General features: G+C 35.5%; 24 protein-coding genes, 1 long non-coding RNA gene and 2 pseudogenes across 28 annotated transcripts; 18 read left to right on the top strand and 9 right to left on the bottom strand.

Moving 5' to 3' along the window:
• Window positions 1–6,182: 6,182 nt before the first annotated feature.
• Window positions 6,183–8,582, bottom strand: LOC148586672 (G-type lectin S-receptor-like serine/threonine-protein kinase B120; annotated as a pseudogene).
• Window positions 8,583–9,952: 1,370 nt separating this feature from the next.
• Window positions 9,953–11,676, bottom strand: LOC148586671 (sodium/hydrogen exchanger 4-like; annotated as a pseudogene). Its single transcript, XR_015911654.1, has 5 exons — window positions 11,591–11,676; window positions 10,812–10,956; window positions 10,655–10,717; window positions 10,447–10,529; window positions 9,953–10,294 (listed from the first exon to the last, which is right to left on the bottom strand). The product of XR_015911654.1 is annotated as a sodium/hydrogen exchanger 4-like (transcript).
• Window positions 11,677–11,792: 116 nt separating this feature from the next.
• LOC148586670 (uncharacterized) lies at window positions 11,793–12,500 on the bottom strand. The gene is made up of 3 exons (XR_015911672.1): window positions 12,438–12,500; window positions 12,222–12,288; window positions 11,793–11,884 (listed from the first exon to the last, which is right to left on the bottom strand). It is a non-coding gene; the product is annotated as an uncharacterized LOC148586670 (long non-coding RNA).
• A 2,055-nt stretch (window positions 12,501–14,555) lies between these two features.
• Window positions 14,556–15,475, bottom strand: LOC148586669 (G-type lectin S-receptor-like serine/threonine-protein kinase At4g03230). Its single transcript, XM_088514159.1, has 3 exons — window positions 15,372–15,475; window positions 15,108–15,255; window positions 14,556–14,864 (listed from the first exon to the last, which is right to left on the bottom strand). The coding sequence occupies exons 1-3, from the start codon at window positions 15,458–15,460 to the stop codon at window positions 14,556–14,558; spliced, it is 546 nt and encodes a 181-aa protein (XP_088370285.1). The 5' UTR covers window positions 15,461–15,475.
• Window positions 15,476–15,497: 22 nt separating this feature from the next.
• LOC148586668 (G-type lectin S-receptor-like serine/threonine-protein kinase At1g11300) lies at window positions 15,498–18,746 on the bottom strand. The gene is made up of 5 exons (XM_088514116.1): window positions 17,528–18,746; window positions 17,199–17,306; window positions 16,939–17,120; window positions 15,741–15,951; window positions 15,498–15,613 (listed from the first exon to the last, which is right to left on the bottom strand). Exons 1-5 carry the CDS (start codon window positions 18,744–18,746, stop codon window positions 15,498–15,500), a joined length of 1,836 nt encoding a protein of 611 aa, XP_088370242.1.
• A 3,609-nt stretch (window positions 18,747–22,355) lies between these two features.
• On the bottom strand, window positions 22,356–27,605 carry NHX3 (Na+/H+ (sodium hydrogen) exchanger 3). Its single transcript, XM_088514160.1, has 14 exons — window positions 27,413–27,605; window positions 27,092–27,210; window positions 26,903–27,000; window positions 26,731–26,790; window positions 26,559–26,605; window positions 26,274–26,468; window positions 25,165–25,211; window positions 24,949–25,015; window positions 24,446–24,546; window positions 24,252–24,353; window positions 23,441–23,585; window positions 23,284–23,346; window positions 23,075–23,158; window positions 22,356–22,933 (listed from the first exon to the last, which is right to left on the bottom strand). The coding sequence occupies exons 1-14, from the start codon at window positions 27,566–27,568 to the stop codon at window positions 22,652–22,654; spliced, it is 1,566 nt and encodes a 521-aa protein (XP_088370286.1). The 5' UTR covers window positions 27,569–27,605; the 3' UTR covers window positions 22,356–22,651.
• An 8,494-nt stretch (window positions 27,606–36,099) lies between these two features.
• On the top strand, window positions 36,100–42,993 carry LOC132173375 (glycerophosphodiester phosphodiesterase GDPDL3). The gene is made up of 9 exons (XM_059584860.2): window positions 36,100–36,357; window positions 37,196–37,489; window positions 37,838–37,953; window positions 38,088–38,589; window positions 39,371–39,409; window positions 39,557–39,841; window positions 40,641–40,783; window positions 41,593–42,076; window positions 42,382–42,993. The coding sequence occupies exons 1-9, from the start codon at window positions 36,219–36,221 to the stop codon at window positions 42,684–42,686; spliced, it is 2,307 nt and encodes a 768-aa protein (XP_059440843.1). The 5' UTR covers window positions 36,100–36,218; the 3' UTR covers window positions 42,687–42,993.
• A 2,145-nt stretch (window positions 42,994–45,138) lies between these two features.
• Window positions 45,139–47,640, top strand: LOC132174588 (exopolygalacturonase-like). Its single transcript, XM_059586223.2, has 4 exons — window positions 45,139–45,279; window positions 45,459–45,773; window positions 46,527–47,039; window positions 47,413–47,640. The coding sequence occupies exons 1-4, from the start codon at window positions 45,139–45,141 to the stop codon at window positions 47,638–47,640; spliced, it is 1,197 nt and encodes a 398-aa protein (XP_059442206.2).
• Window positions 47,641–50,482: 2,842 nt separating this feature from the next.
• LOC132173376 (RmlC-like cupins superfamily protein) lies at window positions 50,483–53,394 on the top strand. The gene is made up of 6 exons (XM_059584861.2): window positions 50,483–50,755; window positions 50,841–50,890; window positions 51,015–51,053; window positions 51,172–51,200; window positions 51,909–52,075; window positions 52,833–53,394. Exons 1-6 carry the CDS (start codon window positions 50,637–50,639, stop codon window positions 53,335–53,337), a joined length of 909 nt encoding a protein of 302 aa, XP_059440844.1. The 5' UTR covers window positions 50,483–50,636; the 3' UTR covers window positions 53,338–53,394.
• Window positions 53,395–53,925: 531 nt separating this feature from the next.
• On the top strand, window positions 53,926–60,125 carry XYLT (beta-1,2-xylosyltransferase). Of its 2 annotated transcripts, none has more exons than XM_059586518.2 (3): window positions 53,926–54,677; window positions 57,506–57,655; window positions 58,936–60,125. In XM_059586518.2, exons 1-3 carry the CDS (start codon window positions 54,042–54,044, stop codon window positions 59,656–59,658), a joined length of 1,509 nt encoding a protein of 502 aa, XP_059442501.2. In that variant the 5' UTR covers window positions 53,926–54,041; the 3' UTR covers window positions 59,659–60,125. The 2 variants fall into 2 exon arrangements, with proteins under 2 accessions (XP_059442501.2, XP_059442502.2); XM_059586519.2 differs by lacking the exon at window positions 53,926–54,677 and adding an exon at window positions 55,495–56,804.
• Window positions 60,126–61,036: 911 nt separating this feature from the next.
• Window positions 61,037–62,335, top strand: LOC132174589 (putative F-box protein At1g44080). Its single transcript, XM_059586224.2, has one exon. The coding sequence runs from the start codon at window positions 61,125–61,127 to the stop codon at window positions 62,226–62,228; it is 1,104 nt and encodes a 367-aa protein (XP_059442207.2). The 5' UTR covers window positions 61,037–61,124; the 3' UTR covers window positions 62,229–62,335.
• A 2,086-nt stretch (window positions 62,336–64,421) lies between these two features.
• On the top strand, window positions 64,422–65,222 carry LOC132174590 (uncharacterized). Its single transcript, XM_059586225.2, has one exon. It carries the CDS (start codon window positions 64,422–64,424, stop codon window positions 65,220–65,222), a length of 801 nt encoding a protein of 266 aa, XP_059442208.2.
• Window positions 65,223–68,634: 3,412 nt separating this feature from the next.
• Window positions 68,635–69,741, top strand: LOC132174591 (putative F-box protein At1g44080). Its single transcript, XM_059586226.1, has one exon. It carries the CDS (start codon window positions 68,635–68,637, stop codon window positions 69,739–69,741), a length of 1,107 nt encoding a protein of 368 aa, XP_059442209.1.
• Window positions 69,742–72,148: 2,407 nt separating this feature from the next.
• Window positions 72,149–73,470, top strand: LOC132174592 (putative F-box protein At1g44080). Its single transcript, XM_059586227.2, has one exon. It carries the CDS (start codon window positions 72,260–72,262, stop codon window positions 73,361–73,363), a length of 1,104 nt encoding a protein of 367 aa, XP_059442210.2. The 5' UTR covers window positions 72,149–72,259; the 3' UTR covers window positions 73,364–73,470.
• A 1,836-nt stretch (window positions 73,471–75,306) lies between these two features.
• Window positions 75,307–76,419, top strand: LOC132174593 (putative F-box protein At3g25750). The gene has a single exon (XM_059586228.1). The coding sequence runs from the start codon at window positions 75,307–75,309 to the stop codon at window positions 76,417–76,419; it is 1,113 nt and encodes a 370-aa protein (XP_059442211.1).
• Window positions 76,420–78,128: 1,709 nt separating this feature from the next.
• On the top strand, window positions 78,129–79,226 carry LOC132174594 (putative F-box protein At2g16290). Its single transcript, XM_059586229.2, has one exon. It carries the CDS (start codon window positions 78,129–78,131, stop codon window positions 79,224–79,226), a length of 1,098 nt encoding a protein of 365 aa, XP_059442212.2.
• A 2,954-nt stretch (window positions 79,227–82,180) lies between these two features.
• Window positions 82,181–83,405, top strand: LOC132174596 (F-box protein At4g35733-like). The gene has a single exon (XM_059586230.2). The coding sequence runs from the start codon at window positions 82,219–82,221 to the stop codon at window positions 83,323–83,325; it is 1,107 nt and encodes a 368-aa protein (XP_059442213.2). The 5' UTR covers window positions 82,181–82,218; the 3' UTR covers window positions 83,326–83,405.
• Window positions 83,406–85,886: 2,481 nt separating this feature from the next.
• LOC132174597 (putative F-box protein At5g55150) lies at window positions 85,887–88,167 on the top strand. The gene has a single exon (XM_088514886.1). The coding sequence runs from the start codon at window positions 86,026–86,028 to the stop codon at window positions 87,085–87,087; it is 1,062 nt and encodes a 353-aa protein (XP_088371012.1). The 5' UTR covers window positions 85,887–86,025; the 3' UTR covers window positions 87,088–88,167.
• A 3,466-nt stretch (window positions 88,168–91,633) lies between these two features.
• LOC132174598 (putative F-box protein At5g55150) lies at window positions 91,634–92,695 on the top strand. Its single transcript, XM_059586232.2, has one exon. It carries the CDS (start codon window positions 91,634–91,636, stop codon window positions 92,693–92,695), a length of 1,062 nt encoding a protein of 353 aa, XP_059442215.2.
• A 745-nt stretch (window positions 92,696–93,440) lies between these two features.
• LOC132175008 (F-box protein At2g26160-like) lies at window positions 93,441–94,165 on the top strand. The gene is made up of 2 exons (XM_059586799.2): window positions 93,441–93,929; window positions 94,160–94,165. The coding sequence occupies exons 1-2, from the start codon at window positions 93,441–93,443 to the stop codon at window positions 94,163–94,165; spliced, it is 495 nt and encodes a 164-aa protein (XP_059442782.2).
• A 1,549-nt stretch (window positions 94,166–95,714) lies between these two features.
• Window positions 95,715–97,198, top strand: LOC132174599 (putative F-box protein At1g65770). The gene has a single exon (XM_059586234.2). The coding sequence runs from the start codon at window positions 95,972–95,974 to the stop codon at window positions 97,043–97,045; it is 1,074 nt and encodes a 357-aa protein (XP_059442217.2). The 5' UTR covers window positions 95,715–95,971; the 3' UTR covers window positions 97,046–97,198.
• A 4,227-nt stretch (window positions 97,199–101,425) lies between these two features.
• Window positions 101,426–102,555, top strand: LOC148586667 (F-box/kelch-repeat protein At1g57790-like). The gene has a single exon (XM_088514178.1). It carries the CDS (start codon window positions 101,482–101,484, stop codon window positions 102,553–102,555), a length of 1,074 nt encoding a protein of 357 aa, XP_088370304.1. The 5' UTR covers window positions 101,426–101,481.
• Window positions 102,556–104,444: 1,889 nt separating this feature from the next.
• Window positions 104,445–108,984, top strand: LOC132175010 (putative F-box protein At5g55150). Of its 2 annotated transcripts, none has more exons than XM_088514179.1 (2): window positions 104,445–105,657; window positions 108,647–108,984. In XM_088514179.1, exon 1 carries the CDS (start codon window positions 104,590–104,592, stop codon window positions 105,655–105,657), a length of 1,068 nt encoding a protein of 355 aa, XP_088370305.1. In that variant the 5' UTR covers window positions 104,445–104,589; the 3' UTR covers window positions 108,647–108,984. The 2 variants fall into 2 exon arrangements, with proteins under 2 accessions (XP_088370305.1, XP_088370306.1); XM_088514180.1 differs by having other exon boundaries at window positions 108,644–108,984.
• Window positions 108,985–110,291: 1,307 nt separating this feature from the next.
• Window positions 110,292–113,294, bottom strand: LOC132175009 (small ribosomal subunit protein eS8). Its single transcript, XM_059586800.2, has 5 exons — window positions 113,189–113,294; window positions 113,016–113,088; window positions 111,972–112,305; window positions 110,938–111,113; window positions 110,292–110,541 (listed from the first exon to the last, which is right to left on the bottom strand). Exons 1-5 carry the CDS (start codon window positions 113,190–113,192, stop codon window positions 110,466–110,468), a joined length of 663 nt encoding a protein of 220 aa, XP_059442783.1. The 5' UTR covers window positions 113,193–113,294; the 3' UTR covers window positions 110,292–110,465.
• A 1,411-nt stretch (window positions 113,295–114,705) lies between these two features.
• On the top strand, window positions 114,706–117,543 carry LOC132175393 (Putative lysine decarboxylase family protein). Its single transcript, XM_059587335.2, has 4 exons — window positions 114,706–115,152; window positions 116,306–116,434; window positions 116,647–116,831; window positions 117,053–117,543. Exons 1-4 carry the CDS (start codon window positions 114,949–114,951, stop codon window positions 117,447–117,449), a joined length of 915 nt encoding a protein of 304 aa, XP_059443318.2. The 5' UTR covers window positions 114,706–114,948; the 3' UTR covers window positions 117,450–117,543.
• A 3,258-nt stretch (window positions 117,544–120,801) lies between these two features.
• On the bottom strand, window positions 120,802–123,262 carry LOC132175159 (chloroplastic import inner membrane translocase subunit TIM22-2). Its single transcript, XM_059587005.2, has 5 exons — window positions 123,021–123,262; window positions 122,198–122,262; window positions 121,995–122,067; window positions 121,867–121,920; window positions 120,802–121,262 (listed from the first exon to the last, which is right to left on the bottom strand). Exons 1-5 carry the CDS (start codon window positions 123,196–123,198, stop codon window positions 121,003–121,005), a joined length of 630 nt encoding a protein of 209 aa, XP_059442988.1. The 5' UTR covers window positions 123,199–123,262; the 3' UTR covers window positions 120,802–121,002.
• Window positions 123,263–123,892: 630 nt separating this feature from the next.
• LOC132176341 (kinesin-like protein KIN-12F) lies at window positions 123,893–130,222 on the bottom strand. The gene is made up of 17 exons (XM_059588520.2): window positions 129,813–130,222; window positions 129,661–129,723; window positions 129,423–129,548; window positions 129,030–129,113; window positions 128,792–128,917; window positions 128,640–128,699; window positions 128,499–128,552; window positions 128,323–128,415; window positions 128,095–128,190; window positions 127,691–127,839; window positions 127,238–127,387; window positions 126,882–127,011; window positions 125,818–126,780; window positions 125,635–125,730; window positions 125,468–125,551; window positions 124,602–125,378; window positions 123,893–124,415 (listed from the first exon to the last, which is right to left on the bottom strand). The coding sequence occupies exons 1-17, from the start codon at window positions 130,101–130,103 to the stop codon at window positions 124,164–124,166; spliced, it is 3,594 nt and encodes a 1,197-aa protein (XP_059444503.2). The 5' UTR covers window positions 130,104–130,222; the 3' UTR covers window positions 123,893–124,163.
• Window positions 130,223–138,143: the final 7,921 nt, after the last annotated feature.

Genomic DNA, 138,143 nt, shown 5'->3' with positions numbered 1-138,143 from the left:
TGCCTGTCAATAAAATTTAAAATGGAATCGCCTGTTTTGTCTCTGTTTTTTTTTTTTTTAACATATATTATCCCCTGTTGCTAAACAATTAACCCCTCTCATTTTGCACTCTATTTCTCACTTTCATCCTAAGAAAAAATGGATAATTACTGGCTTTGCTTAGGTCCCGTAAGAGTACCAAAAACAAGTTGGAAGAATTTCAACTTAGAAAATAAGTCTAAGTTGAAACCTTAAATATTATATTTGTTTACTTTAATTAAATATTATATTTTATTAATCAATGAAACCAACTTTTGGCCATTTGCATTAAAAATCTACTTTAATTATAAAAAAAATAAAAAAAAAATAAAAAAAAATAAAAACTAGTATGAAAGAGGGAGAATATTTAAAAATAAATAATTTTCACTTTCGAACCGTTTATATTTAGAGGGCAATATTATCAACTAGAGTTAAATTTGTTAAATGACATTTTTTTTATGAATTTTTTAAATTTGAAGAATGATCTAAAAGTAGCTTGAATTAATTAAGTGCTTGGCACAATCCAAGTAGAAGTGGGATTGTACTGGCCGACCCAACTCTCTCCTTGTTGAACTGCAAAGCAAGGCAGAATAAAAGCCAAAGGGAAGCAATAATGAGGCAGCACAATCCAAGTATATATATGTGGTGTTCTTGGATCCTGTTTCGGGTTTAGAGTTCGACCTGGCTGCAATTTCTCATGAGCTTTCTTATGAAAAATGTGGAGATTTGTAGTCTTTAATTTCTACTTTCTGGTTACATTTTCCACACGACTGAAACCGTGTTGTTTCGACTGATCTCCAGTCAAGCTAGCTGTCGTGCGGTGCCTTGTATTTCAACAACTAAAGCGGTGCCCCAAATTATAGGGCAAAGTCCATTTGTTGAGCCAAATTATAAATTCTATAAAGAAATTATAGAATTTATTTATAGAAACAGAAACTCGAAATTGTTCTTAAAATGTGTTGCAATGTCACTTTTCTTAAGAAATTCTTTACTCCCATCAGAAATGATATGCAACTGAATTGGGTAACAACAAGTATTTATCCAAAATACAATCAGGGGCGGAACAACCCTTTGGTTTGGGGGCGAGCCAACCTCCCAAGCCATAAGATGGTCGAAAAAAAAAAAAATTAAAATTAACTTTTGCCCCCAAAGAATTTTTTATTTTTTTATTTTGCCCCCAAAACTAAATGTTCTAATTCTGCCCATGGATATAATGAAGCTCAAGAAACTTATGTAGTTTAGTTGCGTTTTGCGCAACCGAAACTAAACCCAAATACCTTCAAATTTTACATTCTACCAAGAGACAGAATCCGATAATTGTTTAAGTAGGGAAAAAAAATCTTAATAGAATAGAAGAGAAAATTATTTGTGTTTTTCAAGAAATTAAATTGCAGATATATTTTTGAAATTAAACTGTTATTTAGTAATAATTGTTAGATGTTAATTATTTAATCACAATCATTAGATCAAAGTTAATTTGATCTTATAATTAATTTCAATTACAGTCCAGTAAATCCAACCACTGGATCTACCTAAAAAATATCATACAATTTAAGTCATACCACTATATTGAATGATCCTAACCGTTCAAAAATAAACGGTCAATATCATATGGCTTTGAGCTCCAATGCTTCGTATCAAGTGCGCCACTAGCGCCCGACAACTCACGCTACCTGTGCAAGTGTCCAATGCTTTAGCACCGTACTAGAGTATGCATACAAGCATTTCTACATACTTAAAGTGGGTTGAGCCTTACAAATAACAACTACACTTTCTCTAAACTAAGATCCTCTCCATTTCAAATATTCTATCTATTCTTATTCCTCTGCTACAAAATAAATACTATATATATATATATATATATATATATATATATATATATATCTTTTGAGTGCACTTTCTCATGAAATTTCCTCCTAGCCTTTCTACTTTCACGTTAGACTATATATATATATATCTTTTGAGTGCACTTTCTCATGAAATTTCCTCCTAAATATGTGGACTGTATTGTAGCCTTTCTACTTTCACGTTAGATTTTCCACAATCTTAAAACAGCGTTGTCACTGTCTCGACTCTCCACTCAAGTCAAGTCAAGCGTAACTATCTGCTTGCCTCCAAGCGCGATTAGCGGGGTAGTCACCTCAGCCGCTGTCCAAGCAATGTGACTACCCGCTTTTACACGCCACGCCTTACTTGTCCTCCTTGCATTTGGTGACCTCAAAACACCACCAAAAAGCCGCGATAAGCATTTAGAACTCTTTTGTGTTCATCGACTTATCGTTCATGTTCTAGTCTTTTTTGATATCTTTGGCTGTTAACAACTCTTAATATATAGATATTTGCTTATCACGTATTTCCTTAAAATATGATTAATTACAATATAATCAGGGCGGACTCACCTTGTATGTTAGGGGGTCCAATGACAACTCCAAAGATTTGAAAATCCTTACAAAAATATTCATTTTTTATTTTATAGCCCCCGGCAAATGGCAATGATGTGAACTTTTCTTTTCAGTCTAACAGCTGGACCTACTAAGAGCATGTTTCTACTTTCATCAAAACTTACACACATAAGTCTATCAGCTAATTTTCCAGGAGGCGTAGAAAACAAACAAATTCCTTCAATGTATCATTAAAACAAACAAAAATTCCTGACAGTCAAAAAGATCTGCCCTTCCAGCCTTGCTTCCAACGAACAGAGCCTGCTTTCGAGAACTTGAAACAGTGTTTTTTAGTGTTGTAGACCACATCAGCTGTTAAAGCTTTCCTACAAGTTTTGTGATTTCTTACATTAATAAACTGTGAAGGACTCCCACGTTAAACATCAAATTAGCCAATATAACATTTCTCTTATGAATAATCAATAATAATTTTGGATATGAAGTGTCTACTGCATCCTTGATCATGACACTTTTTTCTGCAAAATAAGTCTTCTTCACTGCATTTTCTTGAATATCATTGCAAATTGTTAGTCTTAAAGCAAAATTGACCAGTCACGTTTACAAACAAGTCTTTCAATTTGTTCATCAGTGTTGTAACAAGGACCAACGTGTGTTCTGTTGCAACTACTGAAATGTTGCAGAAATAATTGAAATGTTACGTGAATACGTAACGGGGATAGATTATAGGTTCTGAGGGAACCTAGGCCTTAGATTCAAAGGGAACCTAGACCTTTTAGATTTTGAGGAAACCTAAAAAACCCTTTTCAAACTCAAGGTTTGAAATTAATTTTCTGATCCTCTCATTAATGAGCTTGATGTTTTTATATAGACAATTACAATGCATAATAAAATAAAAGACTAATTAAAATAAACTACGGATAATATTTATCCCTAATATTTAAATTATATTAACTACTCTAATGATAATACTTATCTATAATATTTAAATATGAATCTCTAATCTAATGTTATCTATAAAGATAACATATTATCCTAAGGTATTTTAATCATAAAATACCTCTATTATTAATTAAACTCTTAACATTCCATTCCCCTTAAGGAGACCTTGTCCTCAAGGTCTAGAAATTCTTTTCTTCCTTCGTTACTCGTTTCAAGCGTTCCCTTGGTGGCCGTTCAATTGGTGGGATCAATTCTTTATCATAAAGCGTCCAAATTTGCACAAGCCCACTCACTTGCCGTTGCACAAGCCCACTCACTTGCTGCTGCCAATGAACATTGGACTGCCTGTTGTTCTGTGATACAGGATGGCAACGAGGAGCTTGCAATGGAGCACGGGGTGGACATGGTTGCCTTGTTTTGGCTATGTACAATGATGAACATTCCTTCATTTCATCCTGTTTTACAATTGACCGTGCAATGTAATGACATTGCGATGGGTCTTGCGATTTGACAACGTTGTGGATGGTTTTTGTTGGTTGGGCCTGTATAGGTACGACATCACAAGGTGGAGAGACTTCAACGGGGTGAAATGGATCTTGTGGATTGAAAAGGTTGTTGACGTCTTCGGGCACCATTTGTGACTGTTCTGAAAAATGGAACTCATCATTGTTATGAGCAGAACAATTGTCGTATTTGGCGGTCAATGCATACAATTTGGCATTATTTGCTTTCATCATCTCAATATTTTCTTCCATCTTCTTCATCCAGCCTTCACACATAGTTACCAAGTTATCAAGCTGCTGCTCAAGCCGGTCCAAGCTTGGATTTGCCATTGAGCAAGATCGCGGCTCTGATACCAAATGTTACGTGAATACGTAACGGAGATAGATTATAGGTTCTGAGGGAACCTAGACCTTAGATTCAAAGGGAACCTAGACCTATTAGATTTTGAGGAAACCTAAAAAACCCTTTTCAAACTCAAGGTTTGGGATTAATTTTCTCATTCTCAATGTTAGGAGTTTAATAATAGAGGTATTTTATGATTAAAATACCTTAGGATAATATGTTATCTTTATAGATAACATTAGATTAGAGATTCACATTTAAATATTATAGATAAGTATTATCATTAGAGTAGTTAGTATAATTTAAATATTAGGGATAAATATTATCCGTTGTTTATTTTAATTACTCTTTTATTTTATTATGCATTGTAATTGTCTATATAAAGACATCAAGCTCATTAATGAAAGAATGAGAAAATTAATCCCAAACCTTGAGTTTGAAAAGGGTTTTTTAGGTTTCCTCAAAATCTAAAAGGTCTAGGTTCCCTTTGAATCTAAAGTCTAGGTTCCCTCAGAACCTATAATCTATCTCCGTTACGTATTCACGTAACATTTGGTATCAGAGACGCGATCTTGCTCAATGGCAAATCCAAGCTTGGACCGGCTTGAGCAGCTGCTTGATAACTTGGTAACTATGTGTGAAGGCTGGATGAAGAAGATGGAAGAAAATATTGAGACGATGAAAGCAAATAATGCCAAATTGTATGCATTGACTGCCAAATGCGACAATTGTTCTGCTAATAACAATGATGAGTTCCATTTTTTAGAACAATCACAAATGGTGCCCGAAGACGTCAACAACCTTTTCAATCCGCAAGATCCATTTCACCCCGCTGAAGTCTCTCCACCTTGTGATGTCGTACCTATACAGGCCCAACCAACAAAAACCATCCACAACGTTGTCAAATCGCAAGACTCATCGCAATGTCATTACATTGCACGGTCAATTGTAAAACAGGATGAAATGAAGGAATGTTCATCATTGTACGTAGCCAAAACAAGGCAACCATGTCCACCCCATGCTCCATTGCAAGTGCCTCGTCGCTATCCTGTATCACAGAACAACAGGCAGTCCAATGTTCATTGGCAGCGGCAAGTGAGTGGGCTTGTGCAAATTTGGACGCTTTATGATAAAGAATTGATCCCACCTCTTGAACGGCCACCAAGGGAACGCCTGAAACGAGTAACGAAGGAAGAAAAGAATTTCTAGACCTTGAGGACAATGTCTCCTTAAGGGGAATGGAATGTTAGGAGTTTAATAATATAGGTATTTTATGATTAAAATACCTTAGGATAATATGTTATCTTTATAGATAACATTAGATTAGAGATTCGCATTTAAATATTATAGATAATTAGTATTATCATTAGAGTAGTTAGTATAATTTAAATATTAGGGATAAATATTATCCGTAGTTTATTTTAATTAGTCTTTTATTTTATTATGCATTGTAATTGTCTATATAAAGACATCAAGCTCATTAATGAAAGAATGAGAAAATTAATCCCAAACTTTGAGTTTGAAAAGGGTTTTTTAGGTTTCCTCAAAATCTAAAAGGTCTAGGTTCCCTTTGAATCTAAGGTCTAGGTTCCCTCAGAACCTATAATCTATCTCCGTTACGTATTCACGTAACAGGTTCCTATATATATATTAGTTTTAATTACAACTTTCAAGTGATATAATATAAACACTTCTAATTTCATTACAGAGACGAAAACTAATATCTACGGACTATTTAATAAGATTAACTACAAATGCATGCATTCTTCTTTGAATGCCAATTGCGAGTAGATCTTTTCATGATACATATCAGAACCCAACTACCACATTATGTGGCTAAAGACCCAAAATAAACAATTCCCAGCTGGCTCTGTTAAGTGGGTTTTGAGATAAAATAGGAAGAAAAAAAATGTAAGAATAATGTTTTTTTGATGGTTTACTAGGATAGTACGATGCTTATGGCCGGATTTTCAAATGTTATTGGCCTTCCATAATTGAAACAGTTGCACCATTAAGAGAACATATTTGTGACCTACTATTAACTTAGTTCGTCATCGTCATACCACTCACATTCAAGAAAGCAGATTCCTTGGGATAAGGTAGAACTGTAGTTTCATTGCTAAGCATTGTGACAACATCAGACATAATAGGTCTATCCGCTGCACTTGCTTGAAGCAAAGCAGAGCTATGTTAACATATCTCAATACCATTTGCAAAGAGGATATATCATTAAGTAGTGGATCCACCAAGTCTAATCCCCTATCATTTGTCCATAATTCCCATGTCTTCAAATCCAAGGAAAAAGGAAAATTAGAGGATGTTAGAATGCTGGTTAATGATTAAATACATAATTTTTTATTAGCTTAAGCTTTTGAGACTAGTAGCACCTTCTATACTCTACTTAGCGCTCTAAAATTTCAATAAAAGATGACTAATTTTGCTTTAATAATTAATGATGAATGCACATTTGTTCAATAACTCCCCATTGTGAATCAAAGTAAGTAAGTGTTTTAAATTTCTACAACAAACACATGCAAATAAGATACTCACATATCCAATAAGATGGAGATAGTCACTTTGATAAAAACCAGTATTCTTCTTGCCACTCACAATCTCTAACAATATGACGTCAAAACTAAAGACATCAGATTTGATTAAAAATAGGCCTTTCAAAGCATATTCAGGAGACATAGAACCAATGTACACCATCATCAAGTTAAATATATTAGTAATTGCATGTTTTATGTGTATGTCTACACATGTATACTATTATGTTGATTTTTATAATTCCAAAGTTTCCTTTATATTACTTACTAAGTGCCAACAATCCTATTTGTATTTGCTTGTGACTCATTTCCTCCAAATATTCTTGCCATTCTGAAATCTGATGTTTTGGGATTCATATCAATGTCCAACAAAATATTGCTAGGCTTTAAGTCCCTGTGAATAATCCTTAACCTGGAATACTGATGAAGATAAAAAAGTCCTTGAGCAATTCCATCAATGACTCCAACACGAGTCCTCCAATCTAATATCCTGCGCTTCTTTTCATCTGCTTTACGTATATGAGTAAATTAACAATTAGTGAGCCACATGCAAATGACCATAAAAATCAAATAAAAATATATATATCAAAATGGAAGATATTAGAAACCAAAGAGAAAGAAATCCAAGCTTTTATTGGGCATATACTCATAAACTAATATATTTTCATCTCGTTCAATGCAACAACCCAAAAGTCTAACAAGATTCTTGTGTTGAAGCTTGGCTATGAACATTGCTTCATTTTTAAGCTCCTCCCAACCTTGTCTAGATCTTTTTGAAAGTCTTTTTACAGCTACCTCGTCACCTTTTAGTAATATTCCCTGCAATTATTTTTTGTTGTGAAAGATACTAAAAATAATAGAAAATAGTAAGCTACATTCATAAGAAATCCATTACCAATGATAAAGACTAAAACCTTTTTAACTCTAAAACAAACAACCGATTTTGAGCAACAAGAATAGGATGCAAAACATTTTGTTGTAGTGGAATCTCCGGTCCTTGAGCCAAGACTAGAGATCGACATTCTCATTTGGGCCTAGAAAAGTCGATGCATTGACACCTCTAGAGTCTTTGAGCAAGACTATAATATAGCATATTGGGACAACACTCAACTCAAAAGCTTAAGCCTATGAATTTAAGCACAACTATATATACTATACAAACCACTTAACTTGTTATATCTCACATGTGTATACTCAATATCAACTATTAAATGATTGACAAACATATACTATCTAATTACATATAAGACTAGCACACGCCAAGCAAAATTTTATCTTCCAATGGCTTACACAATAAAAGTTTATTTGAATTGGTATTCTGAGTGGCTTCACAGTATACACAACAACAAAAGTGACATGTGCCTGTTTGTGCTTGTTAACATGGAAAGGTTTACCTGGCAAAGTGTCAACCTTTTACATACATTCCATATCCAAAGCATTGTGTTTAGGTACATTGAAGCATACCTTGTAAACAGATCAAAAACCACCTTCTCCGAGCTTATTTGTAGCTGAGAAATTATCAGTTGCAGCACAAACACTTCCAAAACTGAATAATGGCATTTGAACTTCTCTTTTCCTACTATCCCCATCCTCTGAATTATTTGCCTTTGGGTCATGCCCAAATCTAAAAGTAACAAATCCTCCCCTGCATTTTAAAACAACACAAGTTTAAGGATATATATATATATATATATATATATATATATATATATATATATATATATATATATGTAGATTGCTAAAACAACGTTGTGAACCATTCTTTACTCACCCTTAGCTTCCTTCTAAGCTTTTTTCTCATCAGATAATAAACGAAAAGGCCCAATGTAACAACCACTACGAATAATGAAGAATATTATTCGTGTAGAATATAACCACGCAATGGTTGGTCGAGTTTTCTGTAGAAAAGAAACCAAGTCGGAACGTTCCATTGGCAGATTGAATGTACTCCGAGGTGTTTAGTGATTGGCCTGCTCGGTGAGTATCAGTGGTGGTAGCATTGTTGAAATGAAAAGCAAGGCAGAATAAAAGCAGCAGGGAAGCAATAAGAGGGGAAATTCTACGGCTCATGTTTGTATCAGGCAGCACGTACAGTACTGCTCTTTCTCATGATCTTTCCTATGAAAAATGTTTTGAACTTTCTCGTTAGATTTTCCACGCGTCAAAGGTCGAAATTATTGTTTCAACTCTCCCAACTGATACATTGGCATCTCCATATGGTTTTCTGCTGAGGTTCACTCTTTTTCCAACTACTCTACTCCCACAAATTACTAATTGTTACAATGCTCAGTAAATTTTCTGTGCACAATAACTTAACAATTGATAAAATTAACTAATAAAAAAAATAAAATTCAGAATCTAAATACCGTGTCGTTTGGACTCTCCATTCCAAATAATTTTTCATGAGTCCAAAAATGATCATGCCAATAATCTTTCATGAGTACCTTTAATCCTTTTCAAGCCACCTAAATCCTCTCGCCTTGCCTCACCACTAAGAGTCGAAGATATCTGCCTTTCCCACTAAGCGTATATCTGCACGTCAAACATGCCAGAGAGAATTTAGGTTTTTTTTTTGGGGGGGGGGGGGGGGGTCAATTTTGGTGGATTGAAGAAGTTATAGTTGCATTTGCCCAAGTATTTCTTTCCATTATCCGCTGAAGCTTTTGATCTTTGATGTGAATTTTACTGCCTGTCAAGAAAATTTGAAATGGAATCGCCTAAGGGTCTGTTTGGTCTCTGTTTTTTTTTAAGCTATATTATCCCCTGTTGCTAAACAATTAACCCCTCATTTTGCACTCCATTTCTCACTTGCATCCTAAGAAAAAATGGATTACTGGCTTTGCATAGGTCACGTTAGAGTACCAAAAACAAGTGGGAAGAAAAAACTTGACAAGCTTACAACTTGGAAAAAGTTACTAGTTTCATCAAAAAGGTTACAACTTGGATAAAATAAATTCTAGTTTCATCAAAACTTACACACATAAGTCTATCAGCAAATTTTCCAGGAGGTGTAGAATCTTTAGTCTATTAACAAATATTGAGTAGTCATGAAGAAGGTTAAACCTTACTCATCTAATTGATTATGAGTCTATTAACAAAACTTCTGCGTATTTTACATAGTTTGATGAAAAGCAGACCTATCTTCACCTTGTGCATGTCCTGTACATTAAATGCACATCAAATAATCTGCCTATTCCCGATTTACCGTTAGGCTATCCCGGTTCCTCGCTGCCGTCTAGTAGACTTGCTGTCATTTGTTTAACAGTCCATCGGAGTGCTAACGGGGGGCCCTCCAAATATGGGTCTCATGTAGGCATCATCATACTTCCTCCAGTAGAAATGTATAGTGAATACAGGCCTTTCTATCAGCCGGGACAAACTATCCTTTGCACGGCTCATGTTGGTTCCCACAGATTCTTCAACAGAGAGCAAAGGAACATCCAAGTCCTCTTTTGGAGGAACTGATTCTGGATGACTGATTTTGATAGTTTCTTGGTGGGGAAGCAGATAGCTTATTAGCGGCTTTGTTAGAAAACCAAACACCTGCAAGTATATATAAAACATACCATGAAATCTTTGCAGGTAAAAAAATTCCTGCAATGTATCACTAACAATTGCATGACATATAATGGTTGTAATGAGACTTGTGTCTTCATTGTAAAAGGAAACCCACTTGAAGACAGAGACCAACATACCAGTGTACTGAAGAGAACTACGATAATGGTGTCCGTAATCATTGTAGCATTGATTGGTCCGATGTAACGCCAGAATACGTGAACTTCACAAACCAAGAGAGATTAATTCATGCAGAATTTCTACCAAATTGGAAAATTATCTATACAATATGTTGGATTATCATCTCTAACAAACTGATTTGAATTATGATGAACAGAAAATGCATACCTGTTTAAAAGCCAATGCAATAGAGACTGCCCCTCTCATAAGCCCGGCCCACCAAATGATTAGCTACATAAATAGAAATTTTAATATACATACGCCATGAAAGTGTGTAACTACCTTCCCTCGCAGTATGCATAGAAGTTATCATGGCAATACTAACCTGGTGTTTAAATGTGATCACTGGTGCTCTCTCGGCTTTTCCATTCATGTAATTGGAAAGAGTAGAGTGTGGGAATACAAATGCAGCACGTCCAAGCAAGATTAGTAAGATTAAGGTACTATAGATGCCCATTGAAGTTCCAAAGCTGCAATGAACAAAAATCTGTAAGAGAATGCATAATTTAGATATGTTATGTCAGAGACTCAAACTCATACTCCTAAGCGTTATATATAAATTTAAACCATATTCATGCCAAAGGTCACATTATACTTCATACTTGACTAATATTTTTGAGATCCCTAAAAACAAAGCGCAAAGTGAGCCAAATTTTCTTAAAACAAAAGTTGAAGATTCATTTTGAATGTGTGAGAGAGAGAAAGAGAGAACATTCTATCATGCCATGATAAGAATTTGCAAGTAACAGCCAGAAGATATGAGCCTCAGACTGGCAATTCCTTACCATTTCTAATACCACTAAAAGTCTCTATCTGTCATATGATCACAAAAAAAGCATTTGTCTGACTTAAATGCCGTGAAAAATGTCTCAAGAAGGTACAATTTTCCCAACTGCATTCTATTGACTCAAAAGGTATAGGACTTTTTCTGAAGCACATATGGTGTACATGAAGGTAGACCATACAAACAGCAGTTTAACATACAAGGTACCATTACATCCATCTCAATATACGGCAACTTAAACTAAATTGGATGATCTGAACTTTTATCAATAACTCACTGAAATATGACTGAGTTGGACTGTAGTAGGAGAAAAATAGCACCTTAATTTGGTCATTCTCCACATTTCAATGTCAAGAGCATCCATTCCCACATAGAGAAATATGAATGTTTCAGAAATAAATGACATTGTCGCAAACACATGCCTGCAGAGAGGAGGCAATAAACCAAGTAGAGGGCATAATTAGTTATGACTTTTTAATGTCCTAAAATCCAAAACAACTCCTTCACGCATACCTGGTCGTGATTCTTGAACTCTCACTAACATTATGCCACGCATAGTGTGACATCAGAATCCCACAAAAGAAAACAGTAAGAATTCCACTGAGTTGTAGCAACTGCACAAACAAATGATAGTATACACATTATTGTTTCACAATATGAAGATGTGAAAATTGTAGTTAAACAAGTTAGTTGTACATATTAAAAGAAGTTCAAGATCATCACTTGCATGATGCGGATTTTGGTTTCCTTTTTCTCACATCTTTTTCTCTCTGTCTCTCAGTCAGATAAAAAGCCCCATCACAGCAGTTGTTTCGTGCTTAATAACTCAACTTTCTATGTAGATGTTCCTTGAAAAAATTACGGTGATATGGTCCAAATATATATTTAGCTCCCTATCTGAAATTATAACACCATACAAAGTGAATGGACCTCTCAAGTACATGTCATTACCTCTGCCAACATGTAGGAGAAATACGCCATTAAAACCATCAGAGCAATTTCTCGAACGCTTGAATGTCTGTAAGCAGATAAAAAGGCAGATTTGCAAAGGTGGCACCCCAAACTCCACTTTTCTCACCTCCAGATATAAAGAAGTAATGAACTCTGACATTCACATTACCACCACTACAGAAAGTACTTGAGATCTTTAATGAAATGAGTACTTACCTTCCAAAGTATAAGGTTTTAAGAACATATGCTGTCACAAGTCCAGCCTGCAATGAAGTTTTAAGACATGATTTTCTCACAAAAATAGACATAATTAGTTATTGGCATTCATTAGCGCGAAGATATAAGGAAGAATATTATGCATAAACTAATAGGCATTTCAGAAGTTTAACATACGGTAATTTCCAGATGGCCTGTTTTGGACGTTGGATATGCAAGATATACTCTGGGGAGGAATTATTAAGAGGTGTAAAAAGCAGGAAGAATGAGCTGGAAGAGACACAGAAAGAACTGATGTCTAGATGCTGCCTTCAGGGTCCCTGTCCAGTCTGACAGCTTAAGTTAAGGCCACCATCTCTTTATTGTTAAATTGAAATGTTCTTTCAATTTGGCTTAAGTTTGGCTTATAATGTCACCTTCACTTAAAAACATATTATTATTTCTTTTCTTTAACCATTATTCTTAACTATAGGAACTAACCACATCAAGGAGGCCTTATTTAACAGTTCACTGAAATGTTCTATTGACTTTGTGCAGAAAGCACAATTTATTTTCAGCTCAAGTCAAGATGGCCATACTTGCTGCTCCAAGTACCTCAATCCTGGAAGAGGTAATCAATGATCAAAAGACATCCTGAGCAGTTCTCAAAAATGAAACTTAAATAGCCACAGCTCAATGAACAATTAACCTTATTATCGAAGAATTGAATTAAAATCAAATATAAGATAAATGAGATAAGCGGAAACAGAGAAAGAAAGAAGGATTTTACAATAAAATATAAGATAGAATTTCATTCATTTACAATCTCATTCGTTCAATACACCATTGAAATCAATACAGTAACCAGTAAAAATAAAAACTGTTACCAGTGGTATATTCAGCTTTTTATCAAACATATTCTCTGCATCACAATAAGGCCTCTCACTATCATAGCGTGACATCAGAATCCCCCAAAAGAAAACAGTAGGAATTCCACCAAGAGTTAGCAACTGCGCAAGCAAATGGTAGTATACACATAATTGCTTCACAATATGATGATGTCAAAATTATTGTTCATAATGTTAGACAGAGACATCAACTTAGTGATACGGTCAAAATAAATATTTAATTAGCTCCCTATTCAAAATGGATTTGAGAATCAACAATCTATTCATTGGACCTCTTCTAAATTAATAGGTTCGTTATTCCCATTATGGGAGTTTATAGAATTGATTGAGGGAATTATGGTTAATTCAACCCATTAAAAATCAAAATTCTCACACCTTTTCATTCACATTATTACCCCCCCTCTCTTTAACCCTTTCTTCATTTGATCAGGAAAAAAAAAATCTATATTATTACCAGAATATATAATAAGAAATATAAAGAATTTATATATTGATTAATACGAAAATGCAGCAACACTCCTACGTACGCATGTTCAGATACTTAAGAGGAAATAACCCAACTGGGTTAGAGCTCTCCTACAAGTTTTGTGATATCCTACAATAAATTGTGAAGGAGTTGTGTGACTGATCGAGCATAACTTCCACATTGAACACCTCCATTAGTAAACATAAAACCTAATAATATTTGTATCCACCGAGTCTCAAAGAAGGTGGGTATATATTAGGTCAAATTGCATTGTTTAAGTAATTACCAGAGCCTCAATTATGAATAATCATTTTGGATATGAAGTGGCTAATGCATCCTTGATCTGCAAAGTCTTATTCACTGCATTTTCTTGAATATCATTGCAAATGTCGCAGAAATAATTGAATTTCATTCACTGCATTTTCTTGAATTTCATTACAGGCACGCTAACTTGGCTCCTGTGCAGAGAAGAAAACTCATATCTAACTACTATATATATATATAATAACATCAACCACAAAATGCATCCATTTGTTGGTTAATGGATCTTCTTTGAATGCCAATTGCGAGTGGATCATTTCATGATACATATCAGAACCGTACTACCAGATTATGTGGCTAAAGACCTAAAAGATACAATATATACCCAGATGACTCTGTTAAGTGGGTTTTCAGATAAAACAGGAAAAAAAAAATGTATGAATAATGTTTTTTGATGGTTTACTAGGATAGTACGATGCTTATGGCCGGACTTTCAAGTGTACGTTATCGGCCTTCCATAATTGAAATAGTTGCACCATTTAGAGAACATATTTGTGGCATATTGTTTACTGGGTTTCCCATCGCCATGCCACTCACATTCAAGAAAGCAGGTTCCTTGGGATAAGGAAGAACTGCAGTTTCATTGCTAAGCATTGCAACAACATCAGACATAGTAGGTCTATCGGCTGCACTTGCTTGAAGACAAAGCAGAGCTATGTTAACATATCTCAATACTATCTGCATCGAGGATATATCATTTAGTAGTGGATCCACAAAGTCCGATCCCCTATCATTTGTCCATAATTCCCATGCCTTCAAATCCAAAGGAAAAAAGAAAATTAGAGAATGTTAGAATGATGGTTAATGATTAAATACATAATTTTCTATTAGCTTAAGCTTTTGAGACTAGTTGCACCTTCTATACTCTACTTAGCGCTCTAAAATTTCAAGAACAAATGAGTAATTTTGATTTACTAATTAATGGCGAACGCACATTTGTTCAATAAGCTATGAATCAAAGTAAATAAATGTTTTCAATTTCTATAAGATACTCACATATCCAATAAGATGGAGACAATCACTTTGATAAAAACCAGTATTCTTCTTGCCACTTACAATCTCTAACAATAAGACGCCAAAACTAAAGACGTCGGATTTGATTGAAAATAGACCTTCCAAAGCATATTCAGGAGACATATAACCGCTGTACACCATCATCAAGTGAAATATATTAGTAATTGCATGTTTTATATGTATGTCTATACATGTATACTATTATGTTCATTTTTATATTTCAGAAGTCCCCTTCATATTACTTACTAAGTGCCAACAATCCTATTTGTATTTGCTTGTGACTCATTTCCACCAAATATTCTTGCCATTCCGAAATCTGATATCTTGGGATTCATGTTTATGTCCAACAAAATATTGCTTGGCTTCAAGTCCCTATGAATAATCCTTAACCTGGAATACTGATGAAGATAAAGAAGTCCTAGCTTGAGCAATTCCTTCAATAACTCCAACTCGAGTCTTCCAATCTAATATCATGCGCTTCTCTCGATCTGCTTTACATTTATGAGTAAATTGACAATTAGTGAATCACATGCACATGACCATAAAAATCAAACATGCAAAAAAAGAGAAGAATAATTCCTTATATATATAATCAAAATGTGAGACATTACAAACCAAAAAGGAAGAAATCCAAGCTTTTGTTGGGCATATATTCATAAATTAGTATCTTTTCATCTCGTTCAATGCAGCAGCCCAAAAGTCTAACAAGATTCTTGTGTTGGAGCTTGGCTATGAGCATTGCTTCATTTTTTAGTTCCTCCCAACCTTGTCCAGATCTTTTTGATAGTCTTTTTACAGCTACTTCGTCCCCTTTCAGTAATATTCCCTGAAATTAATATTTTTTATGAAAAATACAATAAAATAGTGAGCTACATTCATAAGAAATCCATTACCAATGATAAAGAGTAAAACCTTTTTTTTTTTTTTTTTTTTTTTGAACGGAAGTAAAACCTTTTTAAGTCTTAAACAAACAACCCATTCTGAGAAACAAGAATCAAATTCAATATTTTGTTGTTGTGGAATCTCTAGTCCTTGAGCGAAGACTAGAGATTGATATCCATTGACACCTTAAGAGTATTTATGTGAGACCATAACATAGCATTTCGGGACATTACTCAGCGGAAAAGCTTAAGCCTTTGACTCTCACAAGTTTTGTGATATCTTACAATAAACTGTGAAGAAGGACTCCCGCGTTGAACATCAAATTAGCCATTATAACATTTCTCGTAATGAATAATCATTTTTGATATGAAGTGGCTACTGCATTTTCTTGAATATCATTCCAAATGTAATAGAATAATCACAGTACTTTTATGAAGAAAAATTGTTAATCTAACGCAAAATTGACCAGTCACGTTTACAAACAAGCTATAAGTCTTTCAATTTGTTCATCAATGTTGTAACAAGGACAAAAGGTGTGTTCTGTCGCAGAAATAACTGAGGTTCCTATATTAGTTTTACAACTTTCAAGTGATATAAACACTCCAAATTTCATTACAGGCACGCTGATATCTTTCCAAAGCGGAATTTAATCTTTTTACATTCATATAAAGTACTATTAATTGATTGAAAAACATATATGAAGTATCCAATTACATATAAGACTATTACAAACCAAGCAAAATTTTAACTTCCAAATCTCACAATAAATGTTTATCTGAGCTCATATACTGAGTGGTTCACAGCGTACAACAATAAAAGTGGCATGTGCATGTTTGTTCATGTTAACATGGCAAGGTTTAGCTGGCTAAGTGTCAACCTTTTACGTACATCCCATATCCAAAGCATTGCGTTTAGGGACATTGAAGCATACCTTGTAAACAGGTCCAAAACCACCCTCTCCCAGCTTATTTGCAGTTGAGAAATTTTGAGTTGCAGCAGAAACACTTGCAAAACTGAATAATGGCATTTGGACTTGTCGTTTTCTTCTATCTCCATCCTCTGACTTATTAAGCTTTTGGGTGGTGCCCAAATCTAAAAGTAGCAAATCCTCCCCTGCATTTTAGAACAACACAGGTTTAAGGATATAAGTGTAGATTGCGAAAATAACGTTGTGAACCATTCTTTACTTACCCTTCCTTCTGAGTTTTCTCCTCATATAATAAACAAAAAGGCCCAATGTAACAACCACCGCAATAGATGCCGTCGGCACGACAATTTTCCACAATTGGTTCTTAAATCCTGGATATGTTACAGTTCCATTCATTGAGTTTGTGATTGCAAAAGGAAATCAGAGAAATAAATAATATAGGCATTGTTCTTTGCATCACGAATTGATAGACAAGATGCCAATGTCTAGAGGTATCTCTTTAAAAAAAAAAAAAAAATTGAGTCAGAAAACTTATTAATTAGAGGAGGAAGACACCAGAAAAGCAAATAATAGTCACCAATAACTGAAATACCTTTGGGAACCAAGTCCGCATGAGCAAGTTTTAGATAGAAGTCCTTTGTATATAATGTATTATCTTCCGAGAATTGTCTCAGATTTAAAAGAGGGCCTTCCCATCGCAGGCAACCATTCTCTTGATGATCATAAGCATAACCAATACAAGAGCACCGTTTCAAGCAAGCTGATTCACAGTCTGAAATATTGCCAACGTTGCTCCCGTAGTGACCAGTGGGCAAAAAAACATTAGACATGCGAAGAAACCCATCTTTCTGAGCACCAATATCGCTGCACGACAAATATGTGTTTCTCATACATCCTCGATCCGGATAGTCTTTGAATCCTGGCAAACAGTCACATTTAAAAACTGCATCTGCAGTCTCTTTGCATATACTGAAATCGCCGCAGGCAGGATAAGCCCCACACGTCGTTAAGTTACTCGAGCTATACGAGCCATATATCCCACTTTCCATGATAAAGTTCCCGGATATATCCAACCGTATACTTCTTCTATCTAGACTATCTTCATTGGTGTAGTTAATACTAGGCCAAGTAATGTAGTCCCCATCAATCACGAATATATCAGCAAGGTGATCAATGAGTGGACTACTCCAGTATGCTTCCGACCCCTCCTTTAAGATTAGTTCTTTCCGAGACGCCAGATATTGCAGGGAGAAACGACCAGCAGCAGGGTATCCATCACTTAGCCATGATGTTAATGACCATCCTGTGTTAGCATCTTTAAGCTTCATTCCGGGCAAAAGAATATGAGTAGGATAGTCAAAGCTTTGCCACAAAATATGTGAGGCCGTGTTTGTGAGTACAAGATTACCTGTATCTAATATCCTGGCATACGTATCATTGCCACCTGAAGTGTTGGTCACAACGTACAACAAACTGCCATCGGATATTACAAGATTCCCATCCCGGTTGAAGGTAAGAACCGCAGAGGAATTTGGGAATGGGTGCTCCCTGTTTGCAACCCAAACTATATCGTCGACGTCGTATGACTCATCCCAATATGCATACATATTATATATAACCACGTAATGCTTGGTCGAGTTTTCTGTAGAAAAGAAACCAATTCCGAACCTTCTTTCGGCAGATAGAATGGAGTACGAGGTGGTTAGAGATTGGCCTGGCAGGATAGTATCAGTATCAGGGAAGAAGGTAGCATTGGTGAAGTGCAAAGCAAGGCAGAATAAAAGCAGGGAAATAATTATTATAGGGCTCATATTTGTAGCTAGGCAGCTAATAGCTAGCTATGCAATGCAGCACAGGCAAGTATATATGGTGTTGTTGGATGGATATCCTGTTTAAACAATTTAAAGTTCGACCAGGTTAGCTGCAATTTCTCATGAGCTTTCCTATCAAAAACATATTTTAGCTTTTTTACTTTTTTTCATTTTCCACAGTACGGTCTAAACTCTAAAACCGCGTTGTTTCAACTCTCCAGTCAAGCTGACATTAATTTGAACAGTAATAAAAAACACTCTATACTTTTTTTTTTTCTTTTATAAGTGAATGAACAGTACTTTTCTGATCGTGAGCTTTTTAATGAAAAGTTTGGAAAATTATCTTGATTTAAAAATTATCCATTAGTTTCAATTCGTCATTTGAATTTTCGATGGTTAATTGAATCAAATCATTTCATAGTCATAAAATGCTTCTCTAAATTTGTACGAACCTAGCTAGATTTAAGAAGGTGGCCCCCTATAACACTTCTTGATCTGCCCGGAAGATCAATCTCAATTCCATTTGTAGAAAAGTCGATCGATCCTCCGTCCGGATGGATCTTTCAAAATTAACTTCAACATTGCTATTAGATCCACCTTCTTTGTTCAAGCTGTTGTTTGTCATGAATATGATTCTCTTAGGCATATTATTAAAGTTGTATCACAAATTAGCCGCCTTTTTGCAAAGCTCTTGTTGTCCTTCTGGTGCTCAGCTGGCCCGATTTATGGGGCTCCTCGATCTCCTACTCTCTTGAAGGTGATTCTTTGGTGGTCATTTTGGCATTTCAACAGCCAGACCTTATCCAGGACTGGCATATATCTCCACCATCCCCCTTCTGCTCCTCCCCTAGGCCTGTTTAGTTTTTTTTTCTGATTTACCTAAAAGAGAAAACAAAAAAGTCCAATTAACAATCGATGACATTCCACGATCCTGTGCCCAGGTGGTGGTGCATGTACAAAGTCAAAAAGATGAAGATTCCTACAACCTTTCATGAGTAGCTTTAAATTTAATACACTAAGCCACCCGAATCCCGTCGGCTTGCCTGACCAGTGACCAATAACAGCTGGGAAGATATCTGCCTTTCCGGTCTTTCTTTCAACAAAGCCTGCTTTTTAAGAACATGAAACATGGCGGAGAGAATTTAGAGAAAGTTTTTTAATTTTGGTCAAAAGTTTTTTAATTTTGGTCAAAGTTTTTTAATTTAAAGAAAATTAAATAATTTTCTTTTTTTATTTTGGTCAAAAAAAAAAATAGAAAAAAGCTAAATCTAAAAAGCTCACTAATTAAGAATGCTCTAACCTAGCTAGGTAGCTTGAGTTAATTCCCAACGGGTGATCACCAAGCAGCAGTGGGATTACACTGGTCGAGCCACTCTCTCCTTCTTGCTGGCTTGGAATCTTTTGTTGAACTGCTAACCAAGCCAGAACAACAGCAGAAGGGAAGCAATATGAGGGGAAATTCTAGGGTGTAGTCATGGATATCCTGTTTGGGTTTAGAGTTCGACCAGGCTCCAGATGATACTGATAAATCATGACGCTTCTGTTAATTGGCTGATGATACTGATAAACCCTAGAGGCGTCCTGATGTTACTACTAAGGTCTTGAGAAATAAAGCGTGTTTGAGATTGTCTTGAGAAATAAAGTTTTTAAATTCAAAAAGAGCTTTTTAGAAAAAGCTTTATTTTTATAATTTTAATTTTTTTAAAAGTGTGTTTTGACAATTTTTATAGTAAAAAAGTAAAAAAATAAAATAAAATAAAATACTTTTGAAATTTTTTTACCAAACATGCGTTTTGTTTGGTACAACTTTTTAGATACTAAAAATATTTTTTAAATTATATAACGCAATCTCAAACAAACTTTAAGCTTCATTCTTTGTTATGTGCCAAAAGAATCTTTGGTTAGAGCTTCCGTCGCTTATTTCTCTCGGAGTGATCAATCAAACCACACGACCTTTCGTTCATCAATTGTTTGAAGTCTACTGCTGCAATGTAATTAGGTATTTGGGCTGATTAGGCTATTTAAAAAGTTTCTAACTTCATTTTAAATGAGGATTTGTAGATTAGTAGGGTACATTGCAACTTTTTAAACTTTTGGGAGAACATCGCAAATTGGGTGGTAGTATGAGAGGAATAAATGTAACTTTCTCTTACCATCTTCTCCTAGAGAGAGTAATTCATTCTCACTAAAACCTTTTGTTTTAAGCGATGACTAACCCTTTTTATTTTTGCATAAATCAACCCTTGATTTCAATTTTGCTTTTGTTATTGCTGCTAGCAAAGTTTAAGGGGATGTTGATAATTTTATTGGGGAAATTATCTTTTCCCCCCATGAACTACCACTCGATTATCATGTATCCCCATCAACTATCAACTTTACATTATGACCCCATCAAACTATCATTTCAATACCAAAACCTCCCTTCCGTTAGTCAAAGTCGTAGAGTTGGATGCTCAACCATAAACAGTGTCATGAATAGTACGGTTGACTGTTAGACTTAACGGTCTTAACTAACGGAATGAGGGATTTGGTGACGAAATGGTAGTTTAATGGGATCGTAATGTAAAATTGGTAATTGATAAGTGGAAATGGTCATTGCATGGTAGTTCATTGGGGGAAAAGGATAATTTCCCCTAACTTATTGCAACTACAAATACATGGTGCTGAAGCAAGTATGTAAGGTGACGCTTAGGAAAGCTGATATGTTTCTGCATATTGATAACTTATAGTTTTTTCTGTTCTCTGTCTTGAGTTTGTACGTATGAACACAATGAAGATTTAGTATGGGCTTGTGGCATGCTCTATTTGTCTTCTTAAAAAAAATATTTTGAACTTTCTCGTTAGATTTTCCACGCGTCAAAGGCCGAAATTATTGTTTCCACTTTTTAAAAAAACCGTGTTGTTTCCACTCGATCTCCCAACTCATACGTTGGCATTTCAATAAGGTTTTCTGCCGAGTTTCACTCTTTTTTCCAACAAATCGACAAACACTACTACTCTACTTCCATAAATTACTAATTGTTACAATGCTTAGTAAATTTTCTGAGCACAATAACTTAACAATGCATAAAGAAATAAAATTCAGAGTCTAAAAACCGTGTTGTTTGGACTCTCCAGTCCAAATAATTTTTCATGAGTCAAAAAGATGATCAGTCCAAATAAATAGTTTAGAGAAGACCCTTTTCAATTAAAATTTGCACGTCAAACACGCCAGAGAGAATTTAGAGAAGTTTTCTTTCTTCTTCCTTTTTTATTCGGTTCTTTGCTATGCGGTGGATTGAAGAAGTTCTGGTTGCATTTGCCCAAGTATTTCTTTCCATTTTCCGCTGAAGCTTTTGATCTTTGATGTGAATTTTACTGCCTGTCATTGGCTGTCAAGAAAATTTGAAATGGAATTGCCTCTTTTGTCTCTGTTTTTTTTAAGATATATTATCCCCTATTGCTAAACAATTAACCCCTTTCATTTTGCACTCCATTTCTCACTTGCATCCTAAAAAAAAAAAAAAAAAAAGGATTACTGGCTTTGCATAGGTCCCGTAAGAGTACCAAAAACACAGTGGGAAGAAAAAACTTGACAAGCTTACAACTTAGAAAAAAAAAAAATTCTAGTTTCATCAAAACTCACACATAAGTCTATCATCAAATTTTCCAGGAGGTGTAGAATCTTGAGTCTATTAACAAATTTTGCGTAGTCATGAAGAAGGTTAAACCTTACTCATCTAATTGATTATGAGTCTATTAACAAAACTTCTGCGTATTTTACATAGTTTGATGAAAAGCAGACCTATCTTCACCTTGTGCATGTCCTGTACATTAACTGCACAGCAAGTAATATGCTTATTCCCGATTTACCGTTAGGCTATCCGGGTTCCTCGCTGCCATCTAGTAGACTTGCTGTCATTTGTTTAACAGTCCATTGGAGTGCTAACAGGCCCTCCAAATATGGGTCTCATGTAGGCATCATCAAACTTCCTCCAGTAGAAATGTATAATGCATACAGGGCTTTCTATCAGCCGAGACAAACTATCCTTTGCACGGCTCATGTTGGTTCCCACAGATTCTTCAAGAGAGAGCAAAGGAACATCCAAGTCCTCTTTTGGAGGAACAGATTCTCGACGACTGATTTTGATAGTTTCTTGGTGGGGTAGCAGATATCTTATAAGCGGCTTTGTTAGAAAACCAAACACCTGACAAGTATAAGACAGATCTTTGGAGGTAAAAAGATTTCTGCAATGTATCACTAACAATTGCATGACATATAATGGTTGTAATGAGATTTGTGTCTTCATTGTAAAAGGAAACCCACTTGAAGACAGAGACCAACATACCAGTGTACTGAAGAGGACTACGATAATGGTGTCGGTAATCATTGTAGCATTGATTGGATCCGATGTAACGCCAGAATACGTGAACTTCACAAACCAAGAGAGATTAATTCATGCAGAATTTCTACCAAATTGGAAAATTATCTATACAATATGTTGGATTATCATCTCTAACAAACTGATTTGAATTATGATGAACAGAAAATGCATACCTGTTTAAAAGCCAATGCAATAGAGACTGCCCCTCTCATAAGCCCGGCCCACCAAATGATTAGCTACATGAATAGAAATTTTAAAATCCATAGGCCATGAAAGTGTGTAACTACCTTCCCTCGCACTATGCATAAAATTTATCATGGCAATACTAACCTGGTGTTTAAATGTGATCACTGGTGTTCTCTCGGCTTTTCTATTCATGTAATTGGAAAGAGTAGAGAGTGGGAATACAAATGCAGCACGTCCAAGCAAGATTAGTAAGATTAAGGTACTATAGATGCCCATTGACGTTCCAAAGCTGCAATGAACAAAAATCTGTAAGAGAATGCATAATTTAGATAAAAGACTTATGCAGCTATTCGAGAGAACAAGGTTGTTATGTCAGAGACTCAAACTCACACTCCTAAGCGTTATATGTTAATTTGAACCATATGCATGCCAAAGGTCGCATTATACTGCATACTTGACTAATATTTTTGAGATCCCTAAAAACAAAGCGCAAAGTTAGCCAAAGTTTCTAAAAACAAAAGTTGAAGATTCGATTCGAATGTGTGAGAGAGAAAGAGAGAACATTAAATCATGCCATGATAAGAATTTGCAAGTAACAGCCAGAAGATATGAGCCTCAGACTGGCCATTCCTTACAATTTTTAATACCACTAAAAGTCTCTATCTGTCATATGATCACAAAAAAGCATTTGTCTGATTTAAATGCTGCAAAAAATGTCTCAAGAAGTTACAATTTTCCCAATTGCATTGTATTGAATCGAAAGATTTAGGTCTTTTTTCTGAAGCACATATGGTGTACATGAAGGTGGACCATACAAACAGCAGTTTAACATACAAGGTACCATTACATCCATGCCAATATATGGCAACTCAAAACTAAATTGGATGATCTGAACTTTTATCAATAACTTACTGAAATATGACTGAGTTGGACTGTAGTAGGAGAGAAATAGCACCTTAATTTGGTCACTCTCCACATTTCAATGTCAAGAGCATCCATTCCCACATAGAGAAATATGAATGTTTCTGCAATAAATGACATTGTCGCAAACACATGCCTGCAGAGAGGAGGCAATAAACAAAGTAGAGGGCATAATCAGTTGTGACTCTTTAATGTCACTAAAATCCAAAGCAATTCCTTCACACATACCTCGTCGTGATTCTTGAACTCTCACTAACATTATGCCACGCATAGTGTGACATCAGAATCCCACAAAAGAAAACAGTAAGAATTCCACTGAGTTGTAGCAACTGCACAAACAAATGATAGTATACACATTATTGTTTCACAATATGACGAAGTCAAAATTGTAGTTAAAACAAGTCAGTGTTGTACATATTAAAAGTTCAAGATCATCACTTGCATGATGCGGATTTTGGTTTCCTTCTTCTCACATCTTTTGCTGTGTCTCTCAGTCAGATAAAAAGCCCCATCACAGCAGTTGTTTGGTGCTTAATAACTCAACTTTCTATGTAGATGTTACTTGAAAAAATTACTTGTTCATATCAAATCGGTGTTATGGTTCAAATATATATTTAGCGCCCTATTCAAAATGGATTTGAGAATCAACAATCTAACACTTCTGTCGTTCTGCGTCAGTGAAATTATAACCCCATACAAAGTGAAAGGACCTCTCGAGTACATGTCATTACCTCTGCCAACATGTAGGAGAAATACGCCATTAACACCATCAGAGAAATTTCTCGAACGCTTGAATGTCTGTTAGCAGATAAAAAGGCAGATTCGTAAAGGTGGCACCCCAAACTCCACTTTTCTCACCTCCAGATATAAAGAAGTAATGGACTCTGACATTCACATTACCACCACTACAGAATGTACTTGAGATCTTTAATGAAACGAGTACTTACCTTCCAAAGTATAAGGTTTTAAGAACATATGCTGTCACAAGTCCAGCCTGCAATGAAGTTTTAAGACATGATTTTCTCACCAAAATAGACATAATTAGTTATTGGCATTCATTAACGCGAAGATATAAGGAAGAGTATTATGCATAAACTAATAGGCATTTCAAAAGTTTACATAATTCACGGTAATTTCCAGATCGCCTGTTTTGGAAGTTGGATATGCAAGATACTCTGGGGAGGGATTATTAACAGGTGTAAAAAGCCGGAAGAATGAGCTGGAAGACACACAGAAAGAACCGATGTCTAGGTACTGCCTTCAGGGTCTCTGTCCAGTCTGACAGCTTAAGTTAAGGACACCATCTCTTTATTGTTAAATTGAAATGTTCTTTTACTCAACCGCAACTCTAATTCTAGTTAGTAATCCAAATCATTAGCATAGAACATTATTTATTTTCAGCTTATTTGCCCTGCTCATTATAGTTGCTCAGTCTTGGAGCTGTATCTGATCAAGTTTGGCTTATAATGTCACCTTCACTTAAAAACATATTATATTTCTTTTATTTAACCATTACTCTTAACTATAGGAACTAACCCACATCAGGGAGGCCTTATTTAACAGTTCACTGAAATGGTCTATTGACATTGTGCAGAAAGCACAATTTATTTTCAGCTCAAGTCAAGATGGCCATACTTGATGCTCCAAGTACCTCAATACTGGAAGAGGTTATCAATGATCAAAAGACATTCTGAGCAGTTCTCAAAAATGAAACTTAAATAGCCACAGCTAAATGAACAATTAACCTTATTATCAGAGAATTGAAACTCATAAATTAATTATTTTAAAGCAAAATATAAGATAAATGATATAAGTGGAAACAGAGAAAGAAAGAAGGATTTAAGGTGGTTCGGCCTTAGAGGCCTATGTCCACCATTGGTAATGCCCAATAAGGCTACTTCCTATAAATTTAAGCTTTTGGGATACGTAAAGTCACGCAAATTCAACCCAAAAGGATCTCGCTTTATTCATTAGACAGCAAGATTGTTATGTATTAGGTAAAGTCATCAATTGAAAAGATCAGGCTTTTATACCCATTTTAACCATCATGACTTACAACGACTCCAAGAGCAGTGCTTGTCAAGAAAAGGTAAAAGAAATCCCCAACAACAGGAAGTATTGTCCTGCTATCTAGCCTTGAAACATCAAGCTTCTGAATTGTATTGAAGAGAACAACTGTTGTTGCATCATTCACAACTCCTTCCCCAAAAACTAGGCTGTATAGCAGAGGAGTTTCATCTTGATGGAGAACCTACATGTAGATAATTATCATAGAACAGCCAACACTCAAAGCCGCTGTCCTCCAATTAAAACAAAGAGAATAATTACAAATCCAACCAACCTGCAGTGTACACACTGTATCAGTTGATGAAAATATTGTTCCTAGAGCTGAATCAGAACAACAAAAAATTGTTTGCAAATAATGATTGTTAATACAAAAACAGTAAATCCCTAAACAAAATAGGTCTTTCATTTAACATGTATATGAAAGGTGACAAAGACAAGAATCTTACCAAGATAGTCTCGTGCGGTCAGACCAACAAAGCCTAGCTTAGGAAACAGCCACCAGCTGCCTGGGCCAACAACAACATGCAGAGGTTAAGAAGCGAATTCATGAAATATGACCACAGAAAACAGTAACAGATCAGAATTGACTAGAAATGAAAGGATAGATTTAAATGTTACCAGCTGTAGTAATTATAAGTGAAATAAAAACACCAACCACCCCAAACAACATGATGGTTAGGAAATTTTGGAAGAAGTGCTTTTTCTTCACCTGAAATCTGCAATAAAAATACAGCAGATTCAATTAAGTTGTTATTAAATATGGAGTCATCCGTACCAATTCAAGAATAAGATGCCCTTAGGCCTTACCCAGCATTGAATATTATAGGTGGAAGGAGATAAATGAAGAACAGTTCTTCGTTAAATGTAAGGATGTGAGAATTCTTCCCTTTGCTCAGAACCAAGATTATGGCTCCAGCTAAGCATCCCTATTCAAACAGAATATTCAGAGGCAATACGTACAGGATTGAAGTAAACAAGATTAACCCACCTTCCATATTGCTATTCGAATGAACACAGAAATAAAGATTAATAAAAAAAAGAAGAATCAAAAAGGGCATTTGCTCACACATGCATAGAAACAAACACATACACAGAGAAAGGGAGAGAACTGAGAGAGACAGAGATTACGGTCAAAATAGCAGTGATGGACTCGTTAACCCAGCGGTTTTCTTCGAGCAAGTGACCGATGATTAAGCAGAGACAAAGAACGGCCACGAACACCGTTAACGGAACCACCTGTGCGTAGTCGTTCCCAAGGTTGCTAAAATATTCAGACACTAGCATCGTTGGCTCTTCAACTCTAATCCCCGACACACACACAAACACAGACAGAGAGAAGATTTGCCCAGGAAAGGGAACGTTTTGAGTGTTTGTACTTTGTAGTGAGAACAGACACGTAGGGAAAGCTGCATGGGAGGATAACACGTGGTGAATCTTCTACAACCCTGAGGATTTTATTTTATTTTTAATAAAAAACAAAAACAAAAATCAATCTAGCTAGCAACCATTTCATTGATGAAAATGTTGTCGTTTTGCCTCCGCAAAATTTCATAAATTATTGGTAGTCATTGTAGATGTCACCCTTTTTAAGTTCTCAAAGCGATAGCATATATTGGATCGACCCTCTGATGATGAAGAAACAGTTCCGACTCGAGATTCACTTGTTTCAATAAATTTTGGCAATTTTGTTTTCATTTTTTTGTCTGAATTGTGGTATGTTCAAACTGTTAATGAGATAGAATGATGGAACAAATTTCGAATCAAACCCTATTAAATTCGTTACAATTCAGACACTAATTGCAAAGGATTTCAAGCGAATAGCATTAGCCACGTACAGTTAAAACATTATGTAACATCTTGAGTCATTCTTGACGAGAGAATCCTGAATTAGTTACAATTCAGATAACACTTAGTCAATAAGTTTGACCCATTTAAATAAATAAGTTAGATTAGAGATTACTAATACAATCTTATATTTATATTTTGATACAACCTAAATTCGATAGACACATATGTCGGTAAAAGTTGCTACAAAAGTTTTATTTGGTGAGAGTTGGTTGTTAATACGTCTTACTTTTGAGAGCCCCTATTATTAAGTCCATTATGATAACACCCCTTTTGAAGCCTTCAATTATCATGTAACACATCATCAATTTAAGAAAAATGCAAAAAATAAAATTGAGAACAATCACACCAAATCAGAGAAAAAAACCCAGTTGGCAAGACCCAGGCTAGACTCACGGGTCTGGCCGGCGGTGAATGCTTCAAACCCCACTGGCCGTGACTCACCTCAAAACCCGTTTCTCAAATCCTGTTTATAATGCCTCAAAATCCGTTTTTCATGCTTCAAAACTTATTTTTTGATTCAAAACTAAAATTTAGAAGTAAAAGGTTAACCTTTTAAGGATTTTATTACTCTAAAATTTAGTGTATTTTGGTCAAACTTATTTTTGTGTACATTTTATGTTTTTGCTTATATGTTGATTATTGATTTGGAGACTATAACAAGGGTGTTAATAGAATGGTCCTGATAAAAGGTTTATTTTTAATCATATATGGATTTGGCCCAGATTCAAAAATCGGCTTCTTTAAAAAAAAAACAAAAAAAAAAAAAAAAAAAAAAAATTGCCTTATATTAAAAAAAATATAAAAATATTAACAAATAAATTTAAATACAAAATTATTTTTACTTTTATAATATATCATAATACTGTTTCATCAAAACGAAAAGCCAAAAACCATTCTCTACAAACAAATCCCAATTTCAGAAACTTTTCTTAAATTATATGCTAAAAAATGATTGGACCGAAATTATTATTTGGCCATTTCCCATTGTGGCAAAGATTTTATTGGAAAATGTATTAAATTGCTGATGGTTTTCCTTCCCACGTAGTAGCAGTAGGTTTATTTCATGATTTCAACAAGATTTGGCACACTGGTTGCAAAATGTTGTCGGCACGTCTTGGATTAGCATCACAATTATCTAACAATTTCTCAACCTCAATGGTTGACTTCATTCTTTAACTCGTTTAGCCATCATTGTCCACGTTCTAGATATTGCTTCTAAGAGCAATATGGGTTTTTTTTTTTCTGCTTCTTTGGTTGTAATTAAATCACACATCAATATTATTAGACACACAAATCTCATGGATGACTTTGTAAATAATAAAGGGAAATATTTAAGTCGTGGTCTCAATTGTTTATATTTTTAGTGGGATACTTAGTGTAAGAAAATAATCCCAAGTGATAACATCATTACACTTTTTTCCAATTTCCAATCCACGCTTCTCTGTTGATCATTAAACATCCACACCCTTCAACCAATGTGACAAGTTTGAATGGTTCTTTGATGTAGATTTGACAAAGTAGAATGAAATCAACGTCAATTGGTTTTGATTTTTGTGGTATTTTTATCTGGCCTATGTTTCGAATCTTTTAGATACAAACAAGTTATTAGGGCCAACATACTAACAAGGTCGAAATATTATTCCGTTTGTGTGAATGAGACGCTTTTCACGAGTTCAAAGTTTATCCAATAGGAAGTGGGTACATAAAATGGCCATGCCTTTGATGTAACAAGATCATTAAGAGTTCTCAAAGAGGTAGTTCAATCGGCTAGAATCACGCCTAATAAAGCGGAGATTACTAGTTCGAATTCCTCTCCCTCATCTTGTGCGGACATATAAAAAAAAAAAGATAATTAAGAGGTAACAATATATTTCTTGCATTCTGACATACATTTTGCATACATTTTTGCTGAGTTGGCATTGACGCCATAACGTAATGAAATATTTATTAGAAGTAACAATGGATAATTAATTAGTAATCACATAAAATAATAATTTAAATAACTCATCGGTAAAAATAAACTACAAAATTATTCTCAAAACTCTAAACAGTAATTTTTATTATTATTATTATTTTTTAAACTCTTTTCCCTTCTCAAATACTTAAAACTCTTTTGAATTACCTCTACCAACACTTTTTTTCCGTTATTTTATAAAAATATTTCAAATACTATTTTTTATTATTATTTTTTTCTTCAAAACTAGCTACAGTCCAAAAATTTATCAGACAACTTTTCCGTTGTAGACCCCACATACAATTTATTTTTCAAAAGTGACCCCAACCAAATCAATTTTTTATTTTTGTGCTTTTCAAAATTCTTTTCAGGACTCGAAATCCAAAACTTTATCCGGGTCCCCAAATTTTCTGACCGCTCCAATAACTAAACCCGAGAACTCGAAAACGTGAAAAACGTTCGAAGACCACAAAAATTATGTAATTTGCTTTGCAAATAATATTTTGTACTTTCAAAAAAAAAATATTTTGTACTTTCCTCATCCAACTATACTAGTGTGTTGAAGAGAACATCAATGTCTTTAAGTCGTGTTTGGTATTATGATTTAAACTAAATTTCAAAAAATAGATTATTTGAAATTGTGTTTTTAAAAAATTACAAAAAATCAGCGTTTTCAAATCACAGTTAGAAATGCGTTTTTTTATTTTTAAAAATGCACGATTTTAAACTCTAAATTGAGATTTTAAAAGTTAAACTACAATTTTTTCAACCGTTTGATTGTATTTTTAAATCGCATTTTTTAGAATCGCCTTTAATTCCTTTTGCAACTTTGCTTTCTTTATCCAAATGAGATGTGGGAAAGTAGAAAGTATCAATGGGCTTGGTCCACAGTATATGCTCATCTTCGAAGCTCAATGATAAGATCTACAATGGACTATTCCTTCGTCCTCCTCTATTGTTTATTTTTTATTCTGCTTTTTAACATCCCAAAATATAATTATCTACTTTAAAAAATAAAAATAAAAAGTCATTATACTTTATTTGAAAAGCCTATATAGTTTTTTTTTTTTTTTTAATTTGAGTTTAAATCAAGAAAAATAATATGAGAACGAAGGAGTATAATATCTTATGTTTTCATTTTTGAAAAATAAACATTTAAAATAAGATAAAACAAATATACATGCATGGTAAGAAAATAAAGTGAAACTACTTTTTAAAGCTTTAAAAAATAATAACGAGAAAATTGTTGCAGGCTTTGCTATCAACTCCTCCGATTCAAGAATAGCTCCTAAGAAATGGATTTTTTTTTTTTTTTTTTTTTGTTATCCAAAGTTAGTCCTAACAAGCTCATTCTCAATTAGTCTTATGGATTAACTAAAACCCGCCATATCTAAATGGACGAGCGCACAAACACTAGAAAGACATTATGTGTATGGTATCAAAACCTATTTCACTTGAATTTTTAACACTCATTTATTCATGGGAACTAATGAACATTTACATAACAGAGTGAGAGACACAATTAAATAAATTATCCTATAAACTCCTCCCTAACCAACTTAGCATGAAAAAACACTCCATAACGAAAAGGAAAAGAGCTCATTCACACGGTATACATAATTCTAACCAAATACTCTTTCTTTGCAATTTCTTAAACTCGTAGTTTTCTCTAATTAACACTAATTTAAGTATCATAATGACCCCACTAAAACCCTGCAAAATACTTTGTATTTGACCTTTGTTCTTCTTTGCAGGTTACCCTAAACATTACATGGTCACGAACTCTAATCATCATAAAACATTTGTAGGCCATTGATTAGGAGAATAATTGTTTGAGATTCATTTGAACGTTTGGTACGTTTGAACAAAGAAGAGTTGCCATTAGCACACAAAAATCCCCTAAGTCTTCCCCAAATGTAACGTAAAATCCCTTTCCTTTGAATAATTCTTCCCTGGCCCTCAAACGCGGCTTTGAGTGCGTTCCATCAATCAACCCCACCTCCAACGTGACCTCCTGCAACTTTTTTAATAAGATCTAATCCGACGATTTAGCTGACGTTGACCAATCAGAGCCCTCCGTCCTCTTTCCTCCCCATGTGCTACCATATGGCTTTATTTTTCTTGAGAAACTTCCTGTCCTTTTTTTTTTTATTATTATTATTATTAATTAGTCTGTGATCTGTGGCTGTTTGAATCAGTAATAGAGAAACAGACAATCCTCTCGGTTTTGTCTCCACAGTTTGACTACGTCGTCCCACTTTTTATAATCGTTTAATTTATAATATTGATTAGGTACGTAAGAGTTTAATTGCACTTTTTTTACTAAACATGACACGTGTCTTGTTGTTATTGGTTCTACCGTTAGAATTTCAAATAAAAATTTAAGCCAGTGAGTTATTTGCCGAGAAATGATAAGCTTTTTTTTTAGGTAAATATTATTTTTAAAAAATCAAATAAGAGAAATAAGGATTACTTTCTGTTTTTTTTTTTTTTTTTGAGAAGATAATATTCATCTAGTCTAACATTCTCCTTATTTGTCACTTATACTTGCAAAATAAAGTTTTAAGTCATTTTTTAAATTTCATAGAATTTATTGCAAATGAATGCTACTATATGGACTGATGATGTTTTTTTTTTTTTTTTTCAATGTGTACTGATAATTAACGACTATAGTTATAGTAAATCCAACTAAATTTATGTGGAAATTAGAACCATTTACTTTATAACTACCTTCAATAGTTGTTTCAAATGAATAGTTTAATCGACTGAGGACCACACCTCATAAAATAAAGATTTATAGTTCAAATTTTCTTGTTCTGTTTCATCCCCTTGTGCAGACATATATAAAAAAAAGAACCCGTAAATAATCGTATTGGCTTTGCCGAAACAAAGTTTCATGTTCTTGTTAAATACTATGAAAAAGTACACAAACGCTCAAATTACTATGCAATTTATAATTTTTAATTGAATCAATGTTTGTTTTCAAACTACAGAAAATTGTAATATATCAATTTGATCTCAAAATTACATAAATAACCTTACTTTTTTATTTTTTCAAAAAAAAAAAAAATCCCAATCAGCTAATCATTAAGAACTTTTGGACTCCAAAATTAGCTTTAAGGATAAACGTGAATGATTCACATTGCTTTCTTCAACTTTAAGCTAAAGAATCTGTACCCCGTACCTTTTTCCACACATGGAAAGTTATTTTTTATGAAAGGAAAATATAAAGTTTCGGAAAGAGGATATCCTCTAAATCTCCCTTTCTTTTAATTTACAGACCTCATAGTTTATGGGTCGGAGAGAGACTAATCCTGTTAGCCTTCTTGCTTTCTATTCAATGCACATCAAAAGAGTACTCTTTTTCCCCGGCAGATGGTCCCTCCTCCCACCCACTTGCGCTGCGAAAGTTATTTTTCTGTCTTTCCTTGCTGCTTCGGTGACAGAAATTGATGTTTGTGTGTGTCAGCGTTTGTAATTTATTTATTTTTCATTAAAATGAGAAAAAACAAAGCATTTTAGATTCCATTTTCTCTTAAGCTCATTTGAAAAGTATATGCTCACATAAATGATAGTTCGTTTATGTGATCAATTATTTTAAAATTTTCAATTAATAATAAATAATTTATATAATTATTTAATTAATATTTGGATATTGCTTTCTTAGATATAAGATCTGAAAACACGTAATTATTTATACTAGGTCGAAGGAAATTCTTCAAAAAACTTTATCCTTTAATTAAAATATGAGTAAATGATATAGGCAAACTTCAAACTCAAAACTTAACTTTAATATCATATAAAATCACTATTTGTTATAAAAACTTAAACCGATTTCTTGTTATGATATGAGTAAATTTGAAGTTGTTATGACTTTGTAAATGACTGGCATGTGCCATGTGGACTATTAATTACTCTTTTTCTTTTTCTTTTTTTTTTTGAAAAAATATAATTCAACCCTTCAAATTATCATCTATTTTCATTTTAGTCTTATAATGTTCAAAAAGTGATAAAGTAACTTCCAAACTAGCAACTAGTTACAATTTGGTCACTTCGTTAGTCATTACCTTCAAATATGATGAAAAATTCAATATTGCGTTGTTTTGACAAGATTAAGTTACTAAAATACCATTTTGAAAAAAAAAAAAAAAAATCAATTTAGAAAATGCCTCCCAGAACCATGGGGGGTGGTCGGTGAGCCAACCCTAAACCACCATGTTTTTTTTTTTTTTTCCTTCAAAACGACATCGTTTTTGGGATTGCATTTTTTTAATTGATTTTTTTTTTTCTTTTCAAAATGACATTTTAGTAACTTAACCTAAAAAATGCACTATTTTGCATTTTTCATCCTATTTGACGGTGTTGACTAACATAGTGGTCAAAATGTAACTTTTTGGTAGTTTGGGGGCTACTTTATCACTTTTTGAACATTAAGGGACTAAAATGAAATGTCTGGTAGTTTAGGGGGCTAAATTATATATATATATATATAAACAAAAAGGCAAGCGGATAAATTCAACTATAACTATTTTATCTGAACGTAATTATAGTAGTACATATTCGTTGGAAATTGCACAATAGTGATCTAGACGGTGAAAATTACATATGCTCTCTCAAGTATAGCTAAGCTATAGGCTTATAGCCCGTCCCAACCCTAATAAGACTTCAATAAAAATCAATGTAATTTACATTAATTAAGCATGAAGATTTTTATTGCAAAATTCAAATCATGCCTTAATATGCACCCAAAATGCACGGAAATATAAAAACATTGTTCTAAAATGATTGTGACATCAAAGATATTTATATTTTATATACATAATAATTCTCTAATATAACGTTCGCCGAAGTTGCAAAAGGCAGAGGATGCTGAATAGAAAGCTACTTTTGAAAGCTAAACCCGTTTACAAATTTGTTGTTACACATTGACTCCAATCTTTCATAGTCTATGCCCCCAAAATTAATTGGTTTTATGTGGCGGTGGGGTTCCTACGGTCCAACACTGAACGTAATCGTTTTGCGCGTTTTGGTGACATCATACCCTTGGTAGCCAAATCATGGGACGCCACGTTGGCCTCTGCCAGATTGTTGATGGCCACGTTGTGGGGCCTCTCTAGCTGTCATCCAATCAGAGGTTCGCCAAATTGGTGAACGGTGAACCCCTCCACAGGCCGGCTTGGGTTCCAGGCTCGAGCTAGGACTTGCAACATTGACTGATTCCGTCTCCGTGTCGTGTTGTTGGGTGAACTCCACCAAGACGTTGACACCTGTCGACTTCCGCAGTCCAGCTTCATTTGTTAATTTATTTTTTTCTTTTCGAAATAAAAATATTAACCACACAAAATAAATAAAAAGGAAATGTTATAAAGGCCAACTATTTTGCCCGTCTAATTTTTACTTTTTTGTTTTTTTTTTTTTAATTTCAAAAAAATAAAATAAAAATAAAAAAATGTCCAAAGCAACAAATGATCAAAGAACTCTATCATTTATGGTTCGATAGTTTATGGTTTCTAGAGATTATTTATGTGTTTATTGTCTGTTCGATTATTTTGATTTTACTTTTTCATTTGCACTATCTTTTACGATTGAGTTTACTTAAGGCGCCGACTTCTTAGTTTAGTGTTACGTTAAAATCTGTTTATTATGTTACGAAAACGTAATATTAAAAAAAAAAAAAAAAAAAAAAAAAAAAACCATGGCAAACACATGGAGGCTCCCTCTCCGAATCATTAATCCCTAAATAATTACGAATGTCCAAAGACTGTCGTTGACAAAGTCTCACATCAGAAACCGCTCGGCTCCTCAGGCAGGCTCGAGCCGCCTGTTTCAAAAATCCAAATAAATACGTTTTTTTTTTTTTTATAAAAAAAATTATTGATTAAAATTTAAAGTTCTGTCCGAGTCAAAACAGTATACGTACGCGTAATTATAAGAGTGCTTGACACTAATCGGACAAATAAAAAAATAATGTAAAAAAAAGGGTTTATATATATTATATAAATGTAAATCCAGAGAGTCCAGCCTGAAAAGCTTCAGAGCTCACAAGTTCTCTCTCTCTCTCTCTCTCTCTAAGCGAAGTGAATCTGACACATTTTCCGATAAAACCTCATCGCCGGAGATTACCGAGTTTCGATGAGTTGCCGGCGAGCTTTTCCAGCAATGTGTAACTCACGCGGTGGGGCGCTCTTTCTTCTTCTGCTACACTCAGTAGTAGTAGCTCTGGTCTCGGCTCAGGGATCTAACAAGACCAGTCTCTGGCCTACACTTAGTGGTTTGTGTTCCGCTCAAACTCTCTTACTTTCTCTTTCTCTGTACTTTTCCTTTTTGAATTTTATACTTGGTTTTTTATTTTGATTTTCTGCTCGCTTATTTTCCGTCTGGTTTCCGAGAAAGTGAAGCAAATTGAAATTTTGTATCCTTATGTTTTTAGTTATTGAGCTTCATTTTGATCTCAAAATCTCGTCTAGTTCTCTTATTTATTTATTTATTTATTTTTACATTTATCTTAGCAGCCAAATGGAGGATTTTCTCTCTTATTTTCTGTTTGGTTGGCTGGTGGCTGAGAGAACTGTGGAAAATAAAAGGAAAAAAGAACGTGAAGCTTTTTTTTTTTTTTTTGGTCCTTTTTGCAATGAAATTGAAAACTCAGAGTTAAACTTAGATGATTTGTATTAACTAAAGTGAGGAATTTCCTAATACGTGAAAAATCTTGATTTTGAAATATTTGATGCGGAATAGCTAGATCCATCTTCCGCAAGAAAAAGAAAAAGAACAAAGAAAGAAAAAGAAAATCGTGTATTTTTAATTGCTGTAAATTTTCATTAATAATCTCACCGTGTAAGCAATAGTTTTGTTGGCTGGTTTATGATAACTTTCAACTGTGGTTCTGTTAGGTCCTACATGGAAGTAGAAGAAATTGACCAACTTTCTGATTTCAGAAACAGAAAAGAATGAAAATGATGCTGAGATGAGAGTGCATTTGCAATTGTTTTCTAAAACATTTCCTGAATTTAGACTCCTTTGATCAGGAAATGTTAGAAAGTCCGTTTGTGATTGTATTTGACCACATGTTCTGTGAGCTAACCGATATAATTATGCTTAATCTGTAGGTAAGCCGCCTTTGGTCATTGCACGTGGTGGGTTTTCGGGGCTATTTCCTGATTCCAGTTCAGTTGCCTATGCTTTTGCACAGCAGGTTAGTTTGCCCAATGTGATCTTATGGTGTGATGTGCAATTGACGAAGGATGGTACCGGGATTTGTGTGCCAGATGTCAAGCTCGAAAACTCTACAGACATTTCAGTTGTTTTCAAAAACAGGAATAAGGTTTACGATGTTAATGGAACCCCTACCTCAGGCTATTTTTCTTTGGATTTCACCCTCAAGGAGCTATCAAATGTCGTTCGTAAGTCTGAGTTTTCTTAATCCGATTTTTTCCTTCACATTTGGGAATGGTTACTTGGATGCACTGTGAACCAAATATGATGCTTTGATTGCCACATTTTTCTTTACAGATAGTTGGATATCATAATTGTTTAAAGCTATTCTTATGAAAGTAAGGAAATATGCGACTGAAAATGGACTATTAAGATGAACATATTACAAATGTTATTAGACTGATGCTCTCCCCCCCCCCCCCCCAAAAAAAAAAAAAAAACCAACATTGTTGTAGTGGTTATAAGGCTGTTTTGTTGCTTATTTAATATAATATTCTACATTAACAATTATTGCAAATTTCTCTGTTTCTAACCAGTAACTCAAGGCGTCTATTCTCGAACTAATAAGTTTGATGGCAATGGCTTCCAAATTCTCACTGTTCAAGATTTGGCTAAAGCATTTAAACCGTCAGGCTTATGGTTGAACATTCAGGTAAATGAAAGATCATAAACTGTGTCTGACGTTAAACTAGTATCTGCTCTTCTTGTAAGATGTTTCTCTAAACATGCTGGATCTGTCTTCTCAGCTTTCATTTTGACCAAACCTTTTGTTCTATACTTTTGCAGCATGATGCATTCTTCACAAAACACAATTTGAGTATGAGAAGCTACGTAATTTCTGTGTCAAAAAGTGTAATTGTTAATTATATTTCATCACCAGAGGTGAATTTCCTAAGAAGTATTACAGCACGATTTAATCCAAGAACAACAAAGCTAGTCTTTCGGTTTCTAGGACAAGATGAGACTGAGCCTTCATTGAACAAGACTTATGGTTCTCTCTTAAATAATCTTACATTTATCAAGACATTTGCCTCTGGAATTCTTGTTCCCAAGAGTTACATATGGCCTATGGATGAAGCTCTTTATTTACAACCTCATACATCTGTTGTCACGGATGCTCACAAAGAAGGGCTTGAAGTTTTTGCGTCAGATTTTACGAATGACGTTCCATTTAGCTTCAATCACAGTTATGATCCAGTAACTGAGTCCTTGTCTTTCATTGACAATGATGACTTCTCTGTTGATGGTCTGCTGACAGACTTCCCAATTACTCAATCAGTTGCTATAGGTAAGTTATTTTTTTCAGCTTGGTAGAAATAGAGTTCACCTAAATATCATGCATATGTACAAATTTTTAAGTTTTTGGTTCAATATGAAGTTTTTCTAACTGTTTTGATTTGTGCACCTTCTGAATAAAACTTGATTTGGCTACCTGAACCCCTTGACGGATGTATTGGATTTAGATCAAATCAACAGTGCTTCTAATTCCAACTTTGTTGGATCTGGCTACCAGGAACCTTTTATAGATTTTTCCTTGGCCTGTGTCTTGACCTTGTAGCACTACAATGTGAAATGATAGACTCATTCTTTGTTGCACTCATTTGATATCAGTGTGCATTTCTAGATCACCTTGAACGAATTTCTGTGAGCTATTTTGTTCTAAACTGGTACTATTTCTAGCTTCCTATGCATTCACAACTTATCCTAAATTTTCATGAGAAGTTAAATTTGGAAAACAGTTTACTCATTTTGGAAAGTTTTCAATTTCATTCTCAGACCTAGGACTGTCTTTAAGACAAATGTTCTTAATCAGGTTATTATGGAAGTCGAATGGATATTTATCTCATAGTATTTGCATGTGATTTCTTAAACTACATGCTACAATTGCATTTTCTAAGGATAGAAGCATTGAAATACCTTCGCATATGATTGCATGTTATTTTGTATGTCTTTTCACAGTAATGGCTTGATGAATCTGACATAACTAGTTGGTTTTATCATTAAATTACTGGCTGCTTGTTTCAGTAAATATTTTCTTCAAGATGCTGATCCCTCTTCTCATACTGCAGATTCCTTTGCTCACCTTGGCAAAAATGCTTCAACACAAGGTATATCACACTATTGCATAATAAAACCTTTGATTCTTTGTTGCTCATAACTGATTGATAATGTTGTCTTACTGTCTGTTCCTATGGCAATATTATTTTCAGAATATCATTGTTAAAACTTTTTCTTTCACCTTGCTCGTTATCCAGCGAAGCTTCTTGTTATCTCTAGATATGGAGCAAGTGGAGATTACACTGGTTGTACAGACTTGGCATATAAGAAAGCTATTGATGATGGTGTAGATGTACTTGACTGTCCTGTTCAATTGACGAAGGATGGGACACCATTTTGCTTAAGCTCAATAAACCTGATAGATAGCACAACAGTTGCTCAATCACGTTTTAGCAGTCGTACAACAACTATTCCAGCGATTAAAGCTGGCACTGGAATCTTTACATTTAATCTGACATGGAGCGAGATTCAAACATTGACACGTAAGTAGAATTTGGTTCTCATTTACTCACTCTATGGTGTAATATTCCTCAACCCCCCTCCCCACACCCCCCAAAACCTAGAATCAATTAGCTGAAACCTTTCATGCTTTTGAAAATGTTAACTTCACAACGGCTTTTGTTACCGAGACATGAACATCCTTTTTTCTACCCAAATTATAACTGGTGGAAATGGTACTACCTTCTAATACACTTCAATTTTATGCGATTTACATGTAACTAGTGAAAATATTGTGACTTTATTTTCATCATTATTCTCTGCATTAAATGGATGATTATGGTTATATAGATTTTTATTAGTGAATCACACAGACCATGCAACTATGGGGTGAGGTATAATCAGCCAACACGTACAAATTGGCCTTAAACTCATTGAGAACCACCAATCCATACAAAATGTATATAAAAAATATGGGAGTTTTGAAGAAGAGTCAGAAAGTACATTTTTCTACTGCTTTTACAGGTTGAGGATATTAATCTGTTTCCTAACCTTTTGGGGTGCTGTATAACATTTTGGAAAACTTTTTATTTTATTTTTTATTTATATTTTTACCTTAGAAAAGGAGCACAAAGAATGACCGGAGTTGAGACACCCTAAGTCCTTATGCGTCGAGAGGTTCCCTTCTCATGATTCATCTGCTTTCCCTGTTTCAATATGTGCTGCTGCTGCATTTTGGTTCTCGGATTCTGTTGTATTTTTCTGAAGAGTAATAACTCGCAAATCAGTCTGGATTGTGTAATTAAATCCCAGTATTTATTTATTTTCTGTAAATTCCTGCAGCTTCAATAGCAAGCCCCTACTCGAAATACACATTGTTCCGGAATCCAAGGTTCAAAAATAATGGAAAGTTTCTAACATTGTCCGATTTTTTGGCCTTGTCAAAGGACGCAAGCACTCTTCATGGAGTCTTGATCAACATAGAGGTGAGTATTTGCCATACCTATATTCAAAAAAAAAGATAAAGGGAGATTTTAAACCAAAAATCCATGATTGGTTATTTATTGGGGAGAGAGAGAGTGCCATGCCTATTGCAGCATAGCACCTTCCTAATGCCCAGGCAAGTGTAGTCTCCCCGTCCTACACAAATTGGATAATTACCAGTTGGGATGGCCCCAAAGAGTTGGCTGGATGCCAGTACAGAGAGTTGAACTCGGGACCATGATGAGAAATCATGAGTTCGAGGAAACCCCTTGGAATTTTCAACTTTTGTCTTGGTAGAACTTATGTTTTCTTTCTTCTGTACTAATGTTGAATTGTTCAGAGTATTTTCCGGGGGGCGGGAGTGGTATGTAGCAATGGTTTTCAGTTGTTTACTCTCTGATTTTGCTAAGTCAATATGTTTCTGCATGTCTATATAACATTGCAAAATGTGTGTGAACTGTCGTGTCTGACATCTGCTTTCGGTCCATATTACCTGCCACATGCATTCCTTTTTCAAAATCTTGCTGACCAGTCCTTTCAAATCAAAATTTGTATCATTAGATGTAGTGCTTCAACAATTGGTTCCCCGCAACATTGTTGATGCCTTATCTACTGTGTACCCGCATCCTCATTTGTTTCAAACAAATAGAAAACTATGCTGCAATAATGCGGAAATTATTGTGTTTCATAATTGTCAAGAATGTGTGAATGTACATTATGCGCAGCATCAATTGAGAAATGAAGATTCTCCCTATCCTGACTCGACTATTTCTATTTATGATGCCATTTTAATCTGTTCTGTTTCTTTCAGCATGCGGCCTACCTTGCTGAGAATCTGGGATTAAGTGTAACTGATTTAGTACTCGATGGCTTGAGCAAAGCTGGCTATGATAATCTGACATCCCCAAAAGTTATGATTCAGTCCAGTAATAGCTCTGTTCTAATGAAATTCAAGGACAAACATAACTATGATCGTGTATACAAGGTTGACGAGAATATTCGTGATGCCTCCAACTCAGCTGTTGAGGACATAAAGAAATTTGCGACTGCTGTGGTTGTCGGCAAGGAGTCTGTCGTTCCTGAAAATCAAGCTTTCCTCACTGTTCTAACTGATACTGTATCGAAGCTACAATCGTTTAAGCTGCCTGTTTATGTAGAACTCTTCAGCAATGAGTTTGTGTCTCAAGCATGGGACTTCTTCTCAGACGCAACTGTGGAGATCAACTCATATTTCAAGGGATTCAAAGTTGATGGTATCATCACAGATTTCCCTAAGACGGCTGCCAGATACAAAAGTAAGTTGATACTTATCATTTGACGCTTTTTAATTAAATGATGCACAAAAGTAAGTTGATACTTATCATTTGACGCTTTTTAATTAAATGATGCACAAACACATCAAGCGTTTTGTGAATAACCTCGGTTAAGAATTGCATTGTCATTACTCCTATGTTTCTACACAATTTTGACACACTTCTACTAATCAATTCAGCTGTCCTATGAAGGGGTTTTTTTTATTATCTTTTGTGGGTTGGTCCTATAGAGCGCTATCCAGGTTTGTGTGTAGTTATTGATGCAACGGTGCTTCAATGTAATGCAGGAAATCGCTATATAGAAACGGCCATCAATGACACACCTGCTTACATGAGCACGGTTCAGCCTGGAAGTCTCATGCAACTCATCACTTCTGATTACCTGCCACCAGCTGAGGCCCCGTTCCCTCTCCTGTCAGAATCAGATGTAGCGGAGCCACCTTTGCCCAATGCTTCAGAAAAAACCCCAACTTCCGGCCCAAGTGGTGTACCTGCGGCAGTTCCTCCTTCGCCAAGCGGGCAGCCTAAGATTGTATCAGGCTTCCTCCTGCCATATCTGGCAATGCTCCTTGCTGCTCTTTTTCTAATTTGAACAATGTAGCATGCTCGCTCACTCATTATTTTGTGATCGTGTATTTTCCCATCTCTTTGCTTGGATTTCAAGTAGCTTGGAGCTTTCTTCCTTGCATGGCAGCAAGGCTAATCCAAATTTTTCCAGTCGAGTAGTGAATTCTTTTTGCGTCCAAACACTTTAGGCATGTTCATTCTTCCCCCTTGTAATTTGAAAATAATTTATTCGGGTCTGCAATTTGTATTTCTGTTTTGTAAAATATACACACGATTATTTTTTTGGTTTGCATTATGTACGAGTAATGGAGCCATGGAGGCATTGCATATCATTGTATTCTCTACTGTTTTTAGTAATTTAGACAGCAAATGTTACGAGTGTTTATGAGGCCTACCCTATCCAAGCAGAGGGGTGGGTCGGACTTCTAGCTGGCATGTCCATATTTCGTAGGTTGCTTGCCATAGAGCTGACCGCTGAGAGGCCACCAATTGTCAAAATCCCAAAGCAAAGTCGATGCATAACTAAAAGTTTTAAGGTAAAAAATAGGAAAAAAAAAAAGTTTGGAGGGAAAACTTTTCCCGGAACTGCCATGACTTTTGTAATGTTTTTTCAAGTTTAGAAGTTTGCAATATGGGTATCCCGTATCCGATTTATCAGTTTTTTTCAATCACTCTCCTGTGTTAGGATTTTTGGTTTATTCTTAAAGGAAGAAGCAAAAATGACCAAAATATTCTCATTTATAAAATAAAAAATAAAGGAAGAGAAAGAACCCCTCTAATTGCAAACTTTTCATTTTTCTTTTACCTTTCTAGATTTCTTTTAAAAAATTTTAATTAATGATATATTTGTACTTTAATAAATTTTACAAAAGTATAAAGAACATTTCGATTTTTTAGCTGTTTGAATTAATGAAAAACCCTAACGATAGAGGGTATTGAAATGGGCTCATACATCGGACACCCCACATTGCATGCAAAAAGCCAATAACAGTTTAGAAAATTAAGTAAAGTTTTTCAAAGTTTTAAAAATGAGAAAAACACAATAAAGAATGATTATAAAGTTTGGTAATTCTAATCTCTACTACCTTTTTTTTCTTATCCTTTTCTTTTCTAAATTAGGTCGGACAAAATTTGTCCACGCCCTTTGTCCTCCAATTTCTTATTAAACTAACAAGTTAAATTAAAAAATGTCAATTTAATAAATTGCTTCGGAGAAAACTTGGTCCAACTCGCTATACGTTTTTTTTTTTTTTTTTTTTTTTCCTTTTCCAATGTAAATGAGTAAATGTGTCAATTATGAATAAGAAATGGAAACTTCCCATTTAATAAATGCAAAAATAAATCTCAAGTGAGAAATGTCTGATATAATTGATATGGAAAGTAGTGAGCGTTAGGTCAAAGCTCCCCAAAATGATCAAAGCCTCGCCGAATGATGTCATAAATATGCATTTAAGTTTAGAATTCAATAATACAAGGTCAATATCCTGAATATTCTCTCATAAAAGGATCATATTCATGTATGGAATCCCATCTTATGGTAAGTGTTTTAAACTAGGAGAAATGCCTTGAATATTTCCTCATTATCAGCATATGTCAATGCTCCTCATGATTTTTCCATTTTCCACAAAAATTGCTAGATTTTCATAAAAATCCCTAGATTTTTTCATTCTCTCTTTTCCATCCACTTTAATTTTATGGTACCATTATCTCACCTTAATGATGTGGCAGTACTAATCCGTCCTTAATTTTTTTTTTTTTTTTGCTTTCCTTTTAGAGTCAACTATTAGATATGTAGTTGTGCGGACATATAAAAAAAAAAAAAAAAAAAAAAACTATTAGATATGTAGGACCCACATTTTCACTTATGTGAGTAGAATAAATCCAATTGCTTGATTTTCAAAAGATGAGGTTGGAAAATGATGAAAGAATATTAAATAGCATTTATTTTTTATTTTTTTTCAACTATGGTTTATTGGCAGTGTCACGTCACGAGTGTGGGATAGTAATAGAATAAAAGTACTGTTTCTAGCATTATCGGTTAAAGTTTGAGGCATCTAGCCTGAATTATTGAAAGTTTAAAATATGCTAATTAATTGGGGCAGTTTTTATTTTTTTTACAAATAAATTATTTGAAAGATGTATATTGGCGCCATTATAGATCCACTTAATCAAGTCATTTATTGGTTTTTAAAAAAATAATAAAGTCATTTATGGTTATTATGGCTGCTAGTGTTCTTCACATGGAACATTGGCTGTTACCTAAATCAGGTTAATGCATTAAAGTCAAAAGGGATTTCGGTTTTAGGAGAAAATTGTTTTAGGCAAAGCAAGTGTATCAAATCATATTTACTATATAATCATAGGATTTGTATTTTCTTCCATTTATATCCATTAACACTCGCTATAAGAACCCAGAAACCATATCAAATTCAGCAAGACATTCAGTTAGTAGTGGTCAAAAAAAAAAAAAATCAAACATGTCTTCAATATCAGTTTTTCGTTTTGTTTGCTTCATGTTCTTGGTAGCATGGATCACTGAAGCTGGAGCTGCTGGGAAAATTGTTTTTGATGTGACGAAATATGGTGCCGTTGCCGATGGTATAACCGATAACAGTAAGGTAATTATAACGGTTTCAAAATATGCGATTTGGTCTGCGTTTTTAAAAATGTGAAGATCTTTTCACGTTTTTAAACCGTACCCATTGTCTGTTGCGTGAAAATGTGATCTTTTTGACGTTTTTTTAAAACACTTTTTGCAATTTTGTTTGAAAATAGTTTTGTCATTGTGTTTTTGCAGGTTTTTCAAAAGGTATTCAACAAAGCTTGTCAATCCGAAGGATACAATCCTGTCCTAATCCCAGACGGAAAATATATGCTGGGCCCAGTACAGTTTTCAGGCCCATGTAAGGGCCCAATGGCATTTGTGATTAAAGGTGCCCTAATATCTCATACTGATGTTGGATCTTATGGTAGCAGATTGTACCATTGGATCACCTTCAATAGCATAGACCGGTTGGTAGTCGGCGGAGGTGGGTCGTTGGATGGCCGAGGTCCCTCTGCTTGGGCCCACAATACTTGCAGTAAAAGTAAAAGCTGCGTGCCTCTTCCCTCTGTAAGTGTTCTTGATTCAACATGCAAATCTTAAATTTGTCTGCCAAATGCTGTAGCCTATAATTATGGGCTTGTGTTATATAAATGGATCCGAATCCCAGCAACTGCTCTACCCGAATAAGGGGTGGCTTGCTCAAGACCTGCTTGGGCAGGCACGCCCTAGAAAAGTTCTCTCACATTTATTACCTAACAATTCTGAGTAACAAAATTGTTGGAGAAATGCTATTTGGTATGCTCATCTTTCTCATATTAAATGGTGGATTGAAAATGTCACTTCAGTGAAAAAATATAAGAGAAGAACAAAAGCATATAACATTTCTCAATAACATAACATTTTAATTCTATGGTACTCTTCCAGCATTCCTTGCAATTAGCTGCCTGATTTGCATGCAGATGAGACTCACCTTCCTTGAGCAGTATGGGGTGCAGTCCCACCTGCATGGCCGTAACCACCTTAGCCCTTGAAAAAAAAAATAGACCTTAAAAATTATTTTTGCCCCCCAAATATTATTTCTAAAAATTTTGCTTTCCAAACTAAAATTTCTAATTCTGCCCCTGCCCACCTGGCTAAGGCCAGTTGGGCCGTGTAGTCCTTACTGTCAGATTCAATTCGGACAGCTAATTGAAGGGAATTTTGATCTATGGTAAAAATTTTACAATTCTGTTTATGTGAATTAGGGTTTTTACTTTTTCTTGGGGCCATTTTATTGAACTATTGCTCATAAAAAATGTGTTTCCCTAATGCTTTTGACAGTCAATGGGATTCAATTACGTGAACAATTCACGGGTAACTCACCTGACATCAATCAATAGCATGGGTGTCCATATGAACCTTTATAGATGCTCCGGCATGAGATTTGATCACATTCATCTAATAGCGCCAGAAGACAGCCCCAACACCGACGGAATCCACATTGGGGAATCGACTCATATAGACATATCGACAGCGGTAATAGCCACCGGAGATGACTGCGTTTCCTTGAGCCCTGGTTGTTCAAGCATAAACGTTACAAATGTTTGGTGTGGCCCCGGCCATGGAATCAGTGTCGGAAGCCTCGGTCGGACGGCTAATGAAGAAGATGTCAATGGACTGACTGTGACTAACTGCACCTTCGTCGGCACCCAGAATGGGTTGAGGGTCAAAACATGGGCTAGCTCTTTTGCAAGCAATGTCTTCGATCTTACCTTTCAACAAATTCATATGGAGGATGTCTATAATCCCATCATCATCGATCAACAATATTGCCCATATGACAATTGTCAAAAGGTACTTTCTTGTCTAACTAAGTGAGCATGCATGCATGCATTTAGGTTGTCGACCCCGCCGCTTATTTGGGCATATGAGTTTCATAGCCTCTTTTTTTAAGGTTCTGTATATATATATTTTAAAAAAATTTCAAACCCAAATAGTTGTGTCCATAAACTCACCATTTTGTTTTTTTTTTATTTGGGTTAAAAAAATAATGTGAGGGGGTTTTTTTTACCATTATTTTTTTTTTAACCCAAAAAATATGGGTATTTTAGTAATTACATTGAAAGCATATGTGTTGTCAACGAACTAAGAAATATAAATAGTTATTTGATCCCACGTCTTCTATTTTTAATAATAGTTATTCATTTCATGTACTTTTTGTGTATAGGGTAACTCCCAAGTTCAGATTCGGAATGTAAAGTATATAAACATTAAGGGAACTTCGAGGTCAAAGATTGCAATTGCTCTAGAATGCAGCCGAAGTAAACCTTGTGAGAAGATTGAGCTCAGTGACATCGAACTCGTTTACTCCGGTACGGGAGGACCGGCATCTTCCTCGTGCAATAATGCCAATGGTGCTGCTTATGGTCCACAAAATCCACCCTCTTGCATATAGCAATCTGCTTTGGTGCTTGCAGACTAGCTAGCTTGAATTCTAACTAATGCAAGTATGATAATTTTAAACACACTATGTAGATTTGACACAGTTTTTCTCATTGACCCGTTATGTAAACAACCAGCCCTTTCTCTAATGAGGAGGAGCAAATAACTCTGTGATCCTAAAAACCAGAATGTTTTACAGGCTATTGAATCATGTATTGGTATCCAAAAATCTCTGCAAATTAATCAAGTTTGTATGGCTTTCATATATATATTCCTCTTCTGAAATCTTAGTAATAATTTTTTGTGGCAGGAAGCGTTTGGCATTGCAGTTTCATAGACAAAACTGTGATTTTAAACAAAATCGTAGAAAATAGATTGTTTGGAATTGTATTTTTAAAAAATTGCCACTTGAAAACGCAGAAAATTTGTATTTTTCAAATCATAGGTAAAAACTAAAAAGGTTTATTTATTTTTTAAAACACATAATTATAAAGGTTAAACTGCGATTTTGCTAAACATTTAATTGCATTTAAAAAAAATTATGTTTTCATATTAAGCATTTTAAAATTGTTGTTTTAAATCAAACTTAAATAGACGTAAGTGTTGGAAGGATGTTTATGTTTAATCCATGAAAACATAATGTCTTCATCAGAGAAAGAAACTTTCCCTTTTCTCCTTTCTTGGAGTTAAAAAGGAAAACAGATTAATATTAGGCTTGTCAATCAATGAAAATTTTTAGTATTTTTCAATTACATATTGACACGTGTCAAGAAATTGTAAAGAATTATTGATATAGTCACTTTTGGCTTACAGCCAACTCCCTGGATAATAAATAGTCCTTTTTAGGGATTCGATGAGTGGGTTTTTGCTGGTTTACACACTAAAGAGCAATTGGGTTTGGCTTTTGATTATTTTTCACCGAAGAAAGTAGCACCTTCCTTAATACAGGGCACTATAAGATCTTATAGTATTGACTAAATCATTAAACTTATCTCTTTTTTTTTTTTAATTAATTTATATATATATATATATATATATATATATATATATATATTTTATATGTTTTTATCAGAAGTGGTGATTTAATATAGTATTGTCACAAACATAACGTAGAGCTTATTCATTGGTATTCATAACTTTTTTTTTTTTTTTTTTAATGAATAATCTCCATAACAAGTCCAATGGTAAATTTAATAGTCACATCATTTTTGGAGGGACTTAAAAGAGAGACAAAATGAACTTTTAGAATTACTCTCACATCTCTTGGTAAAAAATTTGATATTCCTAGCATTTTTCTGTAACAAAGTTCTGAATTTAAACCTTATTTTAGTTATTTATTTTTCATTTCAATTAAATATTTTGCATGCCTCTCACAAGTCTACCGGCCTACTCGAGAGCACTTAAATGTCCCTTGCAAGTTGCAACATAACCTAAGAAGTGGGAAATTCAAATGAGGCAAACACTTTTCATTTTCTAGTTGAAAAAGCAAGGAAATGGTGCAAACATCATCATTCGTAATCCTAGAATCATCATGGAAGGAAGATTCATGTACAGAAGTTTGAATGGTTTCCAAAAAGTCTACAAGTTATTGCATTACAGACTTTCCATTTTAAAGATCATCCAGTTAAAAACAAAGTCAATTCCTCTCTTTTTTTTATTATCTAACGGTCGTCTCCACGTCATGCTTTTCTCTCAATGATGTCATCCATGGACTATGCCCAAAAGCCCACCAAAGTAAAGCCCCATGTTAATTGAATCCGTGGGTTAATTATGTAAGTTGGTTGATGGCAACATAAAGCTGCACAGTAGCGAAAGTATGTGCATTTGAAGAACATCATCATCTTCTTGGTAAACAAGGGATGTTTTGAAATTTTCTTCCTTTCTTTCTTTTTTTCTTTAGTAAAGGATAAGAATGTGGTCCTAATCAAAATTCTTCCCATTGTTGTCATTCATATATAGAATCATTTTTCAAATTCTTTGATTTTACACAATGGAACTGTTGATGATGGTTGATGTGAATCATGTGATCAGATGTTTGTGCCTATGAACTTACTATTATTAGCATCAAGGGGTCTTGCATGGATTAAATCTTATCTTAATTATGTGTATATAAATTTTTAGACACCCTCCTATTGTAAGTTTATTTTTATGGGTAATTTATATTAAATGTTTGTATTATTTGGTATCAAAGCCAAACACCTCATCACAGGATCGAATCACAAAGGAAGTGACCTATAAGGCTATAAGCCGGGTTAAAACTTTAAACATTGATAGGTGAGTGAAGCTGCCAAAAAAAGAAAAGAATGTCATTGGGTCAGTATCGATAGAGTGTGCAGTCGTGGACATTGGCTGCGGAAGCGTAGTCGTATGTTACGATCCTTGTGTCCCACATGGGTTAAGTCAAATTTTAACCATGAGTATATAAACTCTTGAGCACCCTCTCTTTATAAGTTGGTTTTCAAGGGCTAGTTTTACACGACCCTCCGTTTATAAGTTGGTTTTCAAGGTAAGTTTTACCCGATCTTTGTATCAAAAGGTAAAATAAAATAAAATTGTATTTTTTTTTTCTTTCTTTTTTTGGTTGAGATAACCAAACTCCAAAAGAAACATCATTCTCCTTTGCTTGAAAAGTTGAAAAATTAATATCCGACCCTTGTATATGTGGGCCCATATTCAATGGGCCTCACACAAAAACCATGCTGGACCCGGACCCGGACCCCAAATGTGGGCCCATATTCAATGTCACTCAGGGTACATCATCGACACGCGATGCTGACGTTATGCACAGGAATAAACAACTCCCTGGAGCTCACGCAAGCTAATTACCATGCTTGTGGGTCTCATTTGGCCGCCGATATCTTCCTTTTGACCTTCCATAACAAATCTCTCTCCCTCTCTCTCTCCCTGCCCTATAAATAACTTCAAATATCATGCTCTGTTTCTCATATTTCGAGGACTCTGCAATCTGTATCTGAAAGTTGACGCTTTTAATTATATAAAGAAAGAAAAATGCCTGGAAATGATCAAAGTTGTGGTGTTCTCAACGAACCACGTCTTGTGGAGAGGAAGTTCTTGGCCAGGCCACAGCATGAAGGAGCTGGCGCCATTGTTAGGAGGAGCATAGGACGGTAAGAGAGTTATTATACTGATCAAATGAATGGAACTTTGAGCAATTTGAGGTGTTTGGGCTAATGGGATACTTTTGTTTTTCAGGTTTGAGCTAAAATACTTTGATCCTTTTCTTGTCCTGGATGAATTCTCAGGTGGGCTGTCTCTGTTTTCCCCTGTTTCTTCATGAAATGTAATGGGTCGTCTGTATATATATATATATATATATATGCATCTATCTTCGTTTTGATTAGATTTTTGTTATTTTGAATGTTGCAGTTACTGCTCCTGCTGGTTTTCCTGATCATCCACACAGAGGTTTGATTATTGGCTTTTTTTTTTTTTTTTGGTTCTCTCACTTTTGTAAATCACCTCTGCCTGTCGACAATAAAATAGGATGATTCTCATCATTAATTCTTCTTTTTCCTCTAAGCAGGATTCGAGACAGTGACATACATGTTGCAGGTATATCCCTTTTTATAATTGTGCGCATGCGATCATCACTACTTTTCTTTTCATATATATATAGTGCATAAAAAAAAGAAACAAATAAAAACCCACTATAAAGTTGGTCGATTTTTCCATTATATTTCAGCTATTACATTAAAATGGTTGAAACTCGCAGTAATTATATAAACCATGAGATAGATAAAGAAGACAACAAAAAAAAAAAAAATCATACTACCTAATTCATTGGTTAATTTTTCATGGGACAAAGTTTTCGTCTAGGGTTCAATCTATTAAATTGACGTATGTTCAAAATTATGTGCATTTTCAAAATTATAGGTATTTTAGACACATATTAGTCTGACAAGACTGTGTTAGACAGATGGAGGAAATTCTGGAAAACTTTGTTATTTTTCTCAGGATGGTTGTTCAAAATCTTAGGTGAGGAGGATGCCTCTTCTAAGAAATTGCAGCTGGCTGGCAATGTATCTGTATAGTTCAGCCAGTGAGACCCAACCCCTGCTGCCCTATCCTAATCAGACAACTGTACAAGGTTGACCTGAGCTTTCTTGGGTCCATGTAGTTGGCAGGAAATATGTTAAACAGACAAGACCCAGCATGACTACTATCTTTTTTTTATTTGTTTTTCTGTGGGTCTTTAATGAAACCTTTATTTTTAGAGGCGGGTTGTACATACCCTAATTGAAAGCAATTGTTTGTCATCAGGGATCTGTCACACATGAAGATTTTGAAGGGCACAAGGGGACAATAGGAGCCGGTGACTTGCAATGGATGACTGCAGGAAGAGGAATTGTCCACTCAGAAATGCCTGCCGCCCAGGGAACTCAAAAGGGCTTACAATTGTGGATCAACCTCTCCTCCAAGCATAAAATGTAAGCAATAGGCCGTCCACAGAGACAGACAGCTATATGACATATGTTTGATGTCACTGTGTGGTCATTCTAAAGCAAAATAGTATTCGCCTGAGTCAATGGATAAGTTAGACAAGATTCCTAATAATTTTGTTTTTAAATTGTTAACAATTCGAACAGTAAATATAAGATAAGATTCATCTGTTTTTCTATTTAAACAGGTGAACCACATAATAACTCTCGGTAGCAAATCGTTGAGAATTGAAATTCGAAAAAGTCAATATAGTTTTAAACTTTTCTAAGGAGAATATGCAGTTGTCACATACTACAACCATCATTGGCCATCATGGGACCTTTTTCCAAAGATGCTTTTGAATGCACCACCATCTTGCGTGTGTGCATACCAGCCAGAAATGGTCAGCTAGAACACTCACCTTTTTACTCATGTTTCATTTTGAATTGTATATTTTGTCCCTAAAAAATAAAAAGACAAAAATATCCCTTTAGTATAACTAACTAGATAATATTTAGTTCAAATAAACTAGAAAGTATCTTATTTCTAAAGTTGTTAATTTCTGTCATGATAGATGATAGCTTTTGCCTGCCTGCAAGCTTTGAACTTCTGTCATATAATTATAACCCTTGGGAATTAATGACCATTTTCCATTACCAACATCTTGGAACTACTTTCATGGCTTTCAAAGGCCAAACTTTGCTTTGTTTACCCCAAGTGTCCAAAACTTCATCTGATGGAGCTCTGATTTCTGTCTGATCACAGGATTGAACCAAAGTATCAAGAAATGCTGAGTAAAAACATTGCTGAAGCTGTGGAAGATGGGATAAAGGTTAGAGTTATAGCCGGCGAGTCCTTGGGAACAAAATCACCAATCTACACAAGGACCCCAACAATGTACTTGGATTTCACACTCAAACCAGGAACTCACCTTCAACAACCTGTGCCAACATCATGGAATGCGTTTGTCTATGTCTTGGAGGGAGAAGGGATGTTTGGAAATCTGAAATCTTCGGCAGCCTCAGCCCACCACATTCTTCTTCTGGGAAAAGGGGATGGGTTGGAGGCATGGAACAAGTCCTCCAAACCCCTCAGATTCATTTTGGTTGGGGGTGAGCCATTGGGAGAGCCTCTGGTGCAGTTTGGACCATTTGTGATGAACACCCAGGAAGAGATTGACCAGACCATTGATGACTTTGAGAATTGTGTCAATGGATTTGAGAAAGCAAGGCATTGGAGATCAGAAAGCGCACTTAGTCTTGATATGTAGCTCCATATAAGGAGTAGGAAATAAATTAATATTTATCCTCAAAACTTGTTATGTTAATGAGCCCATTTCCATTATTATTATTATTATTTGTTTCTTTTTCATTTGGAATGAATCATGATCGTGAAAGTAGAGTGATAGCGGAGGTACCATATCTCTTTCCACCACAATTTCCCACTTTTTTATTTATTGAAACAATCTAATTATTTGACATCACCTTGGTTCAAATATATCTTAAGTTACAAAGAGAAAGAAAAAGGTAAGAACAAGATAAAGAAATATAGATGTAGGGATAAAAGTGTCGAAAGATTCTTAAATATGACCTATGGGCCATGGCCTCTTGATGCTTGCTTAGGGGTGGAAGTTGTTTGATCAATGTTGTAGTTATTTTCAACATAATGAGGTGTACGAGTGGGTCCACCTATAACTTTTGAGAAATTCTTTTTTCTTTTTTTTTTTTATTTATTTTTTTTATTTAATTTCTCTTCCATCTCAATTTATACGTTTTTATTATATTTCCCTTTTTATTTTATTTATTTTTCAATAAAAAACAACATGCCCCATTCCCCACTCACAGTGTGTCAGCAATCAGCGTATGTTCTCTCCTTCAACCTTTACCTTTTTGATTTCCATCTCCCCACGCCTTCAAGAGTTACAACAAACAAATTACCACAACAACAACACAAATACAAAAGAAAGGAAACGAAATGATGAAGAACAAGAGGGACGTTCTGCTGTTGAAGATCGTCATCTTCCTCTTCGCCCTCAACTCCCTCTCCCTCTGCCTCTACCAATTTACATTCAAAACTTCACCACCCTCCCCCAACAACCCACTTAACTACCCCACCCGTCGCAACCGTCACCTCAAGCCATGGCCCATCCTCCCATCCTACCTCCCCTGGTCCCACAACTCCCCTCCGGCCCCACGCTCCTGCGAGGCCTTCTTCGGCAACGGCTTCTCTCGCCGCCTCGACCCTCTCCTCCCTCCAAATCCTGACGAGAATCCCAGGGGATGGTTCAGGTGCTGGCACAGCGAGACCCTGCGGAGCTCCATTTGTGAGGGTGGGTCGCTCCGGATGGTGCCCGAGAGGATCAAGATGTCGAGGGGAGGGGAGGGGTTGGAGGAGGTGATAGGGCGGAGAGAGGAGGAGGAGCTGCCGGAGTTCCAGAATGGGGCGTTCGAGGTCGACGGCGGTGTGGGGTTTCTGGGTCCGCCGCGTGGGCTCGTGGACGGTGAGTTCCTGGACCGGTACGTGCCGAGGGGGGAGATCGCCAAGCACACCATGCGGGATCTGATCCGGTCCGTCCGGGTCGTCACGCCGGGCGAGTTCCAGTGCCACGAGGTTTGGGGGTTTAGTCAGTGTTTTTGTTAATTGGGTATTTGTTTTTGGTTTCGATTTATGGATTTGGAAGCTGAGTGTTGGGGAATTTGGATGATTTTGGGTGAAAGGAAATCTGGGTTCAGTTTAGTTTATTCTGTTGATGGATTAAAGTTGTTAGCTTGAGGACGGTTGATTCAGTTAATTGGGATTTGTAGTTTCGGTTTGCGAATTTGGAAGCTGACTACTGGGGAATCCGGGGGTATCGATGGTAAAGTTTCCATTTCTGCTTGGTGGTACGAGTTTGCTGGGTTTTGAATAGTCATCTTTTTTTAAAAAAAAAAAAAAAAAAAAAAAAAATTGTGATCTGTTGTTTGTTTTAGCTTCTATATATGGATTAAAGTTGATTTCTCGAGGGCTTTTTATTCAATTTGTGGATTTGAAACTTGGAAGGTGGTTATTTGGGAATTTTGATCGTTGCTTTGGATGGTTTTGGGAATAAAGTTTCCGTTTTTGGGTGGTGGTGCAGGTTTGCTAGGTTTTGATTTGTCAGTTTTTTTGGTTTTTTTTTTTTTTCCCTGGGCGGGTGAGGTTTTTCTTTTGTTTGCTGGGTTTGTGAATTTGGATATTTTGGTTTAGTTTTCTATTCGTGGATTAAAGTTGATTACGTGAGGGCTTTTGTCACGGGAGATGCAGAAGAGGTTAGGGCAGATTTGCAAGGAAGAGAAGATGAGCTGGAGGAGAAACAATACAGTTAGATGAAGTTAGATTCTATTAAGTAGTTAATTCTGTTTCAATAAACACTGCATGTGTATAAGTGGCAGTTATTTTAGTTAGTGGCAGTTATTTTAGTTAGTTGCAATCAATTTTGTAACTGAATTGCTTTAGTTGCTAAGCCTTATATAAGGCTGACTAAGTGCAGGGAGGAGTAGCCTTTTGAAGTGTAAAGAATTGTTAGGAGATTTGCCATCTCGAATTGGCTTCCTTAGGAGATTTGCCATCTCGAATTGGCCTTTTCAATAAGAAATAGTAGTTTACTGTTACAAGTGGTATCAAAGCCATTTGTTTTCTTTTCATGGAAACTAGGTCAATGGGGCAAAATTCTGATTTGGTGCAGTTCAGGAAGGAGTTTAAGCAGTTGAAGGATGATTTTGAAGGGAGGAATGCAAGACAGGATAGTTTTGAGAAGAAGCAGGATGATAAGTTTGCTTTCATAAGTGCAAGGCAGGATCGTTTGGAGGTGAAGTTGGATGAGAGGTTGGATCAATTGTTGAGTTCCATTAAAGAATTGCAGAAGGGAACAGAACAGAAAGATAAAAGTGTATCTTTTAATTCCATGGAGGCCAATTTTTGTTCAACTTCAAAAGGAGGAAGGTATGCAGGAGATGGTGGAGAATTTCATGCAGGAGATGGATTCTACACTAAGTCCATTCGGTTGGAGTTTCCAAAATTCAATGGGAAGGATCCATTGAATTGGTGTTACAAGGCTGAGCAGTTCTTTGATCACTAAATCAAATTCTTTTGTTGCTTGGGATGATTTTGCTAGAGCATTACAGATTAGATTTGGTATGGGGTCTTATGATGATCCTATGGAAACATTGTCAAAGTTGAAACAAGAAGAGGATCTTTGGAAGAATATAAAAAACAGTTTGAAGTTTTAGCCAATAGGGTGGCTGATTTGCCTGAAGCACATAAACTGAGTTGTTTTACTGGGGGTTAAAAGATGAAATTAGATTGGCAGTGAAGATGTTTAAACCTAAGGTTCTAATGGATGCTTATTCTTTAGCCAAAATCCAAGAGGATTATATATTCAATTTCAGAAAGAGCAATAAGCCCCAATGGAATGCCCTTCCCTGTAATAATGTTGGCAGAAGTTTTGGGGGAGAGAATAAGGGTACTGGGTTGTTGGGAGGAAAAACTAATTTGTTTGGGCAGCAAAAGGATTCTGAGAATGTTGGTATTGTTGATAATCAGCACAAGTCTAATATTCCTATTTCTGGTTCGGCAGTGTTGCCAGTGCAGAAAATTTCTAATGTTGAGATGATGGAAAGAAGAAAAAATGGGTTATGTTATAATTGTGATGCTAAGTGGAGCCGTGGCCATGTTTGTGCTTCACCAAGATTGTTCTTGCTTGAGGGGGTTGAGCACAAGGTGATACAGTTAGATGAAGTTAGATTCTATTAAGTAGTTAATTCTGTTTCAATAAACACTGCACGTGTATAAGTGGCAGTTATTTTAGTTAGTTGTAATCAACTTTGTAACTGAATTGCTTTAGTTGCTAAGCCTTATATAAGGCTGACTAAGTGCAGGGAGGAGTAGCTTTTTGAAGTGTAAAGAATTGTTAGGAGATTTGCCATCTCGAATTGGCCTTTTCAATAAGAAATAGTAGTTTACTGTTACAGCTTTTGATGTCATTTATGGATTTGGACGCTGATTTGGGAATTAATCATCGGCTGGGTGGGTTTGGGGATAAATTTTCCATCTTTGAGTGTTGGTGCAGGTATGGTTAGTTTTGATTTGTCAGTTTGTTTTTGGTATATGGAGGCGTTGATCGTGAAGATTCTAATGGGTTTTTAATGATCTCGTGTAGGAAGTGTTGGATTAAATGCCAATGTGTTGTTCTAGGAAATTAATGCTTGATTTTCTTCTAGATTGATTTGGAAGTGATATAATGCGGTTTTGAATATCCAATTTTGCATCACCAAAAAATTGGAAGTTTCCAAAACCAAAGTCTTAAGATTAATTATACCCTAAATCTAGGATTGGTAAACTTTATGTAGGGCAAATGATTTACTTATTTATTTATTTTTTCTCTTTATATGGTTCTGAGATATCTAAGGCTTCACTTGCAGTGGATTGAGGAGCCTACGCTTTTGGTGACACGCTTCGAGTATGCAAACCTTTTCCACACTGTTACAGATTGGTACAGTGCATACGTCTCTTCAAGAGTTACAGGGTTGCCCAATCGACCTAAGTTGGTTTTTGTGGATGGCCACTGTATGGTATGTGTGCTCGATTTTGCATGGCTTCTTTCTTTTGTAGTATATCGGCTTCATTTGTATTGTTTAAGAACACCTGATAATGCTCATACAAATACTTAGTTCTGACTTTTGTCAGCTTGTTATTTGTGGATTGTGGTCGAGTAAGTGGTGGAGTGGAGAATAATGAGAAAGAAAGGCTGGAGCTTTAAGTTTTAGTATTGTACAAATAGGAAGTAGTGAACTTTTGTAGAACAAACATGATGGAGGTTCTTGACCAATAAAATTTTATGGAGTTCATCTCATGATTTTAGTGCAGAAATCTTGTATTGGATGGATGGGACTATAAGTTTTTAATTTAGTAAGGCAAAAATAGGACATGGATCCAGTCATGCAACTTCTACAGACTTCTAATAAGCATTTTATCAGAACGATAACAATAGTACAGGAATTTATACCCATGCATGTTTAGAGAAATATAAATGGCATACATGATGAGTGAGATTAAGCTTGCAAAAGATTTTTCACATAAGCCAAATTTACATTTTACTTAGACCTTTATTTGAGTACCTTTCTTTATTTGGATTTATGTTAAACAAGCACATTTAAAGATCCAGTAGATTTCCCTGTTTCTTTTTTGCTGTTGTGCAAATTGCTGTCTCTGTGTGTGTGTGTATGTATGTATATGTATATGTATATGTATATGTATGTAAGTATTTGATGCTCAACATCCAGTGAGTATTTGATTCCTGCCTTCTCCAATGCTCAATCTCAGAACCTGCCAACCATTCTCTTCGAATAAAAAACACAACCTTATGGACCCGAGTGATTGATGATTGACATTTTGTGGTGTGTCAATGATTATGAGCAATAGGATGCTATAACTATAGAGGTGTCTGAAGGAGAAATGGAAGCGCTAGGATTCTTGAGAAATAATTGGGACAAGGGGTACTTAACAGTGTACCAGCTAATTTTCTTCTTACACTCAAACCTTTTAGTGTTGGTTTTTCCCAGACGGTGGAACTAAATGACAGTTTCCTGTTGAGGGAAGAGAAGCTTCTGTTGTTTTCAGTTAGCATCTTAAACATGAATGATCTTCCATCAATTTGTTGGAAGGGTGTATGCTTATCATTATCTTCTTCTTCTTATAGTTCCAATGGGTGAATTTCTAGTCTGTGTTTGTGGGAATATTCTGCCATTCTGCTTTTATTTCTATCTGGTTTTATGTATTTGTTCCGGAGTGCTAGGTCATGTTTAATTATCCGAATATCACTGATCTCTCTTCTTTTGGTGGAAATAATCAGGCACCCTTGGAAGAAACATGGAAAGCATTGTTTTCTAGTCTTCGATATGCTAAAAACTTTAGTGGTCCAGTTTGTTTTCGCCATGCTATTCTTTCACCTTTGGGATATGAGACTGCACTATTTAAAGGGCTTTCTGAAGAAATAAATTGTCATGGAGCATCTGCACATGACCTGTGGCAAAACCCTGATGACAAGAAAACTGCCCGATTATCTGAATTTGGGGAAATGATTAGAGCTGCCTTTCGGTTTCCAGTAAACAGACACCATGTCGAAAGGCCAGTCTCAGGTCCTAATGTCCTCTTTGTTCGACGGGAAGATTATTTAGCTCATCCTCGTCATGGCGGTAAAGTTGAATCGAGGCTTAGCAATGAACAAGAAGTGTTTGATTCCTTGAAGAGCTGGGCATTGAATCATAAAGTGTGCAATGTAAACCTTGTCAATGGATTGTTTGCACACATGTCCATGAAGGAGCAAGTCCGAGCCATTCAAGATGCTTCAGTTATTATTGGTGCTCATGGTGCAGGTCTGACTCACATAGTTTCTGCAATGCCAAAAACTGTGATTCTGGAGATCATTAGTAGCCAATATCGACGGCCACATTTTGCATTGATAGCTCGGTGGAAAGGGTTGGAATATCATGCAATTAATCTTGACGGATCATTTGCCAATCCACCAGTTGTCATTGACAAGCTTAGCAGCATAATGAGGAGCCTGGGATGCTGAAATGTGTTTGGTTTTGGCCAAATTCCATTGGAGGTGATGGAAATATGTTTCAGTGTCTATTTGAACGCCATCATTCCTCGTTCCTGGATCTTATGGTGAATGAGCTTCTACTTGCTTCTGCTGCTGTTGCAATATTTCGATGGGAATCTTATGGTGAAGAGACAGAAAATTGGATTTACTTATCATTGAGAGAGGTGGTTGGATTATATATACCCTGATTTTTGCTTCGGTCAATTTTTCCATGCCTTTGGGGAAGTAGCTGATAGTAGTCATAATTTTTCTTGTATACTAATTCTTTGTTACTGACACAAGTGTCTTCTTGTACAATAGATCGATTCACTACCTATTTTAAATCAGAATTCTTTGAAAGTACAATATGTTTACGGGTTCGAATTGAGATTTGCAGTTTCAAAACGTGTAATTTAAAAGATAGCAATATGAAAGGGCCATAAAAAGCTTTCCTTTTTCTTTTTTTATTTTTTTGTTCATTTTCATAGAATTGTAGATTCATTATTAAAAAAAAAAAAAAAACTAATGCAAATTAGGATCTATTTGGTACAGTTTTGAAAAGTGTTTTGGATTATGAAAAGAGAAAAATTATATTTAGTTCTTAAATTTTTATTTGATTTGAATTTAGTCATTAAGTTTTCAATTTTAATAATTAGTCTCTTAGATTTGGCCAAGTTCAAAATGTGTCTTTTTATCGAGTTACCATAAAAATAATAGTTTGTCATCTATCACATATCTTATTTTGTTGTCTATTTTCTATAAACACGTCCAAGGTCTTGTCTACAAATAATGTGGGATTATTCATCAACATTTTACACGTCAGCTTCTATCTCAAGTTCTCAACACCCCAATGCAATGTCACACCAATAGAACCGAAATCTTTTTTTTTTTTTTTTTGAGGTAAGAACTGAAGTCTTTCTTACTGCGGGTTTGCTTCTTAGTTTATCATGTTTTTCTCTAAGTTTTACTAGTCAAATCCATGTTCTTTTTTTGAAGGGGGGGTGGTTTGTGAATGACTTAACACTTGTTGATGTGGCATTGCATTTGAATGTTTATGACATGTTAAAACCGTTAACTTTAACAGTGAAATGATATAGTGGCCTATTTTAAACTTGGGTAGTATTTTTAAAATTAAAAACTCAATAACTGAATTCAAATCAAATGAAAATTTAGTGACTAAATATGATTTTTTTTTTTCCTTTAGAAAAAAGATTAAAAAAAATAATAAAAAAAATTGAGATTTAATTTGATTGGGCTATGTTCGAAAAATTGTTGTATGTGGAGTCTATAAACGAAAATATAAGGTAAATACAGAAAATATAAGGATATGCCAAAAATATTTTGAATATATTGTAACACTTGTAATATAAAACCGTCAATGGATTGGATTCCGAATTTTACGTCCTATAAATCGGATTTTAGGTCTTGGTGTGAATCACTCAAAACCGTCATAGACAATGGCCACGATGTCCTGGTCTGACCTCCCAGAAGACCTCGCAGAGATGATCTTGAGGCAGCCAACTGACGTGGTTAATCTTTACAACTACCGCCACGTGTGTCGTTCATGGCGGTCCGTCGCCGGCGAGCTATTTGCGTCGTCACCTCCACAACTACTTTCCTACAAAAAGCAGAGCAGAATTGTGCAACGCATATGTTTGTTGAATGTTTTCAATGGAAATTCGAGCGTGTGTAAAATTCCCAAGTTCAAGACTGTTGATGGGCAGCCCCTGTTGCCGAGGAGCGTCTACTCCTGGCATCGTTGGCTGGTAATGGATTGCACCACATCCAAGTGTTCCTCTGGTCGCGATCGCAAGTATCACGCCCATCATATCTGTCTCTATAACCCATTCTCAAGGGCTCGGATTCGGCTACCCGCGTTCACACTCGATCACTCTCTGGATACCCAGAAGCGAAAGTTCGTTTTATCATCTGAACCGGGAAATCCAAGTTCAATTGCTTTAGCAATTCGTGATGGGAAATCTCTTGAAAAGTTGATGTTTTTGAAACCAGGAGGTAAGGAGTGGATTGTTGTTGACATGAGGATGTGGGTTGTTGATGTTATAAGCTACAAGGGTGGATTCTGTGCACTTGATTGGCACCGAAACTTAATACAATTTAAGTTGGGTACTCATGTTCCTTATGCCAAAAGAATCCCAACTAGGATTAATGCATTATCAAGTGATTTATATCCCACTGAATATCTGGTGGAATCGCTTTGTGGGGATCTGTTGTTGGTTCAACTGAATTTAGGGTCGAATGGCGGGTGGAAGTTCAATGTTTTCAAATTGGATTGGGGGAGGATGGCGTGGAAGGAGATCACAAGCTTAGGTGACGAAGCTATTTTCTTGAGCTGTGATGAATCTGGGTGCATGCGAGCTGGTGACTCTACCATATTCAAACGTAATTGCATCTATTTCACTGATGATGTCTTGTGTATGACACTACAGAAAGAGGGTTTCGGGGTATACGACATCGCAAATCAGACTGTCGGTCGGTTCCCTCGCTCTTTTCCTCATCAGAATGATCGACTGTGCTACCGATGGTTCACAACGCAAATATAGTATGCATATTTTGTTTATGCCCAATAGCTCTTTCAAGAGACTGTAATTTACACCTAATTTTGAAAGAGTTTAATGATATGATATAAAGGTGAGAACTTTTCTTCTTCTTTTTTGTGTGTTGGTATTCTTCTTCTTCAGCATAGACAAGTTTGGGTTCCTCACCTCACCAATGTAGTCGTATCATTCAGCATATTTAATCTCTCTTTTCAGCGCAGCTTCAGTAGGAGGGTGTGGAAATAATTCATCAGTCATGAATTTAATTGATAAGCTAAGCCTCAATTGCGAAGAAATCATTGAATTTGTGTGTGTGTGTGTGTGTGTGTTTGGGGGGATTGAATGATAGAAACTTGAAACAAAGTCTTTGCAAGCTTAGTTTGGGTGCAGTTATGGTAAACTGAGAATTAATATGGTAAACCGCCAAAGTCATAGGAGAAGATTGTGCTTGTGCATAATGGTTTAGGAGGAGTACTGAGAATATGCAATTATGTAAGCCCCCCGCCAAGTGAGTTCCATGCTTAATTCAGTTCAAATGCAAAAACTTTCCCTGTTGAACAATGCGGTTAATAATTGAATGTGTGTCTTGTTAGATTTCAAAAGTTCTAGTTTTCTCAGAGCTTGGCGTGCATCTGATTGATCCTTGATTGTCTCTTGCAAGAAGTATGGGGAAAATTATTTGAACTCTTATGTGTTAGTTATTGCTTGATTGCACTTTCTTGTGTTAAAAGTTCTTGCTTTGAAATGGCGAGCTATTATTGTTGTATTACTATAGAAAGGAATAATGTCTTTGGAGAGCCCTTAGGTCTTATTATATCCAAGTGCTTATTGAAATGAACCATCGACTTTGAAAATTGAAAATCATCCATGCGTGCACCAAGTAAATGGTTCCACTTTATTACAATTTTTTTTTTTTTAACATATTTCTTTCATTCATCATCAAGAAATAATCTAGAGCATAAATCTCTAAATAACAAGATTATATTGCGCTCAGAAAGGACAACATTGCAGATATCCTCTGGGATTTCTTTGATCCAAACTTTGTCCAAGACTTGTCTAACAGCTGCTTTGGCAAGACTATGAGCCACCCAGTTTGCTTCTCTTTGAGTGTGGTGAACCTACCAATGCCTTAAATTGTTGAGCACTACTTTAGCATCTTCAACCACCTGACCATATTTGCTCCAATTTTGATAGTTGACAGACAGTGAGGGCCTTTACCATTTGTAATGAATTACCCTCCAAAATAATGGAATGAAGCTCCACGAATAAATTCTGCAGCACTCAATGCCGATTGTGCTTCTGCCACCACTAGGTCCTGTGTGATACAATCCGTTTGTCCTCTTGCAGTAGTCACTTGTCCCTCAAAGTCCCTCGCAATAATGCCAATCTCCATACGACGAGATTTTAAATCTAAAGTTGCGTTCCAATTAATTTTATATATTATGATAGGGGAAACTCGCTATTTATCCGAGTTTATTTAGCAATAAGGCCTTGGAAAGGGGTACAAACATGGAAAGGTCTCATAGAAAACAATTTTGTTTATTGTTTTCAAAGTTTTTAAATAATTTGAATATCTTTAGTTTTTAAATTATAATTACACTTTCCTTATTTAAATAAAAATAAAGTAATTAAATCACATGGGCAAAAACGTATATGTACCGGTTACGGGGAACCGTTTTTCTCAATATTTATAATAAGTAACATCAATTATACAGTTATAGAATTGCGGGTATACGGTTAGATAGTTAGCGGTAGTTAGTTACACCCTGCTCCTCCCAAACAGAGAACAAACGGACTTTAACTTGACTTACAGGAGAAGATAAATAAAGATTAAACAGAGGGATTAAGCCTTTTTCCCATATCAAAAGGGCCATAATTTCCCCGATCAATGGCTCCGGTGACCTGGTCTAAACTCCAGAAGATCTGCTGGAGAGCATCTTGAGGAAGCCAACAAATGTCGTTAATCTATACAAGTGCAGCTTCGTGTGTCATGCATGGCGGTCCGTCGTCGAAAGGGTGTTAGCGTCGACACCTCCGCACCGACTTGTTTACTCAAAGGAACTCAGAATTGTAAGAAGCATAAGTTTCAAGAATGTTTTTACCGGCGCAACGGAGGTGTGTAGACTTCCCGAGTTCAATACCGGTGATGGGCGGCCCCTGTTTCCCAGAAGCGTCTACTCCTGGCATCGTTGGCTGGTAATGGATTGCAGCACATTCCATGCCTGCAATCACTTGAATCATCGTGGTGATCATCATATCTGTCTCTATGACCCATTCTCGAATGCTCGGATTCGGTTCCCTGCTTTCACACTTGACAACTTTGTATCAATTGATCCCACAAGACGCAAGTTCGTTGTGTCAATTGATCCCACAAGACGCAAGTTCGTTGTGTCTTGTGACCCGAAAAATCCAAGATCAATTGGTTTAGCTGTTCGTAATGGGCGATATCTTGAGAAGTTGATGTTCTGGAAACCAGGAGATGGGGAGTGGACAACCTTTGTTGTGGAGCAGCTGCGCATTTTTGATATTACAAGCTACGAGGGTGGATTCTGTGCTCTTGACGGGGAGCTCAAGCGTATAGAATTTGATCATGAGTTGGGTACTCTCAAAATAAAGCATGTATCATCAAGTTATCATCATCCAACTAACTATCTGGTGGAATCGCTCTGTGGGGATTTGTTGTTGGTTCAACTGAATATCGAGCGTGAGGTTAAAGTTTTCAAAATGGATTGGGTGAGGAAGGCGTGGGATGAGATCAAAAGCTTGGGTGATGAAGCAATTTTCTTGAGCTGTCATGAATCTGTGTCCACACAAACTAAGGACTACACCATATTCAAACCTAATTGCATCTATTTCACAGATGGTGCCTTCAGTATGCCAGTAGAGCAACAGGAGTTGGGGGTATACGATATCGCAAATCAGACTGTCAGTTCAGTCCCTCTCTCTATTCCTCGTGACGATAAGAAACAATGCTACCGATGGTTCACAACGCAAATATAGTATGTGTATTTGTTTTTGTATTAGCTGTAACTGTTCCAAGGTTTTCCAAAAATAAATGAATTCTATCTGTTTGATTGAAAGCCGCTTAGACGTTCTTGTCTTTCTTCTTGGATTCCAGTTTTTCCTTCCAAATGGGTTTATGGGCCATTGTTAGATTCTGAGCTGCCTTGGTTAATTTCTACATGTTGGTATTGTAGTGGGGTTTGAAGTAATCAGCTCTGTTTTTTGTTGTTGTGTCGCTACCATATCTGCAGATGATACCAGATGATAACAGTCTTTAGGAAATTAGGTGAAAGAAAGAATCATATTTGATTATGTAGTTAATGTACATTACGTAGCTGAAAGAAAGAATCCATATAGATCTTGATTCACTATTTTCTTTTTCTTTTCTTTTTTTTCTTTTTTTTTTTTGTGTGGTAGGAGTAATATATGATTACGTAGTTAATGTACATGTTTATTTGAGAAATTCAAGTAAACCCACAAGTAAAGAAGAGATGGGCAGCCCTTGTTGCCCAGAAGCCTCTTTAGCTATTTGTGATTGCCGGTGATATCTTGAAATATGTATGTTTTTGAAACCAGGAGATGAGGAGTGGACACCCTTTGATAATTCTTCTGAGAAGTGCATGGAGGTTGTTGATATTACAAGCTTAAAGGGTGGATTTTGTGCAATTGACTTGTGCCTGAACGTTACACAAGTTGAATTTGAGTCTATTTCTCGTGCCAAAAAAATCCCAACTCGGATTAATATAATTTCAACTTTTAGTGAGACTTATTTTTCAACAATATAACTATATAGTGGAATCGCTGTGTGGGGATCTGCTGATGGTTCATAAATTTTGGCACCCCCAGGAGAACAAAAAGTTCACGGTTTACAAATTGGTTTGCGAGAGGATGGAGTGGCAGGTGGCATGAGATCACAAAGCTTGGGTGATCAAGCAATTTTCTCACTATTTTCTGTGTCACATTAATGCCACCGATGGTTCACAACGCAATTATAGTAACTAGTAAGCATATTTGTTTTTGTAATAGATGGACGTAACTACTTCGAGGTTTTCGAAAAAGAATTGCACTCTATGTATTTGATTGAAAGCCACTTAGACGTTGTTGTCTTTCTTCTCGGATTCCAGTTTTTCCTTCCATGTGGGTTTTTTTTTTTACAGTTTACTGGTAGGAGTAAATGTATGGGCAATTGTGAGCTTTTGAGCTAAATATTTTAGTTAATTTTTATATTTGTTTTAAATGTAATGTGGTTTTTAAAATTATCAATAGATTAAAATATAATAATGATTATTTCAAATTCAATAACAATTTTAAAAGTCAAGTCACATTTAGAATGACTCTAAGACGACTTTAATTCTTCTTATAGCATTACTCTTTGAAGTAATTGATTTTTGCTTGTGATGTCCTTGTCTGCCTTTGAATGTGTAGGACTCATATGTGGGTCATATAGATTTAATAGTTTGATTTGAAAAAGAGTCGGATAAAAGATGAGTAAGAGTTAAAAGGAATAACAAGTCTTTAAAAAGAAATTAGAATAACTCAAATTAATTTTCCTAGTCCAATTAACCAGAATTAGAATTTGCTTCAAGTTAATACTCTTAGTCTAAGAGTTAGGCCTCGTTTGGTTCGCAGAATATCTAGTCCATTAGAAAATGATTAGCTACTACTGGGAAAAGAAGAGTGTGAAATAGATTAGCTATTCATATTCCTTTGTTTAGTTGTAACGCTGGAATAGACTAGCTAATCATATTCCTTCATTTGGTACAATGCAATATATTGGTGAATGGAATCATATTGTGATCAAATTTCCTAAAATACCCTTATAATACAAATACAATTTATATTATTAAGGACTTTCATTTTTTTTTTTAAACATAAACAATTTTACAATAATTTCTTTTTCTTTTTTGTTTTTAATTATGTCAGGTATGTGGCCTTTTGTTTTTTTTTGTTTTTTTGTTTTTTTTTTGTTTTATCAATTATGCTACAAAATTATTTATATAAAAAAAAATATAGTCGGAGAAAACATAATCAAACTCAATTTTGAAATCAAAAAAATATTATATATTTGTATTTTATAAAAACCTTACAGGTTCTGTTTCAACGTCAAAGAAAAAAGAAAAAAAGAAAAAAGAGAGACGAAGAAACAGAATAAAAAAAAAAAAAAAAAAACAGAGAATCAAGAGAAATTAAAAAACATAATTTTTTTTAAAAAAAACAAACAAAAAAAAACAAAAAACAAAAAAAACTAAGAAATGGTAAAGAGAAGGGAGACAGCACAGAGAAAAAAAAATTCGTTTGCACTTGCAGAAAAATTGTGCCAAAAGAATCAAAGAGAGATAGAAAAAGAGAGAACGAAATATAGGGACGGAGAAAAGAGAAGCGGATATATATATATATATATATATATATATATATATATAGAGAGAGAGAGAGAGAGAGAAATATAGAAGAATCAGAGAGAGAGAACGAAATTTAATCCCACAGGTGGGGTTTTTTGTGACAATTTACACAATTAATTTAATCTCATAGAAAAGGATTAGATAAGCCACTCATTTTTGAGTGGCTTAGCTAACCCTGTGTATATGATATTAGTAGTCCCATAGGAATAGACTATTCCCAGGAATAGAGTGTTACCAAACAAAGGATTAGCTATACCTAGTGCTAGCTAATCTAATCCAAGGGTCTATTTCGCAAACCAAATGAGGCCTTAGTGTTACTTTGTAATTCAATAATGCAGTTGGCTCAAAATTAGTCCAGTTAGGATTAGAACTAAACCCTAGCCGCCCATGTAGGGTGTTTTTATCAATTTCTCTTTGCTCTTCTTCTTCAAATCTTAATTTTTTTTTTTTAAAAAAAAAGGGAACGAGAGTTTTAGTGGGGAATAAATTCTTGATAATATGCATTTATGTAGGACTAATTCGATGGTCTATTTTTAACAGAGTTTCATCTTCCTTTGGAAAGCTTTTAATTAAATAATAATAATAATAATAATAATTGTTTATAGGAACTCTTTTTTTTTTTTTTTTTTTGAGAAGTTATAGGAACTTTATTTACATAAGAAAATCTAATTACACAATATAACTTTAATTATGGTGCCAATTTACTTATATAAAAAATTAAAAATGTCATTAGTAAATACTCAAATTATAAATTTACGTTATTCTATCCATTAACAAAAAAAAAAAGAAGAAGAAAAAAACCCATTACAATATGCTTTATTGCAATTAATAATGCTGTGCTCCTTTATTTTCCACGCAAATTAAATAACGAGGATTATAATTAATTATTTATCCTAATCCAACCAGGATTAGAATAACTAGTCCAAGTCCAACCAGGATTAGAATTGGTGAATATAAATAGAATAGGAATTGCAGAGCAGGCGAATCACATACAAACTTTTCATAGAGAGATGGCTACAGTTTCCGGCTCTTTTCTCCCGGAAGAGATGGTAGAGTTGATCATGCGGCAGTCAACCCATGTTGTTAATCTTGTGTACCTCTACCGCAACGTGTGTCGTTCATGGAGGTCGGTCGCCGACAGGGTGTTAGCGTCGTCGCCTCCACACTTACTTGCCTACGACGAAGAGAGTATAGAATTGTTCAACATCTTCACCGGAGACTCAAGGGTGTATAAAATTCCCGAGTTGAAGAATCGTGGTAGGCAGCAGCCAGCGGTGTTGCCCAGGATTGTCTACTCCTGCCATGGTTGGCTGGCAATGGATTTCACCGCATCCAAGTGTTACCGTGGCCGCAAGAATCACGCTCACGATATCTGTCTCTACAACCCGTTCTCAAGGGCTCAGATTTGGCTCCCTACGTTCACAATCGACCACTCTCTTCGAACATACGATACCCAGAATATCAATTTCGTTTTATCATCTACCCAGAAAAATCCAAGTTCAATTGCTTTATCTGTTCGTGAGGGGGGAGGAAAATTGATGTTTTGGAAAGCAGGAGACGAAAAGTGGACACGCTTTGATAACCCTCTTGTTGACAAGCGGATGTTGGTTGCTGATATTATAAGCTACAAGGGTGGATTCTGTGCAATTTACTCCTGTGCAATTTACTCCTTTGGGCACATTAGACAATTTGAGCTGAGCCCTGTTCCTCGTGCCAGAGAACTTCCAACTAGTAATGTGATGCTTCTTAATCATGAATCTTCGTATCTGGTGGAATCGCTGTCTGGGGAACTGTTGCTGGTTCATAGATGTTTCCCCCCATATGACGAGTTTATGGTTTTCAAATTGGATTGGGAGAAGATGGAGTGGGATGAGATCAGGAGCATAGGTGATGAAGCAATTTTCTTGGCTCGTAATCAATCTGTGTGCGTAAGAACCGATGAATCTACCGTATACAGACATAATTGCATCTACTTCACATTGCAATTAGATGTCATGAAGAATCCAATAAGAGACGCGGAGGATGTTGGGGTATACGACATGGCAACTAAAACCACCCATCCGTTCCCTTACTTTTCTAATAATCTACGCCACCGATGGTTCAACATGCAACTATAGTAGTAGTAGTACCCCTATTTGTTTTTGTAATAGCTTTAACCACTTGGGTGTTTTGAAAATCAAACGAATTACATTCTATATATTTGAATGTAAACCGCTTAATTAGACGTTATTGTCTTTTATTTTATTTTATTTTTTTATATGGTCAATTGTGAGCTATCTTGGTTAATTTCTACATGTTTGTATTGTAGTTGGTTTTGAAGTAATCAGTGAAATATCTTTATGAAACATTCGGAGATTCAATCTAGGATTGTAGCCAGAGGAAGGTTTAAGAGGACTAGTGAGAATTTGCAATTATGCAGAAGTAGATGGAATTTTCTTACTGGTATGTTAATTGCTGTGAATGGCAATAGAAGGTGATGGTTTTATCTAGACCGTTTTGTTTGTAGATTTATGCAGTTTTATGTTGAAAGTGGATGTCTTTGCTACTGCTACTCCCAGATTGAACAAACAACAAGCAGTAAAGCTTCCTGCCAAACAATCATCAACCAGAATAGATCAAGACATTACTTGGGATAATCCCAATTAGCACATACTGCAATATTCTCGCCATTGCCATTCTCTCCATTGCCAGGGTACGTTTGAGATTTTTTAAAAATTTTGATTTTCAAATTGCTACATTTTAAAATTGCAAAGGGAGTTTGGTAAAACATGTTTAAAAGTATTTTTTATCAAATATTTGTTATGCATCGCATAATTTTTTTTCCTATTTTAAATTAAGTGCTTTTTAAATTGCAATATCAAACGCCTTACGTTTTGCGATATCTTTTGAAAACACAGATTATTTTACTTCAAATCCTAGCTAGCCGGGCGTTTTGGATTTCTACTTCAAATCGTAAATTTCTTTTTGAAAAGGAAAGAGAGTTATAATGGGGAATAAATTGTTGACAATATGCATTTATGTAGGAGAAATTGCATTGTTTATTATAGGAGAGTTTCATCTTCGAAGAAAGCTTTTAATTGAAAAAAAAAAAAAATTATTTTTTGTTGCAAATCCATACTATTTGAACGTATATTTGGCTTTTTTGAATTAAGAGTTTTAAAAATATTAAAATCTTATCCTAGTCCAAAACTTTAGCCACACTGATCTCTTTCTCACTTCTAAATTTTAATTGAATTCTTTTAACTTTTAGTTTTATTTATTCAAACTTGATATCTAAATCAGAAGGATTGCAGAAATTTAATTAACAATGGTTTGAATGTAATGAATTCCTCGATAATATTTCTTTTCTTTTCTTTTTTATTGAATTATTATTATTTATATTTTTTGCTATTCTTTTTAAAACATTTTCACAAAACAGGTTATAGGGTAGTATAAGTTAATATTAGTATAGAATTTGCTTGTAATATATATTAATACAAGTTAAGAACCCTAGTCCAATTCACAAGACCCGCTAGAGATCATCTCATCATCACTTCTACACCTCTTTAGTCTAGTAAAAACTAATACAGTCCAAAAAATTTATAGGGTGTTATAATGTCTACCGCTCTTTATAATAGATTTTGTCATCGTCGTAACTATCCGCCATATGTTATGCTTTCATTAAAGATCTCCGATTCTCCATGTTAAGAATATAGAAATGTTTGATGTCAATATTTTTTATATATTTTCTCTATCTCATCTTATAAATTAATCATTAGATTTATAGACTTATGGACCCCACACAAGTCAATGGTGGATCCTACAAATTTAATGGTTGATCTATTAAATTTGTATAAAAATATAGACAAATTATTGACACCAAACATTTTTCTTACAAATATCATTTGCATCTAACGTGGCTTAAGAGTGGATCTAGTATGGTGCCACCACCATGCAACTGTTTTGGGGTCGCTTGGTTGATGGATTGAGGTAGCGGGTCCACAAGCCCTATATGATGGAAAAGAATTGTTATCTAATCTTGTAATTAAGAACAAAGCCAATGGAACCGAAGTCTTTTTTTACTTCTGGTTTGCTTTTTAGTTTCTCATGTTTTTCTCTAAGTTTTACTAGTCAAATCCATGTTCTTTTTTGGGGATTTTTATTTATTTATTTATTTTTTTTATGAATGACTTAACACTAGTTGGTATGACATTGCATTTGAATGTTTATGACAGGTCAAATGAGACATGTGACAGATGACAAATCTTTAACTTTAACAGTGACCTATTTTAAACTTGGGCAGTACTCTTGAATTTGAAAACCCAATGACTGAATTCAAATCAGATGAAAATTTTGCGACTAAATATGATTTTTTTTTTCCCCTTAAAAAAATTTTTTTAAAAAAAAAAAGAAAAAAAGAAGCAAACAAACACTGAGACTTAATTTGATTGGGGCTATGTTCGAAAAAATTGTTGTATGTGGAGTCTATAAACGAAAATATAACGTAAATACAGAAAATATAAGGATATGTCAAAAATATTTTGAATATATTGTAACACTTTAATATAAAACTGTCATTGGATTGGATTCCGAATTTTACGTCCTATCAATCGGATTTTAGGTCTTGGTGTGAATCACTCAAAACCGTCATAGACAATGGCCACGATGTCCTGGTCTGACCTCCCAGAAGACCTCGCAGAGATGATCTTGAGGCAGCCAACCGACGTGGTTAATCTTTACAACTACCGCCACGTGTGTCGTTCATGGCGGTCCGTCGCCGGCGAGCTATTTGCGTCGTCACCTCCACAACTACTTTCCTACAAAAAGCAGAGCAGAATTGTGCAACGCATATGTTTGTTGAATGTTTTCAATGGAAACTCGAGCGTGTGTAAAATTCCCAAGTTCAAGACTGTTGATGGGCAGCCCCTGTTGCCGAGGAGCGTCTACTCCTGGCATCGTTGGCTGGTAATGGATTGCACCACATCCAAGTGTTCCACTGGTCGCGATCGCAAGTATCACGCCCATCATATCTGTCTCTATAACCCATTCTCAAGGGCTCGGATTCGGCTCCCCACGTTCACACTCGACCACTCTCTGGATACTCAGAAGCGAAAGTTCGTTTTATCATCTGAACCGGGAAATCCAAGTTCAATTGCTTTAGCAATTCGTGATGGGAAATCTCTTGAAAAGTTGATGTTTTTGAAACCAGGAGGTAAGGAGTGGATTGTTGTTGACATGAGGATGTGGGTTGTTGACGTTATAAGCTACAAGGGTGGATTCTGTGCACTTGATTGGCACCGAAACTTAATACAATTTAAGTTGGGTACTCATGTTCCTTATGCCAAAAGAATCCCAACTAGGATTAATGCATTGTCAAGTGATTTATATCCCCCTGAATATCTGATGGAATCGCTTTGTGGGGATCTGTTGTTGGTTCAACTGAATTTCGGGTCGAATGGCGGGTGGAATTTCAATGTTTTCAAACTGGATTTGGGGAGGATGGCGTGGAAGGAGATCAAAAGCTTGGGTGACGAAGCTATTTTCTTGAGCTGTGATGAATCTGTATGCATACGAGCTGGTGACTCTACCATATTCAAAAGTAATTGCATCTATTTCACAAATGATGTCTTGTGTATGACACTACAGAAAGAGGATTTCGGGGTATACGACATCGCAAATCAGACTGTCGGTCGGTTCCCTCGCTCTTTTCCTCATCAGAATGATCGACTGTGCTACCGATGGTTCACAACGCAAATATAGTATGCATATTTTGTTTATGCCCAATAGCTCTTTCAAGAGACTGTAATTTACACCTAATTTTGAAAGAGTTTAATGATATGATATAAAGGTGAGAACTTTTCTTCTTCTTTTTTGTGTGTTCGTATTCTTCTTCTTCAGCATAGACAAGTTTGGGTTTCTCACCTCACCAATGTAGTCGTATCATTCAGCATATTTAATCTCCTTTTTCAGCGCAGCTTCAGTAGGAGGGTGTGGAAAGAATTCATCAGTCATGAATTTAATTGATAAGCTAAGCCTCAATTGGGAAGAAATCATTGAATTTGTGTGTGTGTGTTTCGGGGGGGGGGGGGGGGGGGGGGGGGGGGTGGGGAAGAGATTGAATGAGAGAAACTTTTGAAACAAAGTCTTTGCAAGCTTAGTTTGGGTGCAGTTATGGTAAACTGAGAATTAATATGGTAAACTGCCAAAGTCATAGGAGAAGATTGTGCTTGTGCATAATGGTTTAGGAGGAGTACTGAGAATATGCAATTATGTAAGCCCCCCGCCAAGCGAGTTCCTTGCTTATTTCAGTTCAAATGCAAAAACTTTCCCTGTTGAACAATGTGGTTAATAATTGAATGTGTGTCTTGTTAGATTTCAAAAGTTCTAGTTTTCTCAGAGCTTGGCGTGCGTCTGATTGATCCTTGATTGTCTCTTGCAAGTATGGGGAAAATTATTTGAACTCTTATGTGTTAGTTATTGCTTAATTGCACTTTCTTGTGTTAAAAAGTTCTTGCTTTGGAATGGCGAGCTATTATTGTTGTATTACTAAAGAAAGGAATAATGTCTTTGGAGAGCCCTTAAGTCTTATTATATCCAAGTGCTTATTGAAATGAACCATCGACTTTGAAAATTGAAAATTGAAAATCATCCATGCGTGCACCAAGTAAATGGTTCCACTTTATTATTATTATTATTATTATTATTATTATTATTATTATTCTTTAACATATTACTTTCATTCATCATCAAGAATTAATCTAGAGCATAAATCTCTAAATAACAAGATTACATTGCACTCAAAAAGGATAACATTGCGGATATCCTCTAGGATTTCTTCAATCCAAACCTTGTCCATGACTTGTCTAACAGCTGCTTTGGCAAGACCATGAGCTGCCCAGTTTGCTTCTCTTTGAGTGTGGCAAATCTAACAATGCTTTAAATTGTTGAGCACTACTTTAGCATCTTCAACCACCTGACCATATTTGCTCCAATTTTAATAGTTGACAGATAGTGAAGGCTTTTACCATTTGTAATGAATCACCCTCCAAAATAATGGATTTAAGTTCCCAAGTCGTAAATAAATTCTGCAGCACACAATGCCACTTGTGCTTTTGCCACCATTAGGTCCTGTGTGATACAAACTGTTTGTCCCCTTGCAGTAATCACATGTCTCTCAAAGCCTCTCGCAATGATGCCAATCCCCATACGACGACATTTTAAATCTAAAGTTGCATTCCAATTAATTTTATACATTCTGTTAGGGGGAGCTTGCCATTCATCCGAGTTTATTTGGCAATAGGGCCTTGGAAAGGGGTACAAACATGGAAAGGTCTCATAGAAAACAATTTTGTTTTTTGTTTTCAAAGTTTTTAAATTATTTGAATACCTTTAGTTTTTAAATTATAATTACACTTTCCCTATTTAAATATAAATAAAGTAATTAAATCACATGGGCAAAAACGTATATATACCGGTTACCGGGAACCGTTTTTTTCTCAATATTTATAATCAGTAACAGCAATTATACAGTTATAGAATTGCGGTTATCCGGTTAGATAGTTAGCGGTCGTTAGTTACACCCTGCTCCTCCCAAACAGAGAACAAACGGACTTTAACTTGACTTACAGGAGAAGATAAATAAAGATTAAACAGAGGGATTAAGCCTTTTTCCCATATCAAAAGGGCCATAATTTCCCCGATCAATGGCTCCGGTGACCTGGTCTAGACTCCCAGAAGATCTGCTGGAGAGCATCTTGAGGAAGCCAACAAATGTCGTTAATCTATACAAGTGCAGCTTCGTGTGTCATGCATGGCGGTCCGTCGTCGAAAGGGTGTTAGCGTCGACACCTCCGCACCGACTTGTTTACTCAAAGGAACTCAGAATTGTAAGAAGCATAAGTTTCAAGAATGTTTTTACCGGCGCAACGAAGGTGTGTAGACTTCCCGAGTTCAATACCGGTGATGGGCGGCCCCTGTTTCCCAGAAGCGTCTACTCCTGGCATCGTTGGCTGGTAATGGATTGCAGCACATTCCATGCCTGCAATCACTTGAATCATCGTGGTGATCATCATATCTGTCTCTATGATCCATTCTCGAATGCTCGGATTCGGTTCCCTGCTTTCACACTTGACAACTTTGTATCAATTGATCCCACAAGACGCAAGTTCGTTGTGTCAATTGATCCCACAAGACGCAAGTTCGTTGTGTCTTGTGACCCGAAAAATCCAAGATCAATTGGTTTAGCTGTTCGTAATGGGCGATATCTTGAGAAGTTGATGTTCTGGAAACCAGGAGATGGGGAGTGGACAACCTTTGTTGTGCAGCAGTTGCGCATTTTTGATATTACAAGCTACGAGGGTGGATTCTGTGCTCTTGACGGGGAGCTCAAGCGTATAGAATTTGATCATGAGTTGGGTACTCTCAAAATAAAGCATGTATCATCAAGTTATCATCATCCAACTAACTATCTGGTGGAATCGCTCTGTGGGGATTTGTTGTTGGTTCAACTGAATATCGAGCGTGAGGTTAAAGTTTTCAAAATGGATTGGGTGAGGAAGGCGTGGGATGAGATCGAAAGCTTGGGTGATGAAGCAATTTTCTTGAGCTGTCATGAATCTGTGTCCATACAAGCTAAGGACTACACCATATTCAAACCTAATTGCATCTATTTCACAGATGGTGCCTTCAGTATGCCAGTAGAGCAACAGGAGTTGGGGGTATACGATATCGCAAATCAGACTGTCAGTTCAGTCCCTCTCTCTATTCCTCGTGACGATAAGAAACAATGCTACCGATGGTTCACAACGCAAATATAGTATGTGTATTTGTTTTTGTATTAGCTGTAACTGTTCCAAGGTTTTCCAAAAATAAATGAATTCTATCTGTTTGATTGAAAGCCGCTTAGATGTTCTTTTCTGTCTTCTTGGATTCCAGTTTTTCCTTCCATATGGGTTTATGGGCCATTGTTAGATTCTGAGCTGCCTTGGTTAATTTCTACATGTTGGTATTGTAGTGGGGTTTGAAGTAATCAGCTCTGTTTTTTGTTGTTGTGTCGCTACCATATCTGCAGATGATAACAGTCTTTAGGAAATTAGGTGAAAGAAAGAATCATATTTGATTATGTAGTTAATGTACATTACGTAGCTGAAAGAAAGAATCCATATAGATCTTGATTCACTATTTTCTTTTTCTTTTCTTTTTTTTTCTTTTTTTTTTTTGTGTGGTAGGAGTAATATATGATTACGTAGTTAATGTACATGTTTATTTGAGAAATTCAAGTAAAGAAGAGATGGGCAGCCATTGTTGCCCAGAAGCCTCTTTAGCTATTTGTGATTGCCGGCGATATCTTGAAATATGTATGTTTTTGAAACCAGGAGATGAGGAGTGGACACCCTTTGATAATTCTTCTGAGAAGTGGATGGAGGTTGTTGATATTACAAGTTACAAGGGAGTAAATTGTAATATGGCTTTTAAAATTATCAATAGATTAAAATGTAATAATGATTATTTCAAATTCAATAACAATTTTAAAAGTTAAGTCACATTTAGAATGACTATAAGAAAACTTTAATTCTTCTTATAGCATTACTCTTTGAAGTAATTGATTTTTGCTTGTAATGTCCTTGTCTAACTTTGAATGTGTAGGACTCATATGTGGGGGTCCTATAGATTTAATAATTTGATTTGAAAAAGAGTCGGATAAAAGATGAGTAAGAGTTAAAAGGAATAACAAGTCTTTAAAAAGAAATTAGAATAACTCAAATTAATTTTCCTAGTCCAATTAACCAGAATTACAATTTGCTTCAAGTTAATACTTCTAGTCTAAGAGTTAGTGTTACTTTGTAATTCAATAATGCAGTTGGCTCAAAATTAGTCCAATTAGGATTAGAACTAAACCCTAGCCGCCCATGTAGGGTGTTTTTATCAATATCTCTTTGTTCTTCTTCAAATCTTAATCTTTTTTTTTTTAAAAAAAAAGGAACGAGAGTTTTAGTGGGGAATAAATTCTTGATAATATGCATTTATGTAGGACTAATTCGATGGTCTATTATTGTATGAGAGTTTCATCTTCCTTTGGAAAGCTTTTAATTCAAAAATAATAATAATAATAATAATAATAATAATTTTTTATAGGAACACTATTTTTTTTTTTTTTTTGAGAAGTTATAGGAACTTTATTTACATAAGAAAATCTAATTACACAATATAACTTTAATTATGGTGCCAATTTACTTATATAAAAAATTAAAAATGTCATTAGTAAATACTCAAATTATAAATTTACGTTATTCTATCCATTAACAAAAAAAAAAAAAAACCCCATTACTATATGCTTTATTTCAATTAATAATGCCGTGCTCCTTTATTTTCCACGCAAATTAAATAACGAGGATTATAATTAATTATTTATCCTAATGCAACCAGGATTAGAATAACTAGTCCAAGTCCAACCAGGATTAGAATTGGTGGCATATAAATAGGAATTGCAGAGCAGGCGAATCACATACAAAATTTTCATATAGAGATGGCTACAGATTCCGGCTCTTTTCTCCCGGAAGAGATGGTAGAGTTGATCATGCGGCAGTCAACCCATGCTGTTAATCTTGTTTACCTCTACCGCAACGTGTGTCGTTCATGGCGGTCGGTCGCCGACAGGGTGTTAGCGTCGTCGCCTCCACACTTACTTGCCTACGACGAAGAGAGTATAGAATTGTTCAATATCTTCACCGGAGACTCAAGGGTGTATAAAATTCCCGAGTTGAAGAATCGTGGTAGGCGGCAGCCAGCGGTGTTGCCCAGGATTGTCTACTCCTGCCATGGTTGGCTGGCAATGGATTTCACCGCATCCAAGTGTTACCGTGGCCGCAAGAATCACGCTCACGATATCTGTCTCTACAACCCGTTCTCAAGGGCTCAGATTTGGCTCCCTACGTTCACAATCGACCACTCTCTTCGATCATACGATACCCAGAATATCAATTTCGTTTTATCATCTACCCAGAAAAATCCAAGTTCAATTGCTTTATCTGTTCGTGAGGGGGGAGGAAAATTGATGTTTTGGAAAGCAGGAGACGAAAAGTGGACACTCTTTGATAACCCTCTTGTTGACAAGCGGATGTTGGTTGCTGATATTATAGGCTACAAGGGTGGATTCTGTGCAATTTACTCCTTTGGCTTTGGGTACATTATACAATTTGAGCTGAGCCCTGTTCCTCGTGCCAGAGAACTTCCAACTAGTAATGTGATGCTTCTTAATCATGAATCTTCGTATCTGGTGGAATCGCTGTCTGGGGAACTGTTGCTGGTTCATAGATGTTTCCACCCACACGATGAGTTTATGGTTTTCAAATTCGATTGGGAGAAGATGGAGTGGGATGAGATCAGGAGCATAGGTGATGAAGCAATTTTCTTGGCTCGTAATCAATCTGTGTGCGTAAGAACCGATGAATCTACCGTATACAGACATAATTGCATCTACTTCACATTGCAATTAGATGTCATGAAGAATCCAATAAGAGACGCGGAGGATGTTGGGGTATACGACATGGCAACTAAAACCACCCATCCGTTCCCTTACTTTTCTAATAATCTACGCCACCGATGGTTCAACATGCAACTATAGTAGTAGTAGTACGCCTATTTGTTTTTGTAATAGCTTTAACCACTTGGGTGTTTTGAAAATCAAACGAATTACATTCTATATATTTGAATGTAAACCGCTTAATTAGACGTTATTGTCTTTTATTTTATTTTATTTTTTTATATGGTCAATTGTGAGCTATCTTGGTTAATTTCTACATGTTTGTATTGTAGTTGGTTTTGAAGTAATCAGTGAAATATCTTTATGAAACATTCGGAGATTCAATCTAGGATTGTAGCCAGAGGAAGGTTTAAGAGGACTAGTGAGAATTTGCAATTATGCAGAAGTAGATGGAATTTTCTTACTGGTATGTTAATTGCTGTGAATGGCAATAGAAGGTGATGGTTTTATCTAGACCGTTTTGTTTGTAGATTTATGCAGTTTTTTGTAGAAAGTGGATGTCTTTGCTACTGCTACTCCCAGATTGAACAAACAACAAGCAGTGAAGCTTCCTGCCAAACAATCATCAACCAGAATAGATCAAGATTACTTGGGATAATCCCAATTAGCACATACCACAATATTCTCACCATTGCCATTCTCCCCAATGCCATTAAGGTCCATTTGGGATTGCGGTTTTAATAAGTGAAATTTTAAAAATTGCGTTTTTAAAAATTTTGATTTTCAAATTGCAAAGGGAGTTTGGTAAAACATGTTTAAAAGTATTTTTTATCAAATATTTATTATGCAAAATCATAGATTTTTTTTTTCTTCCTATTTTAAATTAAGTGCTTTTTAAATTCTTGCTATTTTAGATTAAGTGTTTTTTAAATTGTAACGCCAAATGCGTTACGTTTTACGATCTTTAAAAAACATAGATTATTATTACGAAATCGCAATTCCAAACGCACCCAAATGGCCTATTTGGTTGCAACTTAATTAGCCGGACTCCCCTTGGAGAAGTAGCTTCAACTCCAAGGCATCATGAATCACCTTTTTCCTCTCTGTTTTTACTTTTTGGCACGAACCCTAATTCTTGTAGCACAATTTTTTTAAAATGAAATTTAATTACCAAAAATAACCCTAGAACTAAGCCCATACTATTTGAACGTATATTTGGCTTTTTGAATTAAGAGTTTTAAAAATATTAAAATCTTATCCTAGTCCAAAACGTTATCCACACTGATCTCTTTCTCACTTCTAATTGAATTCTTTGAACTTTTATTTTTATTTATTCAAACTTGATATCTAAATCAGAAGGATTGCAGAAATTTAATTAAGAATGGTTTGAATATAATGAATTCCTCGATAATATTTATTTTCTTTTCTTTTTTATTGAATTATTATTATTTATATTTTTTGCTATTCTTTTTAAAACATTTTCACAAAACAGGTTATAGGGTAGTATAAGTTAATATTAGTATAGAATTTACTTGTAATATATATTAATACAAGTTAAGAACCCTAGTCCAATTCACAAGACCCGCTAGAGATCATCTCATCATCACTTCTGCACCTCTTTAACTAATACAGTCCAAAAAATTTATAGGGTGTTATAATGTCTACCGCTCTTTATAATAGATTTTGTCACCGTCGTAACTATCCACCACATGTTATGCTTTCATTAAAGATCTCCATGTTAAGAATATAGAAATGTTTGATGTCAATATTTTTTCTATCTCATCTTATAAATCAATCATTAGATTTATAGACTTATGGACCCCACACAAGTCAATGGTAGATCCTACAAATTTAATGATTGATCTATTTTTTTTTTTTTTTTTTTTTGAAAGAAGTAATGATTGATCTATTAAATTTGTATAAAAATATGGACAAATTATTGACACCAAACATTTTTCTTACAAATATCATTTGCATCTAACGTGGCTTAAGAGTGGATCTAGTATGGTGCCACCACCATGCAACTGTTTTGGGGTTGCTTGGTTGATGGATTGAGGTAGCGGGTCCACAAGCCCTATATGTTGGAAAAGAACTGTTATCTAATCTTGTAATTAAGAATAAAGCATGAGCAACATTTTTATCTTGCAAATCTTAATGTGGTAGTCCTAACTAAGGGTGGGAAGATTAACTGTTTACCGCCTACCGATTGCAATCGAACCGACATTAACCACCTATTGCCAGAAGTCAGTCAATAATCAGTTAAGGATTTTAATACCGACATCGGTTTGGTTCAATTAATCGGTATAAATATTTTTTTATCGGTTAACCAAATTAACTGATAATTAACCTATAATAAATATAATTCTGATAATTAACCAATAATAAATATTCTAGGATCATTTTATTAGTAGAAATGTAGAACATATGCATGGTGGACTCTTATTGTGTTAATTAATAGGTCAATTTAAAATTTGTTTAGTTCAATAAGTTATTTTAACCCAAAAAATTAATTTGGGACCCCAAAACAATCAATTTTTTGCCCAATTTAGAAAGCCAAGGGTTAACCGAGCCGATTTTAACTGAAATATCCGTTTAACTTTCGAAATAAATCCTTATCGAAATGTTATCGGTGAATTAACCGATTTAACCAACAATTTCAGTTAACCGCTGAAAATGGCTTTACCGAACCGAACTGATACGCACACTTAGTCCCAATCAACCCTTGATTTTTTTTTATTATTATTTTTTTTTGTAATAATAATGGATCCAAGGGTTGATTAGGACATTAAGAAATAAAAATATGATATATTTTTTCTTTTATTTTATAAATAAGAAATGTACAAAAGAGATTGATGACAACTCCTAGGTCAAACGGTATTATAATTTTGCTTGTAATATAAGTTAAGAGAAAAATAAATAATCGATTTTTTAGTATTATTTAAGTTTTATTAATTAATTAATTAATTATATTATTAGTATTTAATTTAATATTTGAAGAGTAAGTGTTTGTTTGTAATTCAATGATAAGCTCGGCTATAATTAAGTATTCTTTTGTACTCGAAATGCAAATTCATTTTTGTTTGTGAGTTGCGATTACTTACTGTTCACGCCAATTCCTCTGTTTTGCTTGTAAATGTCGTGGGCTGACCTCCCAGAAGAATTGTTAGAGATCATCTTGAAGCAGCCAACATATGCCGTTAATCTTTACCACTACCGCGACGTGTGTCGTTCATGGCGGTCCGTCGTCGACAAGCAGTTATGCTCGTCACCTCCGCATCTACTTTTGTACGGAAAGCAAAACGGAGTTGTAAAACGCATACGTTTGTCGGATGTTTTCACCGGCGACTCAAGCATCCTTGAAATTCCGGAATTCAAGGTACGTGATGGGCGGAGCTTGGTCCTCAGGAGCGTCCACCCGTGGCATCGTTGGCTGGTAATGCACGGCACCACACCCAACTGTTACTCCGGCCGCAGCCGCAGCCACAGCCGCAACCGCAAGAATCTCGCTCATCATATCTGTCTCTATAACCCATTCTCAAACGCTCGGATACGGCTCCCTGCGTTCACACTTGACCAATCTCTTGACACCCTGAACCGCAAGTTCGTTTTCTCATCTCAACCCACAAATCCAACTTCAATTGCTTTAGCCGTTCGTGATGGGCGATTTCTTGAGAAGTTGATGTTTTTGAAACCAGGAGATGAGGAGTGGACAACCTTTGTTAATGGTATTGAGAAGCGGATTTGGGTTATGGATATTATATGTTACAAGGGTGGCTTCTGTGCACTTGACTGGTACGAAAATATCATACAATTTGAGTTGAGCCCTGTTCCTCGTGTCAAAAAAACCCCAACTAAATTTAATAGATCAAGTCAGGATCCAGATGAGTATGAGGATGATTATGAGTTTCTGGTGGAATCTCTGTGTGGGGATATGTTGATGGTTCATGTATTTTGTAACCTCCTGGAGACCATAAAGTTCAAGGTTTACAAATTGGATTGGGAGAGGATGGAGTGGGATGAGATCAAAAGATTGGGTGAAGAAGCAATTTTCTTGTGCTGTGATGGATCTGCGTGCATACGAGCTGATGACTCTACCATATACAAGCCTAATTGCATCTATGATATCTTCCATGGGGATTTTCGGGTATATGACTTGGGAAATGAAACTATCGGTCTGTTTCCTCACTCTTTTCCTTGTTACAGTGCTCTACACTTCCGATGGTTCAAAACACATTTATAGTACGCATATTTGTTTCTGTAATAGCTGTAACTACTTCCAAGTTTTCAAAAAATAAATGCATTCTATCTGTTTGATTGAAAGCCGCCCCTTAGACGTTCTTGTCTTTCTTCTTGGATTGCAATTTTTCATTCCATATAGGTTATTTTTACATTTTTCTTGTTGTAGGAGTAATGTAGGGTTAATTGTGAGCTTCTGAGCTATGTTGGTTAATTTCTACATATTGGTATACTAACAATTATCTGGTTTGTTATCTTTGCATCCATAATTGTTGTTTTGGATCAATTTTTCAATGTCTTGTAACAAATCCACCCATCAAGTGTCTTGTAACACTCCGATCTCATATTGGTATTATGCGTACATGCATACAATTAGCAAAAACCACGAATACACATGTAGTCTATGTAGATGTGGATAGCAGTGTATATGGATAGCGGATAACCCATTACTTAATATATGGATAGTGGATAATAACCGCAATAACTGTGTGAATGCAGTTAGTAAAAACTTGGTGCAGATGTGGATGTGAATATCTAAAAGGAATATTGCAAATAATCGTATTCGCATGTATATCGCTACTGATAAGTGCTAAGTCGCATATTACTTACTTATTAGATAAAATTTAGCTTTATAAGTGATTTTAAAAAAATATAAATTAACTAATCCTTTTAAGATAATAGCATGGTTGTTACATCTCTCCCTTCATTCATATATGAAAGCAACATTACCAAAGAATCCCCAACAGAAACCCACTGTACTGGAAATGCATATGCATATGGTCCACAATTACAAGCATCGGGGACCAAATAGATGAATATGCATATCAAAATTCACCTCCTTGAGTCGATCCATAAACCCTATATATATAACAGGCACAGATGAGACAATAATCTCATAGGCTGATGGTCAAGATTTAAAAAATAAAATTAATAAAAAAAAATTGATTAAAGACTTTAAAAAATATAACTAACAAAATAAATAAATCATTCAAAAAGATTTAATGAAATTATTGGTGTTTTCTATAGTTTCAAGTAATTACAATTATATATTCCATATAATTAAAATATGTAATAAAAACTTACAAACAAAAAGGTAATAACAATTATATATATATATATATATAAACAACCAACTAATTTTAAAACTTTAATCTGATTATATATATGAGATTTTTTTAGAAAAAGAGAATTGTAAAAAAAAAAGGGTGGTTATTTTTTGTTTTGTTATGGGCAGTTTTTTTACTATACATCATACTCGAAAAAAAAAACAAAACAAAAAATAGCTACACAATTGATGTGTATTATTAAACGGCTTGGAGAAGAAAACCAAGTCAACTAACAATAAGAGTTTGTTTGAGATTGCGTTTGAAAAATAGAATTTTTAAGTAAAAAAAAAGCTTTTGAGCAAAAATTTTATTTTTAAGCTTTTGCCAAAAGTGTTTTTTTTTTTTTTTTTTTTTTCTGGGTAATTTTAATATTTTTTCAACCCTTAAAAGCACTTTTTAATTTTTTTACCAAACGAATATGTTTTTCTTCAAATAAGCTTTTTAAGTGTTAAAAGCACTTTTAAACCTCTCAAACACAATCTCAAACAGACTCTAATAGGGGTGTTAATCCGGTCCGGTTTTTGGCCAAAATTGGGAACCAGAACCGGGGTACCCCGGTTCTTGGTTTTGAGAAATCGGAACCGGGACCCAGTTAACTGGGGTCCCGGTTACCAGCCGGTTCCGGTTTTACCTGGTCCGATAATCGATTTTTTAAAAAAATTATTTTTTGGGCTTATTTTAGGTATTGGCCGGGCCTAAAATAAGCTCATTTTTTCATAAATTTGCTCATTTTTTTTTTTAAAAAAAATCTATTAGTGTTTTGTCTAAATTAAATGAGCTTTGTTGTCATTGTTCCAAATAATTATTACAACAATAAATATAAACTACCAACAATAAATACCTTATATATATTCAAACAGTATATTTCATTGTGAGCCTAAGAAATTGTAAGAACCAAACTTTATGCAAAGAAATGCATCAAATAAGTGACCCAATTGACCAAAATTTCCATATGCTTAAGACCCCAACATCAAAAAATGAACAACTACTACAATCAACCCAATAAACCCAACATTAGAATTCCATCAAATCTTGTTTATATGTTAATATTATACACTAAAGTAACAATATATATAAATATTAAAACAATAAATATAAACTACCAACAATAAATATATATGTATATAAATATTACAACAATATATTTCTTTGTTTTCCATTTTTTCTACTCTCCAAACGGATTGTCTGAAAATTTCAATTTAACATATATATAAAATAATATATAAATATTATTAAATAAAATGTAAATAAAATAGAAACCCAGTTCCCGGTTTTCTGATAAAAACCGGGTACCAGAACTGGGATACCCGATTTTTAAATTTTTCAAATTGAAACCAAAACCGGGTTCCAGTTTCTCAATTTCAGATTTTTGGGTTTCCTGATTTCGATTCCGATTCCCTGGTAATTTTTAACACCGTATGCCCTAAAGCTAATTTAAACGGTGCGAAGACATCAAAATTGTCTAACATAAAAATCAGGAAGGCAAAAATTGTGACAGAAAAAAATTGTTTCCGGGGGCGCATATGTGAGATTTTCTACCGGGGTTAAGGGAAGTTTTTAGGGTTGATTTGACGCTCCCTCCGCCCCTGCACCGATCAATGGCTCCAGTTTCCTGGTCTGACCTCCCAGAAGAGCTGCTGGAGAGCATCTTTAAGAAACCAACAAATGTCGTTAATCTTTACAACTGCCGCTACGTGTGTCGTTCATGGCGATCCGTCGTCGACAAGGTGTTAGCGTCGACACCTCCGCACCTACTTGTCTACGAAAAGCGTAGAATTGTAAGAATCATAAGTTTCTTGAATGTTTTCACCGGCGAATCGCGCTTGTATAGACTTCCAAAGTTCAAGACTGGTGATGGGCAGCCCCTATTTCCCAGGAGCGTCTACTCCTGGCATCGTTGGCTGGTAATAGATTGCATGGTAATGGATTGCAGCACAAGAGATCGTCATATCTGTCTCTATAACCCATTTACAAGGGCTCGGATTCGGCTCCCTGCTTTCAAACTTGACAACTATCTTGATCACCGCCGGAAACGCAAGTTCCTTCTGTCTTGTGAACCGAAAAATCCAAGATCAATTGGTTTAGCTATTTGTGATGGGCGATATCTTGAAAAGTTGATGTTCTGGAATCCAGGAGATGAAGAGTGGACAACCTTTGTTGAGGAGTCGATGCGCATCGTTGATATTACAAGCTACAAGGGTGGATTCTGTGTTCTTGGGGACGGGTACCTCAAGTTTATACAATTTGATACTGAGTCTGTTCCTCATCTCAAAATAACTTATGTTTTATCAAGTTATTATCATCCGAATCAATATCCGGTGGAATCGCCGTGTGGGGATCTGTTGTTGGTTCAACTGAATATTGGGTGCAAGATTAAAATTTTCAAAATGGATTGGAAGAGGAAGGCGTGGGATGAGATCAAAAGCTTGGGTGATGAAGCAATTTTCTTGAGCTGTGCTGAATCTGTGTGCATACGAGCTGAGGACTCCACCATATTCAAACCTAATTGCATCTATTTCACAGATGGTGCCTTCATGCCAGTAGAGCAAAAGGAGTTGGGGGTATACGATATCGCTAATCAGACTGTCGGTTCAGTCACTCTCTCTATTCCTTTTGACGATGATGAACAATGCTACCGATGGTTCACAACGCAAATATAGTATGCGTTATTTGTTTTTGTTGTAGCTGTAACTGCCTCAAGGTTTTCAAAAAATATATGCATTCTATCTGTCTGATTGAATGCCGCTTAGACGTTCTTGTCTTTCTTCTTGGATTCCAGTTTTTCTTTCCATATGGGTTTATGGGCAATTGTTAGATTCCGAGCTATCTTGGTTACTTTCTACATGTTCCTATTGTAGTGGGGTTTGAAGTAATCAGCTCTGTTTTTTGTTGTTGTGGTAGGAGTAATATATGATTAGGCAGTTAATGTACATGTTTATTCGAGAAATTCAAGTAAACGCACAATTCAATAATGGAGTTGGCTCAAAATTAGTCCAATTAAGATTAGAACTAGACCCGCCCTGTGTCTTTATCATTTCTCTTTGGTCTTCTACTTAAAATCTTAAATTTCTTTTAAAAAAGAACCAGAGTCATTAGTGGGGAATAAATTCTTGATAATATGCATTTATGTAAGAGTAATTTGATGGTCTATTATAGGAGAGTTTCATCTTGGTTTAAGGTTCATGCATTTTGGAACCTCCTGGAGACCATAAAGTTCAAGGTTTACAAATTGGATTGGGAGAGGATGGAGTGGGATGAGATCAAAAGATTGGGTGAAGAAGCAATTTTCTTGTGCTGTGATGGATCTGCGTGCATACGAGCTGATGACTACCATATACAAACCTAATTGCATTCTTCCATGAGGATTTTCGGGTATATGACTTGGGAAATGAAACTATCGGTCGGTTCCCTCACTCTTTTCCTTGTTACAATGCTCTATAGTTGGGAAATGAAAATACATGGTTCAAAACGCAATTATAGTACGCATATTTGTTTTTGTAATATCTGTAACTATTTCCAGGTTTTCAAAAAATAAATGAATTCTATCTGTTTGATTGAAAGCCGCTTAGACGTTCTTGTCTTTCTTCTTGGATTCCAATTTTTCCTTCACACAGTTTAGTAGTAGTGGTAGGAGTAAATGTATGGGCAATTGTGAGCTTCTGAGTTATGTATCTTGGTTAATTTCTACATGTTGGTATTGACATTGTAGTGGGTTTTGAAGTAATCAGCTCTGTTTTTGTTGTTCTGAGAGAAATATATTGTCACTTAGTTAATGAACATGTTTGGTCTGACTTCGATTTATGTTGTTGCCTGAAGAACGGAGTGACAGGGAACTTTCTCTGCTTAACTTATGTGTCTGTTTGTATGCCATCATTCCTCTTTCCTGGAAAATGAGTCATACTCGCTTCTGCTACTGTTACAAGATTTTGATAGGAATCTTATGGTGAAGAGATAAAAACTTGAATTTACCTTCCAATAGTTGGATGCAGTCTGTGGTCAACTTAGAAGAGGATGTTCAAGCGATAATATGGGAAGATAAAGATGGTCAGAATTTTTTTTTTTTTTTTAATTTTTTCTTTTGCAGCAATTCAGCAACTATCTGGTTTGTTATCTTTGCATCCATAATTGTTATTTTGGATCAATTTTTCAATCCCTCGTAACAAACTTACCCATCAAGTCTCTTGTAACACTCCGATTTCATATTAGGAAGATGAGTAACCTATTTTAGAGTGGATTGTTTATAACTAAAGACACTCATGTACATGCGAACATATATTAACTGCCCACATTTGCTATCTGCAACTATTTGTTATCTATTATGCGTATATGTGGATACAATTAGTAAAAAATACTATCCACATATGCAAATGTGAATAGCAGTTTTAGAGTATGCAAATGCGGTTAATATTTGCATCCGCATACCCTTTATATTTTTTAGATATACTATATTTAATAAATTCACAAGTACGACGTTTTTAATATCAAAATGACTTTGTTTTAGATTATATATAGGTTCTTTTTTTAAAAAAAAAAAAAAAAAAAAGATTATGTATAGTTTATGTTTACATTGTTTTTAAAAGTAATGCGAATCAATATTTCTTCAAAACATTAGGGATTATAAAGAAAATTAAAACAAGCCCAAAACACTAAAAATCGGCCCAATTTATTTTCAAAATTGTTTAAAATAGGCCTAATAGAAACCCAAAAAAGGGCAAAAAGACTAAAATATGCACAAAAAAACCCATTACCTAATATACGAATAGTAGATAATAATCGCAATAGCTTCGTGGATGCGATTAGTAAGAACATGATGCGGATGCGGAGTACTAAGTCGCATATTGCTTATTTATTAGGTAAAATTAAACTTTATAAGTGATTTTTTTTTAAAAAAAAAATTAATTAACTAATCATTTTGAGATAATAGCACAATTGTTACATCTCTCCCTTCATCCATATGTGAAAGCAACATCAAGAAAGAACCCCCAACAGAAACACAATGTACTGAAAATATATGAATATCCATATCAAAATTCATCTCCTTGAGTCAGTCCATAAACCCTATATAACAGGCACAGATGAGACAATAATCTCATCGTGATTCAGTTACGAACGGAGCTAAAATTTTGGTTCTGATGATCAAGATTTAAAAAATAAAATTAATAAAGATTGATTAAAAATATTAAAAAATATAATTAACAAAATAAATAAATTATTCAAAAAAATTTAATGGAATTATTGTTGTTTTCTATAATCTCAATTAATTACAAGTATATATTTCATATAATTAAAATATGTAATAAAAACTTACAAACAAAAATGTAATAAAAAGTATATATATTCATAAATAATTAATTTTAAAAGTTTAATCAAGGAAAGAGTTTGATTATATATCTGAGATTTTTTTTATTTTTTATTTTTTTTTAAAAAAAAGGTAATTTTTTGTTTTGTTTTGGGTATTTTTTTTTGCTATACACCGTAATCTAAAAAAATAGTTACACGATTTCAAAAAAAGAAAGAAAAAAAAAATAGTTACACAATTGATGTGAATTATTAAAGTGAAATGATTGGCTTCATTAAAAAGATCATTTTTTTGCCATTTTAATCCTAGGTGGCATGACCCATTTTTCATAAATCTATTAATTTTAAAATTACCTAAGATTAAAATGGCCAAAATACGGACTTTTTAATGAAGCCAAGCATTTCTCATTATTAAATGGCTTGGAGAAGAAAAGCAGATCAACTAAAAATAAAAGTCGTTTAAACAGGGCATTTTGAAGACATCAAAAACTAGGCAGGCTGTCATCGTCTTCAACATTTTGTCTAACCTAAAATCTCAAGGAGTGATGATACAGGGTACACCGGCGTGCCTAAATAGTATACACACCGGTGAGGTGGCACATGCCACGTTAATTTGCCCCGAATTAAAAAAATAATCAAAAAGCTCCAAAAACTATTCCCACAACCATTTCCCCCTAAATTTTTCCCCAAGCCCATTCAAAATCGCCTCCCCCTCTCTCAAAATCGAGTAATGCTTGGTGCAAGGGAAGGATCCGGTGGAAATCCGAAGTTGCCTAAGGAGCTGCCCTCAACCATCCGGTGCTTCTCTCCCCACATTCCTCTCTCTCTTTCTCTCTCTCTCTCTCTCGACGAGACCTGCTAAATGACACGGTTTGCATTTTCACCCTTTTCCGATCTTTAATTTTTGACCATTGCCTGCTCAAACTTCTTAGATGATGGGATCTATTTAATCTGTGTATTGTTTTTTTTTTTTTTTTTGGTAAGTGTATTGTTAAGATATGGTGGTGGCTGTTTTGTTTGATTTCCCAAATGGGTAAAATTTTAGGGCTTTGAAGTTATGAATTTGAAACGAAATTTGGTTTTGTTTTCGGCTGTTGATAGGGCAAAGTTTTGCAGAAATGCTTCACATTCTTCCTCCATATTTGCAGAACTCTGCCCTATCAACAGCTAAAAACAAAACCAAATTTCGTTTCAAACCAAATTTAGTCTCTTCGAAAACAAAACAAAACCAAATTTTGTTTCAAATTCATAACTTCAAAGCCCTAAAATTTTACCCATTTTGGAAATCAAACAAAACAGCCACCACTATATCTTAATAATACACAGATTAAATAGATCCCATCATCTAAAAAATTTGAGCAAGCAATAGGCAAAAATCAAAGATAGGAAAAGAGTGAAAATGCAAACCGTGTCGTTTAGCAGGTGTCGCCAAGAGAGAGAGAGGAGCATGGGGAGAGAAGCACCGGATGGTTGACGGCGACTCCTTAGGCAACTCCGGATTTCCACTGGATCCTTCCCTTGCGCCAAGCGTTACTCGATTTTGAGAGAGGAGAGGCGATTTTGAATGGGTTTAGGAAAAAATTTAGAGGGAAATGATTGTAGGAATGGTTTTTGTTGGGGAATGGGTTTTGAAGTGTTTTTTAATTTTTTTTTTTAATTCGGGGCAAACGTGGCACATGCCATGTCACCGGACTGCTTATTATTTACGCACGCGGGTGTACCCCATATCATCACTCAAAAATCAGGAAGGCTGAAACTGTGACAGAAAAAAATTGTTTCTGGCGCTGCGTGATTTCTAATGAGATGAGTTGGTGGTTGAAGGTAACGTCTATTGCCCCTTAAAATGCTTGAGGGTGGACATTTAGTGCATATGTGAGATTTTCTACCGGGGTTAAGGGAAGTTTTTAAATGGCTCCAACATCTTGTTCTGACCTCCCAGAAGAGCTGCTGGAGAGCATCTTGAAGAAGCCAACAAATGTCGTTAATCTTTACAACTGCCGCTATGTGTGTCGTTCATGGCGGTCCGTCGTCGACAAGGTGTTAGCGTCGACACCTCCGCACCTACTTGTCTACGAAAAGCATCACAGAATGGTAAGAAGCATAAGTTTCGTGAATGTTTTCACCGGCGAATCGCGCGTTTGTAGACTTCCGAAGTTAAAGAATGGTAATGGGCAGACCCGGTTTCCCAGTAGCGTCTACTCCTGGCATCGTTGGGTGGTAATGGATTTCATATTCCTTCATCATAGATACCCTAAAACCCTTCATCATATCTTTCTCTATAACCCATTCTCAAGGGCTCGGATTCGGCTCCCTGCTTTCAAATTTAAATTTCTTGATCCCTGCAGAAAACGCAAGTTCATTGTGTCTTGTGAAACGAAAAATCCAAGATCAATTGGTTTAGCTATTCGTGATGGGCGATATCTTGAGAAGTTGATGTTCTGGAATACAGGAGATGAGGAGTGGACAACCTTCGTTAAGGAGCCGATGCCCATACTTGATATTACAAGCTACAAGGGTGGATTCTGTGTTCTTGACGGGGACCTCAAGTTTATACAATTTGACCATGAGCATGTTCCTCATCTCAAAATAACTTATGTTTTATCAAGTTATTATCATCCGACTCAATATCTGGTGGAATCGCTGTGTGGGGATCTGTTGTTGGTTCAACTGAATATTGGGTGCAAGATTAAAATTTTCAAAATGGATTGGGAGAGGAAGGCGTGGGATGAGATCAAAAGCTTGGGTGATGAAGCAATTTTCTTGAGCTGTGCTGAATCTGTGTGCATACGAGCTGAGGACTCCACCATATTCAAACCTAATTGCATCTATTTCACAGATGGTGCCTTCAGTATGCCAGTAGAGCAAAAGGAGTTGGGGGTATACGATATCGCAAATCAGACTGTCGGTTCAGTCGCTCTCTCTATTCCTTTTGACGATGATGAACAATGCTACCGATGGTTCACAACGTAAATATAGTATGCGTTATTTGTTTTTGTAGCAGCTGTATCTGCCTCAAGGTTTTCAAAAAATATGTGCATTCTGTCTGTTTGATTGAATGCTGCTTAGACGTTCTTGTCTTTTTTATTGGATTCCAGTTTTTCTTTCCATATGGCTTTATGGGCAATTGTTAGATGCTGAGCTATCTTTGTTAATTTCTAGATGTTGGTATTGTAGTGGGGTTTGAAGTAATCATGTCTGTTTTTTGTTGTTGTGATAGGAATAATATATGATTAGGTAGTTATTCGAGAAATTCAAGTAAACCCACAATTCAATAATGGTGTTGGCTCAAAATTAGTGATTAGAACTAAACCCTAGCCGCCCATGTAGAGTGTTTTTATCATTTCTCTTTGGTCTTCTACTTCAAATCTTAAATTTCTTTTTAAAAAGGAACGAGAGTTTTATAGTGGGGAATAAATTCTTGATAATATGCATTTGTGTAAGAGTAATTCGATGGTCTATTATAGGAGAGTTTCATCTTGGTTTGGAAAGCTTTTAATTCAAAACAAAATTTGTTTTGAATAATATATGCCACGACGGTTCAACATGGAATTATTGTCTCTATAAACCATTCTCGAACGCTTGGATTCGGCTCCCTGTGTTCACACTTCACCAATCTCTTGACACCCTGAACCACAAGTTCGTTTTCTCATCTCAACCCACAAATCCAACTTCAATTGTTTTAGCCATTCGTGATGGGCGATTTATTGAAAAGTTGATGTTTTTAAAACCAGGAGATGAGGAATGGACAACCTTTGTTAATGGTCTTGAGAAGCGGATGTGGGTTCTTGATATTATATGTTACAAGGGTGGCTTTTGTGCACTTGACTGTAACCAAAATATCATACAATTTGAGTTGAGCCCTGTTCCTCGTGTCAAAAAAAAAAACCCAACTAGATTTAACAGATCAAGTCATGACCCAGATGAGTATGATGATGATTATGAGTTTTTGGTGGAGTCTTTGTATGGGGATCTGTTGATGGTTCATGTATTTTGGAACCTCCTGGAGACCATAAAGTTTAAGGTTTACAAATTGGATTCGGAGAAGATGGAGTGGGATGAGATCAAAAGCTTGGGTGAAGAAGCAATTTTCTTGTGCTGTGATGGATCTGCATGCATACGAGCTGATGACTATACAAGCCTAATTGCATCTATGATATCTTGTATGAGGATTTTCGGGTATATGACTTGGGAAATGAAACTATCGGTCAGTTCCCTCACTCTTTTCCTTGTTACAATGCTCTATTCTTCCGATGGTTCAAAACGCAATGATAGTACGCATATTTGTTTTTGTAATAGCTGCAACTACTTCCAAGTTTTCAAAAAATAAATGCATTCTATCTGTTTGATTGAAAGCCACTTAGACGTTCTCGTCTTTCTTCTTGGATTGCAATTTTTCATTCCATATGGGTTATTTTTACATTTTTCTTGTTGTAGGAGTAATGTATGGGTAATTGTGAGCTTCTGAGCTATCTTGGTTAATTTTTACATATTGGTATTGGGTTTTTTTTGGATGAATAAGAATTTCATATGCTAAACAAGAATACAGAACACCTTCTAACAAAACACAACCAGCAACTAGAAAAAACTCAACAAAACCTTTACAAAACACTACAACAATTCCTCTAAAGAAAGAACCTACACAAAACCAAAAACTCATCTATCTATCGCAAGTCAAGAACAGCACAGTAGATTCTTCTATGCTCAATTACATCAACAGATCAACCTTGACATGAGAATATTTTCACAACTTCTCTGAAATTGGCCCAATTTATTTTCACAATTGTTTAAAATAGGCCTAATAGAAACCCAAAGAAGGGCAAAAAGACTAAAAATATGCACAAAAAACTCATTACCTAATATATGAATAGCGGATAATAACCACAATAACTGTATGCAGTTAGTAAAAACTTGATACGGATATGGATGTGAATATCTAAAAAAGATATCCGCATTTTGCAGATGCGGTTGCGGATATTGCAAATAACCGTATTCGCATGTATATTGCTACTGATAAGTGCTAAGTCACATATTATTAACTTACTAAATAAAATTAAGCTTTATAAGTAATTTTAAGAAAAATCTAAATTATCTAATCCTTTTCAGATAATAGCATGGTTGTTACATCTCTCCCTTCATCCATATATGAAAGCAACATTAACAAATAATCCCAACAGAAACCCAATGTACTGGAAATGCATATGCATATGGTCCACAATCACAAGCATCGGGGACCAAATAGATGAATATCCATATCAAAATTCAGTAATTCACCTCCTTGAGCCTTGAGTCAATCCATAAACCCTATATAACAAGCACAGATGAGACAATAATCTCATAGTGATTAAAAAATAAAATTAATAAAAAAATGATTAAAAATATTAAAAAATATAACTAACAAAATAAATAAATCATTCAAAAATATTTAATGGAATTATTGTTGTTTTCTATAATTTAAAGTAATTAAAATTATATATTCCATATAATTAAAATATGTAATAAAAACTTACAAACAAAAAGGTAATAACAATTATATATATTCATAAACAACTAATTTTAAAAGTTTAATCTGATTATATATCTGAGATTTAAAAAAAAAAAAGAGAATTGTTAAAAAAAAAAAAAAGGTTATTTTTTGTTTTGTTCCCAATAATATCAAAACTCAAAAATAAGAAACATGAGATTATTTTTTTACTATACACCATACTCTAAAAAAAACATGAGATTCTCATTTTTCTAATCTCAATCGTTAGATGAATTTAAGGGTCCAAGATATCCCAATATTAAAACTCAAAAATAAACATAATCACACTGAATTATATATCAAATTTGAATTAAAAAATTAATTAATTATTTTAAACAAAATAAAAAATAAAAAATAAAAAATAAAAACAAACAAAGGTGCAGCTTCGCCCAACTGGGGGTGGCCGTTGGCCATCAGGCCATGGGGGTGGGCGCATGGCACCCAAGACAAATTTGATATATAATTAGTGTGGTTGTGTTCACTTTTAGGTTTTGATGGTGAGATATCTTGGACCTCTAGATTCATCTAGTGGCTGTGATTAGAAAAATGAGAATCTCATGTTTCTTACTAATTAATGGGAGGGGATTCGTATCCGACTAATGAGTTGGTGCCCCTTATAAATGGTTGAGAGTGTACATTTATGGCATATGTGAGATTTTCTACGGGGTTAAGGGAAGTTTTTAGGGGTTGAGATTTGACGCTCACTCCGCCCTTTGCACCGATCAATGGCTCCAGTTTCCTGGTCTGACCTCCCAGAAGAGCTGCTGGAGAGCATCTTGAAGAAGGCAGCAAATGTCGTTAATCTTTACAACTGCCGCTACATGTGTCGTTCATGGCGGTCCGTCGTCAACAAGGTGTTAGCGTCGACACCTCCACACCTACTTGTCTACGAAAAGCATCTCAGAATTGTAAGAAAGCATCTCAGAATTGTAAGAAGCATAAGTTTCTTGAATGTTTTCACCGGGGAATCGCGAGTGTGTAAACTTCCCACGTTCAAGACTGGTGATGGGCAGTCCCTGTTTCCCAGGAGCGTCTATTCCTGGCATCGTTGGCTGGTAATGGATTGCAGCACATCCCATCCCCGCAATAATCATTGTGGTGATCATCATATCTGTCTCTATAACCCATTCTCAAGTGATCGGATTCGGCTCCCTGCTTTTACACTTGACAACTTTCTTGATCCCCGCCGGAAACGCAAGTTCGTTGTGTCTTGTGAACCGAAAAATCCAAGATCAATTGGTTTAGCTATTTGTGATGGGCAATATCTTGAAAAGTTGATGTTCTGGAATCCAGGAGATGTGGAGTGGACAACCTTTGTTGCGGAGCCGATGCGCATTGTTGATATTACAAGCTACAAGGGTGGATTCTGTGTTCTTGACGGGGACCTCAAGTTTATACAATTTGATCATGAGCATGTTCCTCATCTCAAAATAACTTACGTTTTATCAAGTTATTATCATCCGACTCAATATCTGGTGGAATCGCTGAGTGGGGATCTGTTGTTGGTTCAACTGAATATTGGGTGCAAGATTAAAATTTTCAAAATGGATTGGGAGAGGAAGGCGTGGGATGAGATCAAAAGCTTGGGTGATGAAGCAATTTTCTTGAGCTGTGATGAATCTGTGTGCATACTAGCTAAGGACTCCACCATATTCAAAACTAATTGCATCTATTTCACAGATGGTGCCTTCAGTATGCCAGTAGAGCAAAAGGAGTTGGGGGTATACGATATCGCAAATCAGACTGTCGGTTCAGTCGCTCTCTCTATTCCTTTTGACGATGATGAACAATGCTACTGATGGTTCACAACGCAAATATAAGTTTGCGTTATTTGTTTTTGTAGTAGCTGTAACTGCCTCTAGGTTTTCAAAGAATATGTGCATTCTGTCTGTTTGATTGAATGCCGCTTAGACGTTCTTGTCTTTTTTATTGGATTCCAGTTTTTCTTTCCATATGGGTTTATGGGCAATTGTTAGATTCTGAGCTATCTTTGTTAATTTCTACATGTTGGTATTGTAGTGGGTTTTGAAGTAATCAGTTCTGTTTCTTGTTAGTCGGTTTTCCTTCTTCCATTTTGGTCTGACCTTGAATGTGTAGGGTGAATATGTGGGTCCTAGCCCTATAACTAAACCCTAGCCTCCCATGTAGGGCATTTTGCTTTTCTACTTCAAATCTTATTAAATTTCTTTTTAAAAAAGGAAAGAGAGTTATAGTGTGGAATAAATTATTGATATATTTATACATCTATGTAGGAGTAATTGCATGGCCTACTTCATCTTGATTTGGAAAGCTTTTAATTCAAAACATTAAAAAAAAAAAAAAATTCTTTTTGTAACAATGTTAAATCGATTAAGACTACCATATTAGTATTGAGATATAAAATATAGGGTAGAGTTTTTTTTTTTTTTTTTTTTTTCGATAAATAAGAAATGTATAAAAGAGATTGATGACTACTAATAATTTTGTATTCTTGTTCTATTTTTACCTATTCAAACCCAAAAATCTGAAACTCAATTTATAGTAAATACTCAAATTATAATTTTATGTTCTTTTCTTTTTAAGTTTGTCAGCCAGCCGGTTATATCATTTGCCTTCTGCTAAGTCAAATTACCACCAATTGTCAAAAATGCCGCTCTTGTCTTTCTTCCTATAATACCCTCTCTCTTTTTTTTCTTCTTAAAAACCAAAATAAAAACCTGAGTTGAGATAAAGAGGAAGGAGATATGGGGTAACCAAATGATATTTGCAGTGAGGAGATTGTTTATGTACAATTTTTTTTTCTTCAGGTGTAGGGGTCAGGGGGACTGTTGATTATATTTATAACAAATAAAAATAGTAAAAATTACAAAATAAATTATAAATTGGGGCGGTGTTGTGGCCGCCATTGGAGAAACACTCTTCTTTTTTTTTTTTTTTTTTTTTTGTAAAAATATTTCTCAAAATTTTATCAAATTAATTTTTAAAAAAGTTTTTTTTCTTTTTTCTTTTGTCTTTTCCAGAACTCAAAACCCAAGGGCCAAGGCTTTTCAAAACTTTACCAATGGGCCGAAGACTCGAACTGCCTAAATAAACAAAAACATCCAACTCGCTCAAAGTCAAACAGTCAAACCACAAAACCCATCACCGGCGTATCTTTCCGAGGGATAAACCTTCCTTGGCTGCTTTGTGTATATGTATATGTACTTTGATAGATTTTTTCGCCGCTTACCTTATTGATCAAATTCAACTTCAATAACGTTTCTAGCTTGAACTGATAATTCTGGAATCATAACAGGTTCAACTATAAGATTTTCCAGAAAAATATGTGCTTTGATAGATTGCTTGCTATGTGTTTGATTAAAATCCGCTTACAAGTTCATGTCTTTCTTCTTCCATTCTAATGTTTCATTCCATATGGGTTTTGACCGGTGGAGCTATGTATGAGCTCTTGTGAGCTTTTTGAGCTCTCTTGGTTAATTTCTACGAGTTCGTATTATATTGTTTCAAATGAATCGGTTTTGTATTTGGTAGTTTTCGAGACGAATGTGTTATTACGTAGTTAATATACATGTTTATTCAAACATCCGACCATTACCATCCAAAAAGCTCCCAAACACATTCTAGTCATACATTTACCTAATAATAAATATCACTAAACTAGTAATAATAAAGTTCATTAACCACAACAAAGGACACTAATAATAATCCGATTAAGTCAAAAGTCAAACAAGAATAAACTTTTGGTAAAATCGTTCATCTTAGCTTAACCTCAATGTCTACTGGGGAGGAAACAAAGGTCATCAAAAAAGAAATTTTGATATGCAAGAATGAGATTCAGGTAACAAAATTTTAGGCAGCTCCTTTGCGCCCTTCTTTCTCTGGAGCTTCTTCATGTAGAACTCGAGCTCTTTGCCTTCCAAGATATATCTGTTGCAAATCCATTTCACATAACAGTTAAGTGCTTGATGTTTAATACAAAAACAAGAAACAAAGTAAAAACTGCCATGCATGTCCAAGAAAATTTAAATGGCAAATGAAAACTCTCATCAACGTATCATAAGAAATAACCCATATCCATCTTTGGAGGTTACAATTAGCTTTTCATACACCTAATTGCATTTAAAAGGGGAGGAAGAGCATTTGGAGGCATAGAAAACAAGCACTTAAATAATATATGAAATTAAACATTGTAGGGACATTTGTTCATGGACGGATGAAATTGTGAATCTGCAGACTTAAACAAGATAACAACCAGTAGAAACCTCATCTAAATTAAAGAATATGCCTTACAATACATCTGTAACTAAAAAGATACAAGCGTAGAGAAGTGACATACCCATCAGCACGACCACATTGACCAGGTCGTGATGAGATACAAGCTAATAGACGACCACCAGAAAATTGATCTTCAATGTGTGCATCAAGATTGCGATTCTGTTGACGCTTCTCCAACTTTCTCTGGACATGGTTGCTTTTCTTCACCTCCTCAGTAGTAGTAGCAGCATCAACCTCCTATCAAGCAATTAGAACAACGTAAAAAAAAGGAAGACATGTCAAAAAGACAATTTCAAATTTTGTTCAAAAAAGCCAAAAAAAAAAAAAAAAAAAAAAAAAAACTGTATCTTTTAAAGATATGAGGTGGTGGCTGGCCACCCTTGTTGAGATATAGCCACCCCAGACCGGCGGTCTAAGGTGGCCGAAGCCACCCCTTAGAGCATTCCCAGCAGACTCCCTATAAGGGGGTCTGTTCCCTAAGTTTAGGGAAAATGTCAAAAAAATCGTAAAAAGTCACCTACAGCAAACTCCCTATATGGTTCCTTAAACCATCAGATGCTACAGTGGAACCCAATGTATTGGGTTCCACTGTAGCAATCCATATGATTATTAAATTGAAAAAAAAAAAAACTCTCTCTCCTCTCTCATCTCTCATCTCACGTTTCTCTCTCACCTCTCTTTCTCTCTGTCTCTCGCACCTCACCAAACGGCCGGAGATTTGGGCAAGTAATTTACGAAATTGCCGCCCTGAGCTCTGCCGGACGAGACCCACTCTCCGTTCTCCCCCATCCGAATCCTACTCGTCGACGGCGCCTCGACGATGGAGCTCGCCGTGGCGCCATCTGATTGCTTCGAAAACGATTGTCTCAGAGAAGTTGAGAGTGTAGGATTGGAGTTGGGATTTGGGTTCGGTTCTTTTGGGCTTGAGCTCTGATTTTCTAGTAATCAAATGCAAGAACACTGAGCTGAGAAAGAAACAAAAATTTTAGAGACTGGAACGAAAACATCAAATACAACCAACCACAATAAGCCAAAATGACAAAACGCTAACCTGCAATGGAGAAGACGCAAATCGGAGAAGAAAATGATGAAATCACAGACGGATTGACCGGAGAAGACCGCACAGAGGAAAGAATTTGTTGTTGGAACTCAAATCTGTGCGGTCTTCTCTCACACTCAAATCTGTGGTTGGAACTCAAACTTGAACCATCGGAGAAGAAGAAAATATGAGGGAGAGAGAGAGAGAAAGTATAAATTAAAGAAATAAAATATAAAAAAGGTAAAATAAAAAAAATAATATTTTATTAATATAGGGAAGCATTTAAGGAAGCTACTGAGGTGCATATTAACATAGGGAAACAAAAAGTAGTTTAGTTCCCTAAACTTAGGGAATATGACAGGGAAGCTGCTGGGAATACTCTTAGCCCTTGGGGTTGGTCCAACCACCCCTAGAGGCCAAAGTCAAGAAGTGGTCGAACTACTCCTAAGGGCCGATTAGGAGTGGTCGACACCACCCCATGGCCCTTGGGGGCTGATCGTCCACCCCCAAGGGGTGGCTCGCTGAGGGCCAAAGCCAAAAAAAATATATATATTTTTTGGCCCTTAGGGCCACCCCAAATTGGCGACCCTAACTTCTCAACATGGGTGGCCGGCCACCCGGGGCCATATCTTTTAAAAAAAAATTAAATATTTTTATTAATTTATTATTATTTTGATTTTGATTTATTTTTGAAATATAAATAATTTTTTAATAATATTTTATTAGTGGACTAATCTGGACCGTTGGATGAAAATCAGCGGTCCAAATTAGGTCCGAAGCTGTGACAGAAAAAAAATTGTTTCTGGCGCGCTGCGTGAGTTGTTTGTGCCCTTATAAATGGTTGAGGGTGGACGTTTAGGGCATATGTGAGATTTTCTACCGGGGTTAAGAGAAGTTTTTAGGGGTTGAGATTTGACGCTCCCTCCGCCCCTGCACCGATCAATGGCTCCAGTTTCCTTGTCTGACCTCCCAGAAGAGCTGCTGGAGAGCATCTTGAAGAAGCCAACAAATTTCGTTAATATTTACAACTGCCGCTACGTGTGTCGTTCATGGCTGTCCGTGGTCGACAAGGTGTTAGCGTCGACACCTCCGCACCTACTTGTCTACGAAAAGCATCTCAGAATGGTAAGAAGCATAAGTTTCGTGAATGTTTTCACCGGCGAATCGCGCGTTTGTAGACTTCCGAAGTTCAAGACTGGTGATGGGCAGTCTCTGTTTGCCAGGAGCGTCTACTCCTGGCATCGTTGGCTAGTAATGGATTGCAGCACATCCCATGCCCGCAATAATCATTGTGGTGATCATCATATCTGTCTCTATAACCCATTCTCAAGTGATCGGATTCGGCTCCCTGCTTTTACACTTGACAACTTTCTTGATCCCCGCCGGAAACGCAAGTTCGTTGTGTCTTGTGAACCGAAAAATCCAAGATCAATTGGTTTAGCTATTTGTGATGGGCAATATCTTGAAAAGTTGATGTTCTGGAATCTAGGAGATGGGGAGTGGACAACCTTTGTTGCGGAGCCGATGCGCATTGTTGATATTACAAGCTACAAGGGTGGATTCTGTGTTCTTGACGGGGACCTCAAGTTTATACAATTTGATCATGAGCATGTTCCTGATCTCAAAATAACTTACGTTTTATCAAGTTATTATCATCCGACTCAATATCTGGTGGAATCGCTGAGTGGGGATCTGTTGTTGGTTCAACTGAATATTGGGTGCAAGACTAAAATTTTCAAAATGGATTGGGAGAGGAAGGCGTGGGATGAGATCAAAAGCTTGGGTGATGAAGCAATTTTCTTGAGCTGTGCTGAATCTGTGTGCACACGAGCTGAGGACTCCACCATATTCAAACCTAATTGCATCTATTTCACAGATGGTGCCTTCAGTATGCCAGTAGAGCAAAAGGAGTTGGGGGTATACGATATCGCAAATCAGACTGTCGGTTCAGTCGCTCTCACTATTCCTTGTGATGATGATGAACAATGCTACCAATGGTTCACAACGCAAATATAGTATGCGTTATTTGTTTTTGTAGTAGCTGTAACTGCCTCAAGGTTTTCAAAAAATATATGCATTTTTGATTGAATGCCGCTTAGACGTTCTTGTCTTTTAATTTTTTATAGGATTCCAGTTTTACTTTCCATATGGGTTTATGGGCAATTGTTAGATTCTGGGCTATCTTAGTTAATCAGCTCTGTTTTTTTGTTGTTATGGTAGGAGTAACATATGATTCGGTAGTTAATGTACATGTTTATTCGAGAAATTCAAGTAAACCCTCAAATAAAGAAGAGGCGGGCAGCCCTTATTGCCCAGAAGCCTCTACGCTTGGAATGGTTGGCTGGCAATGTGTTGCACCACATACTAGTGTGACCACTCTCCAGATAGATCTTGTTGATTCAAGGTTTTCCAAAAATAAATGAATTCTATCTGTTTGATTGAAAGCCGCTTAGACGTTCTTGTCTTTCTTCTTGGATTACAATTTTTCCTTCATACAGTTTACTAGTAGTGGTAGGAGTAAATGTATGGGCAATTGTGAGCTTCTGAGTTATGCATCTTGGTTAATTTCTACATGTTGGTATTGTAGTGGGTTTTGAAGTAATCAGTTCTGTTTCTTGTTTAGTCGGTTTTCCTTCTTCCGTTTTGGTCTGACCTTGAATGTGTAGGGTGAATATGTGGGTCCTAGCCCTATAACTAAACCCTAGCCTCCCATGTAGGGCATTTTGCTTTTCTACTTCAAATCTTATTAAATTTCTTTTTAAAAAGGAAAGAGAGTTATAGTGTGGAATAAATTATTGATATATTTATGCATCTATGTAGGAGTAATTGCATGGCCTACTTCATCTTGATTTGGAAAGCTTTCAATTCAAAAAATGTTTATTTTATCAATAGCTAACCATACAAATCCAAGTTCAATTGCTTTAGCTATTCTTGAGGGCCAATAATGTCTTGTTAAAAAATTGATATTTTGGAAACCAGGAGATGAAGAGTGGACACTCGTTGATACTCCTTTTGATTTTAAGACTCCTTTTAAATTTGTTACTAATATTAATTATAGGCTACAAGTGTGGTGGATTATGTGCAATTGACTGGGACGGGAACCTTACACAATTTGAGTTGAGTCCTGTTCCTCGTGCCAAACAAATCCCAACTGGAAAAATGTATAATCGTAATAACAAGGTTGTTTGGCATTGATCGGCATGCACATTCCTATCTGGTGGAATCGTTGTCTGGGGAGCTGTACGTTGCTGGTTAATAGATGTTTCTTCCTGCAGAATGAGTATATGGTTTACAAATTGGATTGGGAGAAGATGGAGTGGGATGAGATTACGAGCTTGGGTGACAAAGCAATTTTCTTGGCTCGTAACCAATCCGTGTGCATAGGAAAATGATCATTTCCATTTCAAAATCCCTCAATTTCCTCCATTTAGTGTATTTTGAAAGGTATTGCATTTAATGCACTACCATCATTAAAACTTTTGAACAACACTACCCTTCAAAATGTACTAAATAGAAGAAATGAAGGGATTTTGAAATGGAGAGGATCTGTTTCCGTGTGGGCATACGAGCTGCTGAGACAAATTACCACCAATTGTCAAAAATGCCGCTCGTCTTTCTTCCTATAATACCCTCTCTCTTTTTCTTTTTTTTTTTCTTCCTAAAAACCCAAAAAAAAAAAAAAAAAAAAAAACCTGAGTTGAGATAAAGAGGAAGGAGTTATATATATATATATATATATTTTGTAAAAATATTTCTCAAAATTTTATCAAATTAATTTTTAAAAAAGTTTTTTTTGTTTTCTTTTTTCTTTTTTCTTTTCCAAAACTCAAAACCCAAGGCTTATCAAAACTTTTACCAAATGGGCCGAAGACTCGAACTGCCCAAATAAACAAAAACATAACTCGCTCAAAGTCAAACAGTCAAACCACAAAACCCATCACCGGCATATCTTTCCTTGCCTGCTTTGTGTATATGTGAGATTTTCTACCGGGGTTAAGGGAAGGTTTTAGGGTTAAGATTTGACGGCTCCCTCCGCCCCTGCACCGATCAATGGCTCCAGTTTCGTGGTCTGACCTCCCAGAAGAGCTGCTGGAGAGCATCTTGAAGAAGCCAACAAATGTCGTTCATCTTTACAACTGCCGCTATGTGTGTCGTTCATGGCGGTCCGTCGTCGACAAGGTGTTAGCGTCGACACCTCCGCACCTACTTGTCTACGAAAAGCATCTCAGAAAGGTAAGAAGCATAAGTTTCGTGAATGTTTTCACCGGCGAATCGCGCGTTTGTAGACTTCCGAAGTTAAAGAATGGTAATGGGCAGACCCGGTTTCCCAGTAGCGTCTACTCCTGGCATCGTTGGGTGGTAATGGATTTCATATTCCTTCATCATAGATACCCTAAAACCCTTCATCATATCTTTCTCTATAACCCATTCTCAAGGGCTCGGATTCGGCTCCCTGTTTTCAAATTTAACTTTCTTGATCCCTGCAGAAAACGCAAGTTCATTGTGTCTTGTGAAACGAAAAATCCAAGATCAATTGGTTTAGCTATTCGTGATGGGCGATATCTTGAGAAGTTGATGTTCTGGAATACAGGAGATGAGGAGTGGACAACCTTCGTTAAGGAGCCGATGCCCATAGTTGATATTACAAGCTACAAGGGTGGATTCTGTGTTCTTGACGGGGACCTCAAGTTTATACAATTTGACCATGAGCATGTTCCTCATCTCAAAATAACTTATGTTTTATCAAGTTATTATCATCCGACTCAATATCTGGTGGAATCGCTGTGTGGGGATCTGTTGTTGGTTCAACTGAATATTGGGTGCAAGATTAAAATTTTCAAAATGGATTGGGAGAGGAAGGCGTGGGATGAGATCAAAAGCTTGGGTGATGAAGCAATTTTCTTGAGCTGTGCTGAATCTGTGTGCATACGAGCTGAGGACTCCACCATATTCAAACCTAATTGCATCTATTTCACAGATGGTGCCTTCAGTATGCCAGTAGAGCAAAAGGAGTTGGGGGTATACGATATCGCAAATCAGACTGTCGGTTCAGTCGCTCTCTCTATTCCTTTTGACGATGATGAACAATGCTACCGATGGTTCACAACGCAAATATAAGTATGCGTTATTTGTTTTTGTAGTAGCTGTAACTGCCTCTAGGTTTTCAAAAAATATGTGCATTCATTGAATGCCGCTTAGACGTTCTTGTCTTTTTTATTGGATTCCAGTTTTTCTTTCCATATGGGTTTATGGGCAATTGTTAGATTCTGAGCTATCTTTGTTAATTTCTACATGTTGGTATTGTAGTGGGGTTTGAAGTAATCAGCTCTGTTTTTTGTTGTTATGGTAGGAGTAATATATGATTCGGTAGTTAATGTACATGTTTATTCGAGAAATTCAAGTAAACCCACAAATAAAGAAGAGATGGGCAGCCCTTGTTGCCCAGAAGCCTCTACTCTTGGAATGGTTGGCTGGCAATGAGTTGCACCACATACAAGTATGACCACATAGATCTTGATTCAAGGTTTTCCAAAAATAAATGAATTCTATCTGTTTGATTGAAAGCCGCTTAGACGTTCTTGTCTTTCTTCTTGGATTCCAATTTTTCTTTCCATATGATATGGGTGTTTTTTACAGTTTACTAGTAGTGGTAGGAATACATGTATGGGCAATTGTGAGCTTCTGAGCTATGTATCTTGGTTAATTTCTACATGTTGGTATTGTAGTGGGTTTTGAAGTAATCAGTTATGTTTCTTGTTTAGTCGGTTTTCCTTCCACTAGTGGATTTTGTTTCTTCCATTTTTGTCTGACCTTGGATGTGTAGGGTGTATATGTGGGTCCTAGCCCTATAACTAAACCCTAGCCTCCCATGTTGGGCATTTTGCTTTTCTACTTCAATACAAAATGCTCTATTTATAGAGCTTATATATAAATGTAATCTTAATCAAATCTCCTAATTTAGGGTGATCAAATCATAATTAAATCCCTAAATTAAGCTAATTTAATCTTCCCCAAATTTCTAACTTTAGGGTAATTCAAATATAGTCTAACATTGTCATGGTTGGCCGGCAATGGATATCACCATATCCAACTATCATGCTCACCATATCTGTCTCTAGAACCCATTGTCAATGGCTCAAATTCGGCTCCCTACACTCATATTTGAGCACTCTCCTAATTGCTGGGAACTCAGGTTCATTTTTTCAATATCTAACCACACAAATCCAACTTCAATTGCTTTAGCTATTCATGAGGGCCCATTTTGTGTTGGAAAATTGATATTTTGGAAACCAGGAGATGAAGAGTAGACACCCATTGATACTCTTTTGATTTTGATAAGCTGGGGATGGTTACTGATATTATAGGCTACAAGTGTGGTGGATTCTATGCAATTGACTGGTTCGGGAACCTTACACAATTTGAGTTGAGTCCTGTTCCTCGTGCCAAACAAATCCCAACTAGAAAAATTTATAATAGTAATAACAAGCTTCTTTCTCATGCATATTCCTATCTGGTTGAATCGCTCTCTGGGGATCTATGCTGGTTAATAGATGTTTTTTCCCATACAATAATGAGTTTATGGTTTACAAGTTGGAATGGGAGAAGTTGGAGTGGGATATTTTTTCTCATTGAAGCAACATTATTATTATTATTAGGGTTTTTTTTTTTTTTTTTAGATTTATTTAAAATTAAATTAATAAAAAATTAATATTTTAATGAGGTGAAACGGTGCGTTTTAAATTTGACTAACGGCTGTTAAAAAATTTTTACGGCAGTGATTTTATTGTCATTTTCATTGACCCATGGAGTAAATTTTTTTTTTTTTTTTTTTTAAAAAAACAATTTAAATTTAAAAATTTTGAAGGGTTGACTCAGAACTTATTATACAAATACCCTTATTATTATTAGGATAAATGTATAATAAATCCTTGAATCAACCATCCAAAATTTAAATTTTTCCAAGTTTTTTTTTTTGAAAATTTAGTCCATGGGTCAATTGAAATGACAATAAAATTTTCGCCGTTAAAATTTTTTAACAGACGTTAGAGCAACTCAAAACGCACCGTTTTACCCCATTAAAATATTAAAAAATTAAATCTAAAAATTTAAAAATTTAAAAAAATTGCCACCACTAGCCACCCTTCAATTTTTTTAATTTTTTAATTTTTAGATTTAAATTTTTAAATTAAATTAATAAAAAATTAATATTTTAATGGGATAAAGCAGTGCGTTTTGAGTTGCCCTAACGTCTGTTAAAAAATTTTAATGGCAGAGATTTTATTATCATTTCAATTGAACTAGGGATTAAATTTTAGAAGAAAAAAAAATTAGAGAGATTTAAATTTTAGAGGGTTGACTTAGGGATTTATTATACATTTACTCTTATTATTATTTTACCTTTTTCTATTTTTTTATTTTGTAAATATATTTCTCAATTTTTAGTTTTTCAAAAACACTTCTCAAAATCCAAGGCTTTTCAAAACTTTACCAAATGGGCCGAAAGACTCGAACTGCCTAAACAAAAACATCCAACTCGCTCAAAGTCAAACAGTCTAACCCATCTCTGCCAACTTGAACAAAACCTGTCACCGGCGTATCTTTCCGAGGTATAAACCTTCCTTGGCTGCTTTGTGTATATGTATATGTACTTGGATAGATTTTTTCACCGCTTACCTTGTTGATCAAATTCAACTTCAATAACGTTTCCAGCTTGAATTGATAATTGTGGAATCATAATAGGTTCGACTATGAGGTTTTCTAGAAAAAATATAAATTGCTTGCTATGTGTTTGATTAAATTCCGCTTACAAGTTCATGTCTTTCTTCTTCCATTCTAATGTTTCATTCCATATGGGTTTTGACCGGTGGAGCTATGTATGAGCTCTTGTGAGCTTTTTGAGCTCTCTTGGTTATACTGTTTCAAATGAATCGGTTTTGTATTTGGTAGTTTTCGAGACGAATGTGTTATTACGTAGTCAATATACATGTTTATTCAATCAATTCAAGGAGATGACATGGTTTTAACATATATATATTTGTTGCATCGAATGTGGCATTGGTTATCTTCGATCAAATCTTTCTCCTTTTGCATGTACGAAATTTAGCAGATGGTGATGTGCTTTCCTTCAACACCCATGAAACTGGCGATGACTGTGGCCTGCTTCGTCTCTGGTGCTGCTCTTTTTGCTGTCGGTGTGCATCTCTCTTATGTCAATGTTGCCCCGCAGCAAGCTCGAACTAAAGCTCGCAACGATTTCGTCAAAGATCGATTGAGAAAGAAGTATGGTACACCCATCTAGTTTATTATGTAGAACTCATTTTAAACTTTTCAATGGCTCAACTATGCGGGCAGCTTGACTAGAGGAGTGGTCTGGGAGAGAGATTCCATTGCTCTCACTGAACTATGATGTAATTAATCTCTTCTTATATAATTGATTTTCTTGTCAATTGGTGTTTTTTTTAAAAAAAAAAAATTGGAGGCCCTCCATTTGAATGAAACACTCGTAAGTTTTTGAGTCCCCCCATGTATAACTCAAAACAAGAGAGACAAAGGAATCTACCTAGTCTTAAATACATTCTTTGAAATACCTCATGATCTTGGCAATCATATATTCTATTGAGAAAGTGTTGGATCGTGAAAGGCATTATAATTAACACTGATCCAATACATAATGTCATGAAATATGTTCTAACATTCACAGCCTCCTGAAAGATGCTCGAGTTTCTCCCCTTCCAAATTCTATAGATCACACTGAAAGTAAGTCTACAAATTGTGCTCACGAGAAAATTGGCTTTAAATTTCTGGCTCATCCAATCAATTGTCCTAACTTTTGCATTTTCATGGGAGACTAATTTGTAGAAAATGGGAGATTTAGCACATAATAAGTGTCGTATGTGTTCAAAAACTGGGCAAAAAAATCAAAATTAAATAAATAAAACGATTCGCATTTCCTTCCCTCCTAACCACAAATAAGCAAGACATTTAAACACAGAAATGCTAGGTGTTAATATTTTCCTAATATTTGGCTTATCTTCTTTTAAAAATCAATCATTAGATTTATAAACTTTACATAAGTCAATAATGAACCTCGCAAATCTAATAATTGACTTATTAAATTTATAAAAAAGAATTAGTCAAATATGAAGAATTTATTGACCCCTAACATTTCTCTTTATACGCTGCCACGAGCATGCAACTTATGCCATATGCAAGGGTGATGATGCCAACCAGTAACTTACTATTAAAATCTACATTTTATCCAACAACTATTCCATAATATTAATTTCCCAACCCTTTAAAATTTATTTATTTTAACAAAAACTTATCTAAAGAATGGTTGGAACTAGTATTGTAAGATAATTATTAAATAAAAATATAATTTCTAACATTAATCTTCACTTAATTCAATTCCTTGAAGAGGGGCAAAATAGAGACTCAATTATGTTCTTGGGTCGTCATTCTTCATATAATTTATGGATTTACTCTCTTAACCATTTAAATCGGGTAATAATATGATAGAAAGATACCAAACCATTTTCCTTCCTTTCTCTTTTTCTTCCATCTCATAATAAAACAATTAGGGAAGATTGATCTCTCACTTTTCCATCCTTCCCTTCCCCCTCACTCCACCCTCCTGCACTATACATCCGACCATTACCATCCAACTACATTGGATGGAAAGCTCCCAAACACATTCTAGACCTACATTTACCTAATAATAAATATCACTAAACTAGTAATAATAAAATTCATTAACCACAACAAAGGACATTAATAATAATCCGATCAAGTCAAAAGTCAAACAAGAATAATCTTTTGGTAAAAATCGTTCATCTTAGCTCAACCTCAATGTCTACTGGAGAGGAAACAAAGGTCATCAAAAATAAAATTCTGATATGCAAGAATGAGATTCAGGTAACAAAATTTTAGGCAGCTCCTTTGCCCTTCTTTCTCTGGAGCTTCTTCATGTAGAACTCAAGCTCTTTGCCTTCCAAGATATATCTGTTGCAAATCCATTTCACATAACAGTTAAGTGCTTGATGTTTAATACAAAAACAAAAGTAAAAACTTCCATGCATGTCCAAGAAAATTTAAATGGCAAATGAAAACTCTCATCAACGTATCATAAAAAATAACTCCAATCCATCTTTGGAGGTTACAATTAGCTTTTCATACACCTAATTGCATTTAAATGGGGAGGAAGAGCATTTGGAGGCATAGAAAACAAGGGACTTAAATAATATATGAAATAAAACATTGTAGGGACATTTGTTCATGGACGGATGAAATTGTGAATCTGCAGACTTAAACAAGATAACAACCGGTAGAAACCTCTAAAGAATATGCCTTACAATACATCTGTAACTAAAAAGATACAAGCGTAGAGAAGTGACATACCCATCAGCACGACCACATTGACCAGGTCGTGATGAGATACAAGCTAATAGACGACCACCAGAAAATTGATCTTCAATGTGTGCATCAAGATTGCGATTCTGTTGACGCTTCTCCAACTTTCTCTGGACATGGTTGCTTTTCTTCACTTCCTCAGTCGTAGCAGCAGCATCACCCTCCTATCAAGCAATTGGAACAACGTAAAAAAAGGAAGACATGTCAAAAAGACAATTTCGAATTTTGTTCAAAAAAGGAAAAAAAAAAAAACAACCACCACCAGATGAGCTGTTCTCATATAGACAACAGCGTACTGAAGAATTTTTTTATTTTTTATTTTTTCTCTTCGAAACAGATATTATCCAGATAGAAGGTATATATTCTTCTCATATAAAGTGGATATCCAAGAGCAGATATCATGGCATAACCCAAGGTCACATCATCTTATAATACCTTCCAAGTTTGGTAAACTAAGTTATCAATTTTCCTGGCCTTCAATATCTGTTTCCACTCAAGATCATAGCATACAATCATACAACATGATAAACAAGAACAACCAACATCTACTAGCACAATTCATACTTCATATAGATAAGAAATTACAAATGACATGAGCAAATCAGTTGACATGTCATTTGCCATCACTGGTCTCAGAAAACACACTTTTATAGAGCAATTATAAGACTGTAACATATAAGACCCATTCATACATTTTGTCAGTCTTTGACCGCCCATTCCCATCCGAAGAATAATCAAAATAGAACCATTCAATATCAAGCAATAACAAACTTTTATACGACATCAATTGCCAAAAAGGGGGAAAACCGTACAAAATATATCTACCACTGAAAATGTAACATATACATTCATAACAACTTCCACCACACAGTGTCTAAAGCCAGCCATAGAAAATGGTGCATGCCCACCATTAAAAAGAAAAAAAATCCAACAAATAAAATGAAAAGGTAACAAACAGATTGTACCCATATTTGTAATAAGATACTGTACACAACTACACACACAAGAAAAATATTGCCTACCTCCCCTTCTTTCTTGGCAGAAGCTATAGTCTTCTTCTTGCGACCAACATCAACTCCATAGTGCTGGAGATACCACTGCTTGAATGGTGCAGCATCAACCTGAACAATCGCACTCTTCACCAAAGTCTGGGTACGAACCAGCTCGTTGTTGGATGCATTGTAGACCACATCAAGAATACGCGTCTTGTGGGTAACTGCCTCACTACCCCATGAGTAGTTTCCAGTGTCAAGCCTCAGCGCACGCCACTTCACATTCCCACCTCGTACCCTAATCCTCCTAACCGTCTTGTTGCTTGACAGCTTTGTGTTTGCAGATTGCCTTCCAAGCTCGTACCTTCAAAGAAAAAAGACAAACCCATTTACCAGGATAATAATGAGAATATCACAACTAGAGATGCTACTTTCCTTTAAAATGCAAACACAAAATGGACCCAATTACAGAGAAAAAGGACTGGTTACAAATCAGAAAGTTGTGGTCTAGGTAATTATGGCAATATGTCCAAAGTAAGAAAGAGATTTTGTGAACTAAAAGATCAAAACTAAGACTGCCCCATTAATCACGAGTAAAATATATTGCAGTTTCAAGAAATTCTGGCATACAGGGAGAAGGAGCTAACTTTCCTTTAAAGATACAACAAATCCACCAACCAGAGTAGAAACGAAGACAAACTGATAAGCCTTGGACGCTTACGGGCTTTTAGTGTTACTTTCTATCCGAAACAAACCATACCCATTAATCATACAAATAAAAAACATGTAAACTAATGAGCCTCATCAAAAGCGCTTAAAGTTTATGGACATACTATTTAATTATCCTTGGATACCTAAGAGAAAAGGAAAATAAGAGAAATCTAAAACCCAGATTATCCAAGTACAACAATCAAATTAATTTCTTCTCCATGCAAAAATAACATAAATCAGAGGTTTTTACAGCGTCCTTTCAATTTTTGCTCTCCAAAATTTTCACATACCAAACAGCACCATAAATGAACCCGAAAAATAATTTGAACAAAATTAAGGAACTATATGGGATTTCAAAGTTACTTGCGCTTCTTCCTCCAAGCCTTCTTCTTGCCTCCAGTAGCACGTCTCTTGTGCATGGAATCACGAGAAATACCTACAAATCCACATCATCTCTCCAAATTAACATCAAAATATTAAGACACAAGATAAAAAATCGAAACGAGATTCAAAAATTAGAGTAAATTGAGAGATACCCATTTTGGCTGAGTGGGAATTCTACTGTTTCTGTCTCCCACAAGCCTCCAAATCTCTGCGGAAAAGCTAGGGTCTTCGAAAGAGAAAATGTGAAGAGAGGCGAGCTAGGTTTATCTCTAAACCCTAGTTTTGCGCAATTACTATTGTGTCCTTGACGTCGCTTAGGTGTTGAGGGCAAAATAGTGAAGATCTAGTTGTTGGCGGAAATAAAATATAGAACGTTGGATTAGGTGGCATATTAGCACTTTAACGGTTGTGATTTACAGGCACTCTTGGGCCTACATATTAGGCCCTTATGCATAGACTGGGCTGAGTATTTTGGGTCTATCAATGACTTATTTTTGAGAAGTGCTATAGAATTATTTTTTTTTTTAACGCTTTTTTTTTTTTTTTTTTTGAGATTTTTTAACGCTTATTGTTTTAACTTTTAAGTGACTTTTCCCTTACTGGTGCGTTTGAGATTGTGATTTTGTAAAAATAATCTATATTTTTAAAAGATATTGCAAAACATAAGGTGTTTGGCATTACGATTTAAAATATTTTTTAAAAAAAAAATGTGATTTCTATAAGTAGGTTAAGGAGTGCTTATTTGAAGAAAAAAAAAAGTGCAAATTTAAACCAAAATCTTAATTTCGTATAACGAATATTTGATAAAAAAATACTTTTTAATATGTTTTACCAAACGTTTTTACGATTTAAATTGCAATTTCAAACGGACCCTTAATCGGTATAAAATATAAGTGTGAATAATAGTATGACTCAAAGATTATTGTTTTATAAAGTCAATATAAATAAATTATCTAATTACATATAATAACTCAAAGCCATGAGTTTTCCTTGAACTTTTGTCTAACATGGATAGAGTTGGACGAGAAATATACCGGAGAAAGAAAAATAGCATTTATCTTTTGGCATAGTGGGATATTAAAATACAAATAATTATCTGCATGTACTTAATGGAGTAGGGTTTTGAATTTTTCCTATTTTAATTGCAACATGAACAAAAGTTAAAAATTTAAAGATTAAATCTAAATTAGATAAAAACTTATAACTAAATATGATAATTCAAGAAACAATGGTTCACAAGTACACATCTAAAGACTAACATTACATTAAAGTACAAACTTGTTTGGTCATATCAGTTTTTTTAATGATCCGAATTATTTATTTGACCAATTATCGATTGTTCTTTAGAAAATTATGTCGCCTTTATTTTTATTTTCTTGTAATCTTTCAATTTTTTCCCTTCCCAAATTGAATAGAAAAAAAAAATAATAATAATAATAATTACATTAAGAGGCTCATTTAAGAAGAGGAAAAATATAAATTTAGTAATTTCAATTTACTATCTTAATTTTTAATTCTAGCTTTTAAATATCGAAAAGAAGTGGAAAACAAGAAAACTTAAAAAAAATGGCGCAGAGTAAATTTATATTTTTCGTTATTAAGAACAGAAACAAAGCCAGCCCATAACGTGAAGTGTGTGGCCCGTGTCTGCTTGTAAACGTAAACATCGAAGTGTCAGACGGTCTCACTTTTATTGGTTCAGCGTGAAGTTGGTGGATCCTATTCCTTAATTCTGATCAAAATTCTCCTTACAATTTGTGCAAATGTAAGGAGAGAGCACAGCTTGTTATTCGGACTCACATTTTGTTGCATACAAAAGCTGATTATTGCAGTTGATGCCACTTTACCCACTTCGGAATTTCAACCCTTTTGTGCAAAGTCTCAGTGTTTGATACATTTGGAGGATTTGAAGATGGGGTTCTCAATGGTGGGTTCATTGGGTTCTCAAATCTCGGTGAGAAATTATCATCAAAGGAGGTTAAAGTTTCAATCTTTTAGTGAAACGGTAAGACATACCATAACTTTCAAGTTCCAAGAGGATCGGTCTCATCCAGCAAAGGTTTTCTTGAGCAAGCGTGAAGCAATTGGATTTGAGGAGAGAACAAGCCCAAATGAGGTAAACCCACTTTTGATCTTCTCTAATGTTTAGCTGTGGAGTGTGGAATGTTCTTTTCTTTTTACCCCTTTTTATGAATATTTTGAAGCACTCGTTTTTCTGCAAGCGTGAATTCACTGGTGTTCAAGAGGACAACAAACCTCATTGGAATTAACCACTTTCTAATTCCCCTTCTGAGCTTGTAGATTTTGATTGCCATTTGATAGAATTAGGGGAACACCAAATCTGTTGGAAAAGTACAGCTTTCTATTGACTGCTTTGATGGAGTAACTATGTTAAATTAGACTAAAAAAATTAGATATTGGTGACACTAATGAGTGTTTCCTGATATTCCAATCAATAATAGACTATTAACAGTAGTAAGACTTGGTTCTGTTTGGTGTTTGGCACAGAAACAAGTGAGTTCATAATTGTATATGTATAGCCATATAAGTTCACAATCACGCTGTTGTTGTCTAGATTAATTCTTACACATGCTTGCACAACAAAATAAGTGAGATGGGTTGTTATCTGGACTCTGGAGTGTACTTTGGGTTTATAACTCGAACCATGCAGCCATAAGTGGATGCATCACATTTCCTACTTTTTGATTTGTACCAAAACAAATAGAAGTTCAATCTCTTAACATATGTGTTTGAATTCCTAACATATGACTTCAATCTCCTAATATTTCTTGCAAACCAGATAAACAGCTTGTCTAGGTATTCACAAATAGCATTCTTATACACAAAAAATAAGATCTTTGAATTCCTTTTAAACTCCAGTTCATGCTTAGCTATCTGAGACCAGTTCATGTCAAAAGCTTGTATTTCCTAATACTAGGGAGGTTGGAGATCTGAATTCCATCTGTTTCTGTTCTGGCTGGTGGTAATGGCAATCTGATGGACATCTTAGTGTAACTGTTTCTTTCCAAAATCAACCAATTTGAGGGGTGAGTTTTGTTTGAGGGCGGGGTGTTACAGAATTGAAAGTGGACTATGTAATTTATAGATCTTGATGCCAGGATTTGGAACTTCTTTTGGTTGCAGCCATTTTCTTTAATCCAGGAGTTTTGTGTACCACAGCAAAAAACTGTGAATCTCAAATGCTTTGCAATTTTTTTTATGAATACTTTAAAAGGCTTACTAGCTAACTTGTTTTAATTGTTTGAAAGGTCAGAAAAGAGATAGAACAATGCTATGAACTCATACACAGACTTGGGAGGGGAGTTGTGTATTTGGGTTCTTCCAGGATGGGACCTGGTCATTCACATTACAAGCAAGCACAAGAGTTGGGTAGAGAGGCAAGTGACTTTATATATTGCTTCCTTTGCTTTTCCATATCACACATGCTTGTAGATATTTGTATCTGAATCACGCATATATTTACATGCATCAAGAATTACTGTTAAGACTTAGCAGCACACAACCACATATTGCATCCTGAAAATACAATTTTCCAATTTGACTGAGCGGTTTCTTTTCTTATGAGCTTCTTCAACCTTCCATAGAACAGATTGCCAACCTTTTGCGCTGCACTTCATGGTCAGGGGCTGGTCCTGGGCTAATGGATGCTGCTACTAAAGGTGCTTTACAAGCAGGAAAACCAGTTGGTGGGTTTAAGATAGGTAAAGAAGCCGGTGAATGGACAGCCTCAAACTTTCATCCATATCTTCCCTCAGAAGCTTACTTTACTTGCAGGTATACTGGGCTTGCTTGGCAACACTTTTGATGACAATTGTTTGCTTTTTAACAAAAAAACAAAAGCATTAACAAATAACTCAAAACTATTTTCATTTTTATATCACATCACAACCCAAAAACAAAAAACACCATCTAAAAAGTTTTACCAAACGAACTTGCCACCTTGTCATCAGAATTTGATGATTCTCAGTTGAATGAACTGCTTTTCAATACTGCAGGTTTTTTTCTGCGAGGAAGCATGGGTTGGTGGATGCTGCAGTTAGGGGCAGCAGTTCTGACAGAACTGCGGTTGTTGCTCTCCCTGGAGGTGTTGGTACTCTAGACGAGGTGTTTGAGATATTAGCATTAATTCAACTGGAAAGGATTGGGTCAGAGCTTCCCGTTCCCTTCCTTTTAATGAACTATGACTCATTCTATTCGAAGCTATTAGACTTTCTTGATGATTGTGAGGGTTGGGGTGCTTTGTCCAATGGAGAAGTTGCATCACTATGGAAGGTCTGCAGCAATAACTCAGAGGCTTTGGCTTATTTGGCAGAATTTTATAGTCTCCCCCTCAGTGACAAAGCCAAGCATGAGACTCAACTGCAAAGTCCACGTGGGTCAGTTTCTTCATAACTTTTGGGGTTGATGATGAACTAATTGTTATGAGATTCCTTTTTCACTAATAATCATTTAAAAATTCAGGCATGGAATGGGAAAAGCTATCTATACTTTGTGATAATTTGCTTGGAATAGTTTACAGAATCTGCTTACAAAGAAAAAAAAAAAAATTAGCTCACAACTAAGCTTATAATTAAATTAAAAATAATAACCGGCAAGTAAAAGAAGTGTAGCTCACCCAGAAAATGTAGCTCGCAACAATCATTTCTTTATTTCTTTATTCCTTTTGCACTCATCTTATACGCGTTGTAGAGCAAGAGTTCAACGGCAATTGAGACACCTACTCCTACTAGATAACTGCTACTTAGACAACAAGAAAAATAAACTGCCACTAGATGCTTGGTAAACTAGATAAACTGGACTCTTACTTGGACAAAGACATAAGATAAAGATTACAAGTTCATACCATGACCCCCGATTCATCAAAAACCACAAACGGAAGACAAGCATACTCCAATATTTCACATCATGCAGCAATTAATCCGCTTGTCTTCGCCTTTTCTTAGAGCCGCCGGCACCGGAGATGGTGGTGGTAGTGGTGGGTTTTTGTCAGGCACCGGCGGCAGTGCATGCGGAGAGGATTGAGCCGCCGCCGCCCCCATTGGGCAGTTTTCATCCCAATAGGGTAGTCTTCCATATTGATTATTTCCATAGCCATAGCCCGGTGCTCCGTACCGATGGCTTAAATTATAGCCATTTGCATAGTTATTATATCTTCTATATTGACCATACTCATCGTAGTAACCCCCTCCTTGCACGATCGGATTGCCATTTGCATAGTCATAGTCTAATCTTCTATATTGACCATACTCATCGTAGTAACCAGGTTCTTGCACTGTGGGGTTGTTCTTATTTATTTGTCTAGAATCCGCCCAACAGAGTTCCATTTGTTTTGCTCTCGCTAGCCTTCTCATAAATCTGCCTGGGTTTATATTACCCGAAACATATGCAAATCCTTGCAGGGAATCAATGTTGTAGGATACATCTAATAAAACACAACAGTATAAATATATTAATTTACAATACCTTTGGTTACATTATAAATATATCAATTTATGGTATGTTTAGCCCCATGATTTTGCATGCCAAAGTGTTTTGTTTGAGAGTGCATTTGAAAAAAAAAAAAAAAAAATTACAGGTTTGATGCAAGGTGTGTGCGTATTTAAAAATCATGTTTTTCATATTTTTAAAACAAACTCTTTTACAGATTTTATCAAACACTTAATTGTGTTTTTAAAAATCATGAGTTTTTCTAAAGCATATGTTTTGAAACTGTTAAATCAAAGAGAAACTCGTCTTATCAGCCAATCAAGCCCTAGCATAACATGCATAATGAAAATGGAGAATGATGAAAATACCTTCTACGGTACTTAACAAATCGTCCATTGACGCTTGCCATCCAGGAGTTTGGGTATCCACCTTCAAAGCACACCTCTGTTAAAAAAAAAAAAAAGAAAAAAGAAAGAAAAGGAAATCAAAAGGAGTAGTTAGAAAGAAGGCAATAAACCATCAAACCTTGAAAATTAGTACCATAAATGTCGACTCCATTGAATCAAACTTTTGCAGAGACCACTAAACTAAAAATATGTGTGTCTCTCACTCTTTGATCCAAAACCCTAATCAAGAAAATGGCGTTCCTTGTTGAAGGAGAAAATGAAACTTTCTGCAGGCAAGAGATTAAGAAGAAGGGTTGTCCTGAAATGGGTAAAAATAAAATTAGGGTTTGGCAGATATATTGAATATAACAAAACCATATTTTCCTAATATATTTAGGGTTAAATTGATTAAGGAAAATTCGGATTTCCCTCTTTAAATTTAGGGTTTAGAAAACGTAAAAGTCATATATATCTTAACATGATGGTTAACTTATTAATTACTCTTTTTAATTTTTACATTCTTCTTGTTCTTCCTCAGCATGACAAATCACATTAATTACTCTTTTTAATTTATAATATTTTCCATTTCTGCAGTGTAAATCTTTAAGGATTGCAAGGGCATTCATTTGGTGTGGAGAATTGGCGGCAAATCTCCTCCTCCACAAATCTTTCCTTTTTTTTTTTTTGGGGGGGGGGGGGGGGGGGGGGTTGGGATTAACAAGAAATTAATGTGAATATTCAATTACCATAAAAAGCCTAGTCCGAGAAAATACTCTCACAAATTGACATACCCTTAGCTATAACTTATTAATTGAAAGACCATTGAACATAATGTTTGTATTTGTAAAGGTTTTCTTGTTTTTTTTTCTAAAAAAAAAATTAACAAAAACCCATAGTATAAACACTCACAAAATAGTCAAAACTACTTTTCATCTTCATGTCGCATTTTTTAGACATAAATCACCATCTAAAAAATATTAACAAACAGAATCTAATTAAAATCCAGGAAATCATGAAGTCCTTGACGTTGAGCAACCAAATGTAGAAACCATTAATTACATTCACGCCACACTCCAAAAAGGTTGTCACAACTTCAACATTAATTTTGATTCATTCTTCTTATAGGATAGGAATATAGGATACTCGGGTAATTATGGGGGTTAGATCACTATTTTTTGTATAACTCCTTATTTCATAATTTTCCTTTCATTTTTAATGGAAGATTCTCCCATATCCAATGGTAGATTTGCATATTTATTATAAGGAAATAAATAAGAGATGTGCAAGAAAATGAAAAGTAAACATTTTTCAATTAAAAATAATAATAATAATAATAAAAACTCTACTTTTTATAAAGATAATTGGTTGTACAAGATAGATGGTTACTTATGATTAAAATAAGATATGTATTTGGTGTCATTTCTTTTTTCTTTTTCTTTTTTTTTTTTTCTTTTTTTTTTCAATTTCACTACTAAATCTATAAGAACCATATCTGGGTCCTACAAATCCAATAATGAATTTGAAAAAGAGATGAATGAATAGTACATGTCTTCTTCAATTGTTTATAAACAACTGCCATAATGAAAAAAAAAAAAAAAAAATGTTAATCATAAGCAACGTGGTTAATCATACAAGATAGATGGTTATCATAAGTAATGTAATAAATTATCCTATCCACTTAAGAATTGATGAAATGGAGAAGATTTATTTTTCAGTCAAAATTGCGTTTTGTTACATCTAACATTGTGTCATGTCATTAAAAAATTTTAAATAATGTGGCAACATATATAGATTTGAAATCTAATATGAATTGTGTGTGGATCCTCTCCGTTTCACATATCTTCATTTCATGGTTCAGATTAAATTTTACAGATTTAACTGAATATTTGTTGTCACGTCATTTAAAATTTGAAATATAACATAACAAAATATTGACCATGAAATAAATCATCTCCATTTTACTTTGAACCACCAAATCGAGAAACTAAGTTTGAGGATCAACGATTTATAACTGAACTTGCAGTGAACATTAGAATTGCAACTACAAATCTACAGGCTAAATAAATCATAACCATGTCTTTCCAACAAAAAGGAGATATGCAGACGATCAAAAAAAAAATTCCCAAAATTTCTTAGCGAGCTGTGGGAAAAGCAATCCTCTTGCGGTTCTTCAAGGATGTGAAGAATGCGGAGAAGGCCCCTTTCATTTCATCTGGAAGAGGGAGCTGAAGTTGAAGGGGCAGTGACAAAGGTGGACGTACACGATAGTGCTCACTTTTCTTTCTTAAAGGAAATGGTTGTGCAAGTGCTGGCTGCTGCTTGTTAAGCCCTTCAAGGACAAATGAGAACGCCCCAAAAGTGAGGCAGCTTTGTAGAAGAGCCTGGGGAGCGCCTGCAGAATCATATAGAGTGGAAATAAGGCTCAATTACTATCATACAAGTACATCAAATTGTACCTAGGAATTCTATAAATTTGCATACACTAACACTGTTATTCTATTTTACGATGAATTTCCGGGTCAGTAACCAGTAACCACCCCTAACTAACAGCAATCTATTTAGCATTAGCCAACCATTCATAGCTAAGAATTTCAAACTTGTAGGTACAGCAACAAGGACAGTTTGAAGCAGGGAGATTGACAAGATGAGGAGACAAAGGTGCATAAAGGGACCCCCTCCTCTCCCAACACAAAGTCACACACCCACCCCCAGCAACAACAACAACATGGCCCTCTTTCAAAAGGAAAGGTACAATTTAAGCAAATTAGAAAGAGGATGTATTCAGCAACATAAATACAATGTGATTCATCCACACAAAAAAAAAAAAAAAAAAAAAAACATAAATACAATTTCTATGATACTAGATGAAATACGGCCAAATATGCTTCATAAAAGTCAATTATGATTCAAGACTATCCAAGATAAAGCTAAGCTCATTCTTTCGAGAGAAGGATGAGTTGCTTGAAACTAAATATTCAAGCTGTATTGTTAGATACCTGGAAAACTTAGAGCAAGACCAGTGCAACATCCTGCTACTCCAGCATTAATAACTGCAGACAAATAATACATGATTAGATGAAAAATGAATGTATCAGGTGAAAGTACATGTTCTCAGGCATCATACTGTCATCCTTTCCTCGCAGCCTCTTCAAAATGCAGACAACCAAACTATGTACTCCAGACAAAACTGCAAATGTCTGAGAAGGACAAGGACAGAAAATAGAAGCCTTAATACAAATCCAATGTATAAGTCATAACCAAAGTAGAAAATTATCCAACAATTCAATCAAGTTAATAAAATTATAGTGAAATTCTGGGATTTTATACCTTAGCAGAAGATCCCGCCTCTGCAAAAGATCCTTTGAAACCTTTCTTCTGAACCAGTCCCGCACCTGGAACATATATCATATCCTTCATATGAGTTAAAACAAAAGGTTCTAAACTTCTATGTAACATATTTAGAGAATAAAAAATGTCTTATTACACACAAAACCGATCATCAACTATGCCTTGATAATAACAAAAAAACCACGAGCCAATAAGGCTATCTGCCTTCACCAATCATCCCTCTTCCAACATCTTGTTAATGTAGCCAGAACCCAATACTAGAAAGAGGAATCCTCCAGGAATCCCATAACTATAACTACTCCCCTTCAAAATCCGGTGCATTTCTCTCCCCACAGCATCTGCAGCCTAAGTTTGCATACAATTACATGTACCCATTGACCCTTTTCAGAGTGGGAACTTGTGACATAATTTCACTTAATTGCCAAATTACGTATCATCATTCTTCAAGTTAACCTAAAGAAACTAAAACGATAAAAGCTAAAAAAAAATTAACAGCTCAGATATGTCTCTAACACACACTCAAAAGTCCGTCTGCAAGAACTACACCAACCCTAATATTGATCAAAAGAAATATCAAATTCCATCATAAAAAAGAAATCACGAACCGAAGTTCATAATTGCAATTATATCCACTTAAAGCACATAAATTTAAGCTCTATCAGCAATGAGACCAAATTAATTCCATTTCCCAATAAATTAGCCAAAAAATATAATTATTAAAAAAAAAATCTTACTAAACCCAAAATCCTATTCAAAAACCCCCCACAAGATTAGAGAGAGAGAGATAAACAGAGAGAGAGACCATATCCGAAAATGGAGCCCATAAAGGCTCCACCAATGGAATCGCTGGCGAACCTAACGAGGCAGACAGCGCCAGGGTTAGGGGCAGGTACCAATGCGTCTGAAGAATTAAGATTAGGGTTTGAATTGGTCTCCACCTCCGTATCAGACTCATTCTTCGAAGAATCCATCGTCGCCATAACTCTCTCTCTCTCGCTCTCTCTGTGTATCGCTCTCTATCCCTGAGCAGACGACTAGACGAGTATCGAATCTGATTTGTATAGAATCTTTAGATATCTTACACACGACGCCGTATAGCCTGGTGGGTGCTGTAAGCCCAAAGGGATGGCAATTGGATGGCACTAATGGCCCATTTAATCTCAATATCCTAATTTTGTATTGGATATGTAAGTTGTGTTAAAAATTGACAGCCCTTATGTCACGTAGTGAGTTTAGATCGTATTGGAGTATGAGTATAAGACTGTGCAAGTTAACTCTAACACAACCAGTTTAATTAAACGGGTTAAATTTCATAATTTTAACTAATGAACAACTAAAGTTGGCCAAAGTTGACTACTTAAAAGAAAAAAACATTAAAACCTTTTACCATCTAAATCCCAAGCATATCAAATGTGGTCAATGTAGAGATGCATAAATTTGATCCAATTAATTTAAAAGGATTAATGTTAGAAGCCACATTTTTTACCACACAAATTTTTTTTTTTTTTTCTTGCCAATATGCAATACCAATCAGCCCAATCATTGTTTTAAGAAAAAAAACAAAAAATGGCTGATTAACATTGTCACATAAGCAAGGTGAAATAAAAATATAATTTTTAGCATTATTATTTCAAGAATGACTGCTTCGTTAACAGAGTAGAATAATGATGAGGATGAAGGTGTAGGTACCACAGCAATGTGTTTTTAAATGACAAAAATTTAAGAAATCCTATCAAGTAGGCTGCAAACATGAGTAGCCAAAGAAGCATCCACAATCAGGAGTAAAGAATAAATATTCAATCAATCGCATGCCAACCATACATTAATGAATTGTGTATAATCATTGGACCCGAGTAGGGTCTGACTCAAGCCCACCCATCACACAACAATGCACATCCACCTCCAACTCTCAGTGGCTGAATTTAACTTCGAAAGGAGAATATTATTAGTAGTGATCTTGATATATTGCTCCAAATTCTGCTCTCCATGCTTGATCATCATCTGAATATGGGGTTGTTGTGTTGTTGTGTGCTATGTCGGAATCCTCGCGATATAGTGGTTGCAATGCAGATTCAGGCAATTTGCTCTCTGCAAGATACTGCTTCATGGTGATCATCTCCATCTTGTGTTTTCTTTTAAGCTTGTCCATTTGCTTCTTTAACTTTTCGTTGTCTTCTTGAACCTTTGCAAAGTTCCCCTGCATTGATGTGAAAATCGAAAGCACGAGTAATGAATCAGAAAACTATTTATACTTGGAATCCGGTTCTCTCAATTTCATGGTCAGGATTTAAAGCTGGTATATTTAACAGTGTATATGAATGTATATGAATGAAGTTAATGTTGACACGCCTTTCAAAAAAATTTAAAAGCAAAAATTAGCTACCTCTGAAACTGATGCAGCTTGTTCAGCTTCTCTCAGCCTAACAAGGAGTTCTCCAGCTGCATGAACGGCTTCTGCAGTGTCTCTAAGTTGAATTCTAAGACTCTTGTTCTCCTTTTTCAACGCTTCTCTCTCCCTCTCCCTCTCCACCCTCAACGCAGAAAGCTCTGCAGCAAGGGATTTAGCAAAACGAGAGCCATGACCTTTTTTCCCTGCCTTTGCAGCTGCCTTCTTCACCTCCGCTATCCCTTCCATGATTGCACGATGCTTTCCAACCAAGTCATTATACTTATCTTGTAGTTCAGCATAGTGTTCGATCATTCTAGCATGCCCAAGGACTGATCTGTGAAGTGCATCATCCAACTCTTCAGTGCACCTCTTCTCTAATGTCAACTCCATCTCCACCTTCTCTGCACGTCGGCGGTGGGATTCAAGGTCAATTCTCAGTTCATCAGTTAAAGAAATCCAATCACTCTCCATTTCTGTCCATCTCTGTCTTTCGCTCTCTAGTTCTTCCTTAGTATCTAGATGATCTACACCACTTTTTCGTAATTGGATTGATCGGGACAACAAAGAAGATCTTAGTTTTTCAACAGATTTGTTATGAGAAGCATCAGAATATGACTGCAACTTGCTTTTTAACCCTTCAATTTCCTTAAGAAGTGCTTCCTTCTCATTCAGATCAAAATATCTGCTCCCAAACCCAGGTTCCACAACTTCCTTTACTTCACATTTTTCCTTTATCATCTCTGGCAGATTATTCTCAGTGCATCTCACAAGCTGCACAAACCACCACACCAAGAATTTCGTAAGAAGGAATTTCCCAACATTTGAAATGAGAGATTTGATAGGGGAAAACAATTACTGACCTTGTCATCCTTTGAAGCCTCAAGACAAAATGTACTGCTTTCTTGAGCATGCATTTCTTCCTTCTCATGTTTGTATTGCTCTACCTGCGGCAATCTCAGATTGTCAATTACAAAATCCACATCATAAACATCCTAAGAATTTCTAGAGGTCAGAAAATTCTTATTACCAGTCGATTCAACTGCTCAATTTTGGCAGCTTGCTCCATGCAAACATTTTCAAGCTCCTCTCGCTTAATTGATTTTATCATAGCATTCCCGGTTTCCTGAAACAGCAGAAACAGAAAACTAAATACAATGCATAAAAAAGATTAGGGTTAATTAAACTTGGCGGAAATTAAGTCTTGTCATACATTAGGCACTTGGGTAGGATTCTCTGCCTCATTGACTGCTAAAACCCATGTCTTCAAGCTATCCTGGGCGTCGTTGGAATCCTTCTCGGATATTCTTTGTCGGCAAGATGCACAAAGGAAAGAAGCAGATGGTCCATTTAAAGATGATTTCTCTTCTGGTATTGTCTGAATAGAAGCATTGGCCTTATCAACTTCTGAACAAGGTTTCAATGTCAAGTGCTCAAAGGAGAAGGAAACCAAAGATTTATTTGGTGCCGAGCTCCGCTGGTGATAGTCAATGATCTGCAAGCCTCTGTGAAGGCTAGCAGCCAAGGTCTCAGTGGGGCCTGTACATGACTTGCTTGACCGCAAAGAAGATCGGATGTTCTCACTCTGTTTAAGTGATTGTCTTAACACATCCAAGTTGAACTTAGAACTTTCAGACACACTGTTGTGACTTGCTAAATGACTTGACATATTCATGCTTTTCCTTTGGATATTTCCAATTTTCGGAGACTCAGACAATGGTGGGTCTTGCAGAATTGGGGACTGACAGCACGAACTAATTGAAATGCTCTTTCTGGATGCATGATCAACATCTGTTAAGGTGTTGAAAGCACTCACAAAATTATCTTCTGAAGCATCATTGGCCATACTGATTTCTTCAATTTCACTTTCTGAATTCATCAGGTCTGCCTCACAGCTTTCCTCCATTGAATAAAACTGGATGGAATCCCTATTAACAGATGTGTCTCTAATACTCTCCTCAGAACTATGCAACTTATCTAGATGCTGACAAAGTTCCCTAACATCATCTTGATCAACATTTACTACCTCTTCATCAGAATCATTGTCTGTGGGGGTTAGAATCAAAGAACGGTTAAGGCTTACTCTCAATTGATTCAAGACATTTCGTCCTTGAAAATATCCATTTTGGCTCCCCACTGATGTACATTCATTAGACCTCGCTCGTATAAGTTCCTCCTGAAACCGAAAAAACAAAAATTTCTTAAACCTCAGCTTGCTGCTAGCAACAGACTCAGAAATAAGATTTCAATTATAGCTCCTACAGGAAAACTTAATACCTTCAACTGACGAATTTGATCACTCAAATCATTAACATCGTCCTCTCTAATTTCATTTATTACCGGCTCATTTCTAATAAATTTTACTCGCTGTCCAAATCTGAGAGTTCTCAGTGTATCACTGCTATTTCTGCAATCAAAAAGCATAATTTTTATTTCAGAAAAAGACCAAACCTCAATTATTGTTTCAGGAGAATGTTAAAAATATGTTCTAAAATTCCTATGTATGAAAACGATTTAATCTAATAATGGTTAGCATGTAGCATCAAACTGTAAACATTGTAAAGGTTCACATAATTGTTGCTGAGATTCTATGATACAAAAAATAATAATAATAAAAGGTTCAAGTCATATACTTGTTTTCTGGGGAGATGGCACAAATGACTGTGAGTTTGGCATTGCCACCAAGTGATTCTCGCAATAAATGTGTTAAACAGGAACCTCTGTATGAAATATCTCCCGAATTTCCAGACTGAGCACCTTTTGCAAGAATATTCACCAAGTGCCTGCACCAATATAAGAAAACAGTGATTATGAACCATGGCTATGTACGTCAAGTAGTTGACAAACTCAACCAATTCAAACCAAGCATAACTAGCAAGACATTGTTTCATTGTACAGTTGTGTTCAGCATGACTGGAAATAAGGTGTTATCCAATCATAGCACTTTCGGCATAATAAGTAAAAAGGGCAATAGACTAATTGCAATGGTAGAATCACCATCTAAGCAGTAATCTGCAAAAAAGAGATCTAATGAAAGAAAGAAAAAAAAATATATAAGTTAAGGCTCATGGCATCAATCATCATACCCAAGTTGTGACAAGGACTTCTTCAAATGTTTGCCTTCCCTTACAATTTGTCTACCCCCATCATCAACTTTATTTCTATCAAGTGCTGCAAGATCAACAAGGCTGATTCTGCTTGTTTTTGAACTATTGAAACACTTTGACGAGGTTCCCTGTGGCATGAGTTGATAAAAAATACATGTAAAATGGAACCATTAAAGGGATAATAACAACGGTAAGAGCAAGTCAAGGACTCTAACATGGATAACGGGTACAATGATGCATAGCTTCATATGATTTCATTAAATGTTAAGACCAACTTCGGCCCTAGGGAATAGTCATTTCATGAACAGTTCTATCACAAACAAACGATCTCTTTAACAGAATAAAATATTTTACTGATAACTTACGGAAATATCTAACAATACCTTACACCAGGACTCGATGATGAAAGTAAAAACAATATGGGACCTCGAGCTCTTAGAATTTAAGCTAGTGGCTCCAACTTTTCTACTTGAAAGTCCCTGCATCACATGTGGACACGTTAACCAAATAAAGCATGAAAGAACAATAATTTTGAGCCATGTAAAGCAATGAATTATGCCAATATATTCACTGCAAGAAGAGAAGCAGGCTTCTCAAAAGGTATTGCATACCTTGATGAGGATTTGAGTTACATCCTCGAAGCTAGTCACATATTCCTCAGTCAAATTCTCAACATACAAGCCATTTTTTGCATCATCACTTATCTGGAACAATTTTTTACCAAACCCATTATTACAATCAAGTATTAGCGACACATCTAAAAATATAAAGGATAGCAAGTCTCTACCTCAAGGTTTCGCTGAGTGGGGTCTAGTAAATCCCCAATTTGTTCGTTATATATCTGTGGATAAACAAATCAATTAGACAAAACATCTTACTGCAAGTGAGGGAAGAAGAGCATAAATCACTAGTAGATTTTCAGAAATACCTCAAGGAAAGAGCAACGGCACTGATAATTTATTTGTTTTCCTTCTGAGTTCTGTTGCTCCTATACATAACAATTCAAACCAAACAGTCAAGAAACACATATTGACATTGCTTATTTTCACTTGCAGTACAAAATTTAGAAGCAAAACATACTCTCTGAATCTCGGAGAATAACATTTGGAAGATGCGAGGAACAATGCCCTGGTGACTACTGCTTGAGGGATCCTCAACCATGGCGCTTGGCGGACCCCACATTGTGTATGTCTTTCCACTTCCAGTCTAGTGAGAATTCAGCAAAGTTACTATATTGCTAGTGACATTGACAAATAAACTATTGAAATCATTTTGCTCCAAGGAAATGTCAAGAGATGAAACACATTTTAAAAATTACCTGTCCATATGACAAAATCGAAGCGTTGTAACCAGCTAAAGCATTTTTCACCAAAGGGACTCCAACTAACTGGAATACATCTTCCTGTTTTGAACCAACAAATAAAATCTTATAAATGAAAAAGGGTCTTACCTTTCGTTTGGTCACTAAGAAAGCTAATGAAAACAGAAGGAACAATCAAATTTTATATCTCAAATTCATGTTATTGTAGTTTCAAAAATTTGAACTCAATCCAAATTTCACAATCCAAAGTGTTCCAATAACAAATAATCTAAGATTACGACTTCAAACTTCTCTAAATTTCCTAATTCTTTTGAGGATTCAAGCAAGGCATTACTCAACGTTAAATGAAATATAAATATTAAATCAAAACGCCGGGATCAATTAGCATACCTGATTCACATTGGAATCAATAACTGAATCGAACATAAATTTCCGATCCCCAACAGACAATGTATCCGAAGAGACCTTCTTTACTGTCCGATCCCCCTCATTAACAGGTCTGATCCTCACTACAACCTATAGTAGATAAAGAATAACAATTATCATATTATATCAATATCATCCCCAACAGTAAAATTAAAATTCAAAAAGAAAATCGAAATTTCATGACTAAGCTCAGATCCCGTACCTTTACCGGTGGCTCCAGAGGTGCCAATAATTCACACTGATTGTCCGATTCTTCAATCTCATCCTGAAAATTTTTCTTTTTAGGTTTATATATCTATTTCTTAAATAAATACCTTTTTGTGGAGAAAAAAAAATGTGATTTCAAAATTCTACCTGTACTGGCAGATCGGGTGGCGCCGGAGCTTCGCTAGCGATCTGGTACCCCGAAGCCGACAATTTGGACGGTGACAATTCGGTCACCGAATGCGAGACCTGGATATCGGTGGTCGGGATGTTCGGATCGGCTGGCGGAGTGTTCTCGGCGTTGGAATTGGAGAGTTTAGGGTTTGACAAGTTGGATTTGCGCTTGGAGATGGATCTGGGAAGGAGTTTCCGGATCGACGAGGTCGATATGTTCCCCAGGAACCGACTCTCCGTGGCCTCTGTGCTCTGATTGGGCCTCATGCTTCACTCAGAGAGAGAGAGAGAGAGAGAGAGTTTGGATTCAAATGTTGGTTGAGAGGGAAGTGGAAGACGAGCGTTTTGGAGGAGGATGGTGATATGACCGTTGAGAATTTGGAATTCTTTATTGTGGGATTTAAATCTTCAAGTAGTTTTCAAATGCCCTCTCATCTTTCAAATGTTGTGAAATTATTCAAATGCCCTCCCATCTTTCTCTCTCTCCTTTTTTTTTTTTTTTAATTTTGATTTTCTTTTTTTTCTTCCCAAACAAGCCTCAACGTCATGATAGAGTTATCAAAATTTTTCCAACGTTTGCTGTTTGTATTGTTTTTTGTGGGTTTTTATCTCCCTGCCATGACTTGGTTTGATTTTGAGGAGGAGATTGATGTTGGTGGTCGTCCTATGCCGGCTCATTTTTGGTTTTCTGCAGTGCCTACTTTTCAACAGCCATTTAACAGTGGTTGTTGGTTTGCCCGCAAAGATCTCTTCACGGAGTTTCTTTGCAATTTGCACCGCCTTGTGCGGTTCTGGAATAGGCCCGGCTTGCTTATGATTCTTTTGGGATCATTGGCAATTACCATTGCCTGCTGTTTGGTCCTTTTGGACTGGATCCAGTACTTGTTCTTGTATTTGCACTGTATTTTACCATTTGGACTTTGTTGTTGGGGTGGCCTTCCCTCTTATTTTTATTTCTGTATTGTTTTAGTTTATTTTGGGTTTATTGTTGGGGAGCCCACCCCTTTTTCGTTTTCAGGATCTCTCACTTTTTCTTCCGTTCGGATCAAAAGTGGAAAAGATCCTTCCCTGTAGCCCTTTCCTTATTCAATTAAAAAAAAAAAAAAAAAGAGTAATACCCAAAAAATCTACGGTCAAAATGCACAAAAAACAGAGAGATAATCTTACTTATTTATAATTGTTTGAATACTTTCACCCATTCAATAGCTTCATCCCCATTGATGGTGAAGCTAAAAATTTAAATTAACACTTGTAACATTACTCCTAATGGACAGGTGTTATGCATGGATTAGGATCCCTTACAATAGTAAATTCTCAAATTACATAATTTTGATCGGTTTTATATATCGAAACACTTGAAAAATATTACCTATTAAAAATGTGATATGTTACAATTGAGTAGTTTTTCATCAGGTTGTTATTCTCTATGTTCTAAAAAAAGCTTTAAACAAAAAATTGTCATTTGCTTTTATGAAGAAAAAAATCTCTACAAAAGTGAATACAAAGCTTTTTGGGAGGCCGGACTTAAATTTCGATACCTAAAAAGAACGTAAATTACATAATTTGAGAATCTACAATTTTAAAGAAATTATAGAAAATCATGATCCGTGGAGTACTCTAATCAAATGATTAGACGTAACTGTTAGGGTTTTGTCAAAACATAGGGGAAACACCTTTTGTTGCTCTGTCTGTATACCCAAAATAAGATACTCTGGATACGTAATTTTTAGCATACCCATTCTGGCTACCCCTCCATTCAATAATAATGTTCATCGTCAAGTTTCAATTTTAAGGGTTCTATTATTTACCTGCAAAAATCTAAAATGATCCTAACTCAAATATTCATGTATATACAAAACATAATAATTTTTGAAATGTAAGAACTTGTTGTGTGGTCATTGGCACGAAAAATAATTTTTGTTTTTTAAAATTTAGAAGCATTTCTAAAATTAAAAGAGCATGGAAAACATGTTTTCAAATACAAAAAGGGTTTAACAATTTCTAAAATTAGGAACTTTTAAGATTTCTTCAAACTTCGGTGAACCGTAACAAAAATAAGTTTAATTCATTATTTATGCAATCAATTATGTACAATATTTTTGGGGAAATAAGTAAACTTCAAATAAAAGTCAAATAAAATTGAAGTATTTAGAATTTCTGGATAATCGATGAATGGTTCAAGGCAGGCAGGCAGGCAGGAACAAATTAATTAGTCCCTCAGAAGATTCAAAAACTAGCCGTTGTGGCCGGTGGGGCAAAAGTCGGAGCGGATTATTAATTAAACCAACGGCACGATTTAGGTGATGACCAGCTGAATGAATCCATGAGGGACCCTATAAACTCACAACGGTCACAATTTACCCTACAGAAATTGAACATATTTGTCATTATAGAGAGCTTTTTTTATTTTTACTATTTATAATTTATGTGTAAAATTTAGAAAGGTGATTTTAAATGAACATGGTCTACCCAAGAATAAAACTTTGGAAGCATACCTCTACGGCCCATTTGGTTAAAGCCCAAACAAGCCCATTTATGATAAGTTCTATAAATTGATCGAACCCAATTAGGCTAAGATGGGCAGGCGTGCAGACACATAATCAAATCAGTTATTTCATAGACCCTCTTCTTAACTAATGAAAGGCGGAAAAGCACTCCATAGAGAGAAGGGAAAGGGATCAGTCGCCATGTACACGTCATAATAGCCAAACACTTTTTTTTTTTCTTTTTTTTTTTAATAATTTCTCTTCACTAGTTACCTTTCGAAATCAGTACAATAGTACTAACATAAGCATTGGAGTGACTTCGGCTGATTCCAGTCGAACACTTTATGCTTAACCTTTCTTCTCTTTACAAATTTAGCGTGTAACCAACTGATTCTCTAATACTAATAAATCTTTAAAATTGTAGCCCTGCAATCCCTTGCAGCTAGGGGACCTTAATCCTTCTCCGAAAAGCTCTCTTTAGCATATTAGCAAACACCTCATGAGTATACTGGTAAGCCACAAGAGTCTATTGCATTGTTTCTTCGGGCCCCTCCTTTTGTTCAAAAATTAAAGCCGCCCAATTGACCTTCAAAAAGGCCACCAGCTGTTTTCCATCTTTCTTTTCTCCAAATATTATATATATGTTTCCTTTTCATTGCCAGTCTTAATCTGCTGCACGCTTAAGCCTCAGTTCACACGTGCTTAAGCATTTGAAGTATTTAAGCTGTTCATGCTTGTGCAGATAAATTCAAATAACAAGGTAACGTTTGGAGTTAATTTTGGGGGAATAAAGTAAAGTTTCTAGTGACTTTGGACATAAATCGTGTAGCCACCCCCCTTTTTTTCCCCTAATTAAATAGGAAAATAAGGATTTCAAGTTTCGTGTACCCATCTTGAGCCCACATATTGAGCATCTCAGGAATATTTGTCCAAATTTCACATAATTTATGCAAGAAATGAGAGAAGAGGTGTAACAGTTCTGTTCTTATAACCGCTGTTAATGAATACAAATATCGAAAGGAAAGAGAGAAAAAATTCAATGAATGAATGAATTGACTATTGAACTAGATATTTCGAAAATACTTAAACCTCCTTAAATATTTGAGGACGACTCCTTCTGTTCATAACTGAACAAATGACTATCAAAATACTAATTACATTTTCATTCAGGCTATTTATACATCTTCTCCCAACTAACACTTCAACTAACTCTCAATTAACTAAACTGTATTATAACCTTTTCAACTAACTAAATTATATTATAACAGTACTTATTACAAGAGGAGTATGGGGGGAAAGGCCTAAAACTGCAAAGGATGTAAGACTCAAGCATTCAAGTCTCACACCACCTCTCTCTCTCTCTCTCTCTCAAAAGAAAATTTCTGAAGATTTCGATCCATAATTATACTGAGAACATCTCCATGGCCTCTCAACCATTAGGATCTAGGCCTGTGCCCATTGTTCAATTCTGGAGTCAATATAATTATCTCCTCATCCTCCCTCTGTATTCAACAGAAAGATTGTCATTTCTTCTAGATTTTCTCTGACCATAGACCTTATTTATAAAAATAATAATAATAAAAGGTAAACTTTTGGCATGTTCGATTGAATCGAATATGATTTTATTCCACGGTAGGGGTCATATATTTGCTAGATTGGACAAGTATCTTCAACAGGGAAATCTTTTTCCACTTTCTATTGGCTAGAAAAAACTAGGGAATTCTCTTTCCAAAATAGCATATTTCAAATTGCATAGGGTATCTAGTTTAATTCCCTGCTGTACTTACATGATACTTTAGATAAAACTTGCAAATTCTTCTCCCCCACCATTAAACTCGATAGAGGGTAAATACGGAAATAGTACCTCCGTCTATATTCCGTTCATAAAACTTATGGATCTCTATGTCACCACCACTAAAATGCGACACATATTCCAACAAGGTAATCCACCCTGTCAATTTACTTTCACCATTACCCTTACCACTTCTACCTAAACCCTGGTGGACCTCTCTAACCTTTCGGCCTTTTAGCTTCTCCTTCTGGTGTATAGCGTGCGATCATTTTATCAACATCATGAACAAGTGCACATATGCTGTATATCATGTCAATCAAAATTGTTTTGCTAACATTTTTTTTTTTTTGACACATCCACTTGTCAATTAAAGGACCTAATTATGATTTTCTTAATCATTTAAGGGCATGATTTTAATTTTCTCAACATCAAAGATCAAATTAAAATTGTATACGCTACTTACAATATTTGTATGTGCTTCTTAAGATCAGGGAATGTGGGATTAGGTGAACAATAAAGGAGGCAAGGGTGTAAAAGAGTCAAAAGCACCATTTAAATAATACCTAATAGGGATTTAAAAGCTCACGGATTGCCACAATTTCAAACCAAGATGATGCTCAGTAGACACCTGCTAAACGAGTTCAAGAAGAGTCAAGATTTGCTGACATTTCTTTATTTTGGTTGTGTTGGAATATATTTCCATATAATTGTGATGGTAATCAAATATTTGGAAATATATTATAACACATTGGGACGGCTACATATCACTGTAAAATAATTATATGATAAAAATGTAATATATATCATTGCGTAATGCTACGTACTAAAGACAAAATCTGGATTAAAAGTTGGTACATAATATTACCCTAACGTTTATAGTTTGAGAATATAAAACAAAAATAAAAAGGGGAATGGTTTAACGAAAAAAATCATTATCAAATCGCTCGGAATGTGGATACTCAATACTTTATTTCTAACAATTCAAATAATAAAATTATTGAAAATTTCTATCTATCTCGAGAATCTTCCCGGACTAGAGGCCAAGTTTATGATCAACATTGACGTTTGCCCATTGGTTGGATTATACGTGTTTTTCTAAGATCACGTGGAAAATTGGATAAAAAAAGAAGCTTCATTTTGATCTTCAACTATCCCCACCATCTAAGAAAGAATTTTCAAAGGACCACATCATAATTTCTCTCAACAGAAAGCTAGTTTAGTGGACACCGTATAGTTTCTAGACTTGGAACTAGTTTAGTGGAGGGGTTAATTAATACTAGGGTTAAATATAACATCTAAGTGGTTTGTCATTTTATCCAAAAAAGTTTATTGATTTTATAGAAGTGACAAATTTGTTCTTAGTACTTTCCACTTTTATCAAAATGGTCCTTATGTTTATTTGTCGTCCAAAACACTAAGTTACTAGCACAGTTTTTGTTACATCACATGTACAAACACATCACTTAAAAAATTAAAAAAAGAAGAAAAAAAAAATGATTGTAAAAAAAATCACCTCCATAGCCAATGGTGAGGTTCCAAACGACATAACCCTATCATTGTGAAGGTAGGTTGCGGAGACCCTCACTTCGAGGTAGGACACGGGAGGACTGTGACGTTCTACATCGCCTGAGTATGAAGATGAGGATGTACTTAAATGTATATTTACACCCTTAATGACAACAACACGTTTTAAAGCCGTGATTGTCATAATCCCATCAGAATTTTGCTGTTAAGCGTGCTTCTGCTGGAGTAGTACCAGGATGGGTGGCCTCTTAGGAAGTCTGGCTCGAGAAGAGCCAAAAGCGGACAATATTGTGTGTTATTGGGGTGAGGTGTTACAAATGGTATCAGAGTCATTGCCCAACCTGAGATGGAAGAAGCGTGCACAAGCCCATGAAGGTAGCTAGCGGGCACTCACTGAGACGGACGCCAAGAATGGGCTAATCCCATAAGGGTCACTAGCGGGGACGCTGGGTCCTAAGAGGGAGTGATGGTGACGTCTCACATTGCTTGGGTATGAAGATGGGGATGTGCTTAAATGTATACTACACTCTTAACAATAACAACGTATTTTAAAGCCGTGATGGTCATGATCCCATCAGAATTCCGCAGTTAAACGTGTTTTTGCTGGAGTAATACCAGGATGGGTGACTTCTTGGGAAGTCTGGTTTGAGGGAAGCAAAAAACGGACAATATTATGTGTCATTGGGGTGAGGTGTTACAGGGACTACCTCACCTACATGGGGGTGGTAGCAGGAGACTCCATCATTTTCGTGACCTTCTCCTCTTATCTTGATGAGGTGGTTGTAGGGTGTGTGAGAGTTCCCCCCCCTTTCGCCTTCTAGGGTGGGTCGCAGGTGACTCCCCCATCCCACAACCACTTCCTTCCCTTTTCAAGTGGGTCATGGGAATGTGGATCCCTCATGACCACCCTGCAAAAGTGGAATAGCCTCATCGTGACCTTTTAGCAGGGTGGGGGATCCTCGTGACTCACCATCTTATGCCCTTTTGGGTGGGCCACGAAAAACTTCTCCCCTGTAACCACTTCTGCGGGGTAGGGTCTCCCGTGAATCACTTTTGTGAGAGTAAGGCTAGGTTGTTGGGAATCTCGCCGCCACCAGTATAGGCATTTTTGCCCTACAACAACCCCTCCCTTTTTCTTTTCTATTTTAAGAGATATGCTAGTGTAGTAAGAATGGACATGTAACAATATTTTATATATTTTATATAACTTTTCGAAAGCAAATATATATAATGATCATCATTTTGATAGATGTGGAAAGCATAAGGGACTAAATTCGTCACTTTTCGAATAAAGCAATAAATAGAGCGGGATCAAAATTGTATTTAACCCTTAATAAACAGTAAAAAGCATGCACATATTTTTTTTGTTTCATGCTTGAATGTTCATCCAATAACAAAATAAGAGTCTTCAAAAGTAAACGCTAATTACGGCCTCACTGTTGTTCCTCATGGCCCTCATCCTTCTCTATCACCCTCACAAGAGAAAGAGAAAAAGAAAAAGAAACAAAGACAATGAGGAAGAAAGAAGAAAGAAGAAAGAAGAAAAGGATCAAAGAGTCATCTCCATCCCTATCATGCGAGACTCTGATCAGGCCAAAGCCTTCACCTTGAGAGAAGGGAAAGGAAGGGGCCCTTCATGGCTAAGGGGGTCTACATCTTTGTAGGCCATCTCCTCAAAAGTCCACTTTAGATGGATTTGTATGATTTCAAAAGGGGAGTTAAGATCATTGAATAGTGTAGTTATGAAACCCTCCAAAGTCATTTGAATTAATAAAGCAAAAGGACCCACCATATAATTAGGCTTTTATTTCTATTATTTGGCTTTGCAACAGTCACTTTAGTTTGAATAATACAGTACAAACAAGACCTTGGGAGAAGCACACAATAGGGCCCATTAAAAAAGAGTGAAAATAAAAATAAAAATAATTAAAAAAATAAAAAATAAAAAAATAAAAATAAAGCTAAGTGCTCTCACCCCTTTAATGGTGGAAATTTTGCTACTATAAAGTGCGAGTTCTCCCAAGTTCCACATTCCTTTTTCTTTTAGGTTCTCTTGATTAATCTAGCATCTACAATTCTGCCTACCTTTTGTAAAACATATATATTATCACATGAGTTTGACTTATCTCCAAAAGAAGAGAAAAAAAAAAAAAAAAATTATGTGTAAAAATTAACGTTAAAGATTGTCTTGAGTAGAATTGGTAATTTGTGTTCGCGTGTCATGTTCAGATTGTGTCAATGTAGGTGTATAAAATTATACATGTCAACTATTATCTGGCCAATTTAATTAAACATGCCAAATCTCTAAACCATAATCCGTTAATTTCTTGTTTGGCTATCATTCTCTCTCAAATCATGCAATCTTCACAATTACTTTTTACACAAAAAATCTCCAAGTAATTTTTTGACTGTAGGTGGGCCAAGCACATTTTCATACAGGGAAATGGAGAGAAGAATCACCCAACGAGGTGGTGGGTCGGGTTCAAGTCAACCCCTTGACCCGCC

This window comes from Corylus avellana, chromosome 3 (assembly GCF_965113065.1).
Source record: "Corylus avellana chromosome 3, dhCorAvel1.hap1.2, whole genome shotgun sequence".
NCBI classification, from domain to species: domain Eukaryota; kingdom Viridiplantae; phylum Streptophyta; class Magnoliopsida; order Fagales; family Betulaceae; genus Corylus; species Corylus avellana.
This window is presented reverse-complemented; position numbering and strand designations above follow the sequence as displayed.

Bases quoted from the DNA above. Each gene is read 5' to 3' on its own strand.
- LOC132174591 (XM_059586226.1), top strand. From the start codon at position 68,635: ATGGCTACAGTTTCCGGCTCTTTTCTCCCGGAAGAGATGGTAGAGTTG.
- XYLT (XM_059586518.2), top strand. From the start codon at position 54,042: ATGATGAAGAACAAGAGGGACGTTCTGCTGTTGAAGATCGTCATCTTC. The intron at 54,678-57,505 runs GTTTGGGGGTTT...CTTCACTTGCAG, and splicing joins GCGAGTTCCAGTGCCACGAG to TGGATTGAGGAGCCTACGCT. The intron at 57,656-58,935 runs GTATGTGTGCTC...GGAAATAATCAG, and splicing joins TTGTGGATGGCCACTGTATG to GCACCCTTGGAAGAAACATG.
- LOC132175009 (XM_059586800.2), bottom strand. The intron at 111,114-111,971 runs GTAGGCAATATT...ATTGCTTGATAG, and splicing joins CTGCCAAGAAAGAAGGGGAG to GAGGGTGATGCTGCTGCTAC. The intron at 110,542-110,937 runs GTATGTCACTTC...GATTTGCAACAG, and splicing joins CAATGTGGTCGTGCTGATGG to ATATATCTTGGAAGGCAAAG.
- LOC132176341 (XM_059588520.2), bottom strand. From the start codon at position 130,103: ATGAGGCCCAATCAGAGCACAGAGGCCACGGAGAGTCGGTTCCTGGGG. The intron at 128,700-128,791 runs GTATGTTTTGCT...TGTTATGTATAG, and splicing joins TATTCTCCGAGATTCAGAGA to GAGCAACAGAACTCAGAAGG. The intron at 125,731-125,817 runs GTATGACAAGAC...CTGCTGTTTCAG, and splicing joins ATCCTACCCAAGTGCCTAAT to GAAACCGGGAATGCTATGAT.
- LOC148586669 (XM_088514159.1), bottom strand. From the start codon at position 15,460: ATGAATCCCAAGATATCAGATTTCGGAATGGCAAGAATATTTGGTGGA. The intron at 15,256-15,371 runs GTAAGTAATATG...GATGGTGTACAG, and splicing joins AATAGGATTGTTGGCACTTA to CGGTTATATGTCTCCTGAAT. The intron at 14,865-15,107 runs GTGAGTATCTTA...TTGGATTTGAAG, and splicing joins GTCTCCATCTTATTGGATAT to GCATGGGAATTATGGACAAA.
- LOC132174593 (XM_059586228.1), top strand. From the start codon at position 75,307: ATGGCTCCGGTGACCTGGTCTAGACTCCCAGAAGATCTGCTGGAGAGC.
- LOC132175008 (XM_059586799.2), top strand. From the start codon at position 93,441: ATGTTTTTAAAACCAGGAGATGAGGAATGGACAACCTTTGTTAATGGT.
- LOC132174588 (XM_059586223.2), top strand. From the start codon at position 45,139: ATGTCTTCAATATCAGTTTTTCGTTTTGTTTGCTTCATGTTCTTGGTA. The intron at 45,774-46,526 runs GTAAGTGTTCTT...TGCTTTTGACAG, and splicing joins GCTGCGTGCCTCTTCCCTCT to TCAATGGGATTCAATTACGT. The intron at 47,040-47,412 runs GTACTTTCTTGT...TTTTGTGTATAG, and splicing joins CATATGACAATTGTCAAAAG to GGTAACTCCCAAGTTCAGAT.
- LOC132174596 (XM_059586230.2), top strand. From the start codon at position 82,219: ATGTCGTGGGCTGACCTCCCAGAAGAATTGTTAGAGATCATCTTGAAG.
- LOC132173376 (XM_059584861.2), top strand. From the start codon at position 50,637: ATGCCTGGAAATGATCAAAGTTGTGGTGTTCTCAACGAACCACGTCTT. The intron at 50,756-50,840 runs GTAAGAGAGTTA...TTTGTTTTTCAG, and splicing joins GTTAGGAGGAGCATAGGACG to GTTTGAGCTAAAATACTTTG. The intron at 50,891-51,014 runs GTGGGCTGTCTC...TGAATGTTGCAG, and splicing joins TGTCCTGGATGAATTCTCAG to TTACTGCTCCTGCTGGTTTT.
- LOC132174598 (XM_059586232.2), top strand. From the start codon at position 91,634: ATGGCTCCAACATCTTGTTCTGACCTCCCAGAAGAGCTGCTGGAGAGC.
- LOC132175010 (XM_088514179.1), top strand. From the start codon at position 104,590: ATGGCTCCAGTTTCGTGGTCTGACCTCCCAGAAGAGCTGCTGGAGAGC.
- LOC132174592 (XM_059586227.2), top strand. From the start codon at position 72,260: ATGGCCACGATGTCCTGGTCTGACCTCCCAGAAGACCTCGCAGAGATG.
- NHX3 (XM_088514160.1), bottom strand. From the start codon at position 27,568: ATGCTAGTGTCTGAATATTTTAGCAACCTTGGGAACGACTACGCACAG. The intron at 26,791-26,902 runs GTAACATTTAAA...TTGTTGGCCCAG, and splicing joins ACTTATAATTACTACAGCTG to GCAGCTGGTGGCTGTTTCCT. The intron at 23,586-24,251 runs GTGCTATTTCTC...TGTTCATTGCAG, and splicing joins TGGAGAGTGACCAAATTAAG to CTTTGGAACGTCAATGGGCA.
- LOC148586668 (XM_088514116.1), bottom strand. From the start codon at position 18,746: ATGAGCCCTATAATAATTATTTCCCTGCTTTTATTCTGCCTTGCTTTG. The intron at 17,307-17,527 runs GTATTTCAGTTA...TAACATATCCAG, and splicing joins TGCGGACTTGGTTCCCAAAG to GATTTAAGAACCAATTGTGG. The intron at 15,614-15,740 runs GTTTGTAATGTC...AATGTAAAGCAG, and splicing joins CTTGGATTTCTTCCTTTTTG to ATCGAGAGAAGCGCATGATA.
- LOC148586667 (XM_088514178.1), top strand. From the start codon at position 101,482: ATGGCTCCAGTTTCCTTGTCTGACCTCCCAGAAGAGCTGCTGGAGAGC.
- LOC132174590 (XM_059586225.2), top strand. From the start codon at position 64,422: ATGGATTGCAGCACATTCCATGCCTGCAATCACTTGAATCATCGTGGT.
- LOC132173375 (XM_059584860.2), top strand. From the start codon at position 36,219: ATGAGTTGCCGGCGAGCTTTTCCAGCAATGTGTAACTCACGCGGTGGG. The intron at 38,590-39,370 runs GTAAGTTATTTT...CTCATACTGCAG, and splicing joins TACTCAATCAGTTGCTATAG to ATTCCTTTGCTCACCTTGGC. The intron at 39,842-40,640 runs GTAAGTAGAATT...AAATTCCTGCAG, and splicing joins CGAGATTCAAACATTGACAC to CTTCAATAGCAAGCCCCTAC.
- LOC132174597 (XM_088514886.1), top strand. From the start codon at position 86,026: ATGGCTCCAGTTTCCTGGTCTGACCTCCCAGAAGAGCTGCTGGAGAGC.
- LOC132175393 (XM_059587335.2), top strand. From the start codon at position 114,949: ATGGGGTTCTCAATGGTGGGTTCATTGGGTTCTCAAATCTCGGTGAGA. The intron at 115,153-116,305 runs GTAAACCCACTT...ATTGTTTGAAAG, and splicing joins AGAGAACAAGCCCAAATGAG to GTCAGAAAAGAGATAGAACA. The intron at 116,832-117,052 runs GTATACTGGGCT...TCAATACTGCAG, and splicing joins GAAGCTTACTTTACTTGCAG to GTTTTTTTCTGCGAGGAAGC.
- LOC132175159 (XM_059587005.2), bottom strand. From the start codon at position 123,198: ATGGCGACGATGGATTCTTCGAAGAATGAGTCTGATACGGAGGTGGAG. The intron at 122,263-123,020 runs GTCTCTCTCTCT...TATATGTTCCAG, and splicing joins GGGCTCCATTTTCGGATATG to GTGCGGGACTGGTTCAGAAG. The intron at 121,263-121,866 runs GTATCTAACAAT...ATGATTCTGCAG, and splicing joins TCTTGCTCTAAGTTTTCCAG to GCGCTCCCCAGGCTCTTCTA.
- LOC132174599 (XM_059586234.2), top strand. From the start codon at position 95,972: ATGGCTCCAGTTTCCTGGTCTGACCTCCCAGAAGAGCTGCTGGAGAGC.
- LOC132174594 (XM_059586229.2), top strand. From the start codon at position 78,129: ATGGCTACAGATTCCGGCTCTTTTCTCCCGGAAGAGATGGTAGAGTTG.
- LOC132174589 (XM_059586224.2), top strand. From the start codon at position 61,125: ATGGCCACGATGTCCTGGTCTGACCTCCCAGAAGACCTCGCAGAGATG.